The following is a 136,612-nucleotide window of genomic DNA, read 5'->3' as shown; positions in this document are numbered from 1 at the left end:
AAGAATTTGCCGTAGAATTCGTTGTGCGCTTTTTGTTTCAGGGGCAACAGCCAGAAAATTTCTTTATCGTTCCGAGCACCTCTCACGTGGTCCCACGACCTTGAAAGATTTCCTTTTTGTGTGTGTGTGTTTTCTGAATAAAAATTCAGCTGAGAGTAAGCGCATGTCGTGTGCCCTTCTATCGTCCTTCGTCTCTTTGTGAGCGCGGCACAGCGCTAAATATGAATCCATACCAGCTAGCTCAGTTTTCATTCTATGCCAACTTTTCTTTACATTTTCAGGCGACCAGTCTCGTTACCAATATGCAGTTCGAGCAAACAGTGGCTCTCGTCCCGGGCTTTGAACCGGCAGCCGTAGCACCCCCGATACCACTAGGGCCAGTGGCGCCTGTCGAGCTGGTGGCGCCTGTCGAGATGGTGCCGGTCGCAGCCGGTACGTATACTGCATCACTCTTTCTACGCTACATTCTAGAAACGAAATAACATCCCATAAGTTAGGCCGGTAATGTATATTGAAGCGCTCTATTTGGGGTTCATTTCGTGGTAACACACTGATTCATAGAACGCTAAGGCGTGCACAGACCCAGAAGTGGTTTATATGCGCGACGATTGCCAAAGTTGCATAAATATTGCTATTTTCTTAGTGTCAGTGGTTGGTTTATGTCCTGGCGGGTCAATAACCTACGCCATTCCGCTTCACGTTTCCGCTATCTGCAGCATCACTACTGCCAGATGGGGCTGTATCGTTCCGTCAGGAAATGCGTACGTTATTGGCACATGATAATTGCGCAGAGACGTGGACAGAAAAGAGGCTTTACGCGCACCAGCGCTCTTGTGTGCAAAACCTCTTCTCTGCCTCGTCGCCTGCGCCCTTACCCTGTGTCACGTCCCATCGACAATCCCAGACTGTTAACATTGATCGGCCGGACGTGATTGCACGTCCGGCCATACCTCTGCACGTCCGGCTCATACCTCTGTACGCGCTGCGTTCTCACTGTTCAATTGCGTTGAAGTGATAGACAGCACGAAAAACTATTCACTCGCTGCAGCGGCCGCGTTTCCTTACACCAGCGCTTTGTTGAGTTCTGCCAGGTCGGATGCTCAAAACGTTTGCTGCTAGCTCTACTTTGTATAATGTTCCAATTTGTTGCCGTCGCATTCATTGACTCGTCTTTGCGGGGAATCTGCGACTTCTTGTTTCCTGTCTTCCCGCAGAAGAGAAGCAGAAGAAGTCCTTGTAAGTAGAGCTTGGTTTGTGATTGAAATTACTTTAAATGAGCTTTTATTGAAATAAATAAAAAACTCACCGGCACTAAACAATGCGGGAGAGCACAAGGAAAGGTAAAGTGTAGAAAAGAGGTTGGCATTCCAGCACAATTATAGCTTCAATAATAACTGCTGGGCTACTAAGCGCAAGGATCATGTTATGATTATGTGGAATGCCGCAGTGGAGGTCTTCGAAAATTTTGACTATCTGCTGTTCTTTAACATCGAACAGGACACAGGCCTTTACCATTTCGCCTTCAGCGAAATGCGATCACCACGGCTGGAATCGAACCTCCGACTTTCGGGTCAGCAGCCGAGCGCCGTAACGACTGTACCACCGAGGCGAAACACCTGTAGCCCATAAGAAAGAGTGCCAGCTGATAATCGAAATTAGCTAATTATATAGACGTTCAATACTAGGTGTTAAAAAACAGCAGATGGTCAAAATTTCCGGAGCCCTCCACTACGGCGTGCCTCATAATCATATCGTTGTTTTGATTCCTAAGACCCGAGATAATGTTAATAAATTCAATATTAGGTGAATTTAGATTAACAGATGCGTCTGTTTGATGGTTGCCTAAATGCCCACCATCAGTTAACACCTATTGAATGAATGTTTATTGTTTGATTATGCAGAACAGGAATATTCGTACTGTCACTTAACGACAGGTCAACTGACCATGGCTGTATATCCCAGAGGGTCTCGGTGTAGGACTGCAAAGCATGTGTGATCTATGCGGTGCGTTACATTGCTGTGTTTGCGCGGACGATTGAGTGTGTAGTATTCTATCTTTCGATGCTGATCTGATGTTTCCTGAGTCCACGTAGCCTTTATTTTTTCATTGATAAGGGTGTTCAGGCGTTTTGTAGCCCCCCTAAATGCGGGTATGTTGATTCGTGAAAATGCCTTTTTCTGTGGTCTAAATTTGCTAATTATAGACAAGGTAAAGCCACCTTAATGGTGCAATGTGGTTTAGCATGTAGCGCCTAATGCAGTTATAATGCGAACACATACTGACCTTCTTAAATGGAAGTTGCCTTAAGTCAAATAATCTAATTAAAATGGGCCCAACAAAAGCCGAGAAAAATATTCTTCAGAGGTAAAACTTTATCATCCTCTCGTTTGCTTGCTTGTTTGTTTTTTCGGCTCACATTGCACCGTTTTTGTGCTCTGAGGCTCATCTCACAGTGGAGTGACGTCACTTTTGTTTGCTTCATGTAGCAGCACTGTGTGGCTGACAAGAGTGGTGCTGTGCACGATAACCTTCCTCCTCGTCGCTACGGCCGTGGCAGCTGTGATCCTCACAGGAAGCCTTGGTGAGCCACACTTCCGCACGCCTCAAAATCTTGTGCATTCCGCTGATTCACAGCCGCTTTCTCTAGTGTCACGTCTAACTCGCCATGGCATGGCTGTTCAACAGGTAAGGTGTCGCGCCTGCCAAGCTCGAGCAACGCGGGTTCGATTCCCAGCAGCGGTGTATGCACTTCGATGAAGAGCAGAATGCAGGGAACACCCCTGTGCTTAGAATTAGGCGCACGTCAAAGGGACAGACATCCTATTTTTATGGTACCTGTTTTCTTTTAGCGCACCAGAAATCGTGCCGGTAAGAGTGTATAATCACGGAATAGCAACGTGGAAAACGCCGTGAAACATTTATAATCAAAAGTCTCCGATCTGCGGAGCACCCCGCGCGCATGCGCCGTGGCTCGACATGTTCCACTAGTTGCCGCCGCGAAGGCAGCACCTCTTCCCAGCGTGCAACTCTTTTTACCTCGTCAGCAGCACAAAACAGAGCGGGGTTGTATATTGATATACACACTCTAATTTTGAGCATGAAAGCATTACACTACGTACAGCAAAGTGAACGACTCCATAGTCCAGCTTTAAGGCTCTTCCACCAGGCTGCGCGACGTACCGTTCTTTTTTGTGATTTTTAAACGTAATTTAAAAATAATATTGCTACTCAGATCACGAAAAGTATGCTTGAATCTGTCGCTATAATTCACAATTTTTTTCATTTCCCCCAAGATCTAATCGCACGTTCAGGCCAGTGGTCGGTCCCTTTAAAAAAATATCACTAATGTCCAGAGTAGTACCTCTGAAAGCCAATCAGACAAGCGTTAGCCGCATGACAGCTGTGTTCAGGTCACACCACCCTCCGTTTTTCAGTATTAGTTGTTATCCGTGTTACCGCTCCTCTGCGACAGAAAAACTGAGACGGCATCCGTGTCTGCAGGCGGCAGAGACCCGCCCACTGACGCGGCCGACAGTACAAAGCCAGGCGGCAAGCGTGGTCGCCCATTTTCTAGCCAAGACATCGAAATCGTCGTCAACCGACCCGAATCCGATGGAGGCCCGAAAACCCCACGGCACACAGGGCAGTGGACGCCTCCTCCTCCCCCATCGAAACCATCCAGAGTGCCTTACGTGCCGCCTGCCGCACCTAAAGAAAGCAAGTTCTTTTTTCTACTGTAAAGGGGCCCTAAATCACCCAGAGGTTGACATTTAGTTGTCGTGCTGCAGTTGTGCAGGAGTTACAGCGATCACGTGGCCACGAGAATTTTTCGAAACAGCGCCGTAAAAGCGGAGTTACATGCGTTGATGATCGAAATGCGGCCCTCCCTCGTTTCGCTCTTTCCGTCGGCTCATCTCTCCTCCTTGCCGAGGGTTCCTCCTCACCGTGCGAGAAGGAAGAGGGGCGAGCGCGCGTACCTGCGAGCAGAGAAACAGGTTCTTTATTGTGGATTACGTGAGCAGACGAGAATGCTGACGTCACGGCAAGCCCTGAGGATTACTCAGATTGTTTCTTGGCCTCTGGGGCGCGCCTGCGGCTCGTAGTGCTGCCGCGTTTGGCATTGTTGATTGTGACGACATTCTCAACTCGATGCGCGCGTTTACTTGAAATGTTAGAAAATCATTGGTTCTGTAACAGATAAAAAAGGGTTCAGTGTACAAGAAGTTATAGCTTCAGTAGTAGTGTGAAGAAATATTCAAGAATTGTGAAGCAATATCTTTCCTAACTTGTTTCGACAGCTGCAAGGGTATATAACGTGGTCCTGTGAGAAGGCGTGCCTGCCAAAGACCGTGCTTTAAATCGCAATCTCTTGGGCTGATTGTCCGGACGTCTAGTTGAGGTCTCGTCATGATGCCCGTATGTTCTCGAATGAGTACTTATGTTCTCAGACTCATCCTCCAATTGCCCTATCAGACAAAGCGATATCCCTACTTTCTCATTTTTGTGATGTGTATTTTCATGTGGCGTCGCTATGTGCGCTGATGTGTTACCAGAGGTGCTTTGCGCAGTTCTGTTCGGAGAAAAAGTTTTCCGATAATAAAATCAGTTCTTAGAAGCGCCGGTCCTGTGTGTATTCTCTGCTGCGTCCCTTTTTTTTTTATTTTTCGCGCTTCCTAAACATGAACCGATTCCAGCAAGGCCAAAGAGGCGTTTTGCCAAGATCGGAAACTTGAAAGTCTGAGTAAATTTAGTCTGGGAGTGTCGTCGCTGCTCAGCCAAACGGAATGTTTTAAGTGGTAATGACGAACCTTTACCTCTTAATATGCGTAGTATTTACGCAGGCCGAGAAAAAGTGCTTGCTGTTCGAGGGGAGACCTATTATAGCACGACTGTCTTTCACAGGTGAAGGACAGGCGCGTCGTGGTTCTTGTGGGCGGATCCTTTAGGTTCTAAGCGAGTACATAATCACGTGATGACGTCATCACAGGTCAAATGTGGCCCGATACTGGAGGCATAGCAAAGCTAGGTAAGGTGCAGGACGCGTACAATGCATCCGATCCTGGAGGTGTAGTATTCCCCGGTACGTCGGTAGCCGTCCAGGCTGGAGCACGATGAAATGAAAGCAGCGGGTTCTGCCTCCGCGTTATTCGAGGACAGGCACGCCGAATGGGGCAACTGAATGGAACAGTCTACATTTATGCGTAGGAAATGAAACTAACCTATACCATGCTTTCAAATTTTTGTGCAAGAAAAACAGTTCGACCTAGCAGATTAGACATTACTACCTATTGTGTTGTGTACAACCAACAGCAAAACTTTATGGGACGTTGGCTCCGCAACAAATGCTAATTTCTGCCTTATTAGTACGTAATGCTTCTAATGTTTCTGCTGACTGTGTAGGTTGCAATATCAACCACAGGCTCGAACACTTATTTGAATGTTATGTTCACAGACGAAGCGAGAATATAGCATCTTCGAACATTTCGCGTCCCGCAGCGTTGGGAGTACATATTATTATATTTTCTTGAAGCATTACTGCATCAGTTCACTGCGTCTATGTATTTAGTCTCTAATCAATTCTTATGTCTTTACTTCATATTTGATTTATATTTCATGTTCCTGCTATAGAGGTTATTAATTTCAAGCTTAGACATCTCACATTTTTTCATAACATGTATTAATAGTTCCATTCCAAGCGCTGGTGGTGCTTGTCTTTTTTATGTTGTGTGTGTATTTCCCCTATGTAATTCCATCGCACGAGGGCCCTTAGGGGTATTAAAAATAAATGAATAAGTAAAGAAATAAATAAAAAATCCGGCCCCTAGTGCGCACTTCAACCACTAAGTGCATACTTATTAATGTGTATTGTTACACACACACGCACACAGACACACACACGCGCGCGCGCGCGAATGGTGCAAGTTTTTTATCTAAAGCACGAGTCGCATGGCCTCCAAGATATGCGCCGCGCGTCCGCCATCGTGGAGGCCATAAAGGGTTGAGACATATTTCTCAGGATGCCTCACAGATGGCAGCACATTACCTAGCGTTTGCTGTTTTCTTGATCAACGCCTCCTCTAGAAACAGGCGTTGGCTTGAAATGTTTTCCGCTAGATGGACATAGTTGTCCATCTTTAGAGCTGTTTGAAAGTTCGTGTGTGTTTTTAGCGGCGATGGCTGCACTATCCCGGCCTTTTTGGACGTAGTTTGATGGCCTCGCCTATGCACCTACAAATCGCCGAATGGGCTCGTTTTCGTCGTGACACCTGCCGAACAAAATGCGTTAAGGAGACTCCTTCTACTACATGGCATTTATGTAGTGTTTTTTTTTCGGAGCAGCTGCAAGTTACATGTTGGCTTTGTGGTAGGACACCTGCTTGCCACGCGAACGGCCCGGGTTCGATCCTCAGTGGAACCGAATATTTTTGTTGTTTATTTTATTTGCTTCTGTCTCGATTTTTCGGTCACGGACGATTTTTCGCTCACAACCAACGGTGCCGACGCCGACATCGGAATTTCTGCGACACGAGCTCTCTAACGCTATCGCGTTAATACAAAATAGCGGGCAGTTTGCACTGTCGCGTTACTGCCACCGTGTCGGGGCAGACGCGCAGAAGAAAAAAGACAAGAGACGAGCGTTCAAGCCCCAAAACCAAGAAAGCCCCCCGTTTATTGTCTGTCCTGCTTTCATAACCTCAGTGGGCGGAGCAGTCACCGGTGTGTTCAGACGCCGCAGCCGTCCAGGAACGCGGGCGTCGCTTGGTCGTATGGCGTAGCACGTCGATGCGTTCTCAACGCGTTCCTCGAAGCGCTGTGCGCGTTGGATGCAACGCCACATCTTTATTTTTTTTGAGTCACTGTACTGTATCACTGCACAAGTGGAAAAATAGTCTCACTGAAAACACAATACATCATTTCAGACTCTGGATACGCTAGAACCACTCACGAATAACGACGCCAAGAATTTTCACTACTAGTAACCGTAACGTTTCGGTGCAATCACTTTTCTTCCCGAGCGTGTCACGTAATCGCTTGGTTCTTCCGCTGGCAACGAAACAGTTTGTCTGTCATCAGCGACATTTGACTCGGCAGTCTCCTCACTTGGCGGATGGAGCAAATTTTTGGCTGTGCTTGGCGAGCTTACACCCTGTGGGAAGTCATAACTTCCGGTCTCGTCATCAGCCTTCGGCTCGAGCCGCACGAGAGCCCTCCGATTTCTCTCGATTTGGGCGCCAGAGTCCATCCTGACAACGTAGGACCTTGGTCTCCCAGCGTTTCGTATGACTACGCCTGTAGCTTTACAGTCGTTGACCCACACACTGGTTCCCGGCAGCAGGGGCGGAATATTGCGGGCAGCATGCCGGCGATTGAAATTCCTCCTCTGCTTCTCCCTCACCGCACGATCTTTGTCGCGAACTTTTTTCATGTTGCTGGCCTTGGGCGAAAGCTTTTTGGGGTGCAGGGGGATCGTAGTACGCAGTCGCCTGCCCATCAATAGCTCAGCCGGAGTTTTCCCCAAAGGTCCAGGGGTGTCCCTGTACCCTAGTAAGGCGAGATATGGGTCACGGGATTTCTGAATGAGACCTTTTATCGTTTTAAACCATCCTCTCCACCTCTCCGTTGGCCTGTGGATATCTCGGGCTCGATGTGACATGCCGGAACCCGTATTCTTGAGAGAAAGAGTGGAAAGCTGATGAGCTAAATTGTGTTCCATTGTCTGAGAACACCATTTCAGGAATACCGTGCCGTGCAAAGATGCTTTTAAGATGGTTCACGACGTGATCGCTAGTAGTTGATGCCAGACGGGCCACTTCTGGATATCGAGACAGGTAATCGACAACGACCAGATAATCCGCACCCTTGATTTGGCAAAGATCAATGCCAACTTTCTGCCAAGGCAGCATCGGGGGATCGGACGGAATCATTGGTTGCGCAGCCTGTTCGCGCAACATACAGCACTCTCGGCAGTTGGTTACTAGCTTTGCTAGTTCTGAGCTCAGTCCTGGCCACCACACCGACTCGCGCGCACGTGCCCGACATTTAGTGATGCCCTGGTGACCATCACGTAGGTGACTCAAGACCTCGGCCCTTTGACGCTGCGGTATGACGAGGCGCATGCCTTTCATCAAAACTCCATTACAAACTGAGATTGCCGCCCTGGATTGCCAGTATGGTTGCATGCAGACTTGAAGGGAACGATATCGTGGCCACCCGTTTCGACAGAAACGAACCAAGGTTTGGCACACGGTATCTTCTGCCTGGCCCTGCTTAACTTTCTCAAAGCCGCTAACTTCAGCCACGGTATCCATGCAACCTTGGGCAAAGCGCTCAATCTCAGACACGGACAGAGCTTGAGGATCTTTCTGACTCGATTGGAGCGGAGCCCTTGACAAAGTATCTGCCAAGACCAGATTTTTCCCGGGCACGTACTCCACCTTGAACGTGACGCGCATTAGCCTCATTCTGAAGCGCTGAATTCGCGGAGGGAGCAAATCAAGCGGCGCTTTGCCCAGCAGCGTTACGAGTGGCTTGTGGTCAGTCTCGAACTTCGAGTCCTCTGATGTACCCTTCAAACCTCTCCGCAGCCCATGTTAAGGCTAAAGCTTCCTTCTCGATCTGTGCGTATCGAGACTCCGTTGGCGACAATGACCTGGAGGCAAACGCCACTGGACGGCGTTCTCCATCACCTTGCTCTTGGAATAATACTGCGCCGAGCCCGAATGAAGAGGCATCAGCGGAAACTATTGACGGATGCTTTGGGTCATACTTTGCCATACAACGATCAGAACATATCTGTTCTTTGATGCTACTCAGAGCAATTTCCTGAGGTTTACCCCATGTCCACTCGCGACCCTTTTGCAAAAGTTCACGCAGTGGTGCGCTTATCTGTGACAAATTTGGAATAAACCTGGCGAGGTGATTAGCCATTCCAAGAAGTCTACGCACACCGCTTACGTCACGAGGTGGATCTAAATTTCTAAGAGCATCCACTTTCTTCGGGTCCGCTTTTATGCCTTCTTTATTGATGAGGCATCCTAGAAACGCCACTTCTGTGACGCCGAAGGAACACTTCGCTTTGTTAAGCGTTATGCCTTCTATTTCCAGCTTTTCCAATGTTTTCTCGAGACGCTGATCATGCTCTGCCTTCGTGCTCCCAAAAATTAATATATCATCGATCAGATTGACAACGCCTGGCATGCCAGTCAAGATTTCTGACATCCTCTTTTGAAAGTACTCTGGCGCCGATGTGATACCAAAGGGCAGCCTTTGAAAGCAGTACCTTCCGTACGGCGTTATAAAAGTGGTCAACAGCTGACTCTCTCTTGACAGCTTAATCTGGTAAAAACCAGAATTCGCGTCTAACTTTGAAAAGACTGTTGCTCCACCCAATAACCCTAGCGTCTCATCCACGGTGGGCAGAACATAACGTTCTCTAAGTATATTTTTGTTCAGGTGCGTTAAGTCCACACAAATTCGTATTGCTCCTGATGGTTTCCACACCGGAACCATTCCAGCGCACCACTCTGAAGGCCCCTCTACTTTCCTTATTACGCCCTGTCTTTCCATGTCATCCAACTCGTGCTTTACAGCATCTCTCATGGGTAGAGGAACGCGGCGCGCCACGTGGACTGCATAGGGTACAGAGTTCGGCTTCAAGCGGATCGTATACTCTCCCGATAGCGTACCTAATCCCTGAAACAGCTGAGGGTACCGATGCTCCCACGATCCTGAAGACGTTACGCCGTCAACAAATTTAACAACGCCTAGCCGTTCTGAGGCTTCTATACCGAGGAGAACGGATCGCAACGAAGCAACGACAAATACTGTCTGCTTGATAGCTGCCTGCTTCCAACTAATAACCGCAGTGAATTTTCCCAAAACCTTTAGTCGATTACCGCTTGGACCCGTTAGAACTATACCGGTTCTCTCTAACTTTGATGGGATGCCAGGGAATGTTGAAGGAACTACTGATACCTCAGCGCCCGTGTCTACCTTCGCGGAAGCTGGCGTTCCGTTAATACGCACTTCAATAAACTTGGCACTCGCGGCGCAATTATCAACAGTACCGAGAAAGCACAATGCATTGTCTCTCTGAAGGGAAGACAGTCCTACCTTGCTCGTTGTGCAGCCCTTCTTGCGACAGACGGCGCTGAAGTGTCCCTTCACGCTGCAGTGGTAACACTTGGCTGCCTTGGCCGGGCACATCGGCCTGGGATGCGACGCTTGTCCGCAGTAAGGGCACCGCTGATCTTCAGGTGCCGCTCCCCCGACGCGATGCGTTTGATGCTCCTTTTGAAGAGGGTGCGAAGACGCGCTCTTCTTTTCGACTGCGTCTACGTCGGTTTCCATTGTAGTAACGGACGAACTGGCGTTGTTTCGCAACTGATGCTGTTGCTCATGTACTGTTTCCTTGAGACGGGCCTTGACAACGGCACTTGCTAGCGTGAGGTCGGCGTCCATTTGCAGCGTTTCGGAGAGCTTCGCGTCCCTGAGGCCAACGACAAAGCGGTCGCGAGTCATTCTCTCTTTGAATGTGCCGAAGTCGCACCTGTCTGCAAGCGTGTGCAGAACTGTAACGAAGTTGTCGACGGACTCTCCGGGATTCTGGCTTCTGCGGTGAAAGCAGGCGCTTTCGTAGACGATGTTGCGAGCAGCAACGAAGTGCTTGTCAAACTTGCCCTTGACGACCTCGTATTTCTTGGCGTCGTCTTCCGACAAGTTGAAGGTTTGGAATATTGTCCTCGCTTGCCTTCCCATTGTGTAAAGCAGAGTCCTGACTTGAGCTTCCTCGCTACGCTCGTTCAGTCCCGAAGCAAACCGGTAGTCATCAAATTCTTGCGACCATGCCGGCCATTCGGACGTTCTTTCGAAGTTGAAGTTTGATGGCGGCTGGATGGCGAACCTTCCGGAGCAAGTCCCTGTTGACTCGTCACCAGGCATGTTGGGGTCGTCGTCCTCTGTGCAGAGCGATCCTCAAAGACGAAGAAATACTGCGTGATGCTTTCTTGACGTCAGCCGGAAACTTCTGACACCATGTCGCGTTACTGCCACCGTGTCGGGGCAGACGCGCAGAAGAAAAAGACAAGAGACGAGCGTTCAAGCCCCAAACCAAGAAGGCCCCCCGTTTATTGTCTGTCCTGCTTTCATAACCTCAGTGGGCGGAGCAGTCACAGGTGTGTTCACACGCCGCAGCCGTCCAGGAACGCGGGCGTCGCTTGGTCGTATGGCGTAGCACGTCGATGCGTTCTCAACGCGTTCCTCGAAGCGCTGGTCGCGTTCGATGCAACGCCACAGCACTAAGTCGCACAATGCTTGGCACAGCGAAACACGGGCCCGTCGTCGCTCGTACTCCCCGACGACCGTCACGTCTAGCTTCGAGATGCGCGCCTTCCTCCTCGGGAGTACGCAGCCAGGCTATGCACCGTAGAGCGGAGGCATCGCGCGATGTCTCCGTCGGTGGGCGTGGCTTAGCTACTGCGCATGCGCGTCCTGGCCAGGTGGTGCGGTATCTGGTCGCTAGACGATGCGATGCTTGCTTCCTCTTTCTTTCTATCTTTTTTCTCTCGCTGCTTCTTTCTCTCTCTTTCGTTGATATTCCTTCTGTCTCTTTTTCTTTCTTTCTGTATTTCCTTCTCTCTATGTCTCTCTTTCTCATTCTTTCTGTGCTACGCTTTACTATCTCTCCTCCTGTTTTCCCTCCTCCTCACCATCACCCCTCTCCTCCTCACGCTCACTTCCCTTTCCCACCCCCTTGCTACACTATACTATGAAAGGCTATGCTATGATCAGCTAGCGTGCCTGGATAGCCGCGTGGTTAGGACGCTCTCCTTCGGATCGAGGGTACGGGAGTTCGAATTCCGCCTCGTGAAGAATTTTTTTTTCGGCAAATAGTTTTCTCTTTCTCTTTTATTATATCTTTCTTTCCGTTTCTCTGTTTGTTTCTCTCTTTCTCTCTCTCTCCTCTCTCTCTATGTACTCGTTTTCGTTGTTATTAGAGGCCACGCCGTAGAGGTGAGTAGTGGGATCTGCCCAAAGTCTGTGGCGCATATCCGTTCGTGATGATAATAGTTTTCGGGCATGACCACACACATTACGCAGAGCTAGAACAGCTTCGCTGTTAATAAATAAATAAAGAAAGAAAGAAAAAAGTCACAGTTTCGCCGCAAGGGCGAAGCAATGAATGCGATAGCAAGGAACTAATGCTATACGAAGTGAGGCTCGCCAATGGATACTCTCAGTTTGAACAGCGCTTCTGTTGCAAAGGCGGCCGAAGCAGCGAAGGAAACTAGCGTGCTTCAAGTGTCGAGCTGTGACACTTGATAGTTCGCGCTCATCTTCTGTTTGTTCGTTTGGCGGCGTCCCTGAGCTCGAGTGACATTCGTACGCGCCGTAACATGAGCGCGGACATCACGGTGAAAGCGTGAAACATTCCTCTACCCCTCGCCACGAGAAAACCGCGCGAGCAGACAGCGGAAGGGCAAGCTTCTCCCATGCGCAAATATAAGAAGAACGAGCGAGCTCGCCGACGACATTTAAATGCGCCCGTCGGGCTCCTAGCGCCACCTCGCTGGTAATGAAGAAACGCTTATTATCGCCTGCTGTCTCTGAGTCCGTCCAGCGCTAAATGGTGTGTATATAACGCTCGCCGTTAGCTACGTGGAGGATCTGCGTTTCGTGGCGTAGTGGATAGCGCCGCTCGCTGTGGAGCAAGAGGTCCCTGGTTCGATTCCGCGCTTCGGAAGCATTTTTCGGAGTTATTTTTCTTTGGGGCCTTTATATATATATACACATACTTATACATATACGGTGCATGACGGCGGCGACGGCGACGGCAAAATCCAGCCGAGACTGTCCATATAATTGCTATCGCAATAAAATGAAACCGCCGCATTGGTTTAGTGGTCATGGCGCTCAGGTGCTGACCCGAACGTCACGCGATCGAATCCCGGCTGCGGCGGCCGCATTTCGATTGAGGAGGAATGCTAGAGGCCCGTGTGCTTAGATTTGGGCGCACTTTTAAGAACCGCAGGTGGCCGGAATTTCTGGAGCCCTCCACTACGGCGTCTCAAATAATTATATTGTTGTTTCGAGATGCAAAACACCAACAAATATTGCTAAGTAAATAAATGAGTAAATAAGCAAAAAAAAACTCACGAGGTTCCTGATGCATTCGCCTAAGACGACTCGAAGGCCTTTTGTAGCGTTAGCTACAATTGCCTAGCCGGAGCCGATTTTGCGCGGATTGTCATGAGCCGTGCTGCGCATGCGCGAGGATCAGTGATGTCACAAAACTGGCTCACCGGAGCCGGCATCTCGCGCGCTCTCCACCACCACCGCGCGCCTCTCGCCGCTGCTGGTCTGCGCGTTCGGGAGGAGTGGCGTCGTAGCCGCGGCAGACAAAGTGGCGCCGGCGCGCGCAGACTCCGCCACCGCCGGTCTGCGCTTTCCAGAGGAGTGACGTCGTAGCCTTGGCAGACGTATTGGCGCCAGCGCGCGCGCAGCTATTCGCCTTCGCTATGCAGTCGCCGTCTGACACTGTGCTGGAGCCGCTTGATAGGGCCTCTGACTGGTGTTTGCAGATGGGTAACGCCATGGAGAAGGAGAGCGCAAATGCTGCTCAACGGCGCAGAAGAGCCGAGACGCTTATCTCATCGGATCCCGAAGTAGTTGCCTGGCAATTAGCGGTTCAGCGTACGAAGAATGAACAGAAGAAGGCTAATAATCCTAGACAATCTGGAGAGCTAAGAATAATCAGTTGAACCTTTGCTAACGCTACGTATATCCTGGCATAGCCGAGCTAAGCCACTGGAATTTTTTTTGTTATTCTTTTATTGCAATAGCAATGAAATGGGCAGTCTCGGCTGATTTTTGCCGTCGGCGTCGTCATGCACCGTATATATATATATATATATATATATATATATATATATATATATATATATATATATATATATATGCCACAAAGGAAAATAATTGAGGAAAACTTTCCGACGCGCGGAATCGAAAGGGCGACCTCTCGCTTTGCAGCACGCGGCGTTAAACGGTTAGGCCACGAACACTACCGTCTTTCAGCCTGCTAACGGCAAGATATTTGTATACACCATTTACTTCAGCATGCTTTGTTAGTCGCCACATAAATGGCGCGATGTGTGCGCGTGGCGCGCTTTAAAGATCGTCACACCGCTCCTGCGAACGCCGTTGCTCTTCACCCTACAGGGCGTGGTCACCTTCGTGCGCCTATCTCGAGGAAAAAAGGCAGCCATTGGTGGGGCGGAGCGGGGGGTTGTATGTCTTGTGCTTTCCTCGCGATATCCGCGCCTACGTCACGGAGCATCCGAAGCTCACTTCGCTCGCTGCAGAGGCCGCGTGTGCGAAAGGAGCGCGCTGTTCAAACAGAAATAAGTAACAACTGTGACAGTTCGCGCTCGTCCTGTGTATTCCTGTTCGTTTCATGCGTCGTGCTTTGTGTTTGAGCAGTGCGCTTCAAGTGTAGAGCTGTGGCGCACGATAGTTCGCGCTCGTGCTGTGTGCGTTCTTTTCGTGCGTCCTTTGGGCTCGAGCGACGCGCTGGCAATTTCGAGCTGGTTTCCGTTCTTCGCGTTACATTCCAATTTATTGCTATCGCATTCATTGCTTCGCCGTTGCGGCGAAACTGTGACTTTTTTATTCTCAGTCGGTGTATGGATGCACCCCGCCCCCTCTGATAGCTTGCTGTACCTAACACGGTCTTGCACTGCCTCCAGGATCGGCCCACCTTTGACCTAGTGACGATGTCGTGTGATTACGTCATCGCATGATTGTGATTTCTTGCATCACTTGTGTTGACGCCGTCGATGCCGATGGTCAATTGTCGCCTTTGATGAGGCATCCAATTAGGCGTCCGCCTTAATAAATAAATGACCCCTGGCCATGTTTGCGAATTGCAAATGCAGTTGTCGACAGGATGCCCATGGTTTGTATCATGGGAGAGAAGGCGAGCACACCCGACGCCTTCCCGGATGACGGGCTTTGCGACTACATCTTCTTCGACTCTCTCTACAAGGACGGCCGCAACATGCTCTCCCGACAGGCCACCTTCAGCAAAAGCCTCAGCAACTTCATCAACAACCATCCTGCTTACCAAGGCACGCACCTCGGAGTTGGCTTCTCCTTCAAGTGAGTTGGTGTTCATGTAAAGCCTTGAAGGGGCCCTAAATCATCCAGAGTGTGAAATTTAGTTGTGCTTGTCAGTTCTGCACGAGTCTGCAGCGAACACGTAGCCACGATAATTTTTCCGAATGGTGCCGTAATACCGCAGTTACATGCGTTTGATGATCCAAAAGCGGCCCCCTTTCGTTTTGCCGTTTCCTTCGCTACTCTCCTTTCGTCGGCTCGTCTCTCCTCCTGGCAGAGTGCTCCTCCTCATCGTGCGAGAAGCAAAAGCGGTGGGCGTGCGTACCTGCGAGCAGACAAGCCGGTTCTTTTTTGCGGATGACGTGAGCAGACGAGAATTCTGACGTCACGGCCAACGCTGGGGATACCGAGAGGCCCAAAGAGGATGAGGGGTTGTTTCTTGGAATTTGTTGTGCGACCACGGGTCGCTGCGCTGCCGCGTTGGCATTGTTGATGGTGGCGGCATTCTGAACACAATGCGCGCCTTACTCTTTATGTTAAAAATTATCGGGTGTGTTTTAGGGGCCCTTTAACCTCTAGGGTACTGGGTAATTTGATGGAGCGCAGGTTACTCAATATTCATGTATATGAAGCCAAAGGAAGCTTAGAAGGTGGCATCGCTATATTATAAACGCCCAGGCATTTCTGCGCCGACTCAACGATAAAACTGTCCATCGATCTGTCCCTCTGTCACTTAAGAGGATCAGCGCCGTTAAGAAATAAGCGAAAAAAAAAAACAAAGTTTGCTAGACGGTGCTAGGCTTCAGGAGAACTTCTTGGGCGAGTTGGGGTTTGCTAAACATATTGTAGCACCGTAAAGTTCGAAAAAGAAATGAAACAGGAGAAGGAGAGGAAAGAAAGACAGGCGCTAAAGTGTGTACATGTACATTTACGCTCAAGCGATGTTTTCTTTCAAGTGTCGGCCGCGGCCATTTAAATTTATTTCTAGAACTCGGCCTGACAATGTCTCGGCTTGTGTCATGTGTCACTATATGCAGCTACCTACAGTCGGCGGAGGAAGACCTGAAAATTAAAGAGCCAAGTCCACTCCAGCCCCTCTGGGATCAGGGAATCTTCAGCGTGGGGATTTTCGACCCTCCCCCGATGTCACTGGGAAATCAAACAAGAGCTGCCATTGGCACACTCAAGGTATGTTCTCAGTTTCCCGTCATTTAATGAAATCCCATAGCCCCTTTAGCAAAAGTAAAAATTACACCATGTCCCGCTAAAGGGGACCATGAGGCGATGCGAAGCCGGAGCACTTGCACGATCGCGTTGCGGCAGCGTTCGTTGGGCATGCTACCGACCTCGCGTCGTGGAACGCGAAGAGGGACGCTACGCGCGTTATATCTTCCATCTAGCCTGGCCGTTAATTCTCACAGGGCGAGCGGGGAACGCGGTCGACAGGCGGGCGAGAGGGGGGCAGTGTAGGAGTGGGGAGACAAGGGGAGGGGACGCGCATGCGCTCGAGCTCATCGCGGCGTTGCGCAGGAGATAATTTCGGCATGTCTAGCCCTCGTTTCAGAGGAAGAGTGGAAAGGGGGAGCGGAGAGGGGGAGGGGATAGGAGGAGGGGATAGGGAGAATGGAGAGGGGTGGGGAGAGGGTGAGTGGAGAGGGGAAGTGGGGAGGAGGTGCACAAAAAAAACTTTGTGCAGCTTCGCATCAATGGTGCCAAGCTTGCAGGAGCCGCGGAGCTGGGCGGCCTTCCTTAGCATACCACCTAAGCCTAACCTAGAGATAGCCAGTTAAGTCTAGATGTAGCGACATGAGCATAGAGGGGCAATTAATCCTGGGAAAATCAAGGTGTGGCTATTTATTTCTCTCTCTCTGTTTCTCTTTCTTTCTTCCTTTGTCTGTCTATGTCTTTCTTTTTATTTCTGTCTGTCTTTCTCGCTTTCTTTCTCTTTGTGTCTATTTCGCACTCTCTCTCGCCCATAGCAACACAATTATATAGTTCACTTAAACGCTTGTTCAGCTCGCGTGCCTGGATAGCCGAGTAGTTACGACACTCGCCTTCGGACCGTGGGTACCCGGGTTCGAATCCCGCCTCGCCAAGAAATTTTATTTTGTTTTGTTCATTTCTTCTCCTCCTCTCTACTTCTCTTATTCTCTCGTGCTCCTTTCCTTCCTTCCAACGCGTTGCTGGGCGACGCATGGTCCCGTCGTCGCTCGACGGGGTGTTAGAAACACCGCCGGACCAAGCTCGAGCTTAAGCAGCTACGCTCTTAAAATGCCTGGCTCTCTCGTAATCGAGAGAAGATGTAGGCTTGAAATGTCTGCCGGCAAAACAGATTGGTTGAAGATTATACCAGGCATAACCGTGTACTTTTCCCAAAGGCACACCGTACCAAACTCACCGCACTACATTGTGCGCTCGTCCATGAGGATTGTTTGCCGTCACTGCGCGAGATAAATCTTGGGCTTTGCCTAGCGTATGTGGTCGATGCGGCCAACGTTTGCCGTCTTGTCGCCCACCGATGGCGTTCGAAACCACGCAGGCGTTGCGCTGGCGTTTAAAAGAGTAAGTGTATGGTGCACTCTCTGCCTTTGGAACGTCGCGATTGTAAATTTTTAGTAAGATTTCAGCGTAAAAGGAGTTACACCTTCAGTAATAGTGTGAACAAACAAGAAGAACTGCGAAGCAATATATATTGTCATTTGTTTGGACCGTGCCTAGGGCCCTGTATGATCCTGTACGAAGGGTTAACTGCCGAAGACCGCACTTGGGCTGATCGATCGAATGTCTCGTTTCGTTCTCGCAAAGATGCCCGGATGGTCTTGTCTGATTTCCCGGATGTCTCGTTTTAAGTGGCAGGATGACGCCGCTGACATTTGGCTCAAGGTCACTTGAAGGCCGCCTACAACGGGAGTTCAAAGCAATTATTGCTTAATTAAACACTTATACGTTACTCTTTATTGGTCTTTTTTCTTTGTCTTACCCCTGCCTATCTCGTCTTTTTTTTTTATACCTCGCCACGAGTGTAGTAATGAATATTTTTCCTTGTTGCTGTTTTTTCACGGAGAGATGGGACCAGTCAAGATACCTTGCGCAGCTTTGATCCTTCAATTCTCGCGGCCTATCTTCATCAGTGTACTTATGTGATGAAACAAATTTGTCCATTCTGTCAGTACTGAAGTGGATGAAAACGAATATCTGACGTTTTCCACTTTAATAAGATGAAGTTGTCACCTTACGTTCAAGTACAATCGAATGAGGGGAGTGAGGAGAATAGGACAGCGTGGCGCGGCTTCGTTTGCGCGCACAGTACTGCTAAGGGGCAAAGGGGAATAAATCACGTTCCCCGACGCATTCTCCCACGCATCCGGGGCTTCTTCCTTGCAGTTCCCGTTTACGAACTGCTCAGTCTGCGAACTGCGGCGCTCGACGAACTGCGGTACGGCTGAAAAACAACAGGAGCGTACGAGGGAGAACTGTCCATGACTTTCCACCGACGAAATGTAGACTGCAGACTCGAGATTATTTTGCCGGCTGTCACTATAGCTTCCGTCAGCACTGTAAAAAAAAATAAAAGTTCTAGTTTCGCCGCAACGGCGAAGCGATGAATGCGATAGCAATAAATTGGAATGTAACGCGAACGGCGGAAAGCAGCTCGAAATTTCCAGCGCGCCGCGCAAGCGCAAAGGACGGATTAAAAGAACATGCACAGGACGAGCGCGAACTATCAAGTGTCACAGTTGTTACTTATTTCTGTTTGAACAACGTGCTCGTTTCGCAAATGCGGCAGCTGCAGCGAGCGAAGTGAGCCTCGTACGCTCTGTAACTTCAGCGCGGACATCGCGGTGAAAGCACAAGACATACAACCACCCCTCCTCCCTCTTCGAGAAAAGCGCGCACGCAGGCAACCACGCCCTGTAGGGCGAAGTGCACGGAGGCGCGCACGCAACGCTGCAAGCGGTGCGATGACCTTTAAAGCGCGTCCCTCGCGCACTTCGCGCCGTCTCGCTGGTGAGCAAGAAAGCACACTGAAGTAAATGGTGTATATAAAGAGCTCACCGTTAGCACACTGAGAGACGGTACTCTTCGTGGCCTAGCCGCCTAACGCCGCGCGCTGCGGAGCGAGAGGTCGCCCGTTCGATTCCGCGCGTCGGAAAGTATTTCTGATTTATATTTCTTTGTGGCTTATATATATATATATATATATATATATATATATATATATATATATATATATATACGGGACGTGACGGTGACGCCAACGGCAAAAATCAGCCGAGAGTGTCCATATAATTGATACCGCAATAAAACTCTGTAACGCACTACGCATTCCAGTTGGTACTACTCACTCACTAACCAGGTAGCAAATTTTACCTACCTTAATAAAAGGTTAGTGGAGACTTTGTCTGGGCAAGTTGGTGCGACATTTACAAAATAGAACAGCACGAAGGACGAGACGATGGACACATTAACCGCAGCACTCGTCCTGTGGTTAATGTGTCTTCCGTCTCGTCACTCGCGCTGTTCTATTTTGCAAAAGAGGTTAGCGCTTTTTGTGACATGTAAACGGTTAGTATTTAATTACAGAATATACGGACCTTTTTTTCTAAAGGTGTTGTAAAACCGATAGAAGCATGCTTGATTCTGTCACTATAATTTACGGTCTTGCCATTTCCGCCAGGATCTAATCGCATGTTCTGGTCAGTTGCCGGTCCCTTTAAACCTCCCGCGCTTACCTTCGCGTATTTCGCTCGCTTCCAGCGCCACGCTGTTCTTGCATAAGTGTGCTGGTCGTTTCGTTTCTTCGTAGAAAATAGATGACCTGCTCCAGATGCCGAAACAGCTCGGACATCACGTGGTCACTGCGCTTGCCGCTCCTAATCCAGAGTTCGACTGGAGCTTGGAATACGCCGTCGACTTCAGGTTGGTGGGCCGAAGTCCTTTAAGTGCGGAGCTCTTTAGGGGCCCGGGCTGTCGTATGCTGTCGTCGCTTGGAGTAACGCAGGCAAAACCACGTATAAAAATAGAAAGAAAAGAAGAAGTAAGCGAGAAATAGAAAGAGAGAGAAGGAAAGGGGGGAAATAGGAAGAAAAATAGAAATAAACAGAAATAAAGAGAGAAGGAAAAGCCACACAAAACTGGAAAAGAGAAAAAGAAAGAAAGAAAGGACGAAAGAAAGAAAAAAACGAAGAGAAATAAGGAAGGCTGCCCCGATCCGCACTTCCTTCAGGTTTGGCACCACGAGTGCGAGGCTTTCTTTCTCTTCTTTTTTTTTTTGTTACAGAAAAGCTGTTTGCCTCTAGCCCAGGGGTCTCAAACTATCATCAGCTAGTGGGTCGCTGTCACGAAATTCAGTCCCGCAAGGGCCGTGATAGTGTGGAGGATTGATGTCGGGGGGTGCGGGGGGTGTTAATGTAATGCCAGCTAACGCTGTCATTCGAAAGAAGGCCTTTATATCGTGGTTTTGGGACGTTAAACGCCAACAATTATTATTATAGAAAGAAGGCCTTTTCCATATCTCATATATGGGTCATTTCGAAAAGTAACTTTGCGTCAGGATTCGAGAAACATGTCCATACGGATCTCCCGAATGATTAAAATATGGACGCCGATCTGGAAACCCAGCACCGTCGCCAGGTAAAATCCTTCTTGCAGTGAGCAACATAGCCTTCGGCAACCATGGGCCACAGTAAGACAGCTTTTGAACCAAACACATTCCTAGAGAAACCCGTCCGTTAGCTTTTGCCCGCCAACTTCCTTTCTGGTGTCGACTGCTGTCCATTGCGCGTTGCAGGCTCCCGGAAATACGAAGCAATAAACATGGTTGGTCCCTCTGTCATAGGAATCGGTATAACACGAAAGTAAAACGTGTCTTCACAGACGTAATTGAGCGTTTGTTGTTTATTGTTTCGCCCCGAGGGCGAAGGAATGTATACGATAGCAACAAGTTGTAATGTCACGCGAAGAACGGCAAGCAGCTCGAAACTTGCAACGCGCTGCTCAAGCAGAAGGGACGCACGGAACGAACATACACAGGATGAGCGCGAACTAACAACTGTCACAGCTCGACAGTTAAAGCGCGCTGGTCAAATACAAAGGAGGACGCACGAAACGGACGCTCATGTATACACAGGATGAGCCCGAACTGTGACAGTTGTAACTTATTTGTTTGTGAGCAGCGCGCTCCTTTCGCAAAAGCGGCCGCTGCAGTGAGCGAAGTGACCTTCGTGCTCTCTGTAACTTGAACGCAAACTTGCGGTGAGAGCGCAAGACGTACAAGATAAGCGCGCGCGCCGGAGCGACCACGCCCTGTAGAGGCACACGCTCATCTCACCGCGGGGGCGACGACATTTAAAGCGCGCTCTTCGAGCCCTTCGCGCCATCTCGCTAGTGATAACAAAAACACGCTGATGTACCCTGATCTCTCAGTCCCGCCACTGGCAAATGGTGTATATAAATAGCACGCCGTTAGTATGACGAAGAACATGCCGTTTGTGGCGGAGTCGTTTCGCGCTGCGCGCTGGTGACCGAGAGGTCGTATGTTCGGTTCCAGGTGACGGAACTTTTTCTTCTAGTTTTTTCTGTTGCCATATGTTAGTCTTTATATTTTACAACGTCATATCCGTGACGGGAATGCGTCAGCGGAGCCGTGGTGGACCCCGGCATAAAACACTTTCCCGTTAAAAATAAATTGGACGAGTACAATCTTGTGCAGGCCGGGTCGCACGCGGCCCGTGAAGAAGAGCAAGAATTTTACTCATAAAGTCATGAAAATGTTACATATTACCATAATACAGAGGGTCCCAAAGCTCTAGTCTGCAAGAGGACCTGCTGTAATAATTAAAAAGAAAACAAATCGAGTAAAAGCAATTCACAAAAAATGAACTAAAGCGTGATATCGAAATATACTGAATTACATGTTGGGAGAATTTAACCAACAAAATAAACCAGCTCAATACAAATGAAAATGCACCACACATGTCCAAATACTAAGATGTAGTAACTAGAAAACTAGTTGAACTCATAAATGGTACACTACCATACTGAATAATCTGATGTGCTGAATAATAATAGGGACCGCATGTTTAAGACCCCTGCTCTAGCTTATGCGATCGCAGCAGAGGGAGGGAATACTCTGGACCGCTGGGCGTCCGTATAGTAGACAGAAACGAAGATGGCTAGTCAGCGTATCGCGCTCATGGCAGGGGAACTAGCGGAGTGGCGTCTACAGCAGCAACGCGAATACGGATTTGCGGGTAATCTGCCCCCGCATGAGTGTTGCGGCCCCACGATTCAATTGCAGCGAAGCTTGCCTTAGTCTACCTTGTAACGTCGTCGTCATAGTAGTAGGTAGTAGTCGCCACGGAGGTCACGTGACCAGAGTAGGGGAGTGAATAAAGAAATAAATAGAACGAAGTGATGATCATGATGATGACGCTCGAAATGTGTAAGCACGCATATACCAAATCTAGCTGTGGGTTCACGACACCACGTGATCTCGCTAGCCGATCGCATACACTCGCGACCTTCAAGCTTTGTTGTCCGACGGTTCTCACGACGTGGAACTGGCTAAAAAAAATTTACTGTTCGACGGCATGTCTCTCCCTCGCATATACGTATTGCTGTAATGTTAACTCGATTTATGTCTAAATGTGTGTAAATATCTTTAAAATGTAGCGTCACGACTGTCCCTCAGGTTGGTAGGTGTATACTGACAAAGCGTTTCTTCTGTGCTCGTATCCCGAAAACAGCAAAGTCGGCTTCGACCCGTACATCTTCATAGCCATCGGCCACTATACATACGGAGACAACACGGTGAGGAACTGCGCCATCATGCCTCCGCAACGTCACCCGCTCGACTTCCCAACGGACGATATCGCCTTGGAATACAACTACGATCTGGTAGGCGGCAATTTTCTTACTATCTGCGTAATGTGGAAGCTTACGTATCCACCATCGTAATTCTCGCCACCGTTAGCGACTTGTTTACTCAGCATGGCTGGCGTTAGTGGATACATTGCAGCAAGCTTCGAGATTGGGCTACTCAGTAATTCATCTTCAACAAACAGCGCAGGAGCGGAGAACGGACAAAGGAAGGAGCAAAGACAAGCGCTCCCTTCCAGCTGATGGTTTATTGAGAAATGCCCATGTATATATGTCGGCATATTACAACACGTGAGCGCTCGCAGACAGACTCGTAACAAGAGTCAGTAACAAGCTAACAAGCTAAGCAGAAAAACCTTATCGGAAATAAGGAACTACACGATATGCAAAAGCACAAGATGAAAGCAACGGAAAGCATGTCAAAGGTGTGTACCATGGTTCACGTAGTTGTGAGGGCTGAGCGTGAATGCTGAGACGTCAGGAACATAAGTATAAGGTATTTATTAAAGCCCCGAGGAGTGCGGCGAAACGTGACCATCCGTCCATAGAGCTTCCTAAAAGTATCTAGAGAAGACTCTGGCGCTGCGATCGTTCAGCCACCATGGGAAGGATGGGTAGTACACGGATTTGCCTAATCTTCGTGCTTGCGCCCTTTGAACGCACTTGTGGCTTTGTTTATTGCTGTGTTTTGACGTTCGTTTCAGATAAAAGAATAGACCGTTGTGAAATTCATGCCCCCATTTGAATTGGTGAGCCTAAAGAGGTTAAATTGGGGCTCTTGGATTTTCCACTTCTGGCTACCCGCGGGCTGCCAGAGCGCGCTCGTTTTTCTCAGGTTTCTCTCCCCCCCCCCCCCACCTCCCCCCGCGGCGCACTTGCCGTCGGTGGGATTCGAACCCGAGCGTCCTCCGTAGTAGGTTGTGTGTTCGGGTCGCACCGACGAAAAGGATGCTTTTTCGTCCACTTTTTCAATTCAATTCAGTAGTCATAATAATAATAATAATAATCAATCAATCAATCAATCAATCAATGATTTATTTAACGTGTCCAGGAACAACCGTAAGGCCTTTGTGCTGGCGCACGCAAAAAAAAAACAATAAAAATAAACAATACAATACAGACAGTTTTCAGAAATAAAAAGAGAAAAAACACGTAGACAAAGAGAAATGAACACAAAAGGGGAGGAGTAAAACCACGCCATCAATAATAATAATAATAATAATAATAATAATAATAATAATAATAATAATAATAATAATAATAATAATAATAATAATAATATCTCGGCTTTTACGTGCCAAAACCACGCCATCATTACGAGAGACGCCGTAGTGGAGGGTTCCGGAAATTTCAAACATTTGGTGTTCTGATATCGCACAGTACATGGGCCTCTAGCATATCGCCTCCATCTAAATGCGACCGCCGCGGCCGGCATCGAACCCACGACTTTTGAGCTAGCAGCAATTTAGGTCATAATCATTGCACTATAAAGTTTAAAGAAAACAACAACTAATGTCCCCTATGCTTTCCTTGACTTACGCATCTGGTATGAGCCCCTCGAATAATTCCCCTTCTTTCATACTCTCATTCCCACGGTGGCTAAACGATCGCAGCACCACAGTTCCGTCTATACTAGGCTACAACCTCAACGAAGGTGTGGGCTTCACCTGTGAAAGACAGTCGTGTTAGTTGGTTTCCGCTCGAAGCATAGGTGCTTTTTTATGTAAATACTACGCATATTAGGAGCTAAAGGTTCGCCTTTACTACGCAAATCATTAGGTTTGGCTGAGCAGCGATCTCATAATCAATGACAAAATGTGCCAGGACGTTCAAATTTTGAACGTATAGGTTTGCGGCACAAACCAGTGACACAAACGTGCGTCTGTATAGGAAAGTCAACTATCTGAATTACGCGAGAGGTGCGTTACGTCACGACAATGAGGAAACTCTATTGGTTAGGTCGTTTGGGCAAACTCTCTGTCGGAGGGGCAGCGATAGATGTGGGAAGAACTGACGTTTTTAACACGGAGCTGTTTAAGCTTGAGTTCTGACCGCTGCCGGCGATCGCAGAAAACCCGGCGCAGCTGTGGAAAGCCAAGCGGAAGCATATCATGGCCATGTATAGTGCAGTATAGCGAGAGGAGGGAAAGGGATGTGAGGTTGAGGAGGATGGAAAGGAGGAAGGGACGAGGCTAAAGTATAGCATAGCCATCCATAGCATAGCAAGAGGTGGGAAAGGGAAGTTATGGTAAGGAGGAGTGAGGGGGACGAGGAGGGGAGAGGGTAAAGTTTAGCATAGCCTTGTATGGTATGGCAGTCGGGTGGGAAATGAAAGCGAGGAGCGGGAGGAAACGGGTAAAGCTTAGCACAGCCATGCATAGCATAGTATAGCAAGGGGTGAGAAAGGGAAGTGAGACTGAGTAGGAGTAATTTGAGGGTGAGGAGGCAGGAAAGGAGGTGAGAGGGTAAATCATAGCCTAGCCATACATAGCATAGTATATCAAGGGGTGAGAAAGCGAAATGAGAGTGAGCTGGAGGGAAGGCCACTAGCACCGCTGTTTCCTCAGTGTTTTCGCTGTTTCCTACGCACCGCTAGTTCGTAGCTGCCCCTTTTTATTTCTTGGGTTGTAACCAAGAAAGTTTTAAGACATTCTTAAAACACCTTGCTTGTAACCTGGTGTAGTAAATATTGTAGGAAACTCTATGCATGAAGATACTAAGATCTCGGAGCATTTTGACATCTGATCAATGATACGCGACAAGTGTACGTTCGGCTTGTATGGCTATTCCGCAGGGCACTGCATTGTTCGGTGTCAAGGAGATGAGCTTGAGAAGAAGAAGACTCAGACCTTTGGTGTCTGTGACCTTAAAGGGACGTTGGAATGTGCTGCGCTCCAGCGACAAGGTGGAGTTCTTCGAACGGTGTGTGTCAGACCCGAGTGCCAACTCCTTCGGTAGCTATACAGAGGTAAGGAAGAACGAGGTAACATAATAGCGAAAGTGCTATTCAGAAGCTGTTTACGGTGAAAATGAGCAGCGTGAGGCACGTAAGGGCGGAAGTACAGGCGAGGAATGAACGAGGAAGTGACGAAAACGAGTGTCGTTTCACTTTCGCTGTCCCTCCCACATGTGCGGAAAAGAGAAGCGGAGGTGAATGCGAGCTAACCCTCAGCTTCGGAAGACTCAGACGCATGGCCGAGCGCCAACAAAGACAGGCGAACCAGCAGCTTCGACTCAGACTAACGAAAGCCATGCGTCAACAGAGGGAGGCGAACCCTCAGCCCTGCTCCACAGTTTGTACAGTTTTCACGGTGTGCAACTGGCGCGAATTTTTTATTAGAGTTCCTAATGGTATTTTTTCTCGTTATTTTTGCGCTGTGTCACTTTATTGCAAATATGCATATGGAATGTACCAATGTAGCTTGCGCTGCTTGAAGAACAACTGGCGCGACAGTGCAACGCCATTAAATCGGTGATTTTGCTACTTTAATCACGGATGTATGCCGAGTTCCTTTGCTCACGAATATGGGTCGGTAGCTATTTGGGGTTCACATTTTTTCAAAAAGAGGCCGGCCCATATTCGAATAAATTAGGTATTATATCCCGACGATTATTGGTAACAGGATCTGTAATAAAATTTCCCATTACTCATTTATACTTTTTAGAGAATCGAGTAACCTGAAGAGACGCGTTGAGCAGTATCACACCCAAAATGCGTGCGAGGGAATCGCTATCTTTAGTTCGCTGCAAGCTAACTTTTTATCGTGCCCGAGGTCTGGCTTCACTTTCGGGACTCTAGTATTTCCACCCCAGAATGTTCTAACAGTGATGCTGTTTCAGCCGGACGTTAGGCCGTTAGGTGTTCGCAGAAAAACCTCTCCGAGCGATGACGTCGCCATGCGTCACCTAGCAACGCGTTGGGGGAAGGAAAGGGGAGCAGAATAGAATAAATAAAACAAAATAATGTTTCTTAGGGAGGCGGGATTCGAACCAGGGTGCCCACGGTCTGTAGGCGAGCGTAGTAACCACTCGGCTATCCAGGCACGGTGTAGTAGGACAAGCACTTATGGGAACCATATGATTGCGTTCCTATAGGCAAGAGAAAGAGCAAAAGACAGAGAAAAAGAAAGACAGACAGAAATAGAGAAAGAAAGAGAAGCAGACAGAAAGAGAGAGAGTGAGAGGTTCAACTTGGCTTTTCCAGGCTTAACTGCCCCTCTATGCTCATGTGGCTATGTCTAGGCTTAAGTCTAGGCTCTATAGGCTAGGCTTGACTGGTGGGATAAGGTCGCCTAGCTCCGTTGTTCCTTCAGCCTTTGTCACCACCGGTGGGAAGCTACCCTAATTTGTTTTAGCCTCCTTGGAACGCACCTTCTAACCTATCTTCCTGTGGTACCACTGTCCTTGTTCTCAGGTGTGCCCAGGCAGACGCTCCGGTGACAAGACCAAGTATCAGCTTACTTACTCGGAGGATCACGTCTCCATGCTCTGCCACGCACCGGGCTCTCTGCGCGTCTTCGTCTACGACAACGAAGACGCACTGGCCATAAAGGTGAGCTATTCCTTCCATTACTGTGACTAGTACTACTACTATACTACTACTACTACTACTACTACTACTACTACTACTACTACTACTACTACTACTACTACTACTACTACTACTAGTAGTAGTAGTAGTACGACTGCCATGGCGTATAAAGCCCCAGATGCCGCTAAAGTTGACCGTGGCGTCGGCGACGTCAACACGAGTGACGCAGAAAGCCTGATCACGCGTTGACGTCACCATATGATGACGCCACTATATCACGTCATTGTGACGTCACAAATCGCCAAAAAATGCAGAAGGATAACACCTTCCCATGATGGCTTCTATGCTGAGCTTCAGTGACACCCTGTAACTCAGCAGGTGGGCGTACATATGGTTCTCTATGGTGGGCGAACAGTATGGTGGGCGTACATCTCTAGGGTACCCTGTACGTCCATCATACGGTACGGGGCCAGGAACCGCATTTTCTGGACCTTTGACTCCTTCCCCGGATTATCTTATTTTTTTCTTGCAACGGTGCCCAAATATAACGACTCTGGCTTTTTGCTCAATATCACTTGAAGGTCGCCGATCACTGGCGTAGGCAGGGGGGCATGGGGAGGGGGGGTCTGAGCTCTCCCCGAATTTTTGCAATTTCGGTACTTGTCGTTACGAGTACTTGTCGAGTTATCAACACAATGATCACTAATTAATTGAACCTAATTAACGAAAACATTAGTGGCCGCTACTCCAGTCTATACTGGGAACAATATACTAGGTTTGCTTTACGTAAAGACGTTCCTCGTTCCAATAGACTCGACGTCTATTGTTTTTCGATTGTCATGACTTACACACATGTGTACCCGAGGGAAGACGAAAAGTGGAAGGCGTAACATTTGAGAGAGCGAAGAAAGCAGCATCGGTCAGAGAAGAAACAGTTGTAGCGGATATTCTAGTTGACGCAAGCTAAACAAATAGACCTGGGCCTGACACATAATGCGTAGAGCACACAACCAGTGGTCGGTTAAAGCAACAGGATGCTTACCAAGTGATTGGAAACACAGTCGAGGACGCAGCGAGGCAGATGAAGCTGCGAAATTAAAAAATTCGCAGGGACAAAGTGGAGTTCACTTAGAGAGGCCTTCGTCCTGATGAAGACATGAAATAGGCTCATAATGATGATGATGTGCGCGATGTCTGATGTGAGTGCCACTAAAACTCGCCAACCCAGCAGTGATACGGTCGCAACTCATACCATCACATAATCTGACCACATCAATGCGCAGAAATCCGAAGCCGCTGAGAGTTGACACTTTCAGAATGGCGTTCTCACACCTATAATTCAGCTGGGTGTGACAGATCAGCTGACAAGGGATATCATCGAGGCACAAGAGATTTAGAATATGGGAGGAATGTGCGCAAGCATGTCGTCAATTGCTTTGACATAAAAAAAATTTGATTTTCTCGATGTGACAACGCCTCTTCGAAAGCGTCAACGCCTAGTGGCTTCGGATTTATGCGCATGTCGCCAGATTATCTGATGCTATAAACCTATAAGTAACAACGATATCGCAACAACTCATAGGGTCCCTTGTGCATTGGCATCAAGCGACACGAAGGCGAAAGCAATCTTCTTTTTTAAACACGAAAGTGTTTTATGCCGGGATCGACCATGACTTCACTGACGTATTTCGGTCAGGGAAATACGTCGATGTGACGTATTTACTGACGTTTTTCCGTCACGGAAATACGTCAGTAAAATGCAGATGACACAGATTACAAAAAAAAACAGAAGAAAAGGTTTCGTTAATTTGGATTACCTTAGAGTCGATACGACGACCTTTCAGTCCACCGCCATGGGAGTCGGGCGCTTTACGAACTGCGCCACCGACGCTCATGCATGAGTTTTTACAAATGCGCCTTATATCTTTCACGTCTTCTCCCTCTCACAGTTGGCGTGGGGCGGTCTCAGGGTTGTCGTTGGGCGGACTTGAAAAGTAGCCAGAATTTAAGCTAAAAGTAGCCAAAGTAGCCAAGTCATTTAATTTTATTGCCAAATTTGTAGCCAGATTGAACAGAAACGGTGTTATGGGTCTTTGAAATAAATAATACCATCTGAACAAGCAAGGGCATAGAAATAAGAGCACAGTATTTCCTTCATGCTTGGTCTTCAAGGCACAAATAAGTTACAAATAAAAGGATATTTTTAACATTTTCAGTGCTCTAGTGCATATATTTTATGTAGAATGGATATGGTTCGTTCCAGATACAAAGTAATTCTGGAACATTACAGCCGACTAGTCAGTACGAACATTAAACGTTAAAGCAGTTTTTCCTTGAAGCCGCAAATTGGATCTGATTAGTAAAGCTTACATGATACATGTCCAGCTTAAGGTAGTCAAATCTGGTTAAGATGAGCAGACCAGCTTCATTTTGTCGTGGGTCTGTTTTTGTGTAGTTTACACGAGAACGCTGCGCGTCAGAATTAGTCGCGCGTAGCATTAGCATAGATGGCGGGCAGCGTGAACAGCGTGCTAGTTATACCTTTGCCAACGTGCACGTAACTTCGCCACTTCGTATTTGCAGGCACTCCGTCCGCTGCGTTGGGTTTCCTTGATGCGCACCAGCCTGCTGGTGGCGGGGAGGACGCGTGCGCGCATCGGCTGATATGGCAGAACAGCTTAGAAACAATGTGTTTTATCTGCAAATAATATGAAAAATGGCTACTTAATGCGCCGAAATAGAGGTTAAGTGTAGCCTGAAAGTAGCCATGGCGCCAACCTCAACGTTTTTTCGTCGCCAGACGGGGTTGTAAAGTAACCAATTTGGCGCAAAGTAGCCACCAACAGCAACCTCGGCCGATGTCGCCGTCTTGAAGAGGTGAAGTGAAGTACTCTATCATGACACTAACGAGCGGCTACAGGACGCGCTTCGGTAGTCACGGCGCTAGGGCGCCTCCATGCCAGCGTTCCTTCGTCGAACGCTGGCTACGAGGCGCCCTACTCTACGCCGCGGAGACTGGCTGCCTGGCTCCTCGATTGCGACTCCATTTTGTCTCAATACAGTTTGAGTGAGTGCTTTGTTGGAGTGAGACAGGCAGCGGGCAGCCGGACGCCTTCGCACGTTCACAGCTCAAGCTACGAGCTCTTCCTCTCGCGTTCCTGAAGCGCCGTGTGGTATTGCATGCATGAGGAGAAGTGTGTGTTACGCAATCACTGAAAGAGCGTACACCTTGCCGTTTCTCTCCTCAAATGACGTCGCTGTCCATGAGCTCATATCGAGTACTGAAGTTTATTATCTGCATGTTGATGACGCCTTTGCACGGGATTGACCATACGCTGTGTCCGGGTTTATCTTAGCTACTTCATACCAGAAAGGTTCAATCTTGGTCATTGACGTTAGTCGTTGGGATGGAGATGTTCCACCAGGCGTCAACGTAGGTGCTTCCACACCAAACAGTGTGGCCAAACACCAGCTGCCAAACATCAGCAGGCATTGTGCAAGCTCTCATTTATCAATGTACAATGAACATTGAACTACTTTTATAAAGACACGTTTCACTTTCGTGTTATACCGATTCCTATGACGGAGGGATCAACCATGTTTTTTTTTTTTCTAAGTCGATGTATTGAACCCACTGCGCCCTTCTCCGAAAATCTTTCTGAAACTAAAGTGGTCTCGCTAGGCCTCTAGGATCTGGGGCATTGTAAACTTTCTGCACCTCACCTTGTTTTTCACTGCCTCCGGGATCGGCGCACCTTTTACCAAGCAATGACGTCATGCGGTGACACGTTATGTGACGTCACATGATGACGTCATCACGTAATGATGATCTTTTTACATCACTCGTGTAGGCGCCGCCGACGTGGGACGCCGACGCGGAACGCCGGTCAATTTTCGCGTTCGTTGACGCGTCTAAGGCTTTTGTCTAAAGGGGTGGGGCCACCACATTTTCAGGCCATAAAAAGCCTCCTGTAGGCTTCCTGTGTATGTAAGAACACCCAGAACAAAGTGCTGAACACAGCAAACGTTGAGAACAGGCCTGTAGCCAGGATTTACTTCTTTTTTTTTTTTGCGGGTTGGCCCACTTGCTGAAGGCCTTGACTATTTTAGAAAAACACCCGCTTTCATTATTTCTTCGGTAAAACACCCCCCTCCATCAGAATTATGGAAGGGTGTTCGGGCACCAAACGTCACACGGTGGTTGCACGAAACGTCACAAGATGTCGATATCGTCGTCCTGTAAACCGGTATCGTTCAAACACCTCTGCGTATTCCGGAATACCGTACACGCAAATATTCTTTGAGTTTGAGTTTGAGTTTATTGGTGACATAAGGGTTAGTTACATAATACATGTATACAGATGAGGGTCCCAGAGTATAAATACTGAAAACGGGACCCTCAGTTAAAAAATACAACGAAAGTGGATTTTAAAAATTAGCAGAATATTAGCAGGTGGTAAACAAGCGAGAACAGTTAAAATAGCAGATGAAATAACAGGAAACCAATAACATAGAATGCAAAATGCTAAATACAATACAATATAAACTAGAGAATAGAGAGTTTTAGTGCTGGGTTCCCGCGGGCTTGGGGGCGCGCGGGCCCTTGCGCTCTTTTGTATTCTCGGTGGATGCGGCTGGGAGTACAAAGGAACGCAAGAGCGTGCGTACGCAGGTGGCTTGGGGTCCCCAGCACTAAAACTCTCTAATTTTAGCAAGTATTGAAGGCGTCTGGACGCTTGCTCGCGTGTGTGCGCGAGAGCAGACGATGCAGCACTGCGTGCGTCACCGCGTTGTGGGCCCACGTGTTCAAGCTTCCTACACAGTGACGTCACTGCCCAGCTCGACGCCCAGAAACCGAAAATTGTTTATGTAAATAAGGTGATATCAAATTATTCATCGATAATTCACGAATCTCGGAGCGTGTATCGTGCTTCCTAAAGCAATAAGAAACATTTCCAACAAAGAACGCGCAAGCCACAAATGTGATGGCACCACCCGTTCATTAATTGGAAGTAGCGCCTGCGTGTGCAGATATGTGTGCTTTTTTGTCGACCGTGTTTTCTGCTCGCTTTCAGCTCTCTTCCAATAACACTGTACAATAGGTGTCAAAAGTTTAGACACCGCTATAGGTCTCAGAAAATTTTAATTTTCCCAGCAACGTGTGACTACATTTGGTCTAACTGCACAATACTCGTTTTTAGCTCGTTTTAGAACAAGCTTCTCAATTCAAGGCTCCCTCTCGAAGCAGCAGGAATATTCGGCATTTTTTTATGTCCCGTGGTCCTTTAACTTTTGGCGCTAACTGTAGGCGCTGCAACCAATCCGCCTTTTACATGTTCCTGGGCTGCCCTCTGCCGTTTTGTTAATGGTTTGGTAGGGGTTGGGACAACCGGCATTGCCAGAATGAAAGCCTCCAAGATCAAGGGTCGTTTGGAGACTTTCCCGCTAGGGGAAGGGCGCATGCGCCGTGGCACCATGGAAAGAGGTGGATTGCTTCTAATGATCACGCCCGCTTTGCGACTCTCGTACGAACGTCATTTGTTGCAGTTGTTTAACGCTTATCAGTGTCTCGGCTTTGAGGCGTAACTGTGACTCCTTTTTTTTTACGTGTGCAGCTATGTTCTATAAAAAATGATGAAGGTTTCGAGGACTTCAAGTTTGGTGTCGCCGTCTACGACGTTGACTACGACGACCACGACAATGAGTGCGCGTCCCTGAACAGATTCGGCCGACAAAGCCGCCTGAAGCAGGTCAAGCAGACGTTGGACTACATGAGGCTCCACCACGGCACGAGCTTTGACATGAAGGCGTGCATAGACTACAAGGAGTAAAAGAGTTTGGGCTAGGCCACAATCTTGTCCGATGTCGTCCATAGCCGGAGCGATGCGGCGAAATGTAGTGCGTGTGAAATGTGCATAAAACGAAAGTAATCTTCAACATGTTCGGCATATAACAACGCTTTGCGATATATAGGTAGCGAGGCACTGGAAGTGATAAAGGAATACCTCTACTTAGGACAGGTAGGGACCGTGTATCCGAACCATGAGACTGAAGTAATTAGGTTCAAGCTATGAGCATTGGCAAGGGGGTGCAAAAGGGGCGCATCAGTGTTTGAAGCTGGCCACGATGTAGCCTATAGAGCAACGAGGAAGCGACACTGGCCAGGCTCATTTTACAGACATCCTCTATAACCAAGGAACCCCATGAGTTAAAGATAACAATAAATGAAAGACAGGGCCTTACGCTCTTGCAAAGCAGGGTAAGAGCAACGAAAGATCACGCCTGGCTCCTTCGCGTGTACGTAGCGCACTGTGACACGGAGCATTAAAGTACTATGCCGTCGGTAACCTTCACCATAGGCGTGCGCAGAGTGGGCCGCAAAGTCTGCCCCATACATTGATTAATTAGGGTGTGGGAACACCGCGTTGAACCTTCGCCCCCCTCCCCTTTCATGAAGGGGAACCCTGCGCATGCCTATGACCTTGACCACACTTTCCCAGACAGTGTAGTGTCTAGGTGTCCGCAAACATGAAGTGAGAGCAAAACAGCGCTGTTCAAAACCGTCCGTTTCCCTTCGCCGGAGCAAGGTAAGATAGCGTGATCCAACCATGCACGTCACGACGATTGCAGCGCCCGCGTCTCCAGTGTTGGGCCTCGCGCCCAGTGTTTTGCAGTGAAAAAATGGTAGATCTGTGCCAAAGACGGAACGCAGTCGCATCGTAGGCGGGAGGAGCAGCCGTTCTAGACAAAAATGGTAAGTTGGGCGAGCTTGTTGAAGTCCATTTCATTGAAATAGCGCGTTACTATAGACGAGAGACAAGAAGGATGCGCAGGACGTGCGCCGAGCTCACAACTGAAGGTTATTTGAAACAAAAGACATTATATATGTGCATGCATACGTGATGGGCGTAATAGAGTAAAGCTTTGTTTACGCCGTATACCAACTTTCGCCCCATTCATTTCATTTATAACACCTTAAATGCCCGAAGGCATTATACATATATTAAATGAACGTTACATTCACTGTCGTAATAGACCCTGCGACGCAGCACACACACGCAAGCACTTGATATAAAAAAGGACGACGCATTTTACATCTCGTGCCCCAAAGCAAACATACACACACGTACAATAGAAGTAAGCAGTATTTGCAGGCGCGACTTTTTATACATAAAATATTAGGAATTTTTAAAAAGTGACAAATTCTAGGAGAGCGGCGCAGGGAAAGACAAGCACGAGCGACCGGGCAACAAGTGCATTTGTCTGTGCTGTGTCCTCTCGTACTTCTCTACTGATGCGCCGCTTTCCTATAGAATTTATCCATGCACCAACTAGCCCAGCAGCGCATTTTAAGGTGACTATACGCATGATTATTTATAGGCTTATGTTAATAGTGTCCTTCCCAATAGTAAATTTTGTAGATTTTGTAGCACTGGCGGTAGTACATATAGGTAGTACATATAGGTCTACGTTAGTAGTATGCATTAAAGTGGCGCTGCCTTCGCGTGACGAATGATCCCATGCTCGTCAGTGCGTCTTGAGCAACTTTTCAGCGTACTCATGCAACCGCGCACGAAGTTTCCAGATCGCTAATATTTTGGAGCGACATAGTTTTGCTACCTACACTTCGTCTCAGAAATTAATGCGCGCTGCTACTCGGCGTAGCCGCCCATATGCGTAGTGACGTTTTCGATGACTTGGCTTGGCTCGTGCATCGACAGATTAGCGACGCCGGGACAAGCCACCCATGACACATGCGTAGGCAACCTTGGGCGCATGCGCATACAACGCGGTACAAATACAAGGAAGGTGTATAATGCCGCATCACCTCATTGTAACAGCTTGTTATTTTCAAGAATAGTTGAAAAGCTTTAAATAAAGGTGGTTAAGCATAGTTACAGGAACTCCTCCGAAAGCAGAACAACGATAGCTTTCACAAATCGCGAGCAGGGCTGGTGGCATCGTTATCAACTCGCAGCGTTGCTGGAGGATAGGTATACCTCCGTGTTCGGATCCTTTTGGATCGAAAAATACTGCTTCTAAAAGAACTACGTGCTTTTGGGATTAACTACTGCAGCTACAAACACTGCGAAGGGTGAGCTTTCTGGCGCCGTAAGAAAATGAGTCGAGAAAAATCAGTTGTCGGTCCCTTAAGTGCCCACTACGCCATAATTCTTCCTTTTGCGAATCGGTGAAGTGCCCACTACACTTCCGTAAGGCAACACGCGAACCTTCGCAGCTGCTCACATTGTTGAATAAATATGCGTTGAATTCTCGGTGCATCCCTGGCGAGAAACAAAACGCACAGCTCTGCTTGCTGGCGGTGAACTAACTGGGCACTACTGCTCTTTATTTCGTTATCACAGGCTAGGTGGCGCCACCAACAAGTGACGACACTGAAGTTTCAGTGTTGGAGCACCAGCATGTAGGGACGCGAAGTTCATGACGCGACACTGATGTTATCACAACACCACATGCAGGTTCTTTCGTTATTCACGCACAGAGGCGTTCCTGCCACGTCTTTATCACGTTATCACATTGAAGCAGGTTAACCGCGACTTGTATGTCGTCAAAACCGCCATCGTGGAGAGCCAGTACGTTCAGAAGCTGCGTCCATGACGTCACGTGCAAGCTCTGTATAGCGCATATAAACAGGAACACGAACAGACACAAATGGCACTACTTGCTCATGTGCGCCTCATGTGCCCCCGTTTATATGCGCTACAATATTATTCAAATATATACCAACGAGCCCCTCGCTACGACACTAGCGGCAAGTTCAATAGCCAAGTATCGTATAAAGAACAAAAAATACGGCAGATCCCACGCACTGTGGGAATCGATGTAATGCAAAGCAGTCGGCAAAGAGCTGCTACATCGCCTTGTTTGTTTTTGAGACAAGTCAAGTCATTCATGCCATGGCATCTAGTTCACTATATATCCCATGTTTGCCATGCATATATGCATGTAGAATCTGTATATACCATGCTAATGAAACGTATATTCTGGTATATACAATGCATGACCTGTCATTTATGTTCATCACGCACTCGTGTCATGCCATACCAATTTTGGTATATATCCAGTTAACAAAACGGCCGGAAGCGCACCATGACAGTGTCATGTAAATCATACCGTACATGACATGCATGTCATGATTCGCATGTTAGTACCTCTCATTTGCGTTCGTCATACAGTCGCGTCGCGCAATACCAATTTTGGTGTATATCAAGATAGCCAAACGGCCGCGACTGCACCATGAGCGTTGTATGTAAATCATGTCGTACATGGCATGCATGTCATGGTTTTCAAGCTACCACCTGCCATTTATGTTGGTCATACAGTCACATCGCGCAATACCAATTTTGGTGTATATCAAGCTAGCGAAACGGGCGCGAGTTCACCATGAGCGTGGCATGTAAATCATGTCGTACATGACATGTATGTCATGATTTTCAAGTTAACATTTGTCATTGATGTTTTTGATACAGTCACGTCCCGCAATACCAATTTTGGTGTAATCAAGCGAGCGAAATGACCGCGAGCGCACCATAAGCGTGACATGTGAATCATGGCGTACATGACTTGTATGTCATGATTTTAATGTTACCATCTCTCATTTACTTTCAACATGCAGTCGCGCCGCGCTATACTAATTTTGCTGTATATAAAACGAGCGAAACGGCTGTCAGCGCACCATGATCGTGGCATGTAAATCATGCCGTGACTGATATGCATATTATGATTCTCAAGTTACCACCTGTCATATATGTTCGTCATACGGAAATGTCTCGTCATACCAGTTTTGGTATCCGTTCATTTAAACGGCCGCGAGCGCCCCGAGACAATGTCATGTAAATCATGCTGTACATGACATGCATGTCTTGATTTGCACGTTAGACTCGTCACCTATGTTCGTCATGAACTTTTCTTACGCCATACCAATTTTGGTATATATCAAACTAACGAAACGGCCACAAGAGCCCGAAGATCGTGGCATGTAAATCATGCTGTTCATGACATGCATATCATGGTTTTCATGTTATTACCTGTCATTTATGCTCGTAATACGGTCATGTTAAGCCATGCCAATTTTGGTATGCATCCCGTTAACAAAACGGCCAGGGGAGCACAAAGTCGTAGGCGGATAGATAGATAGATAGATAGATAGATAGATAGATAGATAGATAGATAGATAGATAGATAGATAGATAGATAGATAGATAGATAGATAGATAGATAGATAGATAGATAGATAGATAGATAGATAGATAGATAGATAGATACGGTCGAAATGACTAGTTTTCTAATAAATGCTACGCAATTAAAAAGGTCAGGAGCCCTTCTAGCGGAAAAAGGGGGCAAGCAAATGTTGGCGTGCGCGTGTCTGAGCTACTAACTTTCTTTCTTTCTTTCTTTCTTTCTTTCTTTCTTTCTTTCTTTCTTTCTTTCTTTCTTTCTTTCTTTCTTTCTTTCTTTCTTTCTTTTGTTCCTTTCTTTCTTTCCTTCTTTCTTTCTTTCCTTCTCTGTTTCTTTCTTTCTTTCTTTGTATCGCATTGCGCAATGCTCCCTTCTAACCTTTTCCTTCCTTCATGCCTGCGTATCTTCATCCACGCGCTTAGCAGCGCAACACTTCTGTTCCTACAGCAACAACGATAGTCATGTGTTCATATCTAGGCAATGATGAAATGTGGCAACGTGAAACGACCACTGACCTCGATAAAAATCAGATTGCCGTATCAGAAAAGGCTGATCGCCGACAAGCCCCCGATGGAGAGCGCATCGATTATTCGAGAACGGTGCATACAAGCACGCACGTGACCGGCGCATCTTCTAGGGCCGCGTTTCTGGACACCTGCCGGCGCCGGGCTTTTCCGCGTACGACGACGCCGCCGCCGCCACCGAAACTTGTAACTCATGACAAGTTTCGCTTGCAAACTTGGAGGCTTTCACGGTTGGAGGACGATTAAGCCTCAACCATGCCGTGAGGGAACGATCGTCTGTGCACATGACATTGGTATTTGTAAGCTCTCCTCAAGCGCCTAATGCAAGCACTGTTTCGAAGTACCCACTACGCCATAGCTCGCCGTTTTTCGAAGCGGCCAAATACCCACTACGCGTCCCTAAGAAATACGCGCACATGCCTATAACCACTCTCTGGTGATGCTTTGGCTGTTTATGATGACGATTATGTTGGAGAGGATAAATTATGGCTGAGCCCTTTGTAACGGGTGGGCAGCTATACACAACCCACCTGGTGTGCAGTTCACCGGGCCTGATTTTCGCAATTCAAAATTGAGGGTTCGATCCTGAATCGAGCCCAGGTATTATGCGTGGCAGTCAAATGGTCTACCACAGAGTCACTCGAGTGGATGAAAACACTGTGGGAAAAAAAATCTACAGAGTCGTCATCTCGGGAAAAACAATTGCGTGAGGGAAGCGACGAATCGTACCTGGCGTCACGCCATGTGAATTGCGTAACGAGTGAGTGGCCGAAAACGGCGTACCCTATAGACCTTTTCACAGACGGCTCCCTGGTCGCCGCCATATTGTGCTGCGCCAAATAGGCGTGACCCCCCAAAAATGCACTGCCGAGGCTGTGACCTCGGCCTTTGTACTCCCGCGCGCAGCCCAACATGGCGGCGTTTTTTTCTCTCCTGTGAAAAGGTGTATACAAAGGTCTGAGCTATAGTTCTTAATCAGCAACATCAGCCACAGCATCAACCAATTGTGCGGCTACTCTAGTGACCTCTCGAGCTTCGATGATGATGATTCCGATGATGGTTCGATAGCCAGACCGGGCGGTTTTCGCCTTCGAGTCGTCTTAGGGAATGCATGAGGGAGCCTGCGAAATTCATTATTGTACCGTCCGCTTGCTGGCCTAAACCCAGCTTCTGGTACGTGCGATAGACTGCTAATCATCATCAGCAGGAGCAGCAGCATGAAGATCAGCATCGTCACTCTACTGCTCGTGCACTCCGACGTGCTGTCAGCTCCGAGCGTACAAATCGTTTTCGAAGCGGATCTTCCTGTTTCAACAGCTCTCCTAATTTGAATCGGTGAGTGGATCTTCGGTGTAGTATAGCCAGATGAAAACTCCCGTTTCTGTTATGCGTGTGAAAGCGTAGAAGGCCCTCGTTTACTACAAATTTATAACTACAACACTAACTTACGATATATCTGTTTACAGCACATGCGAATTATGAGTACACGTATTGAGTCTTGCTTACTTCCAATGAAGTGCGCCCCGCCACGGTGGTCTAGTGGTTATGGCGCTCGACTGCTGACCCGAAGGTCGCGGGATCGAATCCCGGCCGCGGCGGCTGCATTTTCGATGGAGGCGAAAATATTTGAGGCCCGTGTACTTAGATTTAGGTGCACGTTAAAGAACCCCAGGTGGCCAAAATTTCCGGAGCCCTCCACTACGGCGTCTCTCATAATCATATCTTGGTTTTGGGACGTTAAACCCCATATATTATTATTATTATATGCAATGAAGTGCCTTATAGGCTTGACCATGGCAGATCCAAAACACATGATTTATTTCAACGTTGTCTATGCTTTGCTCTGTGTACTGTACATAAGGCTGTTGTTCCTTAGCTCAAAACAACGAAAAAAGAGGGGGAAAGGAGCAAGGTGAGCGCTAACTTTGGACTGTTTTATTGCTACAAGGTACAGAGGCTATTTAATGACTTCTTACAAACTGCGCAGCAAGACAGGACACGAGGGAGGAAGAGACAGGCGAGCACAGACTGAACTGATTTATTGAAAATGCGGAGCAACCTTAAATAGTGTCCAGCACGGATGTCGTGTCTCTGGCAAAAAATAGCAACGTAAGAAAAAAATGAAAACGGTTACGTATTTCACTCAAGACCGCTAGTCTGTCTTTCCTTCCCTTGTGTCCTGTGCGGCTGCGCAATTTGTTAGAAGATAAAGCCGTACCAACTCGCCAAAATTTCAGGGCTGGTTATATAACAACTTTTCACCTGCGCAAAAGACCAAACAACGTAGCAGCAAAATTCACATCACCGTCATCGCACTGTCTAAAAAACGGCTCTCCGAAGGAAAGAGGGAAATTGATGTGTCGTTGATGAGTGATTCCCCAGTTTCCTAATATTGCCACGGGCGCTTCTTTTCTATTTTCATGTAACCAATCCGTTACACGTGTAACCACTGCCTTGTTCATGCCGAGCCGCAATGTGAGGGAACCCTCCCAATTATTTCGCTCTTCTGATTTGATGACGGTCACAAAGCGAACACTGGAGTTCATTATGGAACTAACGCGGCCACCAGGGATAACTCTGACATGTTCGATGTCACGCGTAGAAATACCGACGTGCCTTACAGCTGATCAGATTACCGACGCCTGTGCTGGCCGCTTTCGCCGAACCTTTAGTGTTCGTTCTTAATTCTGGGCACAAGTTCGTCCTTTCCAGTAAGGTGAATCGATGGGATAGTTGGTGCAGTATAATTCAATGTTTCACAATGCAAAAAACGATGACGACATTGAAAGACGCACACAGCGGTCAGTGTGTCTTTCAGTGTCGTCCTCGTTCCTTGCGCTGTGAAACATCGAAAGCTTTCCACATTTATCGGCGGCGTTTTCCTTTCTTCACCGCCACAACCACGTGACAGTATGAAACGCCTCTAATAATTCTCCCGCTGCCGTATCCTTGCATCTGCCAATGATCTGTATCATGTCCACACGTGGCTCGCACTGTTGTGCATGACAACGCGCAGGCCAGTGCGCTCGGTTCACAGTTCGCTCGCGTCCAGCGCGTCGAAACAGGGTAGCGCAATGTGTTGGTTTAACGCTCTTGATAAGCGCATTTGCCAGAGACGGCAACAACGCGTGGCAAATTAAGCAAGTCAAGGTATTCTAACGCCTGTCTCTCAAACTGCGGCTCCGTTTGTCTTGCAAGAAGTGTGGTCCCCGATTGTATGACTCACTGCATTACCGAGTGGGCCGCAGGCTTTCGACTTGAAGTGTTATGAACATAGGCGGGCACACGATGGGGGCAAGAGTAGCGCACCCCCCCCCCCAAATCACTTAGGAGGGTGCGGGCAGTCTGCCCCGAACTGCGACTCAGTCGGACCTGCCCCGTGACTATTTAAAAACCATTTCACGTAGAAATCGTTGTGCGCTTGTTTAGTTAAGGGGCAACCGCCAGAAAAGTTCTTTATCGTTCGGAGCATCTGTCACAAGGTCCCACGACCTTCCTAGTTTTCCTTTGTGTGTGTGTGTGTGTGTGTGTGTGTGTGTGTGTGTGTGTGTGTGTGTGTGTGTGTGTGTGTGTGTGTGTGTGTGTGTGTGTGTGTGTGTGTGGTGTGTGTGTGCTGGTGTGTGTGTGTGTGTGTGTGTGTGTGTGTGTGTGTGTGTGTGTGTGTGTGTGTGTGTGTGTGTGTGTGTGTGTGTGTGTGTGTGTGTGTGTGTGTTTTCTGAATAAAAATTCAGGTGAGAGTAAGCGCATGTCGTGTGCACTTCTATCGTCTTTGGTCTTTTTGGGAGCCGTGGCACAGCGCTAAATATGAATTCATACCAGCTAGCTCTGTTTTCCATTATATTCCAACTTTTCTTTACATTTTCAGGCGACCAGTCTCGTTACCAATATGCAGTTCGAGCAAACAGTGGCTCTCGTCCCGGGCTTTGAACCGGCAGCTGTAGCACCCCCGCAGCCACTAGGGCCGGTGGCGGCCGGCGAGCTAGTGGCGCCTGTCGAGCTGGTGCCGGTCGCAGCCGGTACGTATACTGTTTCACTCTTCCTACTCTACATTATAGAAACGAAAAAATAACATCACATAAGTTAGGCCAGTAATGTATATTGAAGTGTTCTATTTGTGGTTAACTTCGTGGAAACACGCTGATTCATAGAACCGTGCGCGGACACCAGAACTGGTTATATGCGGGACGAATGGCAAAGTTGCATAAATATTGCTATTCTCTTAGTGTCAGTGGTTAGCTTACGTCACTGGCGGGTCAATAGCCTACGCCATTACACTTCGCGCTTCTTGCTATTCTGCAGCATCACTACTGCCAGGTGGGGCTGCGTCGCTCCGTCAGGAAATGCCTACGTTTAGCGGCCCATGATAACTGCGCAGAAGACGAGGAAGGAGAAGAGGCTTTAAGCGCACCAGTGCTCTTGTGTGTAAAGCCTCTTCTCTGCCCTCGTCTTCTGCGCCCTTACCCTGTGTCACGTCACACCTACAAGCCCAGACTGTTAACATTGATCGGCCGGAAGCGATTGCGCCCGCCCTTTCTTGAGATGGACTAGCAGACGGTTCATACCTCTGTACGCGCTGCGTTCTCACTGTTCAATTTGCGTTGAAGTGATAGACAGCACGAAGAGCGCTTCAGTCGCTGCAGCGGCCGCGTTTCCTTACGCCATCGCTTTGTTGAGTTCTGCCAGGTCGGATGCCCAAAATGTTTGCTGCTAGCTCTACTCTGTATAATGTTCCAATTTGTTGCCGTCGCATTCATTGACTCGTCTTTGCGGGGAATCTGCGACTTTTTGCTTCGTGTCTTCCCGCAGAAGAGAAGCAGAAGTCCTCGTAAGTAGAGCCTGGTTTGTGATTGAAATTACTTTAAATGAGCTTTTATTGAAATAAATAAAAAGGTCACCGGCACGAAACAATGCGGGAGAGCATAAGGAAAGGTGAAGTGTTGAAAAGAGGTTAGCATTCCAGCACAGTTATAGCTTTAATAATAACTGCTGGGGTACTAAGCGCAAGGATCATGCTTATGATTATGTGGAATTCCGCACTGGAGGGCTCCGAAAAGCTTTGACTACTTGCTGTTCTTTAACGTGCATCGACATCGAACAGGATACGGGCCTTTACCATTTCGCCTTGATCGAAATGCGACCACAACGGCTGTAATCGAACCCTACGACCTTTCGGGTCTAGCAGCCGAGTGCCATAACGACTGTACCACCGATGCTGACCTCTCGAGGAACTAGGGTACTGGGAGTCGTCGAAACACTTGTGGCCCATAAGACCGAGTGCCAGCTGATAATCGAAATTCGCTAACTTATATAGACGTTCAATATTAGGTGTTAAAGAACACCAGATGGCCAAAATTTCCGGAGCCCGCCATTACGGCGTGCCTCATAATCATATCGTTGTTTTGGCTCCTAAAACCTCTGATAATGCTAATAAATTCAATATTAGGTGAATTTGGATTAACAGATGCGTCTGTTTGATGGTTGCCTAAATGCCCACCATCAGTTAACACCAGTTGAATGAATGTTTATTGTTTTATTATGCAGAACAGGAATATTCGTACTGTCACTTAACGACAGGTAAACTTACCATGGCTGTATGTCCCAGAGGGTCGGTGTATAGGACTGCATAGAATGTGTGATCTATGTGGTGTGTTGACACTTCTGTGTTTGCGCGGACGATTGTGTGTGTGTGCAGTATTCTATCTTTCGATGTTGATCGGATGTTTCCTGAGTCCATGTAGCCTTTACTAATACGGCGATCTCGGCGAGTTAGTATAGTAACATCTTCGGGAAAATGTGCAGCGCGGCACAGACGAAGGACAAGAAACGGACGACACGATCCTTGACTCTCAACTGAAATTTATTTCGTGCACAAACAAACAAGCACCATGTGACCTAAACGTTATTTTTTTTTTGTGCACGAAGTAAATTTCAGTTGAGAGCCAGCGCTCGTGTCGTCTGTTTCTTGTCCTTCGTCTGTGCCGCGCTGCACATTTTCCCGAAGACATGTAGCCTTTATTTTGTCATTGATAAGGATGTTCAGGCGTTTTGTAGCCCCCCTAAATACGGTTATTTTGATTCTTGAAAATGCCTTTTTCTGTGGTCTCAATGTGTTAATAATTTATAGACAAGGTAAAGCCACCTTAATGGTGCAAAGTGTTTACCATGTAGCGCCTAATGTAGTTATAATAGGAAAGGATACTGACCTTCTTAAAGGGCCCCTCACCAGGTTTGACAATTTTGAGCTAACGAGCGCAATGCATACACTGGGCGTTAACGATCACGTCTGCCAAAATTGCAACGCTACGCGCCGCGGAAATGGGTCAAATTTCAAGGTGAACGCTGCTTGCCCTTCCTCTCGCGGGCGCGCGCTTTAGAGAATGAGGAGATGACGTACATGATAAAATGGCCCTACGTAGATGGTAGTGCTGTGACGTCGCTCCTCTACGTAGACGAGTGTGCTCTGCCGTCGCCAACAGCAGCACGTGACACTGCGATAATTATTTGACACGACATGTGTAGTTTGTGCAATTTGTTGCTTGAATAGATTAATAAAACTTCAGAGAAATAATGAGACACACAAAGGGAATGTGTGCGTCTTTTTCATTTTTTTTTTCGTGAATAGCAGCGAGATGCGGGGCTAATGTGCCTACCTTTCCCATGCGTTCGTGTCCCCGCGGTTAGCGCATCGAGCAGACGCCAGCCCTGGAAACGAAAGTAATGTTCTGGCGCGTTCGAGCACTCGTTATGCTCATTTATTCTACCGCGTCTAAGTAAACGTTAATGCGGCGCTGGCTCATGATACCGGCACTCTCGTGCCCATACAAATGTCTCAACTTTCATGCCCGTTCCGCAGAAACAGGCAGTACACCACAGAGAACGCCGACAAAACGCCCACGGCCGCTACATAAAAAAAAAGGTAGCGGCCGTGCAAAGCCGCTCGCGTGCTCGGGCTGGCTCAGGCACGTCATGCGCACGTGACCATGCATGCGCATGACGTGTTCATGCGTATGTGTCAAGTGAAGAGGGCAGGGAAGGGATTTGGCTTGCTAAGGCTACACGGGGCGAGTGGCAAGGGTTTGAAACTCGCCTCCTCGCATCGTGGTTTCGCACCGCTACAAATTATTGTTTTTCTCAGCTAGTAGTGAACCGATTTGAAAAATTCTTGCGGCATACTGCTCTCCATTTGGCACACAACAACTTTCAGCGTCTAACTAAAATGTTCTATATGGCCTGGTGAGGGGCCCTTTAAAAGGAAGTTACCTCAAGTCAACTAATCTAATTAAAATGGGCCCAACGAAAGCCGAGAAAAATATTCTGCAGAAATAAAACTTTATCATCCTTTCGTTTGCTTGTCAGCTTTTTTCGGCTCACACTGCATCGTTTTTGTGCTCTGAGGCTCAACTCACAGTGGAGTGACGTTACTTTTGTTTGCTTCATGTAGCAGCACTATGTGGCTGGCAACAGTGGTGCTGTGCACGATAACCTTCCTCCTCGTCGCTACGTCCGTGGCAGCTGTGCTCCTCATAGGAAGCCTTGGTGAGCAACTCGTACTCACGCCTCAAAATTTTGTGCATGCCACTGATTCACAGCCACTTTCTCTAGCGTCACGCCTAACTCCCCGTGGTAGCTCAACAGGTAAGGTGTCGCGCCTGCAAAGCTCGAGGAACGCGGGTTCGATTCCCAGCAGCGGTGTATGCACTTCGATGAAGAGCAGAATGCAGGGAACACCCCTGTGCTTAGAATTAGGCGCACGTCAAAGGGACAGACATCCTATTTTGATGGTGCCTGTTTTCTTTTAGCGCAGCCGAAATCATGCCGGTAAGACTGTGTAATCACGGAATAGCAACGTGGAAAACGCCGTGAAACATTTGTAATCAAAAGTTTCCGATACGCGGAGCACCTCGCGCGCATGCGCCGTGGCTCGACATGTTCCACTAGTTGCCGCGAAGGCAGCACCTCTTCCCAGCGTGCAACTCTTTTTACCTCGTCAGCAGCGCAGCACAGAGCGGGGTTGTATATTGATATACACACTCCCATTTTGAGCACTAATTATGGTGCGCATAAAAGCATTACACTACGTAGAGCAAAGTGAACGACTCCATAATCCAGCTTTAAGGTTCTTCCACTAGGCTGCGCGACATACAGTTCTTTCTTGTGATTTTTAAACTTAATTTAAAAGTATTATTCCTACTCAGGTCTATGAAGTTAATGCTTGAATATGTCGCTGTAATTCACAGTCTCTTCATTTCAACCGAAGATCTAATCGCACGTTCAGGCCAGTGGTCGGTCTCTTTAATAAATAAGTCACTAATGTCCAGAGTGGAACCTCTGAAAGCCAATCAGACAAGCGTTAGCCGCATGACAGCTGTGTTCAGGCCACGGGAACGTCCGTTTTTCAGTTTTCGTTGTTATCCGTGTTACCGCTCCTCTGCGACTGAAAAACTGAGACGGCATCCGTGTCTGCAGGCGGTAGAGACCCGCCCACTGACGCGGCCGACAGTACAAAGCCAGGCGGCAAGCGTGGTGGCCCATTTTCCTAGCCAAGACATCGAAATCGTCGTCAACCGACCCGAATCCGATGGAGGCCCGAAAACCCCACCGCACAAAGGGCAGAGGACGCCTCCTCCTCCCCCATCGAAACCATCCAGAGTGCCTTACGTGCCGCCTGCCGCACCTAAAGAAAGCAAGTTCTTTTTTCTACTGTAAGGGGGCCCTAAATCACCCAGAGGTTGAAATTTAGTTGTCGTGCTGCAGTTGTGCTGGAGTTACAACGATCACGTCGCCGCGAGAATTTTTCGAAACGAAGTTTCGAAACGTGTGTAACTCCGCCGTAACAGCGGAGTTACACACGTTTGATGATCGAAATGCGGCCCTCGCTCGTTTCGCTCTTTCCGTCGGCTCGTCTCTCCTCCTGGCCGAGTGCTCCTCCTCACCGTGCGAGAAGGAAGAGCGGCGAGCGTGCGTAAGTACCTGCGAGGAGACAAACAGGTTCTTTTTTGTGGATGACGTGAGCAGACGAGAATGCTGACGTCACGGAAAACCTTGAGGATTACCCAGAAGGGATTGTTTCTTGGCCTTCGCGGCGCGCCCGCGGCTTGTAGTGCTGCCGCATTTGGCATAGTTGATCGTGACGACATTCTGAACTCCATGCGAGCGTTTACTTGAAATGTTAGAAAATCATCGGTTCTGTAAAAGGTAAATAAGGGCCCAGTGTGCAAGAAGTTACAGCTTCAGTAGTAGTGTGAACAAATACTAAGAAGATGTGTGAAGCAATATCTTTTCTAACTTGTTTCGACCGCTGCAAGTGTATGTAACGCGGTCCTGTGAGAAGCCGTGACTGCCAAAGACCGTGCTTTAAATCGTAAACTTTTGGGCTGATTGTCCGGATGTCTAGTCGAGTCTCGTCACGATGCCCGTATGTGTTCTCGAATGATTGCCAGTATGTCTCGTGTGAAGTGCCCGGATAACATCAGTGGCATGTGGCTCAAGGTCGCTTAAAGGCCGCCGGTAGCGGGAGCTAAAAGCATTTCATGCCGAATACTATTCATCTCTTCAAGCCTCCATCTAATCCTGAACTTCTGTCAAGTGAGCAGCAGGCTTTAGCTTTCACGTGTTGCAGAGAGTGTTAACACGCTGTAGACCTTTTACGACGAAGCTATGTGTGCATAAGATCCAGCGTTTCGTGGCGTGGGCGAGCAAAAAAGGCTATAGTCATTTACAACCTAAGAAAAAATGTCAGCTCCGCCCACTGCCACCGCTGTCCCTCCCACGACTAATTTGCATAAGTGCTGCATCCAATAGCGCTTACTAATTTTACTGACTTCTCGAGTGTGTCAGATAGTTGACTTTCCCACACAGACGCGCTTCTGTCGCTGGTTTAAGATGGGAAACTTGACCCTCCTAGTAAAGTTATGTCAGGGACTGTCATCGCTGCTCAGCCAAACGCAATGTTTTAGTTAGTAACTATATATGCACATTTAAATCTTAATATGCGTACTATCTACATAAGCCCAGAAAAAGTGCTTACGCTTCGAGCGGAAACCACCTAGCGCGACTGTCTTTCGCAGGTGAATGTCAGTGTGGTTCTTGTGAGGTTCTAACCGAGTACATAATCACGTGATGACGTCATCACAGGTCAAATGTGGCCCGATACTGGAGGCATAGCAAAGCTAGGTAAGGTGCAGGATGCGTACAATGCATCCGATCCTGGAGGTATAGTATTCTCAGGCTCCCGGGTATGTCGGCAGCTTGCTCGTGCGTTCACAGTCACAAGACCAGACACGCCAAAAACACCGCCATGATGCCTCGACTACGCCTACGTGCTTTGCTCCTAACGGAGTGGTGTGGGTATTGGTTCCGTTAACTCCTTCGGGACTCTCCCACAAAATTTCTTCGAGGTACCACGGTCCCTATCGGGTAGTACAACAAACATACCCGATCAACTACCTCGTAGTTTCCTTTTTTACTGTACCTTTCGTAGTCTGTCATTAAACAGTTGGTAGTTGGCGCTTCTCTGTCTTCTCTTCTGCTTCTACTTTTTCAAGAAATGTATTTCGCGCCTCAGTCTTCTGTACCTAAGCTACCTCGTAGAGCCGCTGGACGCATCTGCGGACAAGCGCCGTCGTGGACAAGAAAACGTACACGTCTCTCGGCTCAAGCAGTACCATGACCCTTCTGTGTACACTTGCCCTTAGGTCGCCAGGATGGCTCCCTCATTGCCCGGGAGTGATTGTAATGAAGGCAGTGGACACGGGGCTCGAGCAAGAGAGAAGAAAAAGACGACATACTGTGATCGCTGTCCTGCTTCGTGTTAGCCCTTGGGCAAAGTAAACCACTGCTTCGTCGGGTCAACTCCTGCTTGTAAAACACCCCATTTGAACATAAATAAATTATTGTGGGCATTTTGCACTAAGTCGCGCAAAGCTTGGCACAGCGAAGCTCGGGCCCGTCGCCGCTCGTACTCCCCGTCGACTGGCACGTCTAGCTTCGAGATGCGCGCCTTCCTCCTCGGGAGTACGCAGCCAGGCTATGCACTGTAGAGCGGAGGTAGCGCGCGATGTCTCCGTCGGTGGGCGTGGCTTAGCTACTGCGCATGCGCGGCTTGGCCAGGTAGTGAGGTATCTGGTCGCTGGACGACGCGATGCTTCCTTCCTCTTTCTTTCTATCTTTTTATATTTCTCTACTTTCTTTCTCTTTCGTTGATCTTCTCTCAGTCTCTCTTTTTCTTTCTGTATTTCTTTCTCTCTATTTCTCTCTTTCTGATTAGAGTCTTTAGCAAGTTACGGAAATGCGGTACGCGAATACGGTAAGGCAGTTCGGTAACACTACTTCTTTCCCGTTCGTGTTCTTTACCCGTTCCCAGTTCCAGTGACAGTTCGCCCTGCGAACGAGAGGTTCCTCGTTAACAATACGTAGGCTGACAGGCAACAATGAGGCGTGACAACCCCACAGTAATTTTTGAAAAAGCTTTTGTGGTGTTGGAGTGCCTTCATCAGCAAAAGCACAACGAGTGGGAAAGGAGGAGTGCGACCGTAAGGCCTTACCGTATATGCGTACCGTATTACCGTAACTAGCTAAAACGCTATTCTTTCTGCGCTACGCTTTACTCTCCCCCCCCTCCTCCTCACGCTCACTTCTCTTTCCCATCTTCTTGCTACACTATACTATGCAATACTATACTACACCCTGCTAGCGTGCCTGCATAGCCGAGTGGTTAGGACGCTCGCCTTCGGATTAAGGGTACGCGGGCTCGAATCCCGCCTCGTGAAGGATTTGTTTTTGGCATGAATTTTTCTCTTTCTTTAAATCTTTCATTCCGTCTCTCGGTTTGTATCTCTCTCTCTCTCTCTCTCTCTGTACTCGTTCTCGGGGTTATTACAGGCCAAGTCGTAGCGGTGAGTAGTGGGATCTGCCCAAATTCTGAGGCACATACCCGTTGATGATGATCATAGCTTTCGGGCACGGTCACACACTATACGCCGAACTAGAAGATCCTCGCTGTTAATAACTAACTAACTAAATAACTAAATAAATAAATAAATAAATAAATAAATAAATAAATAAATAAATAAATAAAACCGCTGCGGTGGTCTAGTCGTTACAGTTCTCAGCTGCTGATCCGAACGTCACGCCATCGAATCTAGGCCGCGGCGGCCGCATTTCGATTGAGGAAGAATGCTAGAGCTCCGTCTGCTTAGACGGGCGCATGTTAAAGAACCGCAGATGGTCGAAATTTCCTAAGCCCTCCACTACGGTGTCTCAAATAATCATATCGTGGTTTTGACGCAAAACCCCAACAATTAATGCTAAATAAATAAATAGATAAATGAGTAAATAAACAAAAAAAACTCACGGCGTCCCTTAGACATTCGCCTAAGACATAGAGTTTCCTAATATTAACTAGAGGAAACTCTGGCGCTGCGATCGTTCAGCCACCATTGGGAATGATGGCTAGTAGACCGATTTGCCTAGTCTTCGTGTTTGCGGGCTTCGAACACACTTGTGGCCTTGTTTATTGTTATGTTTTGGTTTTGTTTCGGGTAAAAGAATGGATCCTTGTGAACTTCGTGACCATATTTGAAATGCTGAGCCTAAGAAGGTTAAGTGGTGAAGTGGTATTGCTGAATGTTTTCTTAACTTCGTCTTGAGACAAAGCAGATGCAGGCCACGCGGAGCCAAACGGAGACGAAATAACGAAGTTTAAGACAAATTCGTGTACTAGCCATTATTCCCATGCTGTCTGAAGCGCCATGCGTTTCAGCTCCCATAGACACTAGCGCCAGAGTTCCGTCTAGTGTATTTATACGAAACTATATGGACTAAGACGACTGGAAGGCCTTCTTCTTTTGTTTCTCAGTCGATGTACTGATCCCCACCTCCAGACACCTTTAGAAAGCTTTCTGCACATAACGCGGTTTCAACGCGATAGCGTTAGAGAGCTCGTTTCGCAGAAATTCCGCCGTCGGTGACGGCGTCGCTTGTGAGCGAAAAATCGTCCGTGACCGGAAAATCGAGAAAGATGCAAATAAAATAAACAATAAAAATCTTCGGTCCTATTCAGGATCGAACCCGGGCCGTTTACGTGGCAAGCAGGTGTACTACCACAAAGCCACGATGTTACTTGCAACTGCTTCGGAAAAAAACGCTACATAAATGCCGTGTAGTGGAAGGAGTCTCCTTAACGCATTTTGTTCCGCAGGTGTCACGACGAAAATGAGCCCATTCGGCGATTTGTAGGCGCATTGGCGAGGCCATCACACCACGTTTTTGCGCAATGCCATGCTTCAAAAAAAGCCGGGATAGTGCAGCCATCGCTGCTGAAAACACGCACGAACTTTCAAACAGCTCCAAAATGGAGAACTATGTCCACCTAGCGGAAAACATATCAAGCCAAGGCCTCCTTTCTAGAGGAGGCGTTGATTAAGCAAGCAGCAAACATTAGATAATGTGCTTCCATCTGTGAGGCATTGTAAGAAATATGAGTAAATATGAGTGATATGAGCAAATAAACAAAAAAATTACGAGGTCCCTTATGCATTCGCCCAAGACGACTCGAAGGCCATTTTCTACTCAGTCGGTGTGCTGATCCACCCCGCCCCCTCTTAAAGCTTTCTGTACCTAACACGGTTTTGCACTGCCTCCAGGATCGGCCCACCTTTGACCTGGCGACGATGTTATGTAATTACGTCATCACGTGATTGTGATTTCTTGCATCACTTGTGTTGGCGCCGCCGATGCCGATGGTCAATTGTCGCGTTTGATGAGGCATCCAAGGCGTCCGCCTTAATAAATAAATGACCCCTGGCCATGTTTGCCAATTGCAAATGCAGTTGTCGACAAGATGCCCATGGTTTGTATCATGGGAGAGAAGGCGAGCACACCCGACGCCTTCCCGGATGACGGGCTTTGCGACTACATCTTCTTCGACTCTCTCTACAAGGACGGCCGCAACATGCTCTCCCGACAGGCCACATTCAGCAAAAGCCTCAGCAACTTCATCAAAAACCGTCCTGCTTACCAAGGCACGCACCTCGGAGTTGGCTTTTCTTTCAAGTAAGCTGGTGTTCATGTAAAACTTTGAAGGGGCCCTAAACCATCCAGAGGTCGAAATTTAGTTGTGCTGTTGCAGTTCTGCACGACTGTACAGCGAACACGTAGCTACGATAATTTTTCGAAATGGTGCCGTAATACCGCAGTTACATGCGTTTGATGATCCAAAAGCGGCACTCGTTCGTTTTGCCGTTTCCTTCGCTACTCTCCTTTCGTCGGCTCGTCTCTCGTCCTGGCCGAGTGCTCCTCCTCATCGTGCGAGAAGGAAGAGCGGCGAGCGTGCGTACATGCGAGCAGACAACCAGGTTCTGCTTTGCGGATGACGTGAGCAGACGAGAATGCTGACGTCACCACCAACGCTGGGGATACCGAAAGGCCCAGAGAGGATGAGGGGTTGTTTGTTGGAATTTGTTGTGCGCCCGCGGTTCGCAGCGCTGCGGTGTTAGCATTGTTGATCGTGGCGGCATTGCGCGCCTTACTCGATATGTTAAAAATTATCGCATGTGGTTTAGGGGCCCTTTAACCTCAAAGGTACTGGTTAATTTGATGAAGTGCAGGTTATTCAATTTTCATGCATATGAAGCCAAGGAAAGCGTAGAAGGTGACATCTGTGTGTTATAAATGCGCAGGCATTTCTGCGCCTACTCAACGATAAAACTGACCATCCATCCGTCCCCCTGTCACATAAGAGGATCAGCGCCGTTAAGAAATAAACGAAAAAAAAAGCAAAGTTTGCTAGACGGTGCCAGGTTTCAGGGTAACTTCTTCTTGGGCGAGTTGGTCTTTGCTAAACATATTGTAGTACCGTAAAGTTCGAAAAAGAAATGAAATAGGACAAGCAGAGGAAAGAAAGACATGCGCTAAGGTGTGTATATGTATATTTAGGCTCAAGCGATGTTTTCTTTCAAGTGTCCATTGAAACTTATCTCTAGATCTCGGCCTGACAATGTTTCGGCTCGTGTCGTGTGTCACTATATGCAGCTACCTACAGTCTGCGGAGGAAGACCTCAAAGTTAAAGAGCCAAATCCACTCCAGCCTCTCTGGGATCAGGGAATCTTCAGCGTGGGGATTTTCGACCGTCCCCATAAGTCGCTGGAAAATCAAAAGGCTGCCATTGGCACACTCAAGGTATTTTCTCAGTTTAATTCCCGTCATTGGATGAAATCCCCTTTAGCAACAGTAAAAAACATTGTGCAGCTTCGCGTCAATGTTGCCAAGCTTGCAGGAGCCACGGAGCTGGGCGGCCTTCCTGAGCATACCACCTAAGCCTAACCTAGATCATCCCGGCAACGATGCCCGGATGGTCTTGTCTGGTTTCCCGGATGTCTCTTTTTAAGTGCCAGGATGACGGCACTGGCATTTGGCTCAAGGCCACTTGAAGGCCGCCTACAACGGGAGTTCGAAGCAATTCATGCTTAAACATTTATACGTTACTCTCTCTCGGTCTTTTGCTTTGTCTTATTACCCCTGTCAATCTCTTTCTTTATGTTATCTCGCCACGAGTGTAGTAATGAATATTTTTCCTTGTTGCTGTTTCTTCACGGAGAGGTAGGACCAGTCAAGATACCTTGTGCAGCTTTTATCCTGCCATCCTCGCCGCTTATCTTCATCTGCGCACTTATATGGAGAAAGAAATTTGTCCATTCGTTCAGTACTGAAGTGGATTGACACGAATATCTGACGTTTTCCACTTTAATAAGTTGAAGTTGTCATCTTACGTTCATGTGCAATCGAATGAGGAGAGTGAGGAGAATAGGACAGCGTGGCGCGGCTTCGTTTGCGCGCACGGTACTCCTAAGGTGCAAAGGGGAATAAATCGCGTTCCCCGACGCATTCTCCCACGCATCCGGGGCTTCTTCCTTGCAGTTCCCGCTTACGAACTGCTCACTCCGCGAACTGCGGCGCTCGACGAACTGCGGTACGGCTGAAAAACAACAGGATTGTACGAGGAAGAATTGTCCATGGTTTTCCACCGACGAAATGTAGACTGCAGACTCGAGATTATTTTGCCGGCTGCCACTATAGGCTGCGTCAGCACTGTAAAATTATGAGTTAGCTTGTTTGGAGCGTAAATTTCCAGCGAACTAGATACAGAATGTGCTTCATATACATGACCCCCGGGATCACTTGCTTTACGCGGTGTACGCTGTTGATCCAGCGTTACCGCTTGTCTCTGAAGCATGGTCACGGCAGAAAACTGAAAAAAAAAATGTTGTTCCAGGTGTGTAGAATTCTTATATTTGGCACAGTTTACGACCGAGTAATTCATATGCGCGACATTGCAAAGCACCGCTATCAACCTGACACGGTTCCGCTCATGGAGCGGTTGCGCAAGGAGCACGCGTGTCGCTCTCGTTCACTCCACCGTCAAAACATTTCAACAGCGAGGAAGAAACACGAACGGACAAAAGGGAGGTGAGACAGACTAGCGCTGTTTGGTGTTTTTTCCGCGCTGTCGAAATTTTTTGATGATGGATTACCAACTCGCCCAAACGCTCACGTTAATCTTTCACTTCCGCACCTCGGCGCCACCGGCTCAATGCAATGGCATGCAGCAGCGTGTCTGTGGAGCTGGTTTGCCGGCGTTCGTTGTTTTCTGTTCTTGCGCCAAGTTCCACGACGAGTGCGGAAGGGCCTTCATTGTGCAGCGATGAGTTGCTCGTCGGTGAAGTGCGTCAAAGACCCATTCTCTACGACCAAGGTGGTTGTCTACGACCAACGGCGCCATGTTCGAAAATCAGAGCGGTGATTGGCCCGTCGTAAAAAAACGTATATTAACGAAGGGCTCGATGTGAACACTCGTGGTCGCTATCAACGTAAACGGACGTTACAGCAGTTACGCGATACGACACTTATGACAGATGCGACTGCTGTCTGAACGCGGCTTTACATATGCGCGCAATATTACAGCTCCTTCTCTAGTGCTGCCATCTATGCGCCGCCTTCAACTAAAGGACAGCAAGTAGCGCCACCTACGTTACGCTTCTGTAACCTTGAGCTGGAGAATACACAGTTCCACTTCTGCTCTCGACTGGGCTGGCCCCGTATTTATCGCGGCCCAACTACAACGCAACATAACACCCCGTACCTCCGGTGGTGACTGTTAGCTTTCACCCGTCGCCTACCTAGCCACTAGTAAGCAACCACTCTGTGCTCTCGGCTATGGCTCTGGTGACAGTGGTAGTGTTTGAGGCCTTTATATATTACAGCGAAAGCTGTTACGAGATCACAAGAGCCGATTTTGGCCCAGTAGGTATACGCCGCCGCCGCCGCCGCTGGTGTCCGTAACCACTATCGCAAGAAATAAGAAAAACTGAGAGAAAAAATTTCTAGGAACGGATAGGACTTGAACCCGGGCCCTCTGCGTGGCAGCCGAGTATTCTACCACAGAGCCACGCCGGTGCTTGAAACTCCCTCGCAAAAATACCCTGTACAAGTGCCACGCCGGTCAAGGAATCGTGTTAACATGTGCATTATAGCATTGTAGAAGAGCAAAATAACAAACAGGCATCACACAATGTGAATTCCGCAACGAGTGGGGTGTTGAATGCTTCCAACCCATTATATAAGGATCAACTATAATTCTTCATGGTCATCAGCCACAGCACAACAAATTGCACATAATGACTTGCAGATGTGTAGCGGGTACCTCGCTTTTCCGCAGAATGACGAATAATGGCACAGTGGGTGCTTCCTTACGTCATGAAAGTTACGGTGGTTTAAGGCGTAGTGGGTACCTTGCATGTGCACTTGTATTAGTTGCCCCATGAGTCCACAACGGGCTCTGGAAATGCCGCTCTTCCAGCTTTCGCTGTGACTGTGCTGCGGGTTCTGCGCAGGCCTGGCGATTTTTTCAGGGTGCACTCACGCTTGAGAGAACCTGAGCAAAAGCAAAAACATGCATATATTTAGTTAAAGAAATTTCAGCTACCTAACTTTAATATATTTTGTGCAATTCGTAACGAAAGTTGGCCAAAACAGCAGAGCGGATGAGCGCTCCACTCCACCTCTTCGTCATTATTGATTTCCTGTGCTTCGAAAAAATTTTTGGCGGCAAAACAAATTGCGGATCTCTTCTTTCCGCTCATCAGGCAATAATATATAAAATTTTTGAAATAAATTTGAGAGGTCGACCAGCCATCGATTTTTCGATCTTACGTGGAATCACCCTGGACACCTCACGAATGCGCCTTATATCTTTCACACATTCTCTCTCGTAAGCTCTCTGTTGGCGGTGTAGATAGGCGGGGCGGAGCGGGGGTGGTGCCGCCGTCTGTGAGAGGTGAAAAGAAGTAATGTGTCACGATCGACACTTACTAGCGCTTACTCAGAGATTGCGTGCGATATCGGAGGTAATGGTTAAAGCATGGCCTCCGATATGGCGGGCGCGCGGCGCAGCTTCCACATGCACCAACAATATTTCTCCGCCGCCGACTACTTCGACTGCGAGAGCACCGACTAACAAAACTGCTGCAATACGTGTTGCAGAAAGGACACGATTTCGACGGGCGAATGTCGTGCCTTGGTGAAGCGAGACAGGGGCCAGCGGGACGCACGCGTTTGCGGCTCAAGCTAAGAACCTCTATGAACTGGGCGTCAACATGGGCGCATCCACGCCAATCGGTGCTATAGCTGCCAAACACGAATAGACATTGTACAAGCTCCCATATATCATTACAGAATAAGCACTACTTCTGTGTGGATACGTTTCACTTTCGTGTTATACCGATTCCTGTGACGGAGGGATCATCCATGTTTTTTTTTTAATTTCCTCTTGCTCTCAGATGTGCATTGGTAATAGCCTCAACTTGATATTGCAATGCACATAGACATAAAAACAAAATAGGCAGAATCCTTTAGTGGCTTTTGTAGCTCGAAAATTTTAGTACGTCTATTAAGTTGCTGGTGCGGTTACTAAAAACTTAGTAACGCACTAACCATTCCAGTTGGTATTGTTCACTTACTAACCAGGTAGCGAATTTCACTAACCTGCATTTACCTACCTTGAGCTAATAAGAGAGTGCTTTTTGTGACATGTAAACGGTTAGTATTTATTTAGTGAATATACCGACCCTTTTTTTTTCTAAGGGTGTTGTCAAACCGCGAAAAGCATGCTTGAATCTGTCACTATAATTTATGGTATTTTCATTTCCCCCAGGATCTAATCGCATTTTCTGGCCACTTGTCGATCCCTTTAGAGTTCCCGCGCTTATCTTCGCGCATTTCGCTTGCTTCTAGCGTCACGCCGTTCTTGCATAAGTGTGCTGGTCGTTTCGTTTCTTCGTAGAAAATAGATGACCTGCTCCAGATGCCGAAACAGCTGGGACATCACGTGGCCACTGCACTTGCCGCTCCTGATCCGCAGTTCGACTGGAGCTTGCAATACGCCCTCGACTTCAGGTGGGTGGGCCGAAGTCCTTCAAGTGCGGAGCTCTTTAGGGGCCCGGGCTGTCGTATGCTGTCGTATGCTGTCGTCGCTTGGCGTAACGCAGGCAAAACCACGTATAAAAATAGAAAGAAAACAGGAAGTAAGCGAGAAAGAGAAAGAAGGAAAGGGGAAAATAGGAAGAAAAATAGAAATAAACAGAAATAAAGAGAGAAGGAAAAGCCACACAAAACTGGAAAAGAGAAAACGAAAGAAAGAGAGGAGGAAAGAAAGAAAACCGAAGAGAAACAAAGAAGGCTGCCCAGATCCGCACTTTCTTCAGGCTTGGCACCTCTAGTGCGAAGCTTTCTTTCTCTTCTTTTTTTTTTTGTTACAGAAAAGCTGCTTGCCTCTAGCCCAGGGGCCTCAAACTATCCTCAGCTAGCGGGCCGCTGTCACGAAATTCAGTCCCGCAAGGGCCGTGATAGTGTGGAGGATTGATGTCGGGGGGTGCGGGGGGTGTTAATGTAATGCCAGCTAACGCTGTCATTCGAAAGAAGGCCTTTATATCGTGGTTTTGGGACGTTAAACGCCAACAATTATTATTATAGAAAGAAGGCCTTTTCCATATATCATATATGGGTCATTTCGAAAAGTAACTTTGCGTCAGGATTCGAGAAACATGTCCATACGGATCTCCCGAATGATTAAAATATGGACGCCGATCTGGAAACCCAGCACCGTCGCCAGGTAAAATCCTTCTTGCAGTGAGCAACATAGCCTTCGGCAACCATGGGCCGCAGTAAGACAGCTTTTGAACCAAAAATATTCGAAGAGAAACCCGACCGTTAGCTTTTGCCCGCCAACTTCCTTTCTGGTGTGGACTGCTGTCCATTGCGCGTTGAAGGCTCACGGAAATACGAAGCAAAAAAAAAAAAAAATGGGACTAGTACAATTATGTGCGGGCCGGGTCGCACGCGGCCCGTGAAGAACAGAAATTTTACTCATTCAGTCATGAAAATGTTACATATTAACATGATACACAGGAGGTCCCAAAGCTCTAGTCTTCAAGGGGACCTGCTGTAATAATTAAAAAGAAAACAAATCAAGTAAAAGCACTTCACAAAAAATAAACTAAAGCGTGATATCGAAATATACTAAATTACGTGTTGCGAGGACTTAAACGAACAATATAAACCAGGTTCACACAAATGAAAATGCAGAACACAAGTCCAAATACCAACATGTAGTAACGTAGAAAAATAGTTGAACTCATAAATAGTACACTACTATACTGAATAATCTCATGTGCTGAATAATAATAGGGACCGCATGTTTCAGACCCCAACTCTAGCTTATGCGATCGCAGGAGAAGGAGGGGATACTCTGGGCCACTGGCGTGCGTATAGCAGACAGAAAGGAAGATGGCTAGTCAGCGCAGCGCGCTCACAGCAGAGGAACTAGCGGAGAGGCGTCTGCGGTAGCAACGTGAGTTACGGATTCGCGGGTAATGGGCCCCCGCATGAGTGTTGCGGCCCCACGATTCAATTACAGCGAAGCTTGCCTTAGTCTACCTTGTAACGTCGTCGTCGCAGTCGTAAGTAGTAGTCGCCACGCAGGTCAGGTGACCAGAGGGAGGGAGTGAATAAACAAATAAATAGAACGAAACGATGATGATGATGATGATGATGATGATGATGATGCTCGAAATGTGTAAGCGCGCATATCACAAATCTATCTGTGGGTTCACGACACCACGTGATCTCGCTAGCCAATCTCGTACACTCGCGAGCTTCAAGCTTTGTTGTCCGACGGTTCTCACGGCGCGGAAATGGCTGAAAAAATTTTTACTGTTCGACGGCATGTCTCTTCCTCTACGTATTGCTGTAATGTTTACTCGATTTATGTCTAAATGTGTAAATATCTTAGTATACTTAGCGATCTTAGTATCTTTTCATAGCCACTGAGTCCTACGCCCATTTTCGTCCAGAACGCTCGTTCATCTTATCATCATGGCTTTGCTATCTCCTGACGAGGCTAAACATATGCTAGATGATAGTAGTCGCTCCTTGGTTCATTTCAACGCGCGTAGCCTCCGCGAAAATTCGGATAATATTTATAACTCTGTATGTTCACTCGCGCATTCTTTCTCCATCATTTGCATCTCTGAAACATGGCTCTGCACTTACGACGACAATCTGTTCGACCCGTCATCGTACGAAGCTGAGTACTGTCACCGCTGTACAGGCAGCTATGGTGGCTCAGTAATATTTATCGCCTCAGATCTGTCCTACACCCGCCGACAAGATCTTTCCTTGGGCATCTCCCATTGCGAATCCGTGTGGATTAAATTAAATAATTCTTTTTAAACGATAATAACAACGTTATTCGGGGTTGTATTTACCGTTCGCCTTCTTTAAATGTGAGGGATTTGTTTTCTTGCCTGGATGCCATTTTGAATCAGCTATCATCGGAAGGCAAGCGCGTTGTCTTAGTTGGTGACATCAACATCAACTTGCTTAACACAGACAATTGTGCATACACAGAATATATTGACTGTTTCAGTGGATACGGTTTTGAGTATATTTCATCTCCTGCTAGATGCCCGATTTCTGGTGTTGCTTCATGGCTTGATCATGCCATCTGTAATTTCTCGCCCTCTCTCTCTGCAGGAGTAATTGACGTGAACATCACTGATCATTATCCCATATTTCTTGCTTTCAACGTCTTGAAGCCATTTGATCCACCCCCGCGTGTTACTCCCATACTTGACCAGGAATAGTTTTTCAATGCCATTATTAAAACTGATTGGTCCAGTGTTACAGCACTATGCAATGTAGACCAGACATTGAACAAGTTTTCTTCCCTTTTCCATAAAGCCGTAGAAGAGTGTACTAAAACAGACAAACGTAAAAAGAGGTACTAATATCCTAGGAACCCTTAGTTATCTCAGGGAGTGCTAAAAAGTATGCGTAAAAATATAACCTGTACAGAAAAGTCAAAAGACAACCATTTAACACTGCTTTAGCTTCACGCTATAAAAAATATTCGAATGTTCTTTCATGTCTCTTGAGAAATGCCAAGAAAAAATATTATGATGACCAAATATCTAGTGAAAAAGCAACTCTAAAAGAGAATGGCAACTCTTAAACGATTTCGTAAATCGATCATCACATAGTTCACCTTTGCAGAAAGTGACATGTAAAGGCATTACACATGATAACCCTGAAAGCGTTGCTTATGCTTTTAGTAATTATTTTTTCGAAATTTTCAGTCAAAAACATAGCAGTTCTAGCCGTAATCTACAACGTCCTAATCGTTCTTTTTTTCTTTTCCCCGTGAGCCCTGATGACGTGTCCACAGCAATCAAAAGTCTCAAAGAAACCGGCCCTGGTATAGATAAAATCTCAGCACGACACTTAAAACTTGTAGTAGACATTATTTCTGAACCACTTTCTATAATTATAAATCTTGCGTTCAAGCATGGCAGTTTCCCTACTTCTCTAAAGATAGCTTAAGTTCTTCCTATTTTTAAAAAGGGTGATGAGCAATCTGCTTCCAACTATTGCCCCATCTGCATTCTTTCTTCCCTGAGTAACGTCATCGAAAAACTAAACAAGTACCTGAATAAATTTAATATATTGAAGCCCTGTCAATTTGGCTTTCGCGCTGGAAGTTCCCCTAACCTTGCCCTATCAGACTTCATCAAACGCTCCATTGATTCAGGATTTGTAGTTGGGTCAGTTTTTTTGGACTTCACAAAGGCATTTGATACCAATAATCATCTCATTTTATCCTAGAAACTCGAAGCATATGGTATTGGAGGTCCATCCCTCAAAATTTTAAACAGTTACCTCCTTAACAGAAAGCACACTGTTTACATATCGGGCTCATTTTGCTCTACTAAAACTATAAATCAAGGGGTTCCTCAAGGGTCATTACTGGGTTCGTTTCTTTTTTTACTTTACATTAATGACCTTCCTGACATTATACACATGGCTCACTGCGTTTTATATGCTGACGATACTACCATTTCCTTTGCTGATAGATGTATTGATACCGTCACTAATAAATAAGTGCTGTACTTCGTAGCATGTTAAAGTGGTGCCAGGAAATTTTTTTAATTATTAATCCAAATAAATCTAAGTTTATGGTTTTTAGATCAGTTCAATACAAGTTAACCTCCTCAACAGCAATCACAGTTGACTCTCATTTGATTAATGTCAGCGACAGAGTATCATTTCCTGGCCTTCACCTCGATGCTAAACTCAACTTCGCTCTTTATATTGCTCACATTAGAAAAACGGCAGCGTTCGGCATTCGCGCATTACTCAAAGCTCGCTCATATTTTTCTCATAATGCACTCCTTTCTCTTTACTTCGCATTCATTCATTCTCATATCACTTATGGCATCGCATCATGGGGGAATACTTAACAGTGTCATCTTTCATCCATACAACATCTACAAAATCGAGCTCTTCGCGCTATCTTTACTGCTCTCGCGACAGTACCGCCGTTCCCCCTTTTCACTGCAATAACATCTTAACTGTTAGCAACCTATTTCGGTTTAATCTAATTATGTTTCTGCATAAACAAATAAGAAATCAACTTTCTGCTAGTTTCATTTATCCAAAGATGTTAATACTACCACAACCAGGTTTGCGGCTAACAATAACTTTTTACTTCCTAAGATTCATACTAACTATGGTAAATCGTCTTCTCTCTTCTGTACCATCGCCATATGGAATAATTTGCCCACTTCACTAAAATGTAGAGTTTCTTTAATTTCATTTAAAAACTCATTAAAAGAGCATCTGTTAAATAGTTGATCTGTCTTTTTTTCTGTTGCTTTACACTGTATTTATTATTTGTTTTTTTTTTTCATTCCATGCCCTTTTGTTTTTTCAATCTGCTTTGTGTATTGTTTGTTTCTGCGATTCTAACAGCTGCTTATCCTTGTTTTATATATTTGTTATCATCACCGAGGGTCCCGTTGCAGTCGTGTACTTTGGGACCCTCGTCTGTATATTTTACTCCCTGTAACATCCTTTTATATCATGATAATAAACTTATTGATTGATTGATCTTTAAAATGTAGCATCACGACTGCCCCTCGGGTTGGTAGGTGTATACTGACAAAGCGTTTCTTCTGTGCTCGTATCCCGAAAACAGCAAAGTCGGCTTCGACCCGTACATCTTCATAGCCATCGGCCACTATACATACGGAGACAACACGGTGAGGAACTGCGCCATCATGCCACCGACACGTTACCCGTTTGACTTCCCAGATGACGAAAATATCACCTCGGACTACAACTACGATCTGGTAGGCGCCAATTTTCTTACTATCTGCATAATGTGGAAGCTTACGTAACCAACATCGTAATTCTCGCCACCATTAGCAACTTGTTTATGCTCAGCATGGCTGGCGTTAGTGGCTACATTGCAGCAAGGTTCGAGATTGGGCTACTCAGTAATTCATCTTCAACAAACAGCGCAGGAGCGGAGAACGGACAAAGGAAGGAGCAAAGACAAGCGCACACTTCCAGCTGATGGTTTCTTGAGAAACGCCCATGTACATATATATGTCGGCATACTACAACACGTGAGCGCTCTCAAACAGACTCGTAACAACAGGTCATTAACAAGTTAACAAGTTAAGCAGAAAAATCTTATAGGACCTAAGAAATTACACGATATGGAAAAGCACAAGATGAAAGCAAGGAAAAGCATGTCAAATGTGTGTACCATGGTCACAGGATAGCGCGCACTTACAACGGGGACAAAGGTAGAAGAACACGACAACACAAGCGCTACATAGCGCTTGTGTTGTCGTGTTCTTCTACCTTTGTCCCCGTTGTAAGTGCGCGCTATCCTGTGACGATGAACACATACCAACTCGCCCAGTTTTCTGCTTTGTTAGTGTGTACCATGGTTTACGTAGTTGTGAGGGCTGAGCGTGAAGGCTGAGACGTCAGGAACAGAATAAAATATTTATTAAAGCACCGAGGAGTGCGGCGAAACGTGACCATCCGCCCATAGAGCTTCCTAAAGTTAACTAGAGAAGACTCTGGCGCTGCGATCGTTCAGCCACCATGGAAATGATGGGTAGTACACGGATTTGTCTAATCTTCGTGCTTGCGCACTTCGAACGCACTTGTGGCACTTGTGGCGAAAAAACCACTGCCAACTTATCGGCCTACCGCTGCAACGGAGCCCGCGAGTCGCGGCAGCAGCTAATTTGGTTCGCTCAAACCACGGCTGAGAGCAGCACGTTCGCTGCCGCGCAAATGCGCTAGTCACGTGGTTCTCCTTGTATTTCGCGGGCTTTCTTTGCAGCTTGGGAAAGATGGTATACGTGAGACTTTCTTTATCGCACATAATGCAATGGGGGTTTCTGAAGACGCTCTTGAACTTTGCAAGTCGCATTTCTTGCCTAAAGTCAATATTTAGCAATTTATTTAAATAATCCTAATTAACAAATTAATTAATTACAAAACAAATTATTGCCTGTAGTGCACAAGGCGGCTTCCAGCAATTTGCAACTGGTTTCATTCGCCTGCCTCTAATATCGTATTTTTTAACCCTTGGCTAAGATATAGCTGGGACACCGGTGTGTGTATATCTATATATAATATATATATATATATATATATATATATAGACATAATATATATATATATATATTATATATATATATATATATATATATATATATATATATATACGCACACACATTTGTTGCGTGCATTGTTTTCTCTGCAGTGAATTACATGACAATATAGAGCAGTGATCGTCTGCTTTATTTATTTATTATATAATATATATATATAATATATATATATATATATATATATCTATATATATATTATATATATATATATATATTATAATATATATATATATATATCAATGTAGGTAGCAGTGGCTGCACCCTTTCTTTTGTGTAATTCGTACCACACTTGCCACTAGCTCCGCTGTTTCCTCAGTGTTTTTGCTGTTTCCTACGCACCGCTAGTGCGTAGCTGCCTCTTTTTATTTCTTGGATTATAACCAAGAAGGTTTTAAAAAATTCTTAAACCTCCTTGGTTGTAACCTGGTGTAGTAAATATTGTAGGAAACTCTATGCATGAAGATACTAAGATCTCGGACAATTTCGACATGTGACAAACGATACGCGACAAGTGACGTCCGGCTTTTATGGGTACTCCGCAGGGTACTGCATTGTTCGCCGCCCAGCAGATGTCCTTGAAAAGAACAAGACTGAGAGCTTTGGTGTCTGTGACCTTAAAAGGACGTTGGAATGTGCTGCGCTCCAGCGACAAGGTGGAGTTCTTCGAACGGTGTGTGTCAGACCCGAGTGCCAACTCCTTCGGCAGCTATACAGAGGTAAGGAAGAACGAGGTAATATAATAGCGAAAGTGCTTTTCAGAAGGTGTTTACGGTGAAGATGAGCAGCGTGAAGCGCGGAAGGGCGGAAGTACAGGCGAGGAATGAGCGAGGAAGTAACGAAAACGAGTGTCCTTTCACTTCCGCTGTCCCTCCCGCATCTACGGAAGAGAGAATGCGAAACGCCAGCTAATGCGAGCTAACCCTCAGCTTCGGAAGACTGAGACGCATGGCCGAGCGCCAACAAAGACAGGCGAACCAGCAGCTTCGACTTAGACTAACGCAAGCCATGCGTCAACAAGGCAGGCGAACCCACAGCCCTGCTCCACAGTTTGTGCAGTTTTCACGGTGTGCAACTGGCGCGAATATTTTATTAGACTTCTTAATGGTATTTTTTCTCGTTATTTTTGCGGCGTGTCAGTTTATTGCAAATACACATATGTGATCTACCATTGCAGCTTGCGCTGCTTGAAGGATGGTGGACGCGACAGTTTAACTCCATTAGATCGGTGCTTTTGCTACTTTGATCACGAATGTATGCCGAGTTCCTCTGGTCACGAATATGGGTCGATAGCTATTTGGGGCTGACATTTTTTGAAGAAGAGGCCGCACCATATTCGAATAAACGCGGTAACCTATCCCGAAGATTATTGGTAACAAGATCTGTAATAAAATTTCCCATTACTCCTTTATGCTTTTTAAGGACGCCAGTAACGCGAAGAGACGCGTTGACCAGTATCACACCCAAAATGCGTGCGAGGGAATCGCTATCTTTAGTTCGCTGTAAGCTAACTTTTTATCGTGCCCGAGGTCTGCCTTCTACTTTCGGGACTCTAGCATTTCCACCCCAGATTGTTCTAACAGCGAAGCTCTTTAAGCCGGACGTTAGGCCGTTAGGTGTTCGCAGAAAAACCTCGCCGAGCGATGACGTCGCCATGCGTCACCTAGCAACGCGTTGGAGGAGGGAAAGAGGGGGAGGAGAGGAAGCGGAGAGGAAGAAATAAATAAAACAAAATAAAGTTTCTTAGGGAGGCGGGATTCGAACCAGGGTGCCCACGGTCTGATGGCGAGCGTAGTAACCACTCGGCTATCCAGGCACGGTATACCAGAACAAGCATTTATGGGAACCATATGATTGCGTTCCTATAGGCAAGATAATGAGAAAAAGAAAGACAGACAGAAATAGAGAAAGAAAGAGAAGCAGACAGAAAGAGAGAGAGTGAGAGGTTCAACTTGGCTTTTCCGGGCTTAACTGCTCCTCTATTAGAGTGTACTAGAAGGATCTGAGTGGGACGAACGGAGCGCTCATGCTGAGGCGGCACTCGTTGACGGAATAGGGGGCGCTGCGGGCGAACTGGATTGGTCGCGACCGAGCGTGCCGGGGCGCACCGGCCACGCTTGCTCGCGTTTCGCCCTGTTTTTCTATTTATAGCATCTATATACAGACATTAGGGTAGAAGAAAACAAGTGAGAATAAATTCAAAGTGACTTATAAGGCTTTCCAACGAAAGCGTGCCGTGTATTCTTTTTCGTGTTCCCTCTAGAACACGGACAGCGATGCGTCAATGATACCAACTGACTGATCCGGTCATATTTCTCTAAGAAATTGACCACTTAAAAGTGTCGTGGTGGCAAGTGCATAAATTAGAAGTGAATGCGGGGTCAGTGCCCTAATTTTCTACCATGGAAATTTTCAGCGGCATTCGTTCGTTTGTCTGAACGCCCGAGAGTGATAGCTGCCGTTGACATACTACTTTTGCAGCTTTTCGCACACCCCTCGAAACTGTCGGGATACTTTAGTATCCTTTTTAATTATTGCAATTACAATATTTTGAGCATGCTGCGACCGCACGCAAGATTACTCAGATATGCCGAGAATGCTCTACACAGAAATAAACTACCAGTGCTAACCTTGTAAACAATTTATTGCTCTTAACCACGGTTTCAAAAAAATGTGGAGCTGAAGTGTTATAATAAACGCTATAGTGCAGGCTACCAAAGTAGGGAGTGCAGAGTGAGAGTGAATAACCGAGAATAATGCTTTGACAGAATTAAAGGCCGAAAACAAGGGTTTCTAAGATTGCTGTAATTGAATCAATTAGAAGAAAATAAGGGTCCAGATTTGCAACAGAAGGCCCACTTGACAACGGTCAGGTGGGCCTTCTGTTGCAAATCTGGACCCTTATTGGCTTCGGACCAAGTCTACAAAATTTTAGACCATTTGAGTCAACAGAACAAGCAAATTCCTGTCAACGTGTTTGCTGCTTGGCCACGGTTAAAAAAAACAGCTTCGTCGTTAAATCCCCTTCGGTAATAGACGAAGTGCTGAGTGCACCTGGACATTTAAAAAATTTAGATGCTCGAAGAAGGGCTTCCTCTTCCTGCAATACAGTTCTTGCAAGTCCTTCAGAGAGCTTTCCATTCAGAAATGTTTTGTAACTAGCCTGCTCAATCACGCTCACGTGAAAAAGGACTGCCCTCTCTGAAGTGACAGTGCCAGAGCACGTATCCAACTTCGACGGTGTATAAACAGCGCCTTCATAGCCATGGAATTGGTGCACCGACCAATATTTAGACGGAGTCCTCAGTTCTCGCAAGTTTTCTAGTTTCAACGACGCTGTCGACACGTCGTGCACGTCGCCTTGACTTTCAAAGTCCTCGTCGACAGGCGTGCTCGTGCAGGCTTTCTTGCTATTCCATGGGGTCCCGGCACGGTAGGCGCTTCCCGTTTACGAGGAGCGCGTTTAGGAGGCAGTTTCGTGCTCAAATATTTCGGAGCGTTGGGCAAGACTGTAGGCACTGCGTCTGGCGTCAGCGCAGGAGCACCGCGGGCGATTCTCACTTCTTTGCCGTCAATGATGTGGACGTATTCAGGCAGTACGTAGCGGTCCTCGAAGTGGAGCTCACACACTGCACAGTTTTCCTCGAGAGCTTTGTCGCTGCGATGGAGGTTCCTTTCCCAGATTTTTCTTCTACTTTCATCTTTTGGAACGCTAAAAAGCGATAGCTTCCTTTCTGCTTGGCCGCCGGCATAGCCTATGCGGCATCCCGGTGCGTAGCAATGGCGAAGCCTAGGTTTTGTCATGCCGAAGTCGTTGGCACTCACGCATTTGGGCATAGAAGGCTCCTACCACAGCACAGTAGTAGACAGTGACAAAACAGCAGCAGCGCTCACGCACACATTACGAGCCAACGCAGCTAATAGGTGAATGCGACGACGAACACACTTGGAACACGTCCGAACCAATGCCACCACCAATCCAATGCGACCGCAGCGCCGCCACGCCAACTGTCAACGAACCGCGCTTCGCTACGATGCAGGTGCAGAGCCGGCTGCTCGTCCCACTCAGAACTTCTAGTACACTCTACCTCTATGCTCATATGCGGCTATGTCTAGGCTTAAGTCTAGGCTCTATAGGCTAGGTTTGACTGCTGGGCTAAGGTCGCCTAGCTCCGTTGTTCCTTCAGCCTTTGTCACCACCGGTGGGAAGCTACCCTAATTTGTTTTAACCTCCTTGGAACGCACCTTCTAACCTATCTTCCTGTCGTACCACTGTCCTTGTTCTCAGGTGTGCCCAGACAGACGCTCCGGTGACAAGACCAAGTATAAGCTTACTTACTCGAGGGATCACGTCTCCGTGCTCTGCCACGCACCGGGATCCCTGCGCGTCTTCGTCTACGACAACGAGGACGCACTGGCCATAAAGGTGCGCTATTCCTTCCATTACTACTACTACTACTACTACTACTACTACTACTACTACTACTACTACTACTACTACTACTAATACTACTAATACTATATACTAATACTACTACTACTGCTACTACTACTACTACTACTAGTACGACTGCCATGGCGAATAAAGCCTCAGATGCCGCTAAAATTGACCGTCGGCGTCGGCGACGTCAACACGAGTGATGCAAAAAGCCTGATCACGCGATGACGTCACCATATGATGACGGCACCGTATGATGACGTCACCATATCACGTCATCGTGACGTCACGAATCGCCAGAAAATGCAGAAGGATAACACTTTCCCATGAAGGCTTCTATGCTGAGCTTCAGTTACACCCTGGAACTCAGCAGGTGGGCGTACATAGGGTTCCCTATGGCGGGCGAAAAATATGGTGCATCTCTAGGGTACCCTGTACGCCCATCTTAGGGTACGGGGCTAGGGACCGCATTTTCTGGACCTTTGACTCGTTCCCCGGATTATCTTATTTTGTTCTTGCAATGGTGCCAAATATAACGACTCTGGCTTTTGGTTCAAGATCACTTGGAGGTCGCCGACCACTGGCGTAGGCAGGGGACATGGCGGGGGGGCGGAGCTCTCCCCGAATTTTTCCAGTTTCGGTCAGCAGAATCGGTCAGAGAAGAAACAGTTGTAGCGGATATCCTAGTTGACATCAATCTAAACAAATAGACCAGGGCCTGACGCGTAATGCGTAGAGCACACAACCAGTGGTCGGTTAAAGCAACAGAGTGATTACCAAGTGATTGGAAACACAGTCGTCTGTGACATAACATAATCTGACCACATCAATGCACAAGTACGAAGCCGCTAAGAGTTGACACTTTCAGAATGGCGTCCTCACACCTATAATTCAGCTGGGTGTGACAGATCAGCTGACAAGGGATATCATCGAGGCACAAGAGATTGAGAAGATGGGAGAAATATGCTCAGGCATGTCGTCAATAGCTAATAATATCTGGTGTTTAACGTCCCAAATGTCGTCAATAGCTTTGACATAAAAAGTTTCATTTTCTCGGTGTGACAGCGCCTGTTCGAAAGTGTCAACTCCTAGTGGCTTCGGATTTATGCGCATGTCGCCAGATTATCTGATGCTATAAGTAGCGACTATATCGCATAAACTCATAGGGTCCCATGTGCATTGGCCTCAATCGACTCGAAGGCGAAAGCCATCTTCTTTTACCACGGAAGTGATTTATGCCGGGGTCCACCATGATTTCACTGACGTATTTCCGTGACGGAATACGTCAGTAAAATACAGATGACGCAGATGATAAAGAAAATCAGAAGAAAAGGTTTCGTTAATTTCGATGACCTTAGAGTCGATACGACGACCTTTCAGTCGACCACCATGGGAGTCGGGCGCTTTACGAACTGCGCCACCGACGCTGATGCATGAGTTTTTACAAATGCTCATTATATCTTTCACATCTTCTCTCTTTCACAGTTGGCGTGGTGCGGTGTCAGAGTTGTCGTTGGGTGGATTTGAAAAGTAGTCAGAACTCAAGCTAAATGTAGCCGAAGTAGCCAAGTCATTTAATTTTATCGGCAAATTTGTAGCCATATTGAACAGAAGCGGTGTTATGAGTCATTGAACAATACTACCATCTTAACAAGCAAGAACACAGAAATAAGAGCAGAGTATTTCCTTCTTGCTTGGTCTTCAAGCCACCAAATAAGTTACCAATAAAAGAATATTTTTTTAACAAATTCAGTGCTACATGTATATATTTTATGTAGAATAGATATAGTTCTTTCCAGATACAAAGCAATTGTGGAACATTCCAGCCGACAAGCCAGTACGAACATTAAACGTTGAAGCAGTTTTTCCTTGAAGCCGCAGATTGGATCTGATTAGTAAAGCTTACGTGATACATGTCCAGCGTAAGATAGTCAAATCTGGTTGAAATGAGCAGTCCAGCTACATTTTGTCACGGAATCTCTGTTTTTGTCTAGTTCACAGGGTAACGCTGCACGTCAGAATTCGACTGCACAGTGCCTGTTGAACCCATAGAGTTTCCTACAATACTCACTAGAGGGAACCCTGGCGCTAGTATCTATGGGAGCTGCAACGCATGGCGCTTCAGCCAGCATGCGAATGATGGGTAGTACACGGATTTGTCTAAACTTCGTACTTTCGGCTACGTTCGGCTCGGCGTCGCCTGCATCCACTTTGTGGCAAGACGAAGTTCAGCAAACACTCAGCAGTTCGACATCACCACTTAACTTTTTTAGGCTCACCAATTCAAATCTGGTCACGAAGTTCACAACGATCCTTTCTTTTATCCGGAAGAAAACCAAAACGCAGCACTAAACAAAGCCACAAGTGCGGTCGAAGCCCGTAAGTACGAAGACTATAGGCAAATCCGTGTACTACCCATCATTCCCATGGTGGCTGAACGATCGCAGCACCAGAGTCCCCTCTTGTTAATTTTAGGAAACTCTATGGTTGAAACCACCGAGCAGCCCTCCCGAAATCTTTCTGAAACTAAAGTGGTTTTACAATGCCTCCAGGATCGGGGGCATTGTAAGCTTTCTGCACGTCACCTTGTTTTTCACTGCCTCCGGGATCGGCGCACCTTTGACCAACCAATGACGTCATGCGGTGACACGTTATGTGACGTTCCAGCGACGACATGATGACGTCACAAATTTTCGTGACCCTCGACGTCATATGGTGACGTCATCACATAATGATGATTTTTTACATCACTCGTGTTGACGCCGCCGACGTGGGGCGCCGACGCGGAACGCTGGTCAATTTTCGCGCATTATCAGGCAGCTAAGGCTTTTGCCTTAAACGGGTGGGGCCACAAAATTTTCAGGCCACAAAAAGCTTGCTGTAGGCTTCCTGTGTATGTAAGGAACAACAAAACGAAATGTTGGACACAGCAAGCGTTTAGAATTTAGAACAGGCCTGTAGCCAGGAATTATTCTTTTTTTTTTTTTGGGGGGGGGGGGAGCCTGCTTGCTGCAAGCCTTCACTATTTTAGGAAAACACCCACTTTCATTTTTTTAAACACCCCCTTCCAACAGAATTAGGAGGGGGGGGGAGGATCCCCCCCCCCCCCACCGGCAACAGGCCTGGTTTAGAATACATAATTCTCTTCCAAAGTGGGCGCATGTGCTCGTTCTCGCGATCGAGACCCATCGCTAGCGCGAATGACACTGACGTCACTGCGTAGGAAGCGTAACGAACGTTTGTGATGTCAGACCACATTGGAGTGACGTGTAATCAGCGGTGACCCACAGCCCCGCTTCACCGAGCAAACCAAGACAGCGTCGGCTGCGAACCTATACACTCATAGGCGTGCGCACGCAGGGTAGGGGCAGGAGGGGCGGTTGCCCCTCCCCCCCCCCATATCACCTAAGAAGGGGGGGGGCAAAAACTGCCCCATACATTGACTTAGCAGAGGGGGGGGGGCTGCGATGAACCTTCGCCCCCTCTAATAGGGAACCCTGCCATCTTCGAGAAAATGTGCAGCGCGGCACAAACGAAGGACAAGAAACAGGACGACACCAGCGCTGACTTTCAACTGAAATTTATGTCGCGCACAAACAAAAAAAAAACGTTTAAGTCACATGGTTATTGCCAGATAAACAAGAGAAGCGCGGGAACATGCCATTCAAAAATTCTATTTTTTTATGCAGTGCGATAGAGGTTTGGCTGATACAGCGGGCGGAGTCCACGTGCATATGATAAGCCTCGATTATCTCACGGCTTGTTTGATCTTTATTTTTGTACATCACGGCTGTTTCTTGAAACAAGGGTTCACATTTGCATCTGCTGCAGTGGGCGGCCTAAGTAGAAGTCGTAGAATTTTTTACAGCACATAAGTGTTCTCTGAGGCGAATATTCAAACATCGACCAGTTTGTCCGTGTCAGGTTAACCATACGCGTAAGTTCGTTTCTTGTTCGTTGGGGGTAGTTTATGCAATTCCGCTCTCTTGTGGCAAGGTGTATTACGGGCAAACTAGAACAGGCTGTAAATCTAAATTCAAGGCTCCCGGTCGAAGCAGCAGGAATATTCGGCATTTTCTTGTGTCCTTTAACATTTGGCGCTAACTGTACGCGCTGCAACCAATCCGCCTTTTACGTCTTCCTGTGCTGCCCTCTGCCGTTTTATTGAGGTTCTGGTAGCGACCGGGACAACCGGCATTTCCAGAACAAAAGACTCCGAGATCAAGAGACGTTTCGTGACTTTCCCGCTAGGGGAAGGGCGCATGCGCCGTGGCACCGTGGAAAAGGGTGGATTGCTTCTAATGATCTACCAACGCGCCCGCTTTGCGACTCTCGTACGAACGCTATTTCGTGCAGTTGTTTAACGCATTGCTGTCGTTATCAGTGTCTCGCCTTTAAGGCGAAGCTGTGACTCCTCTTTTTTTTTTTTTTTCACGTATGCAGCTATGTTCTATAAAAAATGATGAAGGTTTCGAGGACTTCAAGTTCGGCGTCGCCGTCTACGACATTGACTACGACGACCACGACAATGAGTGCGCGTCTCTGAATAGATTCGGCCGGCAAAGCCGCCTGAAGCAGGTCAAGCAAACGTTGGACTACATGAGGCTCCACCAAGGCAAGAGCTTTAACATGACGGCGTGCCTAGACTACCAGGAGTAAAAGAGCTTGGGCTGGGCCACATTCTTGTCCGATGTCGTCCACAGCCGTAGCGATGCTGCGAAATGGAGTGTGTATGACGTATGCAAAAAACGAAAGTAATGTTCAACAGTCTCGGCATATAACAACGCTTTTGAGATAGGTAGCGAGGCACTGGAAGTGATAAAGAAATACCTCTACTTAGGACAGATAGGGACCATGTATCCGAACCATGAGACTGAAGTAATTAGGTCCAAGCTATGAGCATTGGCAAGGGGGTGCAAAAGGGGCGCATCAGTGTTTGAAGCTGGCCACGTTTTAGCCTGTAGCCTAGAGCAACAAAGAAGCGACACTGGGCGGGCTCATTTTACAGACATCCTCTATAACCAAGGAACCCCGTGAGTTAAAAATAACAATAAATGAAAGACAGGGCCTTACGCTCTTGCAAAGCAGGGTACGAGCAATGAAAGATCACGCCTGGCTTCTTCGTGTTTACGTAGCGCACTGTGACACGGAGCAGTAAGTACCATGCCGTCGATAACCTTTCCATCGATAACCTTTCCCAGATCGTGTAGTGTCTAGGTGTCCGCAAATATGAAGTGAGAGCAAAACAACGCTGTTCAAAGGGGAAAAAGAAATCGCGATTAAGCAACGCGTTCAACCGTCCGTTTCCCTTCGCCGGAGCAAGGTAAGATCGCGTGATCTAACCTTGCACATCACGACGATTGCACCAGCCGCATCTCCAGTGTTGGGCCTCGCGCCCGATGCTTTGCAGTGAAAAAAAGGCAGATCTGCGCCAAAGACTCAACGTAGTCGCAGCGTATAAGCTGGCATGGTATCAAGACGTGATAGGCGAAATAGAGTAAAACTTTGTTTACGCCGTACACCAGCTTTGGCACCATTCATTTTATTTATAACACCTTAAAGGCCCTTTCTTACATCTGTTTTTCATCTCCTTGATATGTATATACATTATAAAGTACTAACAAAAGGAACTGAAAACCATGTGCTACGAATACGCTACCTCCTTTTTTATGCAGTAAATTCAGTCGGTTTGTATTGCCCCCATAGCAAAATGATGCAATGGTGGGACTAAACTTCCAAAAAATTTTTCTTGACTAAAACAAAAACTACTTCGATTAAACTTTCTGTGGACGAAGTTGTTATGATTCTCAATCGTATGTGCTTTTCTGTTTATTTTTTCTTGGACCACCTTCGGGTGATACAGACGTCTGAACACAGGCCAATGTAGCGTATTTTCCAAGTTCAAGATTTTATTTTAGAGCCTGTGCGCCGCACACAGGCAAAACAAAAACTTTAGGAGATAGTACATTTTATGGAGAGTTCTATAAAAATAATTGATGTATTTGGTCTGCAATCGTATTTTGTAAAAAAGATTCCCGAAAACACTGCAATTTACTGAATTTTACCTACGCGCTAAAGCGAAAAATATAAAGCTACTCTAAGCAACTGTCCTATAATAAAAGCGCGATGCTCTAAAAACACAAAAAAGCAAGTTTTGAAGGAATGCGTGAAACGGTCCATTTATAACGAATTTTTCTTTCGTACCTGGTTTTCCAGCATATCGAGAAGTTCATATGACGCTCACGTGGCCGTAACACTTTTGCCGCTCAAAACATTTTGGGAAAATACTGTAGAACTAATGCCTATATATGTGTAATTTTCTCAGACTTTTTTTTAGGGAAACCATTGAAGGACTCTGCCAGTAGTAAATATCGTAGATCAATTAGTGAAAATTTTTTATATCAATAAGTTGTCCGACCGGTAATTGTGCTCAGCAATGGCGGTAGTAAACACTGCAGCATTTATTTTTCACAGTTAGTACTAACATTTTTTACTTGGCAGTATTGATGTGTGCGTGTATATATTGTGCTTGGTTTGCTTTTAATCCAGCTAGTGATTCTGGCATGTTATTATTGTTAGGGTTTTCAGTATTATCAACCAGCCCACGTTCTTATTTTGGCAACATTTTCTGTGTATATGGAATTAACCTAAATAGTGCTGCGTTTATTATAAAAAGGTCACTACGCTGAAAAAGGCGTGACACATTGTATATTACATAAACCACGTGATTTTGAAACGACGCTACTTGTTAATGTTTTATTCGTGGTTATTGCTCGAATGAGCAATGCGAAATATTTAATTGGTAAAAGAGTGCCTTGTAAAAAAGCGTGCCGACAGATGTAGTGTACACGAAAGAAACTTCTGCGTATAATACCATTCGTTTTACAGAGTTCACTCATCATACTCTTGACGTGTCTATCACATATCATGGCTTCTTCAAGGTAGATTCGTAGTGTCTTGATTTGTCCTAGCTTTTCTTCTACGTAATTTAGTTAAATAGCTGTGTTGTTTCGTAACTGAAATAATAATGCCTTCGTTTTATAAATTTTAATTTTATATCATATTGACTTACACAGATAGCAGTTTGGGTCTGTTAACTCTTGTTGCTAACTCTGCACATTAATTTCTGAGAAAAGATAAAATTGCACCATCTGCGCACATTGCGAATTTAGCTTTGCTGTCTATGTTTGGGATATGGTGAATAGAAGGTATAAACAGAAAATGCCACAAAGCACTTCTCTGCGAGGTACTCTTCACCTGCTATTATATTACCTTTTGTAGCCCTTAAATCTTCGGTCTTGGTTAGTAATTTACGGTCTGCGCTAAAATAACTTGCTTGTCACGCGACGTCACCGAACCGCGAAAACTTACGACGCAGAATGACGTGTACGAACTAAACCGCCCATTAGTTTTAATATGTCGAAGACCACGTGATTTGTTTCTGCTTATTCCGCATGGAAGGGAGGATATCATCGCGCCGATGGTTTGGCAGCGGCTGGTCGTGGAGAGCGGCGAGAACGGAGTTATTTGCGTATAATAAATCATTTGAGAGCTAATGTGACGCCGTTGAACCGTTCGTGCGCGTATACAGTATCTGCCTGTGAACTCTTCTTTCCTGAGGATGCGTTCTCTTTATCGTCCTGAACCCCAGCTGCTCAGGTCGTTGCAAGCTGCTGTACGATTAGCCAGGGGAGTCGGATTAAATCGCAGCAAACACAGGTCACTATTCTGGACCCACATCCACCGCCGTTCAGCTCGGCCCACACTCGGCGCATGTGCGCGCTCATCAACTCACTGCAGCCAAGCGGATGGAGCAGGCAATGCTGTGCGGTAAAATCAATTGATTGAAACCGTCATAAATGTTGCTGGTTCCCGCCGGTGATGCAAGTTTGACGTCAGGTAGAACAGAATAAATGCAGGACGGGAGACTCCAGCCTCCTCTGCAATGCAAGAACGCAAGGTACGAGAGGAGAGCGTTGCGCAGGTGGCTTGCACCGCAGAGGAATCTTCACTGCACAAGCTGGCGTACATCTAAATTTCATAATCTACTAAGGTAACATTCTGGGATTGTTAACGTAGCATGACACAAGATAAATGCGCAGAAATAGAGGACAGTGAAGATGCTTGACACACACGAGCGCTGACCGCGCTCGCGTGTGTCAAGTATCTTCACTGTACTCTTCTTGTATGCTGTAACTTGTGACCTAAATTGTAATCTAAATTTGTGACAGTTGTGTCAAAAGAAAACTTCACCATAGTCGTTGGCTTGTCATTACGCTACCGTCAGTGACCACTCGCAGAAGTTGGGGGGGCTCAGCCCCCCCCCCCCCACGACTTTTGGCAGTGGGGGTACCAGCGCCCCCATTTCAGTGAGGCTGTGAGGTGGTGTCCTGTACTGTAATAACATTCAGTTAATCTGGGTGTTGAAATCGCTAGATGTCGACTTTTTAGGCTTGTTTTTTACCAACTAATCAACACGTACGTTCAGCTGCACCATTTGACGCAGAATGGTAGGGTGGTACTCTGATGCCTCTGATTTCGTTTCTCTGCAAAAACTGCTGAAGTCCCAGACCAGTGAACGCTGTGCCATTATCTGACACTATAATGTCAGGAATGCCATGAGTAGCAAGAACTGTTCGTAGCCTGTTTATCGTGACGTCAGGAGATCGGGATGTCACAGGAATTATCTCAACCCATTACGAGTAGGCATCTACAATGGCTAGAAAGTAATGTCCCTCGAATGGGCCTCCAAAGTCGACATGTAGGTGCGACCATGCCCTTTCTGGAAGTGGCCAGGGTGCTGACTTGCACTGGTCGGCGCACGTACTGATACCGCTGGCATACCGCACATGATTTTACCTTGTGTCAATATCAGGCCACCAGACATGACTCCGGGCAATGGCTTTCATTTTCTCGATATCCGGGTGACCCTCATGAAGTAGTTGTAGTACTTCTTGTCTAAGTGAAATTGGAATTATCACCCTCATTTCCCAAAAGAAGAGAGCCGTCCTGCAAACTGAGCTAGTTTTCTCGAGTCATGTATGGGTTCCATTCCCGCTCTTGGGGAAACTCACCACCATAAAGCAACATCATTAAATGCAGCGCAAGAAACACGGACACAGAAAAGGAGCACACTACACCGTGCCCGTGTCCTTCTGTCCTTCTGTATCCGTGTTTTTTGCGCTGCATTTAATGATGCTATTGTACCAACTCGCCCAGCAAGACACCCTTCTGAACCATAAAGCAAGGTGTCACGGATTCTTGACAAAATGGGATCTCTGCCTGGGTGATAGCTGTGGATGACAAAACTCGTGGATATTTGCCTTCTAGCATAAACACATCTGCCGGGGCGTCCACAGGGAAACTCTTAGTTTCTAACGGCAACCGGCTCAGTCCATCTGCATGGCCAATGGTCTGCCCTGGGCGATAGACCAGCGTGTATTCGTAAGCAGACAGCAGAGACCATCGTATAACTCGCGGGTAGCTGCGGATGTAGGCTCGTGGATGCAAACGCAATGGGACGCTCTAGGCCATGAGCATCATGCTGGGACTGTACAACTCCAAGCCCTAAAGGGGAGGCATCGCAAGCAAGTACAAGTTCCTGCTTAGGATCATAATGCCCTAAGACTGGTGCTGAAGTGAGAAGTCGCTTGGCTTCAGAAAATGCATCCTCGTTTTTTTTTTTTTTTTTTGCCAACACCAGGACGCTCCAGCTGATAGAAATTTATGCAATGGTTGAAGAGCAGCAGAAAGGTTGGGCATAAACCTCCTGTAGTAGTTAACCAACCCTAGGAAGCTTTGTAACTCTTTGACATTGCTCGGCACAGGAGCGTTGATGACTGCATCGACTATGTGTGGTGCCGGATGCAATCCATCAGCATCAATGATGGGACCAAGGTAATCCACCCTTTCCATCATACATTTACATTTGCTGTACTTCAGCTTGAGTCCTCTTTCTTCCATTCGCTCTAAAACCTTGCCAAGGTACATGAGATGGTCCTCCTCACCCGTACCAGTCGCCAGGATGTCATCGAAGTATACCACTACGTGACGTAGGCCCTGCAGGAGAGTCTCAATCTCTCGCTGAAAAATTGAAGGTGCTGCTGAAATCCCAAAAGGTAGCCTCTTGTACTGGAACAAACCCTTCGGTGTGTTGATTGTAGTGAGCTTCCTCGAGGAGGGCTCCAATACTAATTGCTGGTAAGTATCTTTGAGATGAAGTTTGGTGAACTTGACTCCACCTGAAAGCCTAGCCCACAGCTCTTCGGCCTTGGGGATTGGGTACTTGTGACTACGGTAGCCGAATTGACTGTATAACCTTATAATCTCCACAAATGCGCAGGTTACCATCCTTTATTAACACCGGGACAATTGGTGCTGCCCATTCGGATGTAGTGACTGGCTCTAGGGTGTCTTCTCGCTGGAGCCTCAAAAGCTCTTCACACACCTTTTCCACAAGTGCAAAAGGAACCGTACGGGCCTTGAAGAAACGTGGTTTTGCTCCCTCTTGGACTGCCAGCTTAACAGACACGCCAAGAAATGTTCCTGGGCCATCGGAAAACATGTGGTGCTGGTCAATTATCTGCTGTACGTTGCTCAATGAACAGACATCAGCTACGTTGTAAACGGGTATGTTCAGTGCCTCAATCGAATCCTTTCCTATAGTAGCCGCGGAGCACCACCTTCAGCAATGAGCAAGGGACGTACCTGAATGTGGTTGTACTTCACGGATAGTCACTTTACCGGTAACGGGCTTGACGCCACCACAGTAACTTCTGAGCTGGACTTTGCACTGTTTACGAGCTAGTGACGGAAACTGACGGCGAAAAGTTCGCTTCTCCACTCGCCCCAGTGTCGAGTTCCATTCGAAATGGGCACCCCTGTACTTCAAGCTGCACCGTGAAAGGCTTCAGTGAAGACGCACTGGACCTCGGGACCAATTTCCACATGTTCTAGACACTTTCTTCGTCGGATGAGGAAGGTGCACTGCGCTGTACTGAATGAGTTACGCTGTATGCGGGTCGTCAAGCTGCACTTGTTAGCGTTCTTCTTTTAGGGGCGAAGAAAGGCTTCAGTGAGTCGTAGGCGCACTGATCTTGACCTTGGGACCGTTGTTGAACAATAAAAAATTTCCACATGTCTCTCATTTCTAGACACTTTCGTTAGTAGAAGTAGAAGTGTAAGTGTTTCGTCGGTCTCTCATTCCCATGAGCCATTGAATGTGCACTGCGTGATTAAACTGTCAAAACTGAAATAAACCAATGAAGACGCCAGAGTTAAAGCAAAACGAAAAGACGCTGCTTAACGAAAGACGCCAGATGTTTTCTAAAGCGGTTTTCTAAACAATGAAAATTCACAGCGTCATGTAAAATTAAAGTGACTGCATGTCATAACTCATCGACTTTAGTATAAACGTGCCCGATCTCACGTCGGTGATGATGTACTGGGCAGAATTCACGGAAGATTAGTTTACCGTGAACCTCCGCAGCTTCGCCCACTTTCATTCACTCCGTGGAATGCTGTGATTTTTTCAACTGCGTGGACGCGCGGCGGTTGCTGCCAGCGTCTCTCGACTGGCACACCTTGGCTAGGTGACCCAACTTCTTGCAGTAACTGCAAGTTTTGCGAACGTGCGGACACTCCGTGGCGTAGTGGGCGTCGCCGCATCAGCTAGCAACTGGGTGCTTTATATCGGATGTCATGAGCGCATTTACATTCGCGGAACCGGCTCCTTCCGTTCCGCAGAGTTCAGACTCGTCGCGCTTGGCGGACTCCATGGCGACAGCAGCTGATACCGCTATTTCAAGTGTGAGGTTAGGCTCTTCGAGCAGGCGAGATTGCAGTTGCGGGTCCCTTCGGCCGCATACGATACGGTCACGCAGCAGGTCCTTCAGGAACCTGCCGAACTCGCAATGTTCTGAGAGTTTCTTGAGGGCGGCAATAAAGTCGCTAACCGATTCATCTTCTTCACGAACGCGACTATTGAACTTGAAACGACTCACCACAATCGAAGGGTTTGGCGGAAAATGGTTGCTCAGCGTCTTCAAACAGTTGTCGAGAGTAGTTTCAGTCGGCTTGTTGGGTGCAAGAAGGATGCGAATAATTGAGTAGGTGCGTGACCCGCAGCAGCTGAGAAACACTACGCGTTGCTTGTCATCCGGCAAGTCGTTCGCCGTAAAGAATTGCTACATTCGTCCAAGGTATTCTTGCCAGGAACCACTGTCTGGGTCGAACGGTTCGAGTGAGCCGTACTTTGGCATGCTGCAATTGGCAATGTTTTCACCTCGTCACCTAGTACGAAGCTGCCTTAATCTTTTTTATTATTTATGTTATTTTCATCTTTCTCAATTTTTTGGGGTCACTGACAAGATTAGTTTTCGCACACAGCCAACGACACCGACGCCGATAGCGGAATTTCTGCGAAACGAGCTCTTTAACGCTATCGCGTTAAAACCGCGAAGCGGCACGGTGTAGGTTACTGTCACCCCAGTGACACTGGCCAAGCAATGACACTGGCGATGATAGCGATATTTACACTTCGCCATGCAGAAACTTTCCCTTTCGTTCGAATTTCACGGCGACGGTACGACATGACGTTTCTGGTCAGACCATGTGGGCCTCATTGTACGGAAACACGCCGCAGGCCGCGCTTCCCCTGGAGCTGCAGATGACAGTACTGGGATGCCATTCTGGATATTTAATTCCTATCATGTTCTCAAATTTCGCCATTGGTCAATTGTGATTGGCCAAGAGGGCTGCTGCAGCCTCTCTGGTCAGCTTGAAATGCCTCCATGAAGAAATTTGACAATTATGGCGGGACTTGACCAGAATCACAGTTCTTCAATCATACGAGTTGCGAAATTCTCCATAGGCTCCATGTATATAGAGAAAAGGGTTTGACGACGTACGCGACAGGATTTTCACGTAATTCATGTCATGACACGACAGTCATGTTCGTCATATCCTCTCACCCTCCCATGCCAATTTTGGTCCACACCAAATTAAGGAGGTGATCGTCAGAGCACCTAGACGTAGGAGGCTAGTGATAGATAGATAGATAGATAGATAGATAGATAGTAGATAGATGTAGATAGATAGATTCAGTAGCTAGATAGACTAGATTAGATAGATAGATAGATAGGATAGATAGATAGCTAGATAGATAGATAGATAGATCGGAATAGATAGATAGATGTAGATAGATAGATAGATAGATAGATAGATAGATAGATAGATAGATAGATAGAGAGTAGATTAGATAGATAGATAGATAGATAGATAGATAGATAGATAGATAGATAGTAGATAGATAGATAGATAGATAGATAGATAGATAGATAGATAGATAGATAGATAGAAATAGAAAGAAAGAAACGGTCAAAGTACCAAAGGTTCGCTAAGAAATGCTTCGCATTCAAAACTCTGGACCAGAATAGCACCCCTGGCTACAGTGGCTGTGACCCTCTCTCTCTTTATCGTACAAGTCGCCATTCCTTCTCTCTTCTTTCACACCCCTTTCCCCTCTCTCCAACGACGCTGACGGCCGTCTCGAACGCTGTTGGGCATATTCCATTGCCTTTGTGCCGTACTTGGTTTTTTCCCGGAGTTCTTCACGAAACTGCACAACGCCACTTGGATTACCGTGTGTCTCAACGTTCGTGAACTCTTGAGACCCGAAAGGTAAGTGAGGCCACGTGTCTCTATTTTGAACATTTCGCAAGTATCTCACCGCGCGTTAGTAAGATTAAGAGTCATTTAATACATGTTAAGGAACTCTGGTGCGACAGTATGGTATTGTAAAGTTCTAAAATTTATTCAAACCTCCTATTTTGGGGGTCTATGTGTGAAAATCACGGTACCATGAGTCATAACAACTTGTTCTTTTTTTCGTGCACACAAGTAAGTACACGGGCGTTCTTTTTTTTTCGTTTCACCTTTATCGAGACGCAGCCGCGATAATCGGAGGGCTCACGATGTCAGTGCCAAGCATCGAAACGTGCGCATGTACAGTGGACGTCAAAAGTTGAGAAACTATACTACGTCTGAGAAAACTGAATTTCCCAGCAGTTTGCGACTGTATTGGGTTGCACTGCACGGTACATGTTGCTAGCGCGTTTTATAACAGGCCGGAAATCTCTGTTCAAGGCTGCCTGCCGAAGCGCCGTGAATATTCAGCTTTTTCTCGTGTCTCCTGGTCGCTAAACTTTCGATGCTCCCTGCACGTGCGTAACACCATTTCCATGCACTGCACAGAACTGGCGGCACTTTCTTATGGCGTTCTGCCGAGTCTATATTTCAAGTTATTTGAGTTGCGATCCGTACAGTGTTCCTCGATACGTAGTACAAGACACAAGTGGTACCAGTCAAGACGCTATTTTTGGGCTTGTGGGTTCGTAATAACAGTAGTACACCGCCAGAGAACACAAGGTACCGGAAGAAGAGAACTACCCGTACACTAACAGCTGCAAGTTTGTTGTTTGGATGCGCGGAATAGCTATATACTGTCTGCACAAGAATAAAGAGAAGATGAAGAGAGCTGCATCCGTTTTTGACATTAGCCTACATTATTCTTACTTTTGTATCTAACCCCCTCACACAATGCCTCGGTGAGGCCTGTGAGACATTTGTAAGTAAATAAATATAGCAGAAGACATACAAAGAGCAGCACATTGTTAAGCCTACTACGTGTGCTTGTGTCAGCAATCCGCTGTCAGTTCAAAGCTGTCAATGCTCCTATCAGTGTTCGATGCCGTATGCGGCGGTCGCATTTCTATGGAGGCGAAATGCTAATTAATTAATTTTTCAGTATTACGTCCCAAAACCATGATATGGTTATGAGAGACGCCGTAGTGGAGCACTCCGGAAATTTCCACCACCTGGGATTTTTTAACGTGCACCTAAATATATATAAGCGTACGGACCTCCAGCAGTACGCCTCCATCGAAAAGCGGCCGCCCGTGACCTTGGGGTCAGCAGTCAAACGCCACCGTGGCAAGTGAGGCGAAATGGCCCCGGAGTGGTCGAAATTTCCGGAGCCCTTCATATCATATCGCATTTCTGGCTCGTAAAACCCGACAAATAATTATTTGTCAGGTTCCTATCAGGACCCCTTTTGCAAACGCAGTTTGCTTGAGCACGTGATGCTACGTTATGTCCCTATCTTCTGTTTGTTCTTGCACAGCCGGTACTTATTCGGAGAGTCCAAAGAATAAACTTTCAATTCTGATTGTATGCACTCAGACTAGATCCGAGTGAATACGATCGCTGCGCTGCTCAGTCGTCTTAATGGTAACACTTAAATATTCATACTGCCATCTACAGAAACTCATTGTAACTGTTTGCTCATCGCTATCGCTTCTGGGCAGTGCTTTTATCGCACACTCGCGTATCATCATCTTTTTTGTAAAATCAGCGGGGAACGAGCATGAGTCATGTAGCCATGACTGAACACGCTGCTCTTGACTTTGCTCGCTGGCCGTAGGAACCAGGAAACAACAAATCTGAGCTAGTGGTTGGGGTTTCTTGACTAAAATACGGTGGGCGTGCAAACACGGACACAAGAGAGAAGTCAGGACAACACAGACGGCGTTTGTGGTGTCCTGACTTCTCTCTTGTGTCCTCGTTTGCACGTGTTGCCTGCCGTCTTCAAAGGGGCGCTAAAGCGAAACAATAAATTAGTTTGGACTGATAAATTGCACCCTGATAACTCTAGCGTCATTAATTTCATTATAGCTTTATTAATAGATGAGAAACTCAGTTTCAAAAGCATCACTGTTGAATATTCCGCCAAAATATCCGATGGCGACGTCGCGGATTTCAAAGCGTTATTTCGTATTTTGGCCACATGCCCCTACGAAATTTTCTGAAACTTGGTGTGTTAAGTCGCTGGCTCTCTCAGAAGGCAATGTGCTTCATTTTTACCGATTAGGAACTGCGTAGGCCCTAGTAGACGCCGTCAAAGACCTATGACCTCACGGCGACTTGTGCGTGAACTTCAAGGTGGCGTCGCCACAAGCACTCTCTTTTTGCGCGTTTTCTCGCTTACCGAGCCAGCGTGGTGTTATGGGTATCGTGGAAGGGTAATTTACTAATACGACAAAAATCGCTTTTCTCTTTCGTGTCTCTTTCATCATAAACCGGGGAACACTGCGGTGCACAGCAACCCGTCAAGTTCGATTACTCCCCCCCCCTCCCCTTCCTAGCTATAATGGACGAGTCCAAAAGAACGGAAGCTTCGCAATGGATGCAAACATGAGAATGAACTGATGACGTGCTTCTCAATACGGCCTGCCATTGGGCCTCCTGCTTTCCAGTAGAGGTGGGAAGCGAAGTGCTCTTGGGATGCAACATCCGGGGGGGTACTCGATTTCCAATATCGCCAAAAAGCTCCATGACCATAACCCTGTACATTGAACAACGACGGTAGTTGTGCGACTGAGCGAAGGTATAAGGCAGACATGCTCCTCCCCCCCCCCCTCCCTAGATGTTTGGGGGACGAACGCCCGCCCTGTGCCCTCCTGTGCGCACACCAAGCAATTAAGATCATGCTTTGAAATGAAATTTAAAAACGAACATGGGTTCCCAGCCCACGTAACGCAATTACATTGTTCTATTAAGCCTTCTCTGAAATCTGTCGAGTGGCACTTGTGATTTCAATAGTCACACAGCTGAGGGGTGTTGAACACAGGCCTACACACTACAAAATAGGCAGGCATTCCAAAAATCAAATATCTGATGTTTGAAAGATAAATTTCAAGGCGGGACACTTGCAAGGAGTGCTCCCCCTAGCCTGAGCACAAGGGGGGTCAGGACCCCCCTAACCTCTGCCCTCCCCCCCCCCCTCGTTTATTACGCCAGTGCCTGTTAAAGCGCCTACGGAGCGGTGTGAATGAAGTTTTTTTTTTTAAAAAAGGCGCAGTTTCTGCAACGTTGAACATTTACGCGCAGGGCATTTCAAGAATCAACGCAAGCTGCTTCTGCGGCGGCCCAGTTCGGCCTGCATCAGCAATACAAGAAAGGCGTGGCAACCGAGATCGGCGTCAAAGTGGTGCGCGTGGACATCATGGAGGATGGCGCAGGTCTTTCTAGCGAGGGCACTCGGGCCATGATTGGACGAGCCTTCAGAGATTTGCAAAGCTGCTTCGTCACCGAGGTCACGTGGCTCGCCGGTGTCGTTCGGTCTCACGTGGAGCATCTTAATCACCTCTGGACCACCAGACAACATCTCCAACAAATCTGGGAAGATTACTCTCGGCAAGCCCTCGGCTTTCCCGGGTGTGGAGGAGATAAAGATAATGTCAAGTCTGAGGCGTATGATAGCTTGCATGAGGAGGATGCGGATGATATAGCAATTATCTCCGAAGGGGGTCACTTTATATACAACTTGTTATATTCATAAGTCACCCTATTCTTGACCATTCATCCACGCCGAGCAGTCTCCTGTAAAAATTAACCAACTGATTAAAAACGTTACCTTGCTGCTGTGGCGTTATTATACGTTCTCAATTACTGCACTCATACTGCTCCGTTGTTAAGACGGGCATGAGGTAACAAGCAGGGGCGGCGCCAGCGGCACGTCCCCCCCCCCCTTCCCTCAGTAAAAAACAATCCTGGCGCTGCCCCTGGTAGCCAACAGAATGAGTACGAAACGAGGGCTGGTCTTTCAGCTGTTGTGAAGAAACTGAACATAGCACGACAGAAAAACCCACTGTGGTGGCTCAGTACGTAAGCTGTTGTTGCGCTGTTAAACTCGAGTGCACGAGTTCGATTCCCAGTCACGGCGACCGCATTACCATGGGTTCTAAATGCAAAAAATTCGGCAGATCCCACGCGTTGTAAAAATCGCTTTCATGCGAAGCAGTCAGCGAGTACTTCTATGCTGTATTTTCTGGCTTTGAGCCGAGCGTCACGAGGTGGATCGACGTGTTTTTGTAAGTGTAGTAGCTATGTGTACATCGTGGGCTTACAAGGCACGTCGACAACAATGGCTTTTAAAGGGTTACTTATGGTGCGACGTAACGTCAGCCCTCATTCTAGAGTACATACGTCAGTATTATCGAAACTAAGTGCACTTCATGGTGCAATCATGTGAATATCACACGTAACTTTCGTTAATGTATTCCACCGAGGTCGAGCAATGCTTCAATATAGCTTGCTGAATCATAGGAATACAAAAAGATGCAATGTTTATTAGACTAGCTGTTATAAAAGCGGAGCCAACACTGGAATCACAGACGTTAATCTGATATGACGCTTGCATCGTAGGGGTACATATGTGTATAGTAGTTTACTGCTTTCTTGTAAAATTAGATAGCCAGAACCACAAACACATTTGACGTTGCACCGGCATTACACCTGCATAGGCTGTTTTTCCAAACCAGTTTATAGACCTGGCGTGGCTCTGCGGTAGAATACCTGATTTCCACGCAGAATGGTTGGGTTCGATTCCTGCTGGGATCCTAATTATTATTATTTCCATTCGTTGAGTCAATGCTGCCGATTTATCTTAACGCTCTCTCATTTAAATTACCAATGTCTGTTCTCACCGTTCCTGGGTAGATGTAAACTATCAATCACCTGTGGCGCATACCCGTATACCACGGCCTGGGGTATACGGTTATGTGCCACACGTGTCTGGAGGAATGAGTATGACGACGTACGCGACAGGATTTTCACCTTATTCATGTCATGACCGCAGACAGTCATATTCGTCAAAGTCAAATCCTCTTACCCTCCCATGCCAATTTTGGTCTACACCAAGTTAAGGAGGCTATCATGAGAGCACGCAGATGTAGGCGGATAGATAGATAGATAGAAACGCTCAAAGTGCCGAAGTTTATCAAAGAAATGCTTCGTACACAAACACACACACACAGTATATATATATATATATATATATATATATATATATATATATATATATATATATATATATATATACACGCACATACGAATACACGCGAGACATGTATAAGGATGGTTGGACCCCCCCCCCCCTTCCGACCACGGAAGTAATTTTTGGCGGCGCCCCTAGGTTGTGTCCTCGATTGTGCGACATTGTTGCTGCAAGCTTTGCAAACTCACTTCTTCCTCCACCTCACCGCTTAGCAGAAACACCACACCAACCCTCTTCGTTTACTGCACTCTTCTGTCATCCACTCCTCTTGCACCCCCCTCCCCCCCCCGCTCACTATGATCCAACCACGAGGCTGCTCCGTGCTCTCTTATGAGTTGCAGAAATTAGCGCAACACTCTGCAAAAGAGAGCTTTAGGGCCGGCACCCAAAGCAGCTTGCGTACCTAAGCACCCGCGTTTCTTCGTGTTCTCCATGGGTGCGGCTTGGAGTACAAAGGAACACAAGAGCGTGCGTACGTAAGCTTGGGTCACGGGCACTAAAGCTCTCTAGGTACTGCGCATGCGCGAGCAAGTATATTTTCCAAACTGTTTCGACCGCAGAACAAACTATTCTTCAACACTGATTGTTGGTGGGCCAGTGGCACATACTGAGCGAGAAACAGCGCGCCGAGATGGGACAGAAAACGACTGTCGACAGGTGAATTGCACTGATTCTGCACGAAAACTCTGCACCAAGAAGCACGCGAAGCCGTTTGTTACGTGTAAGGGTGAGGTGGTGTACGAGATCCCGTTGTCTTGTGGACGCTCGTACGTAGGACAGACTGGGCGATGCCTCAGTGATCGCCTACGTGGACAGGCGTGCGACGTCCGGAATTCTACCGGGAGCACTGTTGCCGCGCATGTTGCAGACTGCGCATGCCGACCTTCATTCGAGGAGTGATAGGCCAGTATGCGGATAGGGTGAGACGAGAACTTCGGGAAGCCTTCGAGGTTCACAAAAGAAATCAAGAATGCGTCAGCTCTCCTTCCGTTGTCCTGTCAAAAAACAAACAAGAATCTGTTTCGTCGAGGGTTGAGTGCAAGTGTACCGGTGAAAAACATGACAGTGGGGCCGGTTCGCTTTGCTGGTGCTGCGACGTCACATGTTTTCCTATTTATTGCTTGTCTAGTGCTAATATACTCAGTCATTTGTCAGCGCTGTGTATGTGTGCTTCTTTTCGTTTTCGGTACCGTCTCGGCGCACTGTTTCACGCTCAAACTATTCTTTCCATTCAGCACTCGACCCTGCCTCTCCCATCTTTCGTTTCTTCCGCTTTCTCGGTACGCCATAGGGCTACTACGTAGGTGTCGGCAGCATTTCAACATCGCGGCGAGAACTCTGGTGTGGCTTGGGTGGAGTGCAGTTGCTTCTGTGGCTTGGCGAGGGAAAGGGGGGAGGGCTACTACGTAGGTGTCGGCAGCATTTTAACTTGGGGAGTTTAAACCGTTTGGCAGGGAGAACACTGGTGTGGTTTGGTTGGGGTGCAGGGGGGGGGGGGGTGATTCTTAAATGGAAGAAGGAAATGAAAATGAAAAGTGGGTGTGGAGTGCACGGTAACTGCCTCTCAAGTGAGGACACCTCAACCGATACACTCACGGGGGATTGGGGATTGAAGGGACAGTGAGAGTGAAAAGAGAATGGTAAAAGAAGAAAACGAAAGGTATGAGTGGAAAAAAAAGTGAGGGGGGGGGGGGGGCAGGAGAACGGGCGTCCGAGTCACCGTGGTGAGCGGCTAGAAAATTCGTTCGTTGTTGCTCGGAGGATTTCATGAAAGACGGACGTGTCCCGCGATGCCCTGTTCGCCCGCTCAGGACGTACTCGTGCCGCTCGCCGTAGACGCCCCGTGACGGTTGCCTCGTCCGCCATGCCGTGCGCCTCTCAACGACCGAGGCTTGCTTCGCCGCTCCGTCGCCGACGTGCATCGTGCCTCTAGCCGATCGTGGTCCCGTCCCTGAACTCTTGTGACCGGCTCCCAATCCATCTTTCCTATCTCTTTCTTCTCCGTCGCTGTGCCCTTACTGCTATCCTTTTTCTTTCTACTTTTCTTTTTATCCCCATCCCCCACCCCTACAAGGCACTGCGCCGTGTCGCCTCAAGGCAGACAGAAATTAGGTGCCTTTTTCCTTTCCTCAATAACCACTGAAGAAGAAATTCGTTCGACTAGGCCGGCATCCTCGAGAAAAGCGAGTAGGGCCGCAAGGGCTGATCGGCGACGGTGCACGTGTTGGGGTGCAGGTGCTGGTGGAGGAGGAGGTGTGTGGAAGGAGGAGGAGGAGGGTGGAAAGTGCCCCTTTTGTATCCCCCTGCCGACGCTTATGGCTTACTATGATGTGTGACGTTCGCGTAGTAATTTTTGGAAGGTCTTCACGGTGGTGGCGCATCTTCGCTGGGATGTGGAGGGGTGAACGCGCTTAGAGCGACAAAATCATTCCGTGAACGTATTTCGTTTGTAAAACATTTTCCCAGGAAAGCCAACCTAGAGATTTTTGCAAAGTGTCTGTTCCCAACCTCAGAGTGGCATCTCTCGGCGACAATCGTTTGACAGCCGTCTCAAAATTTATTGCCCACATTCCTTCACCTTTGTAACGCACTCGTGAGCTGTCCGCAGAATCCTTCCGGTCAGTTTTTTTTTTCTTTTTTTCCACTGCTTACCTGTCTTCGTCGAGACAGGCAGTCCACGACGCCGTTGCCGAGTGCCTCACACGTGCGCATTTTAGACTTCGAAGGTGAGTGACCACGCGTCCTTATTTTCTGACTTTTCACAAATATCGTCAGGCGCGTTAACGTGATCAAGACGCACTCAGTAGTTATTAAATCGCGCTGGTGTGGCTGATAATGTATTTTCACTCCCAAAACCACGATATGAATTTAAGGCACGCCGTAGTGGCGGGTTCCAGAAACTTCGACCACTTTCAGGGGTTCTTTAACGGGCACCTAAATCTAAGCCTCCAACGTTTCGTCTACATCTAAGCGAGGCCGGCGTGGCCACGATTCCATCCCGCGACCTTCGGATCAGCAGTCAAACAGGGTAACCGCTACACTTCCGCGGCGGGTTGCTTCGAAAGTCAGACGTGTGCATGGTCTTGTCGCGTGCTGCTTCGATTGTCCAAAGCAAAAGGCACATTGCGCGATTCCGTCCACGCCAACTTGACTGCGCCGCCGGATCAACTCCGCAGAACGAGTTAATTATAGTCAGTCCTCCATATACTAGCCAAAATTTCAGTTTTCTTTGAAGCTGCCCAATCCAATACACCACTACCTAGCAAGTGCTGCAAGGGTCTACCCGATGTGTTAACTCGGCAGCTATAAGCTGTCTTGCTGCCAAGCTCTAGGACGCAGGTTCGATTCCTGGGTACCGCGGTCCCATTTCGTAGTGGACGAAAGACAAGGACACCCGTGTACTTTAATTTAGATTTTTTTAGGTAAAAGCTTTTATTGAGCGCCCTGCAGTTTGATTTAGATGCACGTTAAAGAATCCCAGGGGGTCAGTGTGTCCTACTACGGCATAATTGTAAGTAACGTACGCCGCACTTGCAGCTTCACGGTTCACTATTTTTGCCAGCGTCAATACTGCCAGAGCCAGGGTAGATAGCGGTGTGCCGCTCTAACAATGACGTCACACGTGGTGTTTGTGCTCACGTTAGTGCGACTATCAGCTGTTGAGGGGCAAATAGCCTCTTCCATATATTTTGTGGTCCCGTGGGCAGAACCCAACAAGGAAAGAAAAAATAAGTTGCCACTGTTTGCACGACATCGCGAAGACACATACGCGCGCACACAGAGAAAGGGCGAGGCGAAGCCGACACAAAAAACAAAAACATCGAGCTGAGTGGAGCACCTCTATTTGATTGACGGGGCAAACCACGGTGCTTTGCTCTGGTGGTCCTTGCACTGTTATTGGTTCAAGCAGAAATGAGAACCGCTTGAAGAGTTTTTTTAAGAATCCCGGAAAGAGAGGCGGGGGGGGGGGGGGGTGCGCTGCATGGCTTCGACGCGAAGTGCGTACATTGAGCAGGATCGCCCGCGCCTTATCTTCACAGGAATAAGCAGACAGCGTACGCCTTTGTACGTGCTGCATTATCGCCATCATCGTCACTTATTTTCCCTTAAAGACCACTTTCAGGGTATTACATACGAAGCAAGAGCATCGATAACGCTACGATCATTATTACACAATCGTGAAAAACAACAAAAAACACCACTCTGCGTTGAAGCGGTAGACAACAGGAAGGTCGCTTCGCTCGCTGCAGCTGCCGCGTTTCCTTGCTCCAGCGTTTTGTACAGTTAAAAGGAGTTAGCTGCTGGCCTTATTTCGTATAGAATTCTAATTTGTTGCTATCACATTCACTGCTTCGCCCTTGCGGCGAAACTAGAACTTATTCTTTTTAACATTGTTGACCAAATGACACACCTTGCTTCCCGTTTACCTTGTCTTCAGGATCTCTGAATACCTATGTGTATACATACCTGCCAAGTTTGGAGAAACGGAGTCCGGGAGATCTACTCAACGGGGGGGGTACTGCGATAGCAATTATATGGATTTTGCGGTCGCCGCTGATCTGTACAGATCTCCAAACCGATAACATCGCTTACGCATCGTCTGTTTCACGTGCGAGTAAAAGCGCGCTAGCGCTAGGGACGAACGCGGTTGAAGCAGTGATGAAACGACCCGGCCGTCACCGTCGCGCGAAGGGCACATGCGATAACATCGCTCCGCGTGCGAGGCCTGTCGTCGCTTGCTTACCAGTTATTTCGTCGGGCAAGATTTTGTGTGTACACAAACGCATCATCTACGAAATATTAACGGCTGATATAACTTATAACACATTTAGAATGTGGCCAGACAACTTTGCTCATGTGGCCAGACAAAGCACTGGACGCGCGGGGCAAAAATGGATTTCCGGGAGATTTTCCTATGACCCGTACAACCGGGGGAAACGTTCAAAATCCGGGAGTCTCCCGGGTATATAGATGACTTTCACTGACGTCACTAAAACAATCATGTTGGAGCACCAACGTGGTGGGACGCGAACTTTGTGATGTCACGTCGGTGCATCACATGCTGGTTCCTTCGCTATTCATGCCCAATGACGTTCCAGCTACTTCGTTATCACACTGAAACAGGTGAATCTTCGAGTGATTACGCTGCCTTGAGATCACCTAAGCCGCCATGTTGGAGCCATGTCTTGCGTTCATGACGTCACGTGCAAGCTATCAATATTTATGCATCAAGCTATCGATATCAATATGCATGTATAAGTATGTATCAGTGTGCATATATACGTGCGCATCAGGCCTAGCCCCCCCCCCCCCCCGAAATTTTGGTGAAGTAGGTGTTTTTACCAAAAATAATAAAATATAGGTGTTTTTCTTGAAAAGTCAAGGTTTTCAGCAAGTGCCCCCCCCCCCCCCCCCGAAAAAATTTAGTTGCTGGCTACGGGCCTGGTACGCATATTATGTTGCCTCCCTGCCAAATGAAATGGTTGTAGACAAGTCAAGCTGTTCGAGGACAGCTTTTATTCCGCAATTCCCCGCACCTATATCTGTAAACATACATGATGGCAAATAAAGCAATTTCAAACCGCCGTGTTCTTTAACCTCATTGCGCAGGGAACCACCGAGAAGAAACCGAAGCCCCGTTTCTGCAGCAGCCCAGTCTGTTCCACGTCGGCCGTACAGCGAGGAAGGCTTCCGAGATCGGCATCGAGGTGGCGCGCGACCGTACTGGACTCCTGGAACTCCTGGAAGCAGCCGTTCTACACGCCGGGGCAATGATTGGACAAGCCTTCAGCCAGTTGCGAAGCTTCATCAGCGGATTGAGAGGACTCGCCGGCGTAGTTTGGTGTAAAGCAGAGCACCTGATACTCTTCTTGTCGAACGAAGAACATGCCCTTGCCGCCTGGGATGATTACATCTTGCGCTTCCGGGAATTTTTTGGGTTGGAAAGCGATGAGGATGAAGATTCCTCGTCCGATGAAGATGATAATGACGTTTGGCCCGATGAATAGGATGACTTCTGATCTCATGAATTTTGGTGTATTCTTATAGGGCACCTTCTTACATTTCGCGGATCTAACTACGCCAACCCTGTCAACCGCGAATAAAATTTACCCCAGTACCACCCATTGTGAAATGTGCAGAAACAGCGGAGCAGCGATCCTCCTGTATTTCATGCTTGTAGTGCGCTGCCAGTGGACGCGGACGAGAAAAAATACGGTAGATCCCACGCACTGTGGGAATCGATGTAATGCGAAGCAGCCGGCGGAGAGCTGCTACATCGCCTTGTTTGTATTTGAGACAAGTGAAGTCATTCATGCCATGGCATCTAGTTCACTATATATCGCATGTTTGACATGCATGCATATACAATTTGGTATATGCCATGCTATTGAAACGTATATTCTGGAATATACAATGCATAACCTGTCATTTATGTTCATGACGCACTAGTGTCATACCATGCCAGTTTTAATATATATTGCCACGTGCCATGCCGTTCTGCGCAGCTGCCACTATAGAGAGACAGCCATCGCGTCATTTAGATAGGCTAGAGCGGACTGCGATTAACTTCCGATGGGCCCATCGTATCAGACAGTGCAGTATCTGATGATAGGTGTGCGCATGTTCTGTGTTGTCTTCTCAGCGCTTAAATAACTGGCAGCACGTAAGCTGTGGGTTGTTCTTTGGTGGAACGGCAGCTGTGCATGGGCACGCCGCTCTGATCCTGTTAGTGTTCCTTTTGTGTCCTAAGCGAGAGGCACAAGTACGCCTCCTTACTAATAAACCTTGTCTGCCGCACCCTCGTCTTCTGTGGATTCCAGTGACGACGACGCACGTGACAATATCCAGTTAACAAAACAGCCGGAAGCACACTATGGCAGTGTCATGTAAATCATGTCGTACATGACATGCATGTCATGATATTCATGTCACCACCTCTCATTTATGTTGGCCATACAGTCCCGTCGCGACATACCAATTTTGGTGTATACAAGCGAGCGAAAAGGTCCCGGAGGGCGCCATGAGCGTAGCATGTAAATCATGTCGTACATGACTTGCATGTCATAATTTTCACGCTACCACCTCTCATTCACGTTCATCATGCAGTCGCGTTGCGCAATACCAATTCTGATGCATATCACGCGAGCGAAACGGCAACGTTCGGACAATGAGCGCGGCATGTAAATCATGTCGTACATGACTTGCATGGCACGATGTTCACGTACCTCTGATTAACGTTCATCATACAGTCTCGTCGCGCAATACCAATTTTGGCGTATCTCAAGCGAGCGAAATTGCCGCGAGGGCAGCATGAGCGTGGCGTGTAAATCATGTCGTACATGACTTGCATGTCATGATTTTCACGTTACCACCTCTGATTTACGTTCATCATACAGTCCCGTCGCGCAATACCAATTTTGGTGTATATCAGGCAAGCGAAATGGACGCGAGGGCACCATGAGCGTGGCATGTAAATCATGTCGTACATGACTTGCATTTCATGATTTTTATGTTACGATGTGTCAGTTATGTTCGTCATACAAAAATGTCTCATCATACCAGTTTTGGTAGGTGTCCATTAATTTAAACGGCCACGACCGCCCCGAGACCATGTAATGTAAATCATGCTCTACATGGCATGGTTGTCATGATTTGCACATTAGGACCTGTCAATTGTGCTCGTCATACACTATTGTCACGCCATACCAATTCTGGTATATATCAAATTAACGAAACGGCCGCAAGAGCCCCAAGACCGTGGCAAGTAAATCATGCTGTTCATGACATGCATATCATGATTTTCATGTTGTGACCTGTCATTTATGTTCGTAGTACGGTCATGTTATGTCATACCAATTTTGGTATACATCCCATTAACGAAACGGCCAGGAGGGCTCAAAGTCGTAGGCGGCTAGATAGATAGACAGATAGATAGATAGATACGCTCAAAGTCGCAGAAGTTCGCTAAGAAATGCTTCGCATTAAAAAAAAACAAAAAAAAAACGAGGAAAACAACACATGGTGATGCGCAATCTCTCAAATACTTTATTTCGATCATTTCGTGTTCCTTCTTTCTTGTACGTACATAAGGCTGTACATGATCGAAATAAAGTAGTTGTGAGTTTGCGCATCATCTTGTGTTGTTTTCCTCGGTTCTTTTTCTCTCGTCCGTGTCCACTGGCAGCGCACTACAAGCATGAAGACGTACCAACTAGCCCCTGTTGCCGCCTTATTATCCTGTACTTCCCTTGTGATTTTGTGTGGATGTCTGTGGTGACGTTATTTGTAGATTAGAGAAGCATAGGAAAGAACACCCACCCCTGCTACAGCGGCTTTAGGCCCTATTCACGCTAGAGCCGCCCTTCCCCCTTCCACTGTGTGGCTACCGCTTCGTCCGCGATCAGGGCGGTTACGCCATCTATGGGTGTATCTGGAAACCGGAGCGTGACATGCGACGCGGACACTAATCTGTCGTCGGGGTCAGCCCTAGAACAGCTCTGCTGTTAAAAGATGTAGATGTAGATGTAGATGTAGATCCTGTACTGCTGGCTCACACCCACTCAGGGGGATTGGCCAAGAATCGGGTAGCTTAGGAAAAATTATTTAAAAACTAATACTGAGCATAATTTTCTATTTTGCTTAACAAAAAGATTTTTAGCAGTTAATTTTGTGAGAATAATAATTAAAAAAACAATAAAGAAGGTGGGTGGAATTAATTTTCATCAAATAGGAAATACATAAATATAGAAACGAATCTTGCTGTTTGCTTCTGGTTAACTATGGAACTTTTGAACTGTGGTTATTGTTTAAATCTCTTTGACTGTTCTATGAAATCTTGCATGGCCTCGCATACTTTCCCGCTGCTGTGCCCAAGGGTAAGTGCACCTAGATAGTAAATTTGAGGTTCTCAACTCTAATCCCATTATTCGTAACGGCGTTTCTAGAGATGTCTTTCGTAATGCAGAAAACTTCTAACATGAGATCAGAAAGTGCTCTATTGTTTCCTCTTCCCTACAATAAGAACAACGGGGTGATGGTGCCAAACCGGCTCTATATAATAAAAATTTAATTATGGAATTCGGCAACGCAACTTCGTAATTATAACTTCCAGATCTCTGTTAAAAGCTCGCAGGGTCGTTGTTGTTTTCCTCCGAGCATGGCTCATACCCAATGCAAGGGATTGGCCGAGTAGGGGGTGAATTTTGCCAATATTCTCTTTAGGGTGTCATTCGTAGTCCCTCATGAGGGACCCTTCTTCTTTTCAGTCGACTGGATTTACCCTCTTCTCCCCCCCCCCCCCCCCCAAATATTTCTGCACCTCACGTGGTGCGGCACTGCCTCCAGGATCGACCCACCTTTGACCAAGCAATGATTTCATGCGAATACGTCGTCATATGTCATTATGACGGAACAGATTTCGGCGATCTGTATTACCATGACGACGTCACATCCCATATGACTCATGTCGCAGTCTCGTGTAACGTGATCCTATTCTTGGTATACCATTCGTGTTATCGCACTCGGTCACTTTTCCCGACTGATATAATGCTTTCGCCTAACAATTTTGTAATCATGTTCCTTTGACTAATAACCTTGACCAGTCATCAGATTCCTAGCCCATCTCCCACAGTGGGAATCAGCCATTAATCAAAGAAAACGCAAGTATTGAGGTAATATTGCTTTTACGTTGTTGTCCGTGCTGGTCTTACGATCGAAATATTTGCATTCGGAGGGGAAGGACCACTACAAAAACTGAAAGCGGTAGGCACGTACCGCTTTCACGCGTATAGTAAACGTCACACAGATGAAAGAAATCAAACGTGATCTCGCTGTCAGCCAGCTTGGCTACATACGGTATTCCTAATGCCTCCCCCCCTCCAAAAAAAAAAAAAAAAAAAAACACGACACGATTACCTTCTTAAATTTTCAGAAATTATACAAGTACAATTAAGCAAAGTAAAGCTTTCCTCGTCTTAATTCTCGTTAGGTCTCATTGATTGTGTCTAAACAAAGAAACGAGCCTTTCGAACACAGTGGAACAACGAGTAGCAAAGCACAGTTGTACTTCTCTGGTATCATCATAACCAACATGAGTCGCAGTGCGAGTGACTCACATGTCTGTACGTTATCAAAGATCAATATTTTCCCACAATTATTTTTATATATTGTTCCAGTAGTTTTACAGCCAGCAAGCAGAAGTTCCATATACATAACTACTACAACCATCAGTCAATAGATAGCTTTAGTGCCCGGGCCTCAAAGCGCGCCTTGCGTGCCCAAGCTCTTGCGTTATATTGTAGTTCCCATTGGGGGGAGGGGGAGACTGGTCAACAGAAGAATGCGGGGAGAGCAGGGCTGCTGCCATCAGGGGCGAGATAGGAGCCCGAGGAGTATCCCCTCCCCTCCCCAACCGTCCGTACAAAAATATAAGGGAGATTAATCTAAAAACTAAGAATATAAAGCTATTAATGAAGTAATGTTTAAAGCCACGCACACGGTAATTAATACGATTATTAATTAATATATTTATTTATTATACACATTAATTACTACAAATACCGAAAACAATCACTACATTACACTTAAACCACGAAAATTAACGTCCCCATATACCTTCCTTGGCTTGATTATTTGCTGGTTTTCATTAAGGTACTGAAAAATAGGTGCTTTCCTCAAATAGTCAAGGCCTTCATCAAGTGCCCCCCCCCCCTCCCCCATCCTTCCGAAAAAAAGTTCCTGGCTACGTGCCCACGGGAGTGTACAAACGAACGCAAGAGCTTGGGGACCCAATGGCTAGGGGTCATCGCCATCCAAGGCCTCTAATGAATGGGCCCGAACATATGACCGTTTCAGTGCCCGAGGGTCAGCCTGCAGTGACACGTGCCATCCACTCGATGATCTCGTCCATCCCGTAACCAGTCAAAGAGCTCGTGTCCACCGTTGCAATGTCCTGGGTGGCGGCACTGAGCACGTCGGCGAGCCTCATGGCGTCCTTGTACTCATCCAAAGGCACGGCCTGGTTGGCATCGGTTTTGCTGAAGACCAACAGGAAAGGGACGCTCTTCAGGTTCTCGAGGGTGAGCAGGTCCAGAAGAGTGACGTAAGTCTCGCCAAACTGAAACACGTTCGAAGAGTCAGCCACGTACATCACACCCGTGGCGTCAGAGGTCTGCTGGTGAAGGAACGGCGCCATCTCGCCGCCCACTTCGCGCACGTGGCACGTCTTGTCCTTGGAGATTTTCAGCAGCGTCATGTTGACTCCTATGGTAGGCCGCGTGTCCTGTAACTCGACGTTTCTTCCTTTGCCGCTTATACGTTGCTGCAGGCATTTCAGCAGCGCCGTCTTGCCACAACCCTTGGGCCCGACGCAGACGATCATCCTGGGATGCGAGTGAACCTGCTTTCTTAGACTAGAATCCCTTGCTGCGCCTCATGATCGGAACGTAAAAGCTTCCGAAGCCTTCACTGTACTGTAAAATGCAACGTTATGAAAGGTGATGTCATTACTTCATGCAGGGCGAAATTTCGAACAGCTCGAAAGCTAATATCTGAAAACAACACCACAAAAGGTACTGACTGATACAGGCGTAGCATGTATCTGTCACTGGCAGAGCACACGGGAAACTTGCGCGTGTTGTATCTGAGTGATAACAACCTATTTCTTCCAAACGTTGCAGGTAGGGACGCTGATCCAAGACTTCAGTGATTAACTTCGGTGTTTTCTGCGCGACGTGAGTCCTCAGAGCACTTCAGATGTCCACAATAAGTGTGACGCGGCACCGCCGTATCGCAACATTTTCGCTTTTTTCTTCAAGAAGACGACGTTGGAATGTCTTTCGCGTTTTCAGCCGACTCCTGCAGTTTACCAACGTGAAAAGTTTTCAGTTTCGAGAGGATGAAGTTGAACACACATCTGTGAGCCGGCTGCTCGCTTATGGCCGTGGAGGCATCTTTGCCGGCGTACCTGATGATAGCGAGACCCCCGGGATGTTCCTTCACGTAACTGGTGACGTCGTAAACCTCGCCTCGAAACAGAATCCACGCGTCGTCCTTGGCGTTGTGTTTCTCCAGCTCTTGACGAGTGATTGTGGAAGTCATTAGCGAGCGACTCTTGCACTGCGTGTCGCGAAGCGACGATTTGTTGTACCTACAATCTCGGCGGTTATGCGCGCCGCGCGACAACCGTTGCTAGGTGCTCCAAATCGTTGCGATCGAAGGCGCCGGGGCGAAAGCAAAGTGACATAACAAGCAAGCAAATCGCGGAAGTCTCCTCTTCGAGAGATTTTCTATTTTACGTGGAGGCTGCCATATTGAAAACCAGTGTGATGAGCCGGCAACGCGTATTCCGTTATATCTTGTCCAAAACAAACAAATGAGGAAGACTTTAATACGAATAGCTTCACAATAAGCCACAGCTAAATGTTCAGCTACTAGTCACAGCTAACGAGCTACCGTCGCTGCTCCATGTGGCCTACCGTTCTACGCATTACAGCGAATGCAGCGCCGCTTTTCAGAGTGTTTTGTAAAAATAACAAAAATAATTCTGTATAATTAAAACGAAGTTGATTTCACAAATAGGTGCTGTTTAAGGCATGCCTAGGAAAAAGTTTTTGATTATTAAGCACAAATTTAAGCGAAGAAAGGCACCGCCTTCGAAATTTGTAACAGATACACAGGAAAAAAAAAAAAAAGGCTTGTTAAATGCGTGGGTTTAGACCACACGCATACCACGCATACAAAACTACAATATTTTTTAAATACTAAAAAAGTATCAAACAAACGTAACTTGCCCTAAGAGGTTCTCGATAAATACATTAGCAAACCGAAACTGCACGCATTATTTTTTCAAAGCCACCTCGTGGTCGTTTTTTCCCAGAAGTCAGAAAGCCGAGCCAGGCTGAGCCGAGCCGCAATCCAAAAGCTCATATGTGTGTCGTTTGGTATCAAGTTTAGCGAGCGTGTTGTACGCCAATTCGGGTCACTTTTTTGGTCCGAAATCGTTCGTGCGTGTGCTACTTTGCTTCGGGATACGCTTTTTTCGGGGAGGAGGAACATCCAACGAGTGAACTTTACGCCAATCCGGGCTTTGTTGTTATTCCCCGTCGCGCACAAGAGATTTCGCGGGTGCTACCGCAGTGGAGAATGCTTCTATTCTGGAAAGAACCACGGTGAGTGCTTGGCTCCCTCGGCTATCGAGTAAGCTCTTGTTCGCTTCGAAACCCGTGACAGCGTCGCGAAAGTTTGGTCCGTACTGCTAAGCGAGTGGCCCCAGTTACCACGCGTACCGCCCTTTTGTGCACCGAACGAGGTGCGATATCGGGGGCTGGCGTAGTGACGCGCGCTCGCTGCATCGGAGTCGTCGCTAGGCCTATTTCTCACGACGGACCGACGCGTCGCTCGTCAGTTCTTGCGTTTTCTTCGTTTAATCATTTCGTGTTACCTTGATTTAACGGACCGTTTAATTCGCTTACACGCCCGCAATCGGCGTTACGGGACAAAGCTGCCGGTAATGAGTAGTGCACGCTGAAATTTTCGCGCTTAGCGGCGCGCGCCGCTTGTGTACCGTGGTTGGGATCGGCGTGTTTATTTTGGACGCGGTTGCGGTGGCGGTGAGACTGGAATGGGACGGGCGGGAGAAAGAGCAAGAAATATTTTCGGCCTACGTCACTGCGCGTGCCGAAGCGAGGCTATCCCATCTGTCACGAAGGCATGTTTATTTCTCGCGTAGTCTTGGTTCGACGTATGCGGCGTAGGCACTCCCCATTTCCTGGCCGACACCGAAGGATGCAGCTGCAAGCAATCTCGATTCGCCCGTCTTGTCGCGTGCGGGCCCACAGTCGTTTTACATATTTGCGAAACCTATCCTCTGGGTGGGGGAGATCGTCGCACGCACACATGCGAAAAAAAAAAAAAATGTGGCGTCTTATCGCGCTCACTTCCGTTCGCTTTCTTTATGCTGTTTAGTGTCGTCCGGAGCCTGAATCTCCTCGATTCGTCAATTCTTTCTCTCTCAGTATCGTTTTTTTTTTCTCTGGTATGTTAATTGAAGAAAATACAAAAAAGGTTGCGAGTGACCAGAATGCTTACAGGAAGCACACACACACCTCGGCGTTTCGGTGGCCGTGAAAGCAAAACACCTGGCGTCGGTGCTGCATTCTTGGCTGGCATCTCAAGTAATCGCGCGTTGCAAATTGGATTCGCTGTCGCTTTTTTTTTTTTTCATTTGTGCAGCGGTAAAAGGAGTTGTTTCTATCTTCCCAGCATGGTGTTTACGTGAAATTCTCTTTGAGCTTGCGATCTGATGGCTTGATTACGGCGGCGTTTTATTATTGAAAGCGTGGTCGGGGTGGTTTGGTGTTCAAGTCGGTGTACGCTTGTAGTTATCCACACGGTGTCTGTGTTTGTGATCTTTTGCGATAATTTCTTTATTTATTATTACATGCTGCCGCCATGATGGGCTGCGGCAGGAGTGGGTGTCAATACAGAACACTGAACAACATAAACAATATGAATATAAGCGAGCAAAATTAAATAAATGTTCCTACTATTCTCTAGTTTCTAAGAATAGATTTAAAGGAAGAGAACGAGTAGACACAGGCAATTTCCGTTTTCGATTACACAAGGAAAACGGCTGTATTTAAAAGTGTGTGTTCAAGCAAAACAAGGCGCGATGTTTAGGTGGTGGTGGCTTCTGGTGTTAGACGGTACAGAAGGAGTTGGGTAACGATCTGAATAGAGGGGTAATACACCGAGAGCGGGAAATATCTGGGTTTGTATTGCGCTGCGTCGTATTTTGATAACACGCCCGCGCTGCTTGCAACGCTGCGATTGCAGCTGAAAGACATTGCTTTGCAAACCACCGTTATAGCACACCTGACGCCGTAATATTTTTCATCTTTCATTTAGATGTTTTCGCAACTTTGAAGGTACAATAATATCACCTATGGCAATAAACATGACATGTTTATTCATACTCCGCACAATGTGTCGCGTCGATCATTGTTATAAGGTTCACGTTCTAGCAGTTCTAGCAGCACAGACACATTTTGCCCTTTCCCGAAAATACTGTATCTAATAATGATAATTCCTTGTTTCGCGATGCCTTGAACAACATCGCTAACCAGAATGGCATTTTATTTACCCGTATGTCATGTATGTCTTGTTATTCTTGCATTTTTTAATATTTGTATTTCTAGTATATCTTACATTGTTTTAATACCTTGTAATAGTCTGATTTTTCAGTCATTGTATTATATCCCTACTGAATTGTGCGAATACTTATGTTGTACAACTTATCATGTAACCTGTGATCCGCCACCTTCTGTAATGCCTTGTTTCGCCCGCAGGGTGCAGTAATTGAAATGAAATGAAAACTGCACAATGTACCCTATGTGTTGAGGAAACGGTACCCAGACACATACCCCTCAGTCCTATTAAGCTGGCCATTTTGCATGTGAGCGCTAGGTCGCAGGTTCAAATCTGGCTGCATTGGGATACCAGAACGCATGCAGTGATATTTTTATTACTATTCAGAGGCACAATGTTGCAATGTATGTATTTTAAGCTTATAGACAGGCCAAAGTGGGACATCTGTCATAGCAAAATCAGGGCCGTACCCAGGAATTTTTTTTTTCTGGAGGTTTTTGTGTGTAGAACGGCTAACTTTGGCAACTGGTGGTCGCTGTGAAGGCGTGCAAGTATTTTAGTGTCACCCGAAAAGTTAAAGCATGAAATTTAAAAAGAAAAATTCGGCAGATCCCACGTACCGTGGGAAACGATGTTATGCGAAGCATGCGCGTGATGGTGACTGGCGTAATTTTTCACATTGAGCGAAACGTTACGGAATGACGCTAGACAAATGAAAGAGGTATACGCACACTCATATGTTGAAGAGTATATGTATTATATAACCAGTTGTTTACTGTTGCGTAACGATGCCAACATGGGTGTTACCATGACCGGAAGCGGTAAGCTGATATGTAGTGCTTATAATCTTCAATACTGGATAGCGCGAATCCGAACAGGAGAAAGAAGGAACAGAGATGCACAGGACAGCCGTTACTCGCAACTAAGCTTCATTCACGAAAGTTTCCCTCTGTACTGCCCCCCTTACACAATGCCTCAACAGAGGCCTGTAAGGTATTTTTAAATAATGTGTATATATATATATATATATATATATATATATATATATATATATATATATATATACACACAGCCGAGTGGCACGCTCTGGCGCACTGCACGTACGTTACAGTCGCAGTTAGAGTTGTTATGCTTATACTTGTCTGTTATGACGTACACGCACAGCTGGTGGAAATCTTGGGTGCCTCTTACCAGGGGCGTAGGCAGAAATTTTTTTCGGTGGGGTGTTGAACTATAATTTGTGTATGTTTGTGCGTGCGTTTGTATGTGTGCGTGTATATATACGCAGGCAAAACCGAAAAATTTCGGGGGGGGGTTTGAACCCCCCCCCCCCTATCTACGCCCCTGCCTCTTACGATGAAATGATCTATGATGCCTCCTGCGAGGTTTCTTGATGCCCTGTCCACATTCAAGCCGCCTTTTTCGTAGTATAAAGACCAGGCGTTGTTTGGTCTTGATAAATAAATGTTGAAGTCACTGGTAATGATAGAGGCCTGGTTCTCTCGGCAGATTTATTGTAGGAAGCATTGATCCCGGTTTTTGCGTAATCAACGTGGTCCACGTTGTGGACCACATGAACGAGTGCATGGTAGTTGAGCGTCTTCCAGGGGTGTTATGTCTTCAGCTTCCTCACTTCGCTTGCGTCCGCCGCGGTGGTGTAGCGGTTACGGTGCTCGGCTGCTGAGCCGAAGGTCGTGGGTTCGATCCCGGCCGCGGCAGTCACATTTCGATGGAGGCAAAATGCTAGATGCCCGTGTACTGTGCCATCTCGGTGCACGTTAAAGAATACCAGATGGTCAAAATTTCCGGAGCCCTTTGCTACGGCGTCTCTCATAATCATATCGTGGTTTTGGGACAGGAAACCCCAACAATTAATAATATTATCACTTTCCTTGCGTATCAATGTGCGTGTTCGCGGTTACTCTGTTGGTTGAGACTTTGTATCACCTGTGGCACACACCCGCATAACATGAACTCTGGTATTCGGGTATGTGCTACACGTGACTGAGAAGAAAGGGTTTCATGACGTACGCGACAGGTATTTTGCGTCATTCATGTCATGACCAGTGAATCGCGTTCACCATACACTGATCCTCTGCTGTGCCAATTTTGGTATATTACAAGTTATGGAGACAACCAGGAGAGCGCCCAGACGTAGGCGGCTAGATAGATAGATAGATAGATAGATATATAGCCTAGATGATTAGATAGATAGTAGATAGACAGACAGACAGGACAGACGAGACAGACAGCAGACAGACAGACGACAGACAGACAGACAGACAGACAGACAGACCGACAGACAGACAGACAGACAGACAGACAGACAGAAGACAGGACACAGACAGACAGACAGACAAGACAGACAGACAGACAGACAGCAGACAGACAGACAGACAGACAGACAGACATACAGACAGACAGACAGACAGACAGACAGACAGACCAGACAGACAGACAGACAGACAGACAGACAGACAGACAGACAGACAGACCAGACAGACAGACAGACAGACAGGACAGACAGACAGACAGACAGACAGACAGACAGACAGACAGACAGACAGACAGACAGACAGACAGAACAGACAGACAGACAGACAGACGACAGACAGGACAGACAGACGACAGACAGACAGACAGGACAGACAGCGACAGACAGACAGACAGACAGACAGACAGACAGACAGACAGACAGACAGACAGACAGACAGACAGACAGACAGACAGACAGACAGACAGACAGACAGACCAGACAGACAGACAGACAGACAGACAGACAGACAGACAGACAGACAGACGACAGACAGACAGACAGACAGACAGACAGACAGACAGACAGACAGACAGACAGACAGACAGACAGCAGACAGACAGACAGACGACAGACAGACAGACAGACAGACAGCGACAGACAGACAGACAGACAGACAGACAGACAGACAGACAGACAGACAGACAGACAGACAGACAGACAGACAGACAGACAGACAGACAGACAGACAGACAGACAGACAGACAGACAGACAGACAGACAGACAGACAGACAGACAGACAGAAACGCCCAAAGTGCCTGAGGTTCGCTAAGAAATGCTTCGCATTTAATATAGGGTACGTAATAATGTAATAGGATAATTAAACGAATAACGACAAAAATTGAGAGGATGCGGAACACCATTGACCGATGTAATTATTTGTCGCTGCAAGCCTCATCGACGACATTGAATCGTGTATTTGACGCGTGTGTGTGTTCGTGCGAATTGTTACAGTGCAAGCATGCGCTGTTACTTCAAGATTATTTTTTGATGGAGGCGAAGATGCTCGAGGCCCGTGTACTTAGATTTAGGTGCACGTTAAAAAACCCCAGGTGGTCGAAATTTCCGTAGTCTTTTCCGTAGTCTTCCATTGCGGCGTCTCTCATAATCATATCGTGGTTTTAGGACGTTAAACCCCAGCAGTTATTATTAACATCGAGATTATTAGCCTTTAGATAGTAGCGACTGTTAGTTTAACGCTACCTCCAGGAAATTTTGAATTTAATATTTCAGCTTACAACAAAGCAGAGACGTAGAAAGTGTCACATCAGTACTGCTCGGTAAAAAAAAAGAAGGAAACCGATTAAGTAACTTGTTTAATTCATAAAGTGTATACTGCGTCAAACGCATAGATGTTTACGTATAAATAACGTTCGCTCTTCTGCTTTCCGTAAACTATATCTTTTAAGGCATAAGCTCAAAGATTTACCACCGACTGTATAAAACCATTATACCATCCGCCGCGGTGATCTGGTAGTTATGCTGCTCGACTGCTGACCCGAAGGTCGCGGGATCGAATCCTGGCCGCGGCGGCCGTATTTCGATGGAGGCGAAATACTAGAGGCCGTGTGCCTAGATTTGTGTGGACGTTAAAGGGGTACTGACACCTTTTTTCGAAGGCGAGTTTACTCTGCCATACATATCTCCTGTATGCAGAGACGGCTCTGAGCAAGTGTGAAGCTCAGCAAATGCTGATAAGATATTTTAATTTGATATTAAAGTCAATTTTTTCATTGCGCACCTACTGACATCGGCACTAGCTTGACGTCAGGCTACAGTACAAATTCTGGTGACTTCAAGCAGCAGTCTGGCTTGTTGTGATGACGTTAGGTACCAAAACTTCCAAGATGGCCGCTTGTACGTCATCAAAACTTCCAAAATGGCCGCTTGTGCGTGGAAACGTCACTATATACTGTGCGAGCACGTGACGAGAAGCTCATACCGTGTTGTGACGCCAGGGTACAGTAGGAACCGAAACTAGCTTTTAAAAACATACTGTAATTACTTTTTCAGGGCGCACTCGCGCTTAGCACTACCTTTTCTAGGCTCTTGAGGGCTTCACCTTTCATTTGACGCAAAAAAAAAAAAACAACTGAAAATATTCGTGTCAGTACCCCTTTAACGACCCCCGGGTGGTCGAAATTTCCCGAGCCCTCCACTGCGGCGTCGCTCATAATCATATCGTGGTTTTGGGACGTAAAACCCCCAAAATTATTATTATCATTGATAGCTGCAATGCGGGCTTGTTACTATCGCTACGGAAAACATATTCAAAGTATCATCGATGCGAGCTTCGCGTGCGTGCGGTCACTAATCCTCGCTAGATGTTGAGATTGCCGAGGCGTGTTTGCGTTCAAATAGCCATTGTTAAATGCCCTCAGAAAGATAGCAGCTCGTGTTGTGAATCAAACAGCGGCAGCAGCAGCTTTTGGTCTGGGAATAAACAAGCGTCCTGAATTCCAGATGCGATACCATAAAGCGACGTCGTCAGATTCGAGCATATGCATTATTAGTATGCTCTGCACTCAAAGCGATAAGTGCCAGTGGTATCAGCGATGATACAGTTCTTACTCATGAATACCTTAATTAACATACCTTAATGTCTAATATGTTCCCTCGGGTTCTTGTCGTAGTGACCACACCGCCTCTTTGAAGTTTGGAGTTTATTCATTGTTTAGTACAGATAGTTTATGAGGTGCTTTGCATAAGCTGTCGCGCTGCTAAGCTCGAGTGCGCGGGTTCGATTCCATGACACGGCGGCCGCATTTCGATGGTTGCGAAATGCAAAAACACCCGTGTACCTATAGATTTAGGCGCACGTTAAAGAACCCAAGGTGTGTCGTAATGAATCTGGACCCCCCCCCCTGACTACGGCGAGCCTCATAATCATATGAGGGTCGTAAAAGGCCGCACATTATTATTATTATTATTATTATTATTATTATTATTATTATTATTATTATTATTATTATTATTATTATTATTATTATTATTATTATTATTATTAAATTGTACACGGCAATATGTCTTCCGCAACTTGAGTATGCGTCCGTGATATGGAATGGCATTGCTCAATCCAGCGGTAACACCATTGAACGAGTCCAGAAAGAATTCATCAGCATATATAACCATCGCTTTGCTAAAAATGACTCTGGATCTCGTTCAAGTACTGCTGAATCATTATCACTGCCATCACTTCACTGCCGACGAAATCGTTCTGATCTCTTATTTCTCTACAAGCTAGTCCACGGTATCATATCCTGCCCTGTACTTCTCAATTGTGTTAATTTTCGAATTCCGCGTAAGTTAACCAGAGAGAACAGACCGTTTCATGTACCCGCCTGCTTCTTCCAACACTGTACCGTTCACAGAATACAAAGTCTTTATAATAATAATTTTCTTGATCTTGACGTTTTTCATAATCCACAATCATTGTTTTTATCCGAGCTTTGCACTGTTTTGACATAGTATGGTACAATGTACAAAGTCTTCCCTTCTCCGTCTTTCCGCATAGTTGTATATGTGCAATCTAATTTTTTATTCCCCTTCAATATTTCTCATATTGTCTTATTTTACTCCTCCCCTTTTGTGTTCATTTCTCTTTGTCTACGTGTTTTTGCTCTTTTTATTTCTGAAGACTGTCTGTATTGTATTGTTTATTTTTATTGACTTTTTTTTTTGCGTGTGCCTGCACAAAGACCTCACGGTTGTTCCTGGGCACGTTAAATAAATGATTGATTGATTGATTGATTGATTGATTGATTGATTGATATTATTATTAAGAGACAAATGAATATCAAGTTTCATTTTTTCCGAAACTTGCCGCGTTAAGTTTAGGGTTGCCTTAGACCACCGTGTGGTGTTGTAACACCCATGAGGAATCTACGTACCTATACTCGGCGACAACTTATCTTGGCATTGGAGCGAAGGCTACGGAGGCGGGGCATCCGCACATTTGTGTTACTACGCAAGTAGTTCGGCATCTTGCAGCCGATTTCAGTTCCAGTTTCGGTTTAGCTTGCTCGCATCGCTAGAGCGTTTAGCATCACGTCTACATGCAGAATGGGAACATCAGTGTGCGTAGATGCATCTACCTACTGTACTGTATATTGTCACAGGGTTGTTACGTTGACGAAGGCAGCAGTGGGTGTGTCGAAGATGAAACTCTTTATTTGGCCAAACTTGTGGGCGGGAAACGAGTCAGTCAGAGCGTCGTCCGTCAATAATTCTGACAAGTCATAAAGCGTGTCGGCTTTTATACATGTTCTATCGAATGTTGCAGTGTTATCGCTGGTGGCCACGTAATCTCTGACTATTCGCGTACCGCGCGCAATCTTAACAGAAAGATCTAAAACAATCGTGGCCTTTCTGGAACATCGCATCGCGGTCTGCGCGGAGCATTCCAAACAGTCTTTGCCGGTGAAGCCCGAAGACAACAAAATAAGACACATGGGAATATGATGAACGCCACCAAGCGCACACCGCAACCTGAATACGGCGTTTGCTAGATTGTAACGCGATCACGATTGTGACGCGAGGGGCGACTTTAGTAGCAAAAATTTTGAGAAAAAGCTAGCATTGTATTCGAATAAATACGGAATGCAAGTACCATGATGCCGCTGAATTGGGTTTAGATTTAAAGAGAGCTCACGCTTGATTAAAAAGAGACTGACGCAGATTATTTTATGAAGCTTCGCTGGTCACACACCTTCACAGAGCGTAGTTTCTCGGCCGTAGGTATTTCACTGCGCACGAAGTAGCTGTGCTGCCAACGCAAACGTGTAATAGCGCAGCAGCCGCGTCTTGCCGGTGATGCGCTTCTCAGTTTGGCCCGAGAAATTCAATTTCTTGCGCGTCGGAGAGGCAAGTGGGGCCCGCAGAGCTTCAGCCTTGATACGCTTAACTGTTCGCTCACTCACTCCGGTGAGCTCGGCGACAGTCCGGCACACTGCATTTGCAGACAAGTCACGCTGACGGCGCCTCACTTCAGCGATGACATTGCAGATAACTTGCGTGGTCTGGTTTGATAGCCACTTCCTGTCAAATTTAGAGTACAGCTTCTTCGGAGAACGAAACGGCGAGTTGGCGGCCGCACACGATTCAGGCCAACGGTTCAGGAGGCATCGCGGACGCCATGTTTACTGAGACTCAGAGAGCAGGCGTGAGGAAAATGTGGTGCAGGCGTGAGGAAAACGTGGTGCTGTCCAAAAAATAAAGACAGAAACAAACTTGAAGTTTACAATAACATTTTTTCACAAATGGCTTCCCATACTCGTTCTCTTTTTATAATGAGGAAATCTTTATTTATTCGAGCTAGGTAACTTTTCGAATTAGAAAATAAGTATAGGTACTCTTTCTTGGCGCGCGCGCATGCAGGCACTTTGGCTCTGTAGCTTCCACAGTGGTGCCAAGAAAAGTTGTCGCGGAGTATAGGTGAAATGTCAGTGACGTCAAGGGTTGCTGGTGCGGCAACTTCAAGGTGCCGTCGCCCCCCACACCTTTCGCGCCTTTTCTTGATTACCGAGCGCTTTATCAAGTGAAGATCCTTGGAATATTGTCTATTGTCAAAGGGTAATTTACTCTTGCTAACAAATTAACATCGTTGTTTTCTCATTAGAGCTCACTCAAATCCCGCAATATTATCTCCATGACGTTGTGTATCGAACGAATCATGTTATATTTCGGTAGCATTTTTCGACATCGAGGAAGCCGTACACGTGCACCGTGTTTACCGCTACGTGTGTTGTTCATACCTGTACGGCGTTGACGCCTCTCTGCGGCTGACTTGAAACGCAGACTGGACATTACGGCAATCTCGAGGGCCGCGGTTCCCCGACACAGTGTTTGTTTAGGGCTTTTCATTCTGTCTCGCCGCCTTCGTTGAGGTGTCGTGTTGGCGCCGCGAATTCTGCCCTGCCGGCTTTAGCTTGACCCGCGCTTCGTGAACTCTGTCCGTGTTTGACCGTAAAACGACACTAAAAAAATAAACAGAATAAAAAAAAGATTACGCGACTGCTTATGGGAGCGAACGAAACGGGTATACTTGTGATAGCAGTGGAACATGTATATGTTTTCCTCTGATAAGCCCGTTTGCAAAAGCACTTCACAACATGTTTTGCCATTTACATTGTACCGACGCCCGCCCACTTGCAGTCTTTCCCAAAGCGTTGAATAAAAAAATAAAAAGGCAACTATATTAGCCGTGCTCAGAACTGCAAAATACGTGTCCCAGGGACTGCTTACTACCTTGTGATATAATGACCCGCCGTGGTAGAGCTTAGCGGCTGAGCTGTTCTACAGCTATATAATCTCGAGGACACGGGTTCGATTCCCGTCCGAGGCAGCAACGTTTCGAAGGGGGCGAAACGTAAGATTATATATCCACGTACTTAGATTTAGGGGCACGTCGAAGAATCCTAGATGGCAAAATGTCTGGAGTCCCCTCCTCTAGGGTGTGCCTCATGAGCATATCGTGGTTCTTGCTCTTAAAAATGCCGCCCCTGGAACAGTGGTTACGGTGCGCGGCTGCTGACCCAAAGGTTGCTGGTTCGATCCAGGCGGTCGCATTTCGATGTAGGCTAAATGCCAGAGTATACTTCGATTTATTAGGTGCATGTTAAAAAACACCGTGGAGTCGAAATAGACCTCCACTATATACGGCGTGCCTCGTAATCATATCGTGTTTTTTGTACGTAAAACCCCAGATAACATTATCACTCTAACAAAAAAATATAACCCCGCGTGCGTGTCTTGTCCTCATGCGATAGTCAGGCTGTCTATAGCTGCATCTGTTTTTTCTTGAAAACTCTTGTTTCGCCCACTTTCCCATCACGAATGCTACATCGCGTTGATAACGCGCGTGCTGTTCGTGATCTAGAAGATATAACCGGGAAATGCACTTACGACAGGTGTGCATTTGTATGCATATTCATGTGGATATTCTTGTACCTCTAACGCTATTGCACATATTGCGTCATAATTGTTGGGGTTTAACGTCCCAGAACCACCATATGATTATGAGAGACGCCGTAGTGGAGGGCTCCGGAAAGTTCGACCACCTGGGTTTGTTTAACGTGCGCTTAAATCTAAGTGCACGGGCCTCGAGCAGCTTCGCTGCACGTATTGTAATACAACAATATATATTACGTTATGATCTTGACGTTTTAAGTTCTTGTATTTTTCTCTTTGTCTGATTCAACTTAGAAGAATAGACTGTTGGGCGAGTTGGTAATTCATGATAAATGAAAATAGCGCGAAAAAACGTACATTTTCATTCATCATTTTGTCTGATTTCTAATAATAACAAATTCTGTTGTATGATTATGTGCTATAACGCAAGAAATTGTAATGTATAGCAAGTTTCAAACCAGCACGTGTCTTAAAAACAAATTGTTTCACGTTGATTAATTGCTTTATATCTTTTAGAATGAAGCTCCGAAGGATGCAAACTTTTGTAGAATGTAATTAGAGGTAACGTTGACGTGTACTTCTCATACAGTTAGCGCTAAATCACCATCTCGTTCCTTTCCAAGCGCGGTCTGCGCAGTGGCTGTCTCATCTCGTCGGGCGGCGTCGGGGCACAAGCCCCGCATCTGTAGCTCGGCTCGTGCAGATCTCCCGTCCGGCGGCGGCAAACGACGCGATTAATATTGAGTGCTCTCGCGGATCCCGTGGGAAGCCGTGTACTCGGGCCCCTTTTATTAATTCCGCGAGCCGGCGTATGGCTGTTCTAGCTTCTCCTTTCCACCGTTGATCCTAAGTGGCTGTTAACCCGAGCTCCCACCCGGGCTCGTCTTCTGCCGCGGGCGACGGCCTGCCTGTCCAGCGTGGTCGTGTTGTCTGTCATCCTCGGGTGCGGATCTCTCCTTCACTCATCGCGCTGGTCTTCTCTTTCTGCTTGATTGATCTGTGAGGTTTAATTAACGACACCGTAAGCCGCGTCGGGGTTTTAATGGAAGCCGTATGTGTAATAGCCGGAGGGAACCATATTAACTTTGACCAGCCCATGTTATTGAGAGGGACATTGTTCACAAGGAAAAATGATTTCACTTGTGTAAGTTACGCTTCCGCCTACTTGCCGGTTCTTCCCGATTTGCCCGGTAGACTGCCAGATTTCGAGCAATCCTCCCGAGTGTACAGGCACGCCCATAAATCTCCCGAAAAAAGCTCTAGCGCCACCGTGAAAACAAGATAAAAACTACGTCGGTTCTAAAATTTTCTGATCGCGTGCGGAATGCTTAAGTCACTTTCGCCGCGGTACATTGGTGACATGCGGAGAAGAGCATTAACATTGGCAAGATCTAATTACGCACACGTGCTCGTGCCGTATAATTACGGGTACCAGTACGATCGCTGATGTCCGCAAACTTTGCTAGCGTTAATCATTAAATTGGTTTGTGACATCGCTGCGCCCAATACGTTACACCAGTCCCTCCCCCCCCCCCCCCCCCCCCCCCCGCGCTTTACGAATCTCCAGCATTTCGAGGTCACAAGTTTGTCAGGTACGCTGCCGACATGTTCGAAGTGCTTGGAACATGGGCACGCCCTGGCAACCGATGACGTGCGGTGAGCGCGCTTCGTGTTTTTTTTTTTTTTCTTTAGCGCACACAAACCTAATGGAATGTCTGCAACTGACATGAATCTTTGTTTTGACCGTGTTGCGATTTTAACAGATGTAGTTCATCATATATCATCAAATACATACAATTTGTGCTAGTTAGCACAAAATTGTGTAATTTAAAATTTTCTTGCGGTCAAGCGAACTACCGGTTTTTTATTATTCTTCTCTTCGTGCATTTTGTATTTCTATTATGTACAGCTGTGAGCACTGCTGCTGCTACATCCAGCGCGAGCAGGATCACGGCAGGAGGCTAACTGCTTCCTTTTGTTCTGACCGCGGGCAGTATAATCCGAAAAATGAATAAAAGTACGAAGTAAGTCGTTATCCCTGTGAGTGCATGAAAAACATTTGTTTGTACTCTATCCGCGATGATCTGGCACCGCCCAGAATGCTTCGGACTCTGCCCACAATGACTTCATCTGTACGCTGATGATCGTACGTGCAAACACTGATTCCGCTTATTTCTCTTTTTCTTTGTTTGCTTGTTTCTTTATTGATTCGATACTAATTTCATTATTTTGGGATTAACAGTATAGCTCCTGTAATAGGCACTTTTAATAATAATATCTGCGGTTTAGCGTCCCAAAACCACGATATGGTTATGAGAGACGCCGTAGTGGAGGGCTCGTCCGGAAATTTCCACCACCTGGTGTTCTTTAACGTGCACCTAAATCTAAATACACGGGCCTCAAACATTTTCGCCTCCATCGAAAATGCAGCCGCCGCGGCCGGGATTCGATCCTCTATAATAGGCACTTTTAGCTGAACGTTTACCATCCGCTCCGGTCAGACCTCTGTATGCTAGTGATTTACACGCAACCGCGTAGAAGTTGCTGCTGCAGTGCGCGTGCGCAGAACGATCGCGCGAGCAGCGGAACGTAGAACGCACTTCTTTCTACGCTGTGAAGTCGACTGAGTGGAGCGTGAAGGTGCGTTGGTTTCGCCGTCGGTTTGCAGCCAACTGACCGCGTCTCGACAATAGGTGCTTGCCAAAAACGCGAAATGTATGCTGTTCTCTGCACTGGCTCGGGTCGCTATATCTGTGCGGAGCGGAGCGTAAGCGACGGTCAGCTAAAACTGTCTAACGTGCACCTAAATCTAACTACCTGGCCGCTTTCGCGTCTCGCTTCAATCGAAATGCTGTGGCTAGGAGTCGAACCCGCTCCTTCGCGCTTGGAAGCTTCATCGCCATAAAACCCCATCAATTTTTATGAGCTATATACCATGCACGGCGGGTCCCGGTAACAGTGGCTGCTTTACTAGACCGGCTTATGTATCCGTAAAGGAAAAAAAAAATTGTAGTCCTAGAATAGCTGTTTATTACATCCCAGCCGTCCATGCTTCAAAAGAATTAATCGTTTACGCCTGAAACGTGCGCTGCCGCGCATAAATGCCCTGGCTTTGCGCTTACGTTTAAAACGAAAAAAGCAAAAAATATTGTATTTCATCTCAACGTATACAGCTTGGGAACGCCACGGCGGGGGAAGTTTCGCAACGAGCGAATAATTAAGGCCGCTTTTTTTTTTTTAAAAAGAAAGATAGCATAAATGGATGTTGGCGCGCCGAGGCATGTCTGACGGAGGCGATTTCTGTTGCACGGTGACGTCCGGCTGGCGCTTTCATTTGTCATTTGGCGCAGCTGCTTACCGTCTTTTATTTAGAAACGAATGAATAGGCAGTTATAGAACAGCGTACGCGAAGCTTTCCATTGAGTGTTTGTTGCCACTGCCCATGCGTCACACGCTAACCTCTTCGGTACGCGCGTTATATTTCGAAAATGGCGTACGTACCCATGCAACGTTAGCGCTGCGAACCGCATTCTAAAATAGCCTATTACACAGTTTTTGTAATAAGGTAAGTAAAGATTGCGTTCATTGCATACGTACGCAATTTCCGTCACTTAAAGAGAAAAACTATTTTTCTCGTATTAGTATAAGCTACTCTTTCGCAATACTAAGATCGCCAAGCTTGCCGGGAGAAGACGCTTGGTAAACGAGAAAACGCGCAAGAAGCAAATGCGGGTGCCGACGCCACCTTGAAGTTTGCGCACCAAACGTCGTGACGTCATAGATTTCGACGGCGTCTACTAGGGGTCTACTAGGGCGTACGTAGTTCCTAATCGGTAAATGTGAAGTACAGAGTCGTCCACATTTAAGCTGAACACCACATTAGTATTCAAGACCTCATTGAAGCTGTTGTTTAATACATAATTCGGAAAATCATTACTGTGTTTGTCGACACCATGATTAGACGTTCTGTAACGGGCATTGCACTCGTGAAGTATAAGAAACGTACTAGTTTTACCGGTTTGAATACTAATGAGGTGTTCAGCTTAGATGTGGTCGACCCTCTACATTGTCCTCTGAGGGGGCCAGCAATTTAGCTTACGCAGTTTCAGAAAATTTCGTTTAGCCAGTGTGACCGAAATAGCATTTTGAAACCCGTGACGTTACGTGTCGAGTTTTTGGCACGATATTTCAAAATAAACTTTGACCTTGATTTTATCTTATACTAATGAGCTTGTGGTGGTGAAATTAACGAGATTAGAGTTTTCGGTGTACAATTTATCAATCTAAACCGATTCATTGTTTCACTTTAGTGTCCCTTTAACGTGGGAACCCAGGAGTATAGCCTATGACGCATGCGCGGTGGCGACAGATGCTAACGCAAAACGTACCCTGTTCTGAAACTCTCTACTGTCGAAACATAACATGCGTACCAGAGATGATAGTGCGTGACGCATGCACAGTGGCGACAAACGCAAAGCTCTTTGCCCACGTTATACTAAAACTGTCTAATAAAAGCCCAGACGGAACGTACGAAACGCAACGCAGCCTCTCTTATTGGGGTCACGTGCTCGGTCCCCTTGTTTTTTTCTTGGCGGCTGATATCGGCTGACCGGGCGCGCTTTTATATCCCGAACGTTTTAAGGTCAAAAAATAGATATAAAGAGAGGACAGCCAGTGGTGTGGAACGGCGGTTTTTTTTTTTCTTTTTTTTTAAAAGCTCTGCGCTTCGTGCCATCAAAAAGGGAGGCGGATGTGCTTTACGCGGGCGAGCTGCATGCAAGTCTGGTGAATTATAGAAAGATAAGCGCTGATCTGGTGCCGTCTCCGCTCTTTCTTTATTTATCTATCTCTTTCTACGCCGTGCTGTCCTTCTCCGACGGTGTGTTGCGTATTTTGGATTCCCCCTCCATTTTTTTCTTCATTGTTTTCCTATTTGAACGCACTACGCCACGCGCTATCTTCTTGTGTATCCTCTTGCTTTTATAGCTTTGTGTACAGGCGTGGTATATTCACGCTGGACGACGTCCGCTATGTTAGGCCGCTCGTTGCGCAACACGAGAGAGAGAGAGGGAGGGAGGGAGGAGGAGGAGGGTGCGATTGCTCAAGAAGCGCTCAAGCGAGCGGAGAAATAGAGCGGATACGCGCGCGTTATGCGGCGGCTGCAGAAAAAAAGCGAAATACCAGCATGAAAACAAAACAAAGGCCGGAGAGCTAGGCGTAAGGGGATAACTAGAAAGTACGTTTTTCTCTTGTTAATTTTTTTTTTTTTTTTGTACCGGCGTGCAAGCAAAAGCTCGCGCCTTGTTGCTTGCCAGAAGCACGGTCCACGCGCTTACGTTTTTCGAGGCGTGACTGCAGAGAAGCAGTGGCCCACATTTTTTTTTTTTTTTCTGCCTCGTTTATTCGGGTTTGCGCGCGCCGGGCGATTTTTGCTGTTCCTGCGCTCACCGGTATGGGTGCGTGGGCGGCTTCGCCGAGTGGGCGAAGCGAAGCGGTTGGGCTCTTTCTTTCACGCTGCTGCTGGAATCGACAGAGCGGAGTGCTGTACGCAGCCAGCATCATGTTTAGCATCGCGTCGCCGAGATCCGGGCACGGGTATACGTATACGAGTATGCGCCAATATAGGGTTTCTTAGCGGTGCTATATAGCTTTACCGTATACGTGGTATATGGCAATACCCTGTCGTCGCTTTCGGCCCGTATAGCTATTTTACTCAACAAGAGCTGTATTACCCACTCTCGTCGTCTCATCACGTTACCGCACGCATCGGGAAACTCGCGCGGTTAAGACGTTTTCTTGGCGTGGTACGCTTACACGGAACGGTAAACATACCGTAGTGTAAACGGCAATTGCAGCTAGGTTTTCCGTCTAATTGATGTAACCGCGGTTTGCTGCAACTGAGGTTCGTCGTAATTGAGGTTAGCGTGCCCGTGTAACAAACGGTATTACAGTATTACTGGCACTGAAAAACTTACACTCTAAAAACAGTGGTCTCAGGCTCGCCTGGGCTAGCGGGCCGCAGTCACGAAATTTAGTCCCACAAGGGCCAGGGCAGTGAAGATGGTAGGTATACGGGGCAAGGGGGGCGGGCGGAGAGAATTTGAACAAAATGTCACCTAACGTCGCCATTTGAAAGCACGCCTTTCCCGTATTTCATATATGAGCCATTTCTGACGGGGACTTGACGTCAGGTTTCGAAACACATCGATACTGACTTCCACAATGACTAAAATCCGGACGCCGATTCTGAAATATATAGCGTTTTCGTTCCAGGGTGATGTTTCAACACACAGTGACCGCATGAGGTGCCTCACGAAAAAAAAAAAGAAATAGTAATGCTTCAGGCCAGTCTCGTCTCTGTAGCTTACCTACGCTATTAATTGCAATAGGCGAGAAAATAATTCGAGTGCTATTTAGCAAAGTCACGTAACTTTATTCCGTGTGATGCTGCGGACCGCATTGTTTGAGACCTTGCTCTGAAAAAGAGCTCGTAAAATGGGCGTCGTTTTTTGTCCCGAAAGGATAATCGGCAGCTGGCTTGCTTTCGTTTCCTTTCTAGAAAACCCGGCTCTCGCCACTTTCCCATCAAGAATGCTATGTCACGCCGGTAACGCGCACGCCGTTCGTGATCTCGAAGTGCTGGGCGCGCGACGATGATACAAGGAAAGGCACGCAACATAGATGACCACTGTTGCTGTGGGAAAGAGACATCCATTTTACGCGCTCTTTTTTTAGGCTGTAGTACGTTAGCATGTCTTCATACGAGAAAATTTCGGCCAATCCGAATACTGCGCGTGTTACGAACAAAGCGTCTGCCCGATGTCTGTGAGCGCTTGCGAGCTTTGCGAATTCGGTCCCAGATTTCCTTCGACGCGATGCAGCGTGTCGATTCGGGTCGAGGCGACTTCAACGAGTGCTGGCGCATCTTATAAGTGCCGAGTTACCACGGCGGGTCTGCTCTTTATTCTACGTGGAAGGATTCACCGCGATCTGTGTACCAGGTATTCGCATTGAACGACGACTTGCGAAAGTTGGGCGTCATCTTTTTTCGAACTTTGTCGCGAGTGGAGAACAAGAATTGCAAATGTGGAAGACGCGGTTTGCGTGAAAACCGGAACTCGTGATGCGTGCATGTGCGCTGACGCGTCTGCGAGGAATGTGCTTTTTCGAGGAACGGTACACGTAGCACGTAAGAGCGCTGGTACACTTTTCGCGTTTGTGGCATCGTTTGCAGAAGTCCCTTTGCATAACGCCAGCCTTATACCGGAACGGCTAGATATCTGCACAGCTTTGCGGAGGGTCACGTGTCTGTACATATAAGTAGCTGATCGTTCGCTGTATGTGCGCCGAGTCGGCTGCGCCCGTGCACGAAACGATCACCCGGGAACAAATGTCGTGAACGTTGAGTAAAAGCAGCATCGCTGGCTTTGTACACTCTCCCTCGCTCGGGATATATTGGAGGGACTCGGAAGTGAAATAGTAAATTAGTTTAGACTGATAAATTTAGCAAAGCTTCAATTTGGGCTAGTTGGTACGGCATATTAATGTAGACGCGCAGAGCGAAATGCACAAACGAGACGCGCTGAGCGAAATGCACAAACGTAACAAGGGACAGGACTAGTGGTGCGCACCACTAGTCTGGTCCCTTCTTACGTTTCTCGTTTGTGCATTTCGCTCAGCGCGTCTACATTAATATGCCGATAAATTATAGTCTGTAAACTCTAGTGTCGTTAATTTCACCACCATAGCTTTATTAATAGATGAGAAAAGCAGTGCCAAAAGCTTGACTCTTAAATTTCCCGCCGAAATCTCCAACGATATCGTCACGAATTTGCAAGTGTTTTTTCTTATTTTGGCCGCATTACCTCAACGAAATTTCCTGAAACTTGGTATGTTAAGTCTCTGGCTCCACCAGAAGAATATGTACTTCATTTTTACCGACTATAGCAACTACGTAAGCCCCAGTAGACGCCGTCAAAATCTGTGACGTCACGGCGACTGGTGCGGGAAGTTCAAGGTGGCGTCGCCACCCGCATTTTCTTTTTGCGCGTTTTCTCGCTTACCAAGCGCCTTCTCGCGGCAAGTGGAGTGATTTTGGTATCGTGAAAGAGTAATTTATTAATGCGAGAAAAATCTCACGTATGCCATTTTTTCCAAGCTGCAAACAAAGCCTGCGAAATACAAAAACAATCACGTGACTAGCGCGTTCTGAAGACGCTCTTGGACTTTGCAAGTTGCATTTCTTTCCTAAAGTTAATATTTAGCAATTTAGTTCAGTAATCCTAATTAACAAATTAATTAATACCAAAACAAAAAAATGTCTGTAGTGTGCAAGGTGGCTGTCAGCAATTTGCAACTGATTTCACTCGCCTGCTTCCAATGTTGTATTTATTAACCCCTGGCAAAAGATAGCTGGGGCACCCGGTATATGGCCTCATATATGGGCCGTGTATGCGGCCAGAAAGTGTTTTTGTATCGACAAGGAGGTGACATTATTAGTTAACCAAAACTTTCGACAGCTTCGCCTGCGTCCCCCCCCCCCCCCCCCCCCCTTTTTTTTTCAGAGAGCCATTCTAGGGTGTCATACCAGAGTACCGAGTAATCTTATTCTTTATATACTCTTTATATTCTGGCAAATACATTATTTTTGACTGCTCGTCAAGTTAAATCCTGTTGACATCCTGTGAACGGTTAGAAGTGTAACGTAGACCGGTTATGCAAGGTCTCTGAATGACGCGCCATCAAGGTCACACTTTTTGTTTACTCGTTTTACCTTCTTCGGAGCTTACACGCATGCAGCGTTCCACGTGTTGTTGTTGCTTCTGTCGCACTTATGTAACGTCTTCTTCGCACCCGACGCGAAGGCTGTCACGTGTCCCGCATGCATATGCGGCTTCCAGCGCACGGTGCTCTACGAACAGCGCACGTCGTACTGCTCAGTGTCTCGAGAGCGGCCCGCGTCGCCGTGCCGGAGACAGTAGTTTTTTTTTTTTTTTTTCCCTCCTGTGCAGTCCGATTGTTTTCGCTCGACGCCGGCGCGAAGTGCCGCTGTTGACGACGCTGCTGCTGCTGCTGCTACATTGTATCGTCCCTCCCTGTACACTCAGTCACGTTTTTCGCATCGAGTCGACAGGGGCACGTTGTTGTGTACACGTTCTACGATAGAACTTTCTGTCTCGCGCCGCACAGGATTGGTCGAGCCTCGCGCGTATTCCTCTGACGGTCAGACGTGAGAACAGCAACCGGAAGAGGCAGCGCTGTCAATCATTTTGTCGTCTGCTAGGCAAAAAACGGGCAAAAAGGGGATGTTCCATCCGATAGAACGGATATAGAACGGTCTCGATAAAAACCCAAGGGCGGCGCCATGTCTGCCGCGTCAGTCGGACCTGTTCCCTCATTGTGCTGTGGTATGACCATGCAGATTTTTTACGATAATGACGGCCGACCACACATGATGTTGCATTCCAAGAACTGGTTACTTTACCCCCGGCAAGCCGGGGACCAGAGGCACGTCACGTTATCGCTTCGTTTTCATTTTTGCATCTATTGCGAAGCGTGTTATCTTCCGGTCTCTTCCGATGGTGGAGTGGGGGAGGGGGGGGGGGGGGGGGGGGGGGGGGAGGCGTATCGGGCCGTAATTATCGTCGTAGCAGATGTCGAGCTCGGAAAAAGGAGGTGTTACATAGCTTTCGGTGCAACAGAGACTTCGAAATTGCATTCGTTTTTGTGTGGTACTGTGTCGCGCTTCAGGTTGTTTCAAATAAAGAGCATATTTCTAAGCTTTTATTCGATGACTCTGCGTTATTAACTTCTTAGGTACTAACGGTCATCTTATCTGTCATATCCTCAATACATAGTTTTTACATGGCAGCTGGCTTTCGTCATGTTTACAGCCATATCATACAGATATCCGCTCATCGCAATTCATTGTTCACCGACTCTTACAGTCCCGGCGGTCTTTGGCCTTTGCGCCACAAAACACCTATGTCATCATCATGTCCATCGGCCCCTTCCAACCGAATGAATTAAAAAGCTTTTTAGCAATGCGTTATTAAACTGAATGCATTAACTGTTCGTCTAAAACAGTGCATGAAGGAGCGAGCATACATGAAAGATACATACAAGCGCTAACTTCCTACTGCTTCGATATGTTGTCAGACGGTGCACATCTGTATAAGACACGTTCCATACATTCCTCAACAGTTGGAATTCCGCGCTTTTGGGCTGTCCTCTTTTGGACGAATGTGTCATCATCACCCTTATCAGCCTGTTTTATCTCCACTGCAGGACGAAGGATCTATCCAGTGTACCCTGTCCTGTGCAAGGTGGCTTCATTTTATGCCTGGGAACTTCTTGATTTCGTCACTCCATCTAACCCTCTGCCGTCCTCGGCTATGACCCATCTGCAGCTATCCATTCCGCCGCTCTAACTGACCACCGATTTATCTGCCCTACGTAGTGACATGCCAAAGTCCACTTTTCCCTCTTAATGTCACCTAGAATGTCCGCTACCCCTGTTTGTTCACGAATAACCAATTAGCCCGTATTGCGGCCCTCATATATTCACCTTTCTTTGTGTTCATCTTTAGTAATAAATATTTAATAATTGTCGGGGTTCTTACGTGCCGAAACCACGACATGATTATGCGCCACGCCGTTTAGTGGAGGGCTCCCGAATTTTCGCCCATCTGGTGTTCACTGACATCGCGTAGTACACGGCCCTCTAGCATTTCACCTCCATCGAGATGCGGCCGCCGCGGCCGGGATTCGATCCCGCGACTTTCGGGTCAGCAGTCGAGCACCATAACTACCGCGGCGGATGGTGTTCATCTTTAGTGCCCATTTAGAATGTCCGCCCTCTAATGCGCTGTGTATATGCGTAGGCGATGTTTCCGCGTCTCCAGTGCGGTATCATTCACTATAGAACAGCGACCCGTCGTCCTACACGCAACGCTCCTCCGTGCCTTCTTCCCTCCTGCCCACGGCGTTTTTGTTTTTGTTTTTATCTTCATCCCGTGCTCTACCGGGCTCCTCTACTACGCTACCTACGCTAAAAGCCGCGCTGAGCTCGTCCCAGACCTCGTTCCGAAGAAAGATAACGTAAGCATCCGGTCGTGTGTGCGTGTATGTGAAGGGGTGGGGGGTCCAGTGTTTTTCGGCGCCACGGTTTGTTGCTGTACCCGTCCTCTCCTCTTTGTCCGGGAACACGGTGGCGCCGTTTTTTTTTTTCTCCTTTTTTGAAGAAATTAAAAACAAACCCACCGACAACAAGGAAGGCGGTTGATGCCATCGACTCCGGCGGAACTCCGATTTCGCACGCGACGCGGCGTGTGACAATCGAGCCACCACGCGACCCGTGCTATCGGAGTACTAGAAATAAGGGGGGCGAGGAGGGGGGGTAGTCGAACGTCCTTCCACGACCTCGGTCCCTCACTGCCCCCCCTTTAATCCCCTCTCTCAACGCTGTTTCAGCTCGGCTGGTTTTTTGTCCGTAAAAAAGGAGGGAACGAGGCCATTAACCCGCGTGCTGCATTCCGCGTTTGATATCGCACAGCCCCGATTTCCATCGACGCCACGCAAGCTGTTCACTGTAGCTGTACTCGCTGCTGTGTTGCGGTGGATGCTGTACTACGTGCGTGCGCGTGTGCGCTATTTCCTTTGCCTTTGTCCTGTCGTTGCCGTCATAGTTTCCCACAATATATACTAGAGGGAACTGTGGGTCTGCGATCGTTCAACCACCGTGGGAATGATGGGTGGTAGATGGATTTGCCTAGGCTCCGTGCTTGCGGCTTCGAACGCAATTTGTGGCTTTGTTTATTGTTGCGTTTTCGTTTTTGTGTCTGAAAAACGAACGGCTCGTTGTGAACCTCGTGAGCTGATTTGAATTAGTCAGCCCGAAAGGGTCAAGGCGGTGGGGTGGGACTGCTGAACTTTTGCTGAGCTTTGTATTGCGACAAAGCGGCTGTAGGCCGCACGGGGCCGAAATAACGGAGCCTAGGCAAATCCATGCACCACCCATCATTCCCATTGTGGCTGAAGCGCCGTGCGCTGCAGCCACCATGGAGCACTAGCGCCAGATTTCCCTCTAGTGTGTTATTACGAAATTGTATGGTCGCCGTAGCCGCGGGCTGCTTGGCTCGCTTCGTTTCCGCGATTGCGGAAAGCAAGGCTCGTTTTTTATCGACAGGACGTTCGATTGACGACGTACCGGTAGCTGGCTCGCTTTCTCTCCGTTTTTCCTGATGGCTGTGCTCTTTTCTAAACGGGCGCCCGTGGCCGCCGAATTCGCGTTGATTCGCGTCACGGCTATAGGTAATGTAATAGGTAAAACAAGTAACAGTTCTGTACCGTAGTAGTGAGCAACCATAATGTAAATTCTGTAGGGCCACGCCCTTGACCAGGATGCATAGGGGTTTGCCAAGGGCGTTCTCTCGAGCGTTTTTGTACGCTGCAGGAATCCTATGCTATAGGCGTAAATTTTAATACTGAAATATTGGCAACGCAAACTAACGGGACACAGAAGGGGAACACAAACAAGCCCCTTCTGTGTCCCGTTAGTTTGCGCTGCCAATACTTCAGTATGAACCTATACCAACTAGCCCGCCTTTCAACCCTCCTGTAGATTTTAATGTTTTGTAAGTGTATGTATATATACACGCGCTCTGCAAACACTCACGAACATACATAAAGGGCCTCGGACGCCCCCACCCCCCTCCCTCCCCCTAAAATATCTGGCTGCGCCCCTGAAAAAAGGGATGCTGCAGGCTTTCCAAACCCCTCTCTCCGCTTATGGGCCTTGTTGAGAGAGGCGATCTGTGAAGGTTTGCGCTTCTTTTACGCAAGCGATAACTTTGGAATCTTCGCTCACTCATGTAAATAGACGACGCGTTCCACCGTCAATCATATTACCGACGGCCGACGACACTTATCGCAGCTATCAGTGTACATCGTGTATTGCTTGTAGTACTCTGATTTTTCCATTTCCTGGACGCAAGTTCGCCTAATACGGTTTCGTTTCGTTTATTCGCCTTTAAAGGGACACTAAAGTGAAACAACAAATTAGACGGATAAATTGTGCTCTGAAAAGAGCAGTGTCGTTCATTTCACCACCATATATGTTCATTGATAGGTGAGAAAATGACTGTCAAAAGTTTCGCTTTTATCTCCGAAATCTCCTATGGTGACGCCACGGATTTCAAAGCATTTGTTCGTATTTTGGCCACAATTGGCTCAACGCAATTTCCTGATGCTTGGTATGTCAAGTCTCTGGCTCCCCCGGAAGACCGCGCTTTTCATTTTTACCGATTAGGAACTACGTAGGCCCTAATAGTCGCCGTCAAAATCTATGCCGTTACGACATTTGGCGCGGGAATTTCAAGGCGGCGTTCGCAACCGAGTTTTCTTTTTGCTCGTTTTCTCGCTTACCAAGCGTCTTCTCGCAGCTATCGTGGCGTTTTTTTTTGTTTTTTTTTGTACCGTGGAAGAGTAATATACTATAAGAGAAAAATCGTTTTTCTCTTTAGTGTCCCTTTAACAGCCCGATTGCCGCGTTCTTCACCGTCACGACCACGTGACATCTGGTGGAGCTGCTTGGTTGATCCCAGTACCTCTCGCATACCGCCTACGCAGTGCAGTAGTCATGGTCAACGACCGCTTAAGCGGCACCGAATGGACGTCGCAGCTGCTACTGCTCTGCCTCTTCCGCTTTGGCGCAGTTCAAGATGCTTCCCGAGCGAATGCCTCCCACGTGACCGGCGGTCTGCTTATCCGTATATAAACCGCTCGTGCACCCGCTGGTGGCCTGAATGGTTGATTCGTGCCTTGTTGGAGACTGCACGGACAACTATAGCTGACACGCTTTTTAGAAACGTCTGGCGCCCCTGATTGGCGGCATCCGGTTACATATTGCGTTCGTATAGTACGCGAGTGATATGACACGACGTCTCTTTATTCTACGTTAAAAAAAAAAAAAGTATTCTCTGTTGAAGGCAAACCAGGTCGACTGCTATAAGTTGAGGCAACACATCAAACAAAACGGAACACACCGCCGCCGCAATGTTACAGTGGTTACAGTACGCAGCTGCTGACCCGAAGGTCGCGGGATCGAATCCCGGCCGCGGCAGTCGCATTTCGATGGAGGCGAAATCCGATAGGCGCATCACTGTGCGATGTGAGTGCACGTTAAAGAACGACAGGTGGTCTAAATTTCCGGAGCACTCCACTAGGGCGTGCCTCGTAATCATATCGTGGTTTTGGGAGAGAGAGAGAACAACTTTATTTAAAAAAAAAAAAACGAACCCCAGTCCGGGTCCGCTAATAAAAAAAAGGCAAGACTTAGCCATCAGACAAGCCTAAAAGTTTCAAATGTCCGAGTAGTGCCTTCATGATGTCTGTGGAAGAGTCCGCCAGCCACTCCTCCAGGGTCGCAGGTCTTAGATTGGTAGGTATGTGTTTAAGGCTCCCGCCCATGGCTGCACGGCCCCCCGGACAATCCCACAGAACGTGAGCGTTATCCAGGTAGCCACCGCATGCCACGCAGGCAGGAGACCCGTCCTTGCCTTGTATGTAGTGTTGAATGGCAAGGACGGGGACATAAGACCCCCAGATATTATTTTTAAATGACACGGAGGCGTCAGGAAAAATTGTTTTCTTGACGAACCCCCAGATATCGTTAAATGAATATTATATGTTAAAGGCAAACCGTGGTTTTACAAGTGGCTAGTTATTCTTGAAGGTTAGCTTCCAGAAACTCGATATAGAAACGGCAAAGATAAATTCTGCAATTTGAAGTGTGGCGTCTCCCAGAGTCCGTTTGTTGCTCTGTGGAGCGAAAATCCACGAATTCGAAAGTTAATCGGTCGAAGTTGCGCGCGATAGGGCCGACTTATCCGCGACTCTCGCAACATATACATGCAGTGCGACCTGTTATGTAGCCCTGTTCGCAGGGGTTGTGTTCAGGTGAAGTGTGACATTCTTTTTTTTTTTTTTTTACTGCCACAAATTTGTCACGTGGGGCGCCATCTTATTTAGCGGCAGCGGTCACCCAAACACAGCGACCTAACTTTTTGTAGCTTGGTAAAACGCGAGTAGACTTTTTGTCTTTTTCACTATTACGCCTCGAGGTAAAACTCGCGTCGTCTGACCCCCCTCTTCCCACATCACAAGGCGCCGCTCTAATGCGTAAGAGGCCTCGTCCCATTGTTTTCGCAACGGCTACCGTTGTTGGACTATTGCTTCTCCGCGGGCTCTTTTACGGGTGGTTTAACCTCCCTCCCGCCTATTCTCCGAAGAGTGCACATCGGGTGTCATGGCGTAATGACACTTGCAAGAGTTATGTAATTGCTTGCTTTCTGAGCGGCACTCGTTCCACGTCGGCCATTACATAGCACTCCTTCATCCGACGATCTTTTGCTTCCTTCATTGCTCGCGCCATTGTCTACGAGCGGTAGAGTCCATAGTCTCTACGCGTAGTCTACGCAGCACCCTGTGCCACCCTGCTTTGCGCCTGCGTAACCTTCTTAATGGCAACGGAGCTCGGATGCCCACGTGCTTCTAGGTTAGCCCTTCTTCCAAGCTACGTACTTCCCCGTTTCGCTGTAAGTGCTCTTCACTTCCTTTAAAATGGCGCGGCAGAAGAATGGTATATGACAGTCACATGCTTGACCTGTGTCTGACTCTATCTTGGTCGTCTGTCGCATTGTTCAGCGCTCGTGAACAGAACTCAAAGCGCCCTGCTCCCAGTACTTCAGTAAGGTCTTCGATGTCACTGAAAAAGGTGCTATCCGATTTTTTTTTTTTTTTTTTGTTTCACGATGCCATGGCGCATGCGCCCTTCCCATTGCGGAACTCGGAAGGGTCGCAGAACGCCTCTTGATCTCGGAGGCTTACATTCTGGCGATAGCTGTCGTCCCGGCCCCTAACAAAACCCTGCTAAAGCGGCAGAGGGCAGCACAGGAAAATGAAAAAAAAAAAAACGGATTAGGTGGGAGAGCATAGCGCAGCACGATTGAAGCAAACGAGAAAGAAGGGTAGCGACCCGACACGTGATCGGCCACGTACGTGCACGATAGTGCGTGCAATGCAGGCACAATCTCGGCAGTGCAGCCGTACGCAGCCGTACGAGCGCTCTCAGCCAATACGCTGTCTCCCAGTGGTCACGGGTTGAGTCGGAACCGCAAGGGAAAGAACCAGCGGAAGAAAAACCTTCGAGTGAGCGTTACGTCAGTAGCCTGCATTGGTAAACGAATGCTGCGTGAAACCAAGCTGTGCCGGTTCAACATTTGACTTTCTTGCACCAAGATTACGCAAGAAATGAAATTTGCCGAGACTTTGGGGTTTGGTGCCCTGTAGTTTTTATTCGAAGCGCGCTTGTTTGGCCGGCTCAGGTGTACAGTGAACTTCTTCTAGTTCACTTCTCACGGGTGACGTCCGAAAACAAAGCAAAGCCGGAAGTACTAAAACTTACCACTTGCCCTGACGTTTTGATCACGTGTTGGAGCGGCACAGTAGCTTGAATCGCGTTGCGCAATGCTTCCTGGCCGCGTGACGTAATGCGCTTTCCTAGTTCAGTTATTTCTCTGTGGTCAATGTGCACGTGCTCGAGCATTCGTTTCCTCCGTTCTCGCCCTGCAGCCGTCGCGACCTTAGCCCGCGTGTGCCGCCTGGTCGGTGGTGGCGTGGCCGCTAGGGGGCAGCACTGGAGCAGCCATGGAAGGGGGTGCGCTGAATAACGGCGTGTCCGCCAACGGGCCCCCGGGCGGCGTCGTGGTGGGCCAGGGCGGCTCGTCGGCCAAGGCTTACGACTACCTACTCAAGTTCCTGCTCGTCGGCGACAGCGACGTCGGCAAGGGCGAGATCCTCGGAGGGCTCGAGGACGGCGCCCTCGAGTCGCCCTTCAGGTGAGCACGTCTTGGTCACTATGGGACAGATAACCACCAGGACTAGATGATAAGAGGCCAGAAGTAGGTTGGACCAGATAGTAAGATTGACGGAGACAGACAGACTGATTGATTGATAGATTGATTTATTGATTGATTGATTGATTGACACAGAGATTGGGGTGGACAGATTGATTGGTTGACAGGCATAGAGATAAGGGGACGGATTGATGGACAGATTGATTGATTGATTGATTGATTGATTGATTGATTGATTGATTGATTGATTGATTGATTGATTGATTGACACAGAGATTGGGGTGTACACATTGATTGGTTGACAGACACAGAGATAAGGGGACAGATTGATGGACAGATTGATTGATTAGCAGACGGAGAGGAGGATTGATTGATAGCCTTATTCACGTTGTAGGAAAGCTAGTTCTTTGTATTTAAGTTTACTACTCTGTACCCAGAAAGAGGGAGAGCAAAAGTATAGTTTTCATTCAGAGGCATCATTTAATGAGAGGAGACAGAGTTGCATTTGCCCCCACTTACAGCGAAGCCAAAAGACCTCAGCCTCAATCCGAAACACCGGTTAAATTTGTCCTCATCGTGTAGTGGACTGGTGGAATGAACCTTGCATAAATAAACAGATTTTGATTAGCGGTGATTTATTTTGTTCACATCACTGAATTCACTGCTATTTTGATCACAAACCTCGAGTAATGGGCCTGGTATAGGCTTCCACTTACGGGCCACCTAAACAATGCCACATCAAAATTGCCGTTACTGGTTTACAAGGCAGTTTTACTTACAACACTTTCTTGCTAATCCAAACGACTGGGTCAGGAAAAGAGAGAGGCATGAAAGGATAAGAAGTCGTTGAATATAGCTGAAGCCAATGCTTCGACTGTCTTCGTATGGATTTCCTTGTGGCTTCGTGCTACAAACGGGTGGTTGTCTATTTTCCCTTTCTGTCTTTTTAGATGTAGTTGTTTGCCCGACCAAAAACAAGTCTCTTGTCAAAACGTTCAGTGACATTCCTAGTTCGACATCGTCTCTGTGGTGGTGCCACTTGTGTGGACTCAGGAAACAGATGCAAGTGCTGCTTGGGTTTTGGGTTTTGCGGCACCTGCGCGCCCGTGTTTGCTAGGCTCTGCTTATCTTTGTGAGAAGTGGTGCGGGTGATGTAGATAAAATATGTCCATGGAAAGTAGGAAGGCTAAAGGCTTGTGTGCACAGCTAGATATACTACCTGTTCAGACCCACTTAACCACTTGAGCGTCATTCAGTGTTTGTGGCAGCAAATGTAAGCAGAAGAGAAAATGAAGAGTACATTTCCGTCCATTTCTCTTATTAATGAAACTTAATTTTGGAGATTATCATTGGTGGCTATGTATCAGCTAGCCCTACAGCGGGCTTTGGTGAACATGAATTATGTGCACTGTTCTGAAGATGGTAGGGTTTGTTAGTGTCTCTTCTTGAAATGCTAAGCATTTCATTAGGCTCAAATATTCCATCGTTGATCTTACCCAACTGAGCACCTATGTGACACTTAGCAATTTTTACTTTTATTAGGCACATTAGCAGCAGGCCATTTGCTAAAACAGAGGAGGGCTTGAGACATTCATCACACAAGATCCTCAGACATGTTAGAAGAAACATAGAAGACTATATATTCCTATCTGCGTTTCTTGCTGTATTCAATGCACCTTGGACCATTAACTCGTCAAATGCTAACTATTCGTCACTTTTACGGAAATGCTTAATCCAGCATATAGATAAACTCTTAGCTCTTCTGTTTTACGTGTAATCAGACATACTGGTTGTTCTGGCTTAAAAGAAAGCTGAACGTTGATAATGGATGCTTGGATTGGCCACCTCATTTAGTCGCACGGTTACATTTTTCAGTTGCCTTTATTGAAGGTGTACTGACACAAAATTTTGTGGCTGAGATAGCCTGCAGGATCAATTCTCGTGAACATGCGTATATCATCTACCAAATCTGAACAGTCATCTACCAAACCTGAACAGTGAATACAGCTTGGAGGGTAATTTATATGAACTTTTAAGTTCGCGTGCCTGATCCAGCACTGTATGTCGCTCCTCACAACATTGACATCATACAAAGTGACCTGAAGGTGACCCAAAATATCCATGATGTCACCGCTGCAGCCGAGCTCTGAGATGCGCAGCTAAATCATGACGTCATAGTCGCCATTGCGCTTTTGGCGCGCTTGTGCCAGCAGGCTGCTATTTGGCGGCTGCTTGTGAGTCAGTGCCCGCAGTGAATGTGGGGAAGCCTCAGGAAAGTCTTTGCCGCCAGCTGATGATCAAGATGCTGACGGCAGCGACATTGCACTGCATATGCCGCATGTGAAAGAATGCGAGCAGGCGATGCAGGCTGCACGGAAGTGCGTCAGAGTTCTGTGCCGTTTCACACGCTAGATGGCATTAGTTGCACACGGTGGCTTGTTGTTGCTGGAGCTCTCCCAAACCAAAACTGAGACTGGTCGGTAATAAACAGACTGTCATTATCTGTCGCGCGCTGCAGCAAGCAATGTGCTGTGTTATGACTAACAGGCCTCCAGAAAGATATTGCAGCAACTAAACGCCACACCAAAATTTTTTGCGTCAGTACCCCTTTAAAATGCCCCGCCTTGCTGATTCGTTGCAGTATTGCTCATCTCTTGTTTTCTTTTAAGGAATGGCGAACGAAGTCGTTAAGGATGCTTACACAATTGGAAGAAATTACACAAACGCACACACTGGGACAGCAGCAGTTTAATAAAACAACACAGTTCGACAGCAAACCAAGATGCACATGCGCAGTACATGATGCTGTAGAGATGAAAGTGCTGTGCAAGAGACAATCCATCGAGCAACAACGAAAAAAACAAATAATCCAATAACAACACAGTCTTGGTTCATTTGACTCTCATGATTGTCTAGGCCAGATAATTACTATAAAGTGGTGCTGGCGTGGTGTGGCTTGCAGTGCCCCTGGTGGCTTTGCCTCGTACCGCACGACGACTGTGCTGCTGGACGGCAAGCGAGTGCGGCTGCACCTGTGGGACACGTCGGGGCAGGGTCGCTTCTCAACGATAATCCGGTCGTACTCGCGGGGGGCCCAGGGGATCCTCCTGGTGTACGACATCACGAACCGGTGGTCCTTCGACGGCCTGGGACGCTGGCTCCAGGAGGTGGAACGCCATGCACCCGGAGTTTCTAAGGTGAGAAGCCTTGTATCACTTATTTATTCAAGAAAGGCCTGGGAATAAGATGTAGACGTGTGTTCACAAAGCAACCCTATCTTTATCTCTCATTTTTCTTATTGTTTTATGCCCTTAACATGCTTCATAAACGAATTAGGCCAGCTTCCACAAATCAACCCAGTCGTTATCTTTTGCTCTGCTTACCGTTTTGGTGCCCTTAACACAAGATCGATTTTTTTTTCATATTTGCGATGCTCGTGTTTCTTTATTGCAGCAGTAAGTAGTACATAAACAGTACGCAAAGTTCATATTCTATTTCAGTTTGCTAACTTGTGCTACGAATGTCTCGAACAGGCCTATGCTGAAGCTGAGCTACATGCTGTGAAATATGTCTTTTACAGGAACAGCCCTAGGCAGCTGACCACTCTAATTGGCACGTCCATTTACTAAGTGTTGTGTATCTTTCAAAACGTGCAGGTGTTGCTGGGAAACCGGCTGCACCTTGCCTTCAATCGTGAAGTAGGCCGCCAGGAGGCCGCCGAGTATGCGCACAAGCATGGCATGGCCTTCTTTGAGGTGGGTGCTCTGGCAACAGGCTTGATACGCAGCAGTAATCACAGGAAGTTGTCCTGGTATTTATCATCACGAATAATGTATTATGGTTTTTTAAATTGTAATGACTGTATCACGAACACTAGCAATGATATCATCACGTGATGATGATGAACACATCAGCACAAAGTCTAAGCTGAAAAACTCTGTATTTGGCATACTTGTGTCCAGCAAAAAAAAGGATTGCAGTACAGCGATAGTGGCAAACACAGCCATCGGTCCTTGAGTGTAGTGACAACACTATTTTGTTGGCATTCGATATTACCAGCTATGCAAGAAGAATTCTGAGGGTCTCTTACACTATCACCAAGACGACTAGAAGGTGAAAGTCTTAATGGGAATACATTGAAGACTGACGCATCAGGCCAGAACCCGACCAGCCATTTGGCTCGTCACGTCTCATTTTGTGCCTCCTCTGGCGTTGCATACTTCTTTGGACTACCACACAATCCACTAGGCCCTGGCTTCCTTAGTGCACCCTTTGTGCATATCTCCATAGCCACCTGTAGGCAGAGTCACACAAATGTTGCTTCTTTAATTTTATTAGTCACATGGATGCCGCAAACACGAAGAGAATGCCCAGCTCGCCCGCCTCGAGCCACACTTGAGAGGTCACTTGATATCGTGTCCATGCCACGACTTTCTTCAAGGCCAGCTTTGCATGGGACTATAAGAGTTTTGATTTATTAAGGAGACTATAAACTTGTACTCGCCACGGTAGTCTAGTGGTTATGGTGCTGAACTACCGAACCGAAGGTCGGGCGATTGAATCCTGGTTTCCGCGGCCGCATTTTCGATAGACGCGAAAATGCTAGAGACTCGTGTACTTGCATTTAGGTGCACATTAAAGGGGCCCTCCAACACTATTCAATTCAACCCCCCATTTTTTACTTGCGGGTTGCGTAGACTGATGGCTGGGGATAATTTTAGCATAAGTTTAAGCACCGATATCAAATTATTTAGTATTTTAATCACGCGTTGAAGTCGCTACATCGCTGCTGACCGCATCACCGCGTAGTGGCGCTTGCCAGAACTATTGCAGGCGGAAATGACGAAGATAAGCGCTGGCCTATGATTGGATAAATGTAACGTTAGAAGTAATAACGGTGTTGCATCAAAGTTGAGATTACTATTGTGTTTCGTTTTTCTTTTCTGTGCTTTTTCAATGAACTCCAAATAGCCGCCGTCGCAACAAAAATATCACTACAACCACAAAGTACGACAGAGGCGCCAGTTGCCATTTCGCCTCTGGTTGCTCTGGCTTTCTTTTTTTTTTTTTTTTTGCCTTTGCCGGTCGGATGTCCATATGAAACGCTTGCCCCTCTTCCTTCTTTTTGCGTCTGTACGTTTGCGAGCTGCCTCTTTCCGCATGTGCGGTAGGCTCATGATTGTTGTTAACGGTGCAGGTAATCCTCTTCTTGTAACTCGTCGGGCTGCTCACCGAACAACCCGCGTAGGGGCGACCGTGTTTAACCGCGCATGCCGCTCCACAAATTCCCTTCTCAGAATGAGAAGAGGGAATGACGCGGAATGTCGTTGTAAGGAACAGCAGACAAAGCCTCCCCAGCCTCGCTCACGTTCTGACAAGTCAGGTTTCAGGAACCACGTTTGTTACTATGGCAACGACGTCAACAATGCGTTGGAAAGGAGAAGCAACAATGGTGTGCGAGCTTCCCCTACGTAAGAGCTTTCAGCCCATTTCATTGGAGCGCCATCCGACGTCACAGCAGAGAGTGAAATGTGGTCACGTGACCCCGCGAAAATCGAGTTGAGGGTAGGCATTTTTTTCTTGTATCTTGAATTTTCTAAATTGAATAACTTCGTACTGCGTGCCGCTATCGCTGCCGTTCTTGCTGCACTAGTTCGTCCGTACTTCAGTCTACGCAATCCACGAGTAAAAAATGGGGGGTTGAAGAGTGTTAGAGGGCCCCTTTAAAGAACCAAGGGTGGTCGAAATTTCCATAGCCTTCCACTAGTGTCTCTCATAATCATATTGTTGGTTTGGGGCTTTAAACCCCTACAATTATTATTGTGCTGCAAACTTGTAAGAGGAAGAACATTTGCAGCTGTGGAACACAGTGCACAAATATATTAAATGAACATCCAAGTTTTACACATGCATATTGCAGTGCTGTAGTACTTGGGCATGGTACATTTGAGCCCCTTTACAAGAGGTACGCACTGGGGAACAGTTCTTGTCCCTCATATAAAGTTTTTGTTACAAGCACAACATCACGTTCGCATTTTCTGGCCGAGCCCTATTTCAATGCAGACACACTGGTGTCTCTTCGCTACCTGCGTCCACCTTCCTGGACATCACTTCTTAATGAAATTACACAACAGCAAACTCCTCAGTGTCATTGAAAACTCGTGCCTTTGTCGCCCAGAGTGTCCGTTATCCAGTCTCCAAGAGTGAGCAGCAGCAGTCGACATTAGCGGCTGCTGTGCAAACAAAACTAAACGGCGGTGGGCAGGTCGCGCAGCGTGTGGCTGCTTAGGCCTAACTGCTTAAGTTTTGCAATTAATATTTTTTTTTGCATACAAAGTATTGTGAACAAAAGTTGCACTGTTGGTTTTTGGAAGTTGTTTAAAAAAAAACTTGGAGAGCGCTTGAGCGTTTCCTTCAAGAGTAGAACACGATAGCATAATCGGGCCCCGTGCGCATCGCCTTCTCAATTGCTAGCCTGGTTTCAATGCTCGGTGCACGCCTCAACCGTGCCGTGAGGAAATGAATGCAGAAGAGTTGAGATCTGGGCCAGTTGGTTCATGATACTTGACGAAAGCCAGCAAAAGAACTGGACACGAGAAAGAGGCAGACACAAACACCGCTGGGGTTTGTGTCTGCCACTTTGTCATGTCCCGTTCTTTTGCTAGCTTTCGTCAAGGAAATGAATGATTGTGCGCGTAAGATTGGCCGTTTCAAAGTATCCCAGAATGCCTACGACAGGTACAGTTAAGGTTCCACTATGCCATAATTATTCCTTTTGCGAATCAGTGAAGGGCCCACTACGCATCTGTAAGCCAACACGCGATCCTGCGCAGCTGCTCACATTGTTGATACTTTTGCTGATGATGGGGATTAAATATGTCTGAGCGCTTTGTAATGGGTGGGCCTTTAAAACGCCCACTTGTTGCACAATTGACATGTTTTGACGCCTGGCATGATTCTACGCTTTGCCACGCAATATTACATGCGTTAAAGAGACTCCTTCCACTACATGACATTCATATAGTGTTTTTGTCTGAACCAGCTTTAAGAAATAGCGTGACTCTGTGGTAGAACAGCTACTTGCCATGTAGACTGCCTGGGTTCGTTTCTCACTCGAGCCCGAAGATTATTTATTTTATTTTCATCTTGATTTTTCGGTCACAGACAAGATAATTTTTCACTCACTACCAACGACACTGATGCTGACACCAGAATTTCTGTGAAACTAGCTCTTTAATGCTATCGTGTCAATATTTGAAGCCCTGAAAGCCAGAATTCCCATTTATTGGAGATATTCTTATCATATTTGCAACTCAAGTCCCCATTTTGGGACACCCATTTTGACCCTTTGTAAATGGAATTTTTGTTGCACTGTTTTTTTTTTCTTTGTGATTGTAGAACCACGTGAAACATTTTGCAAAAACAGCATCTCTTACTTTTTGATAGTGAAGAGGCTATACAGATGTACCTGCATACAGTCACCGACCATTTATTTGGACGCTGAAAATTTGGACATGCTCGTTTATTCGGACACCTTCGCAGCACTGCCACTCGTCCCATTGAAGTAATGTAATCTCGCAACCGGAAATTCGGATGCCTCACAGTGCGCCGTTCAATTTTGTGGACTCCGGCTGGCTGATCGAGTGCAACGTCGAA

The 136,612-nt window shown here is 47.1% G+C and overlaps 5 protein-coding genes across 5 annotated transcripts in view; 3 read left to right on the top strand and 2 right to left on the bottom strand.

Annotated features, from left to right (window-relative positions):
- Positions 1-9,597: 9,597 nt before the first annotated feature.
- Positions 9,598-10,942, bottom strand: LOC125759175 (uncharacterized). The gene is made up of 2 exons (XM_049417591.1): positions 10,115-10,942; positions 9,598-9,630 (listed from the first exon to the last, which is right to left on the bottom strand). The coding sequence occupies exons 1-2, from the start codon at positions 10,940-10,942 to the stop codon at positions 9,598-9,600; spliced, it is 861 nt and encodes a 286-aa protein (XP_049273548.1).
- A 3,991-nt stretch (positions 10,943-14,933) lies between these two features.
- Positions 14,934-73,444, top strand: LOC119399249 (uncharacterized). Its single transcript, XM_049417589.1, has 7 exons — positions 14,934-15,157; positions 16,153-16,303; positions 57,589-57,701; positions 62,839-62,992; positions 64,882-65,055; positions 68,625-68,762; positions 73,218-73,444. The coding sequence occupies exons 1-7, from the start codon at positions 14,946-14,948 to the stop codon at positions 73,431-73,433; spliced, it is 1,158 nt and encodes a 385-aa protein (XP_049273546.1). The 5' UTR covers positions 14,934-14,945; the 3' UTR covers positions 73,434-73,444.
- A 15,100-nt stretch (positions 73,445-88,544) lies between these two features.
- On the top strand, positions 88,545-93,819 carry LOC119399248 (uncharacterized). The gene is made up of 3 exons (XM_037666065.2): positions 88,545-88,589; positions 90,215-90,395; positions 93,280-93,819. Exons 1-3 carry the CDS (start codon positions 88,545-88,547, stop codon positions 93,675-93,677), a joined length of 624 nt encoding a protein of 207 aa, XP_037521993.1. The 3' UTR covers positions 93,678-93,819.
- A 3,885-nt stretch (positions 93,820-97,704) lies between these two features.
- Positions 97,705-99,472, bottom strand: LOC119400532 (ADP-ribosylation factor-like protein 11). Its single transcript, XM_037667595.2, has 2 exons — positions 99,326-99,472; positions 97,705-99,050 (listed from the first exon to the last, which is right to left on the bottom strand). Exon 2 carries the CDS (start codon positions 99,047-99,049, stop codon positions 98,534-98,536), a length of 516 nt encoding a protein of 171 aa, XP_037523523.1. The 5' UTR covers position 99,050; positions 99,326-99,472; the 3' UTR covers positions 97,705-98,533.
- A 29,182-nt stretch (positions 99,473-128,654) lies between these two features.
- Positions 128,655-136,612, top strand: part of LOC119400531 (ras-related protein Rab-40B) — a 17,453-nt gene continuing 9,495 nt past the window's right edge. The window contains exons 1-3 of the mRNA XM_037667592.2: positions 128,655-128,938; positions 131,919-132,153; positions 132,613-132,711. Coding sequence (XP_037523520.1) covers positions 128,748-128,938; positions 131,919-132,153; positions 132,613-132,711 — 525 coding nt within the window. The 5' untranslated portion in view covers positions 128,655-128,747. The remainder of the gene's footprint in view (positions 128,939-131,918; positions 132,154-132,612; positions 132,712-136,612) is intronic.

Source organism: Rhipicephalus sanguineus, chromosome 7, assembly GCF_013339695.2.
Source record: "Rhipicephalus sanguineus isolate Rsan-2018 chromosome 7, BIME_Rsan_1.4, whole genome shotgun sequence".
NCBI classification, from domain to species: Eukaryota; Metazoa; Arthropoda; class Arachnida; order Ixodida; family Ixodidae; genus Rhipicephalus; species Rhipicephalus sanguineus.
The sequence above is the reverse complement of the archived record's forward strand: the minus strand, read 5'-3'. Positions and strand labels throughout refer to the sequence as shown.

Coding starts and splice junctions, on each gene's coding strand:
- LOC125759175 (XM_049417591.1), bottom strand. CDS start 10,942: ATGCCTGGTGACGAGTCAACAGGGACTTGCTCCGGAAGGTTCGCCATC. Junction 9,631..10,114: donor AGGGCTGCACAACGAGCAAG/GTAGGACTGTCT, acceptor TACCCTATGCAG/TCCACGTGGCGCGCCGCGTT.
- LOC119399249 (XM_049417589.1), top strand. CDS start 14,946: ATGCCCATGGTTTGTATCATGGGAGAGAAGGCGAGCACACCCGACGCC. Junction 16,304..57,588: donor CTGCCATTGGCACACTCAAG/GTATGTTCTCAG, acceptor GTTTCTTCGTAG/AAAATAGATGACCTGCTCCA. Junction 57,702..62,838: donor CAATACGCCCTCGACTTCAG/GTGGGTGGGCCG, acceptor TCCCGAAAACAG/CAAAGTCGGCTTCGACCCGT.
- LOC119399248 (XM_037666065.2), top strand. CDS start 88,545: ATGCCGACCTTCATTCGAGGAGTGATAGGCCAGTATGCGGATAGG. Junction 88,590..90,214: donor TAGGCCAGTATGCGGATAGG/GTGAGACGAGAA, acceptor ATCGTTTGACAG/CCGTCTCAAAATTTATTGCC. Junction 90,396..93,279: donor GCGCATTTTAGACTTCGAAG/GTGAGTGACCAC, acceptor CTCATTGCGCAG/GGAACCACCGAGAAGAAACC.
- LOC119400532 (XM_037667595.2), bottom strand. CDS start 99,049: ATGATCGTCTGCGTCGGGCCCAAGGGTTGTGGCAAGACGGCGCTGCTG.